The sequence below is a fragment of the Mya arenaria genome, chromosome 17 (assembly GCF_026914265.1).
Source record: "Mya arenaria isolate MELC-2E11 chromosome 17, ASM2691426v1".
Lineage (NCBI taxonomy): Eukaryota > Metazoa > Mollusca > Bivalvia > Myida > Myidae > Mya > Mya arenaria.
In genome coordinates, this window is record NC_069138.1 from 15,570,383 (window position 1) to 15,714,561 (window position 144,179).

The following is a 144,179-nucleotide window of genomic DNA, read 5'->3' on the forward strand; positions in this document are numbered from 1 at the left end:
GATGTACCTTCTAGTCCAAATAATTGTACGTTGACAGATTTTTTTTACGATTTTTGATACAGCAAATCCTTCACGTACAAATTGTTTTGTACGAAAAGTGGGTAGTTATTCCGATCGGGATTCCGGGTTAATGCATATTGCATCTATAACATATCATAAAAACAAGAAATATTACCAGATAATGTTATTTTATATAAATTCCGTAACTAAAAAGTAATATCAAGGAAATAATTATGAGTTTGATGGTTTTTTCTTCATTTCATTCTGTCAAAACATAACAATATATACATGAAGGGCACCTGCAAGGCTGCAGTTCACAATTTTACAACAATCGGAACATTTCGGCCATCAATTGTAACAACTCGCCATCTTCGGTAAGCTTCGAGATAGTCAATCCCTGTTGGATACTGGCGGAGGTGTTCAGATTGTTTGGCCAAGGCCGAGTTGTTACGATTGTATAATCTCGAAGCTTGTCGGAGGTGGCCGAATTATTACGATTGGGTCAAGTTGTTCCACTTGGCATAATTGTTGTCTGTGTCAGTCAACTTTCCTTTTAATGAAAAGGTAAATAATGTGTTTTAATGCATTAAATGCTTGTTTTTTTGCAATATAGCTTTGCACTTCCATGGTAATAACTAAAATACGAATATAAACCTTTAATATCTATTTCAAACATATAATACTTATCGAACTACGATTTCAATATTTTTCAACCCCCACCCTGTTTTGCACAAACCCGATTAGACGTAAGGGATTTGAAGAATCCCATATAACACGTCTATTTTTTTAGACTATTGAAGCATAATTATATGTTCTTTTTGATGGTTGAGACGTTTCAGGTTAAACAATAATTAAAAATGCGAAATAATTTTAGTGAATAATCAACTCTGAATTGAAAGTAACATGAAGATGTTGTAGTGAAGGATTTGCCATATATATATATATATATATATATATACATTTTTTTTAATCGTAAAAAGAGTCCGTCAACGTACAAATATTTAGACTAAGAGATGTAGATCAGCTAGATGTACCTTCTAGTCCAAATAATTGTACGTTGACAGATTTTTTTTACGATTTTTGATACAGCAAATCCTTCACGTACAAATTGTTTTGTACGAAAAGTGGGTAGTTATTCCGATCGGGATTCCGGGTTAATGCATATTGCATCTATAACATATCATAAAAACAAGAAATATTACCAGATAATGTTATTTTATATAAATTCCGTAACTAAAAAGTAATATCAAGCAAATAATTATGAGTTTGATGGTTTTTTCTTCATTTCATTCTGTCAAAACATAACAATATATACATGAAGGGCACCTGCAAGGCTGCAGTTCATAATTTTACAACAATCGGAACATTTCGGCCATCAATTGTAACAACTCGCCATCTTCGGTAAGCTTCGAGATAGTCAATCCCTGTTGGATACTGGCGGAGGTGTTCAGATTGTTTGGCCAAGGCCGAGTTGTTACGATTGTATAATCTCGAAGCTTGTCGGAGGTGGCCGAATTATTACGATTGGGTCAAGTTGTTCCACTTGGCATAATTGTTGTCTGTGTCAGTCAACTTTCCTTTTAATGAAAAGGTAAATAATGTGTTTTAATGCATTAAATGCTTGTTTTTTTTGCAATATAGCTTTGCACTTCCATGGTAAAATATGAATATAAATTTTTACTTTATTATCCATTTCAACCATAAAATACTTCACTTAATACAATTTTAATATTTTTCAAACACCCCCGCTTTTTGCACAAAACCGTTTAGACGTTAGGGATTGGAAGAATCCCGTATAACACGTCTATTATTTCAGACTAATGTACATGTACCTTCGTGTCCGAAATCGATCACTTCATGGCAGCTCATTTCTGGATTGTCTCCATCTAAATTTAACATTTTTAGACGCATACATTGATGCCATTTTTGCTTCGATTGATGTTAAAGCAATAACACTAAATACAGGTCGGTTATTTTGTAGAAGAACGTGTTCGAAGTAACATTCAATTTCATTTCCGCATAATCGCCGCCATATTGTGTATGACTTTAAAAACTACACCCTATAGTCCAAAATAACAATAGGCATAACGTTGACACACTGTGATAGGTATAATCCAAATAATTTACTCAAACAAATACACTAGTTCGATTGCTGCTGAAAAAAATCATTTGAAACATAAAAGCTATTTCACAAAATATTACATGACATGAACTCTTTAACCGCGTATGATTTATTTCTTAATAGCTTCCATTCATAAAATAAGTTCTTTGCCGGGGTTTGCCGGGTCAGTCTTGAATGCCGGGATATGTTTGACGTCACACGGGGTGCAAACATGTGGTGTAGCTTACTATTGGATGTAGGGTAAAATTACTTCGTATGTAAATGCTATACTTTCATTATTTTTCATTATTTTGTTCAATAAAACTCACCAAATTGCAACGGTACAACTATACTAAGAGTAACACGCAATGTTTGTCATAAAAAAGGCAATAACGCGTTAAATACACATAAGCAGGTACTTGACGCCCCACATTCACGTAAGTAGTTCTGTTGCTACGCAGGTGGTGTGTATTAATATATTCATGTTCAATATGTCGTGTCAGGCGACTAGTCGCGTTTCTGAAATACAGCTCTCTAAAAACTGTAAAGATTCTAGGGTGTTATGGAAGAACCTCAGAGAGTTGAATAATCATAATGACACTATTAACAATAATAGTATAATATTACCACAATACCTTCATACAAACGGAATAAATGTTGTTGGCGATGCACAAATATTAGATGTGTTCAATAAGCATTTTACTGACACATCCGATTGTATCAATAAATCAATGTTCGATGAACACATTTTTCAAAACTTGGTACTAAATTAAATAGTTTGTTAAAGGGTCAGTACTTTGATATATCTTACATCACCCCATTAGAGGTAAAAATGTATATTGATAAACTTAATACGGCGAAAGCTACAGGATTAGATGGAATAGGGCCTAATATCCTAAAACAATGTGGTGATTGTATTGTTATACCTCTAACGTCCATTATAAATAATAGCATACGGCTAGGATTTTTCCCAGACTCATTTAAATAGGCTAAGGTTTCGCCTATATATAAATCTTCTGATCGCAATGATCCAAATAATTATAGACCAATTTCTATCCTTCCAACACTGTCAAAGGTGTTTGAACGGCACTTGGCAGATCAAATCAAAACATTTTTAAAAAATACGAATGTCATACATGAATTTCAATCTGGGTTTCGAGAAAAGAACATTCTTGTCATACAGCGTTGATAAGAATAATTGATGATTGGATTGATGGAATTGACAATGGAAACTATGTAGGTGCTCTCTTTCTTGATTTACGAAAGGCGTTCGATCTAGTAGATCATCAAATACTTTTACATAAATTGAAATTATACAATTTCAGTGATAACTCCGTCCAACTGATAACTTCATATTTGAAAGATAGACACCAAATTGTAAAGTTTGGGGATTCCCAATCTTCACGAAGATGTATAAGGTCTGGAGTTACTCAAGGATCCATTCTTGGTCCTATTCTTTTTCTTATATATATTAATGACATAACCTTTGAAATTGAAAAATTCTTGATTGACTTATATGCTGATGATACTACATTATATGCAAAAAGTTCAAATACGCAGGAAATTGAACGTACGTTGCAAATAAATTTAGATATGGTATCGGATTGGTGCAAAGTAAACAACATGGCAATACATCCACAAAAAACTAATTGCATGTTGCTGGGGTCCAATGCAAAGTTAAGAAATGCATGTGCACTCAATTTATTCGTAGACAAAGTACTAATTGAAAATGTAACTTCGAAGAAATTGCTTGGAATTATTATTGATTCATCATTGTCGTGGAATCTGCAAGTTGAATTTGTCTGCAAGAAAGTAACTGCAAAGATAGCCCTTTTAAAAAGACTCAATTATTTTTAACGGATCAAATGAGATAATTGTTTTATAAATCGTATACACTTCTTATGTTTGAGTATTGTTGTAGCGTTTTGGGTGAAAGTAAGCATACGCATATGAGACGAATCACCATGCTTCAATAAGAGCTGCAAAAAATATTCTCTTTAAGCCTATTAAAACGCCATCGCATGAATTATTTAAAAAAATAGAATGGCTTCAGTTGGAATACCGTTGCAGATATCAAACGGCTGTTATGGTATCTAAATATATTAATAATCTTACACCGAGTTACATAAGAGACATTATTAAGATATCTAGCAACACAAGATATGGATTACGATCTTCCACGCGACAAGACATTGCTCACTTTCGACATAAAACACAATACAAGAAACACTCGTTTGCATGCTACAGTTGGAAAGTTTAGAATTTTTTACCAGAAGAAATACGTAAGTCTAACACGGAAAAGACATTTAAAACCCGCTGCAAGAAGTTCTATTTACATCAACAATCGCAAAATCCGTTGTAAAAATTGTATGCATAATTCCATGCATACCACAGGTATAGTTTATACGTATGTATATGTTGAGTAAGGTGTTAAATAAATGTGTGACTGTCCTACTGACTCAATTAAACAATTTTGATGAGTTTTCTTGTTACCATTTAGGTACAAATTGATGTATTATTAAGCATTGATGTGTTTAATGAATTTCTTGCATACCGGACGTGTGTTTCCGGTCATGTGACCAGTGCTGGAAAACCCCATCTTACATACCCCATGTAAAATGAGTCACGCGCAACAACGCGCCACTTCTTATTTTATTTATTGTATGGTTTATGAAAAATATATTATGCCATTTGAATACAGCACAATCAAATATATATGTTTGCAAGACTTTTAATTAAAATTGAAAATAAATTATCGTTTAAAACGCTATTTTTAGTTATTCAAAATTACTGCGCTCTATGACGTCAGTAAACAACGTCGCACGCGCTTTTTGGTGTAATTGTACAAAAGTTCGTTTTCAACGTCATTTTTTCCACAATTTGGTAAATTTAGATATGCAAGAAAAAATATCAATCATGTGTTTCCAGTACGGATGGAAAAATCCGACCCTTGGGCACGTTGCGTGACCAGTAACTCGGCAAGCCTCGTTACCGGCTTACGCACGTGCCCTCGGGTCGGATTTTTCTATCCGTACCGGAAACACATGAAAGATACTTATAGTATTATATTCATGTTTCTTTATGTTTTCGTATTACATTTTAATACGTACCTTTCTGAAATCCCATTCTAAGCATTTTACATGTCAAAACGATCATTAATTTTAGTTATAGGCCATGATGAAAAAATGTAATAATGCTTTTTAACAATACGTATTTTTGCGGTACTGTTCAAAATGTGTTTTCTCATTCGTGGTTTGAGTATTATTTGCATCACATCTTATTTAGTGTGTGTGCGTGCGTGCGTGCGTGCGTGCGTGTTCTTTCAGAAGGCCGCATTGTAAATAAGACGTGTGTTATGTTTTTCATAATATGATGCCTATGTCTTAATGTGTTACCTTCTTTAAATAAAGTTATTATTATTATTATTATTATTATTATTATTATTATTATTATTATTATTATTATTATTATTATTATTATATATCGGGTGATATCATTGATGAAGGGAAACATTTGAAGTTGTTATTTCATATCTGTGCATATTGTGTAAACTGTTTGGAACGAAATAACAGAGTTTGTTTAACTTAATAACAAACTACACAAAAATACTTTATTTCATTAATAAATTAAATAATTATATTGTACTATACTAATAGTATCTTTATATAAAGTAGGCATTCAGACATATGCACTAATTTATCTTCATACAAGAGGATCTATGGAAAACATCACTTAACAATAAATGTGCAAAAAAAATTCAAGCGAATATGCAACATGGACTAATATAACCATAAGGTTCCGGGTATGATGGCGGTGTGAAGACCGCCCTTATTGCAGGATTCAAGGTTTTGGAACACCAGACGGCCGTCTATAATGGTAAGTATGATATTCGAACCAACATACCTCGAACTCGACCTAAATCGGAGACCCACGATTGATCCATTCCGAAAAATTGCGAAGATCACAGAAGTTTGCCCTAAGGCAAATATACCAAATAAAAATGTTCCAAATCATACTACAAAAATCCTCATGAATTTCTCTCAAATTTTATATTTTGTGTCAATTAAGGCGTATATCTTGTTTATTCAAACACTTCTGTAAATGGAATCAATAGAAAATTTTAGAATTTTCTAAATAAATCTTGAAAAATACATGCTTAAATATCATATAGGAAAACATACTTTATTTGAACGGATCTAGGTCACCAAGCAGGTATGCAGTACAGATAATGTACCGAATCTTATATATCAATACATGTAACATCTGCATTCACCAGAGTAACGTTATGGCTCGCACTTTGATATTCTAGTTTTGGCAGTATAAACGGCCCACGTCATAGGTATAAATGCAACGTGATTGATAATTTGAACGACTCAAAACAGCGCGAATCGAACGTTTAGAAAACATAGTCTTATCACGGAACAGGAAGGAGTGAGTGCCGTTTATCACTCACCGGAGTCCCCTAGCTTTATGTCACCAGACCTGGGGCTATGATTACAAACAGTCTCAAGTCCGAGTCTAGACTGTGATTACAAACAGTCTCAAGTCCGAGTCTAGACTGTGATTACAAACAGTCTCAAGTCCGAGTCTAGACTGTGATTACAAACAGTCTCAAGTCCGAGTCTTGACTGTGATTACAAACAGTCTCAAGTCCGAGTCTAGACTGTGATTACAAACAGTCTCAAGTCCGAGTCTAGACTGTGATTGCAAACAGTTTCAAGTCCGAGTCTAGACTGTGATTGCAAACAGTCTCAAGTCCGAGTCTAGACTATGATTGCAAACAGTCTCAAGTCCGAGTCTAGACTATGATTACAAACAGTCTCAAGTCCGAGTCTAGACTAAGATTACAAACAGTCTCAAGTCCGAGTCTAGACTAAGACTCAGAAAAGATCTTTTTTGAATTACAATGAATGATCTGTTTTCCATTCTGTTTAAAAGAATAGGTGAACAAAATCATCCAAATTCCAAAAGAAATAAAATTCAGCAAATTTACACAATTCCTGCAAGTTTAAATTCTCAAAATATTTATTTTTAAAAGATCCATCAATGATTTCAGGTATAAACAGTGAGCATTTCATAAATGTTACAAGACTGTAATATTCATACTTTCGTTCTCTTTAGCGAATCGACATAAACCTTTTTTGTTTCTCTGTATAACACATTGACTTCGACAGTTCGTCTTTCAAAATGAAAACCTCAACCCTTAACGCAATAACTTTGAAAGACGATCTCCAAAGAACACTTCCCCTGACATTTGATTGAAGTTGGCGTAGCGGTTTGACACAGTTATTTCCGACGACAAACAATGACAAAACTTAACCTAGTGTAGTTTGCGTCATGTGAGCTAACGTAATTGATGAAGCGTGTTACAAACTGGTCTCATCAGTCATATTTCATAATTTGTTTTGACTTTGTTTCTTAAAAAAGATAAAAAAATGAAGAAAAAAAACAATTGCCATTCCGAGTCAGTAAGATGTCCTCAGGGCTTCCACCTTCTTTCCAATCGGATAATATTAACGAGGTCCACACACAAGTAAATCATGGTTAACATTCGCCTTAATGACGCATTTCTTGAGCAATTAATGTGTTGAAAGAAATACCATTAAGTATGTTGTGTTGTAGGAATGATTTTGTGTCCATTAAGGCGTATATTGCTTCCCGGAAATATACTCATAGATTTCATTGAATGTGACAATCATGCGAAAGGATTCAACATTTGGCGAGGACGAGAGACACTTAAAACGTTTGCTCATTTTTCACAATTATCCGCCAAAATGGTCTAAGAAAATAAACACACAAGGCACGCACACTACGGTTAATAGGATCTTATACCGCTATTCCTTTCAGTCCTCAGTCCAATAGGAATTTTATTTACGCACATGTTCTTACAGTAAAATAAGAAAATTAAAAAAAGGAAATCATATTTAAATGACATTTTTCGTTAAATATTAAATCTTTTAATTGGAATGTGGCCAATCTCATGTCACAATATATAGTATTCAATCCTTTAATGCAGCCGCTACATTGCAGCAATGTTAACCAATTCACAACATTTCATACATTGGGCGTAATATTGCCCCTTACACAGACTTCCATGCATTGGCCGAAATACTTCGCCAAACATTCGATGCATTGGTCGTAATGTTACACCATAAACAACATTCCATGTATTGGCCGCAATGTTACACCATACACAACATGTCATACATAAGGCGTAATGTTACACCATAAACATCATGCCATGCACTTGCCGCAATGTTACTCCATACACAACATGACATACATAAGGCGTAATGTTACACCATACATAACATGCCAAAAATAGGCCGTAATGTTACACCATACACAATATGCCATAACATGGACACAATGTTACATCATACACAACATGCCATAAATTGGCCGCAATGTTACACCATACACAACCGTCCACGCATTGGCCGCAATGTTACACCATACACAACATGCTATGCATTGGCCGCAATGTTACACCATACACAACATGCCACGCATTGGCCTCAATGTTACACCACACAACCGTCCACGCATTGGCCGCAATGTTACACCATACACAACCGTCCACACATTGGCCGAAATGTTACACCATACACAACATACCACCCATTGGCCGCAATGTTACACCATACACAACCGTCCATGCATTGGCCGCAATGTTACACCATACACAACCGTCCACGCATTGGCCGCAATGCTACACCATACACAACCGTCCACGCATTGGCCGCAATGTTACATCATACACAACCGTCCACGCATTGGCCTCAATGTTACACCATACACAACATACCGTGCATTGGCCGCAATGTTACATCATACACAACATGCCAGGCATTGGCCTCAATGTTACACCATACACAACCGTCCACGCATTGGCCGCAATGTTACACCATACACAACCGCCCACGTATTGGCCTCAATGTTACACCATACACAACATACCACGCATTGGCCGAAATGTTACACCATACACAACATGCCACGCATTGGCCACAATGTTACACCATACACAACCGTCCACGCATTGGCCACAATGTTACACCATGCACAACCGTCCACGCATTGGCCGCAATGTTACACCATGCAAAACCGTCCAGGCATTGGCCGCAATGTTACACCATACACAACATGCCACGCATTGGCCGCAATGTTACACCATACACAACCGTCAACGCATTGGCCGCAATGTTACACCATGCAAAACATGCCATGCATCGGCCGCAATCTTACACCATACACAACCGTCCACGCATTGGCCTCAATGTTACACCATACACAACCGCCCACGCATTGGCCTCAATGTTACACCTTACACAACATGCCACGCATAGGCCTCAATGTTACACCATACACAACCGTCCACGCATTGGCCTCAATGTTACACCATACACAACATGCCACGCATTGGCCTCAATGTTACACCATACACAACATGCCACGCATTGGCCTCAATGTTACACCACACAACCGTCCACGCAATGGCCGCAATGTTACACCATACACAACCGTCCACGCATTGGCCGAAATGTTACACCATACACAACATACCACGCATTGGCCGCAATGTTACACCATACACAACCGTCCATGCATTGGCCGCAATGTTACACCATACACAACCGTCCACGCATTGGCCGCAATGTTACACCATACACAACCGTCCACGCATTGGCCGCAATATTACATCATACACAACCGTCCACGCATTGGTCTCAATGTTACACCATACACAACATACCACGCATTGGCCGCAATGATACATCATACACAACATGCCAGGCATTGGCCTCAATGTTACACCATACACAACCGTCCACGCATTGGCCGCAATGTTACACCATACACAATCGCCCACGTATTGGCCTCAATGTTACACCATACACAACATACCACGCATTGGCTGAAATGTTACACCATACACAACATGCCACGCATTGGCCGCAATGTTACACCATACACAACCGTCCACGCATTGGCCACAATGTTACACCATGCACAACCGTCCACGCATTGGCCGCAATGTCACACCATGCAAAACCGTCCAGGCATTGGCCGCAATGTTACACCATACACAACATGCCACGCATTGGCCGCAATGTTACACCATACACAACCGTCAACGCATTGGCCGCAATGTTACACCATGCAAAACATGCCATGCATCGGCCGCAATGTTACACCATACACAACCGTCCACGCATTGGCCTCAATGTTACACCATACACAACCGCCCACGCATTGGCCTCAATGTTACACCTTACACAACATGCCACGCATTGGCCGCAATGTTACACCATACACAACCGTCCACGCATTGGCCTCAATGTTACACGATACACAACATGCCACGCATTGGCCGCTATGTTACACCATGCACAACCGTCCAGGCATTTGCCTCAATGTTACACCATACACAAAATGCCACGCATTGGGCTCAATGTTACACCATATACAACTGTCCTCACATTGGCCACAATGTTACACCATACACAACCGCCCACGCATTGGCCTCAATGTTACACAATACACAATATGCCACGCATTGGCCTCAATGTTACACCATACACAACCGTCCACGCATTGGCCGCAATCTTACACCATACACAACCGTCCACGCATTGGCCGCAATGTTACACCATGCACAACATACCACGCATTGGCCTCAATGTTACACCATAAACAACCGTCCATGCATTGGCTGAAATTTTACACCATACACAACCGCCAACGCATTTGCCGAAATGTTATACAATACACAACATACCACGCATTGGCCTCAATGTTACACCATATACAACCGTCCACGCATTGGCCTCAATGTTACACAATACACAACATGCCACGCATTGGCCTCAATGTTACACCACACAACCGTCCACGCATTGACCGCAATCTTACACCATACACAACCGTCCACGCATTGGCCGCAATGTTACACCATACACAACATTCCACGCATTGGCCTCAATGTTACACCATACACAACCGTCCACGCATTGGCCGAAATGTTACACCATACACAACCGCCCACGCATTGACCGCAATGTAACTTTTAATAACCGTCCACGAATTGGCCTCAATGTTACACCATACACAACCGTCCACGCATTGGCCGCAATGTTACACCATACACAACCGTCCACGCATTGGCTGCAATGTTACACCATAAACAACATGCCACACATTGGCCTCAATGTTACACCATACACAACATACCATGCATTGGCCGCAATGTTACACCATACACAACATGCCACGCATTGGCCTCAATGTTACACCATACACAACCGTCCACGCATTGGCCGCAATGTTACACCATGCACAACATGCCATGCATTGGCCGCAATGTTAAACCATACACAACATGCCACGCATTGGCCGCAACGTTACACCATACACAACCGTCCACACATTGGCCTCAATGTTACACCATACACAACCGTCCACGCATTGGCCGCAATGTTACACCATACACAGTATGCCACACATTGGCCGCAATGTTACACCATACACAACATGCCACACATTGGCCGGAATGTTACACCATAAACAACCGCCCACGCATTGGCCTCAATGTTACACCATACACAACATGCCACGCATTGGCCGCAATGTTACACCATACACAACATGCCACGCATTGCCCGCAATGTAACACAATACATAACCGTCCACGCATTGGCCGCAATATTACACCATACACAACCGTCCACGCATTGTCCGCAATGTTACACCATACACAACCGTTCACGCATTGGCCTCAATGTTGCACCATACAAAACCGTCCACGCATTGGCCGCAATCTTACACCATACACAACCGTCCACGCATTGGCCTCAATGTTACACCATACACAACATGCCACGCATTGGCCGCAATGTTACACCATACAAATCATGCAAGGCATTGGCCGCAATGTTACACCATACACAACCGTCAACGCATTGGTCGCAATGTTACACCATAAACAACATGCCACGCATTGGCCGCAATGTTACACCATACACAACAGACCACGCATTGGCCGCAATGTTACACCATACACAACATGCCAGGCATTGGCCGCAATGTTACACCATACACAACGGTCCACGCATTGGCCGCAATCTTACACCATACAAAACCGTCCACGCATTGGCCGCAATGTTACACCATACACAACATACCACGCATTGGCCTCAATGTTACACCATGCACAACCGTCCACGCATTGGCCGCAATATTACGCCATACACAACCGTCCACGCATTAGCCGCAATGTTACACAATACACAACATGCCATGCATTGGCCGTAATGTTACACCATACACAACCGTCCACGCGTTGGCCGCAATGTTACTCTATACACAATCGTCAACGCTTTGGTCGCAATGTTACACCATACACAACATGCCATAAATTGGCTGCAATCTTACACCATACACAACAGTCCACGCATTGGCCGCAATGTTACACCATAAACAACATGCCAGGCATTGGCCGCAATGTTACACCATACACAACCGTCCACGCATTGGCTGAAATCTTACACCATACACAACCGCCCACGCATTGACCGCAATCTTACACCATACACAACCGTCCACGCATTGGCCGCAATGTTACACCATGCACAACCGTCCACGAATTGGTCGCAATATTACGCCATACACAACCGTGTACGCATTGGCCGCAATGTTACACCATACACAACATGCCATGCATTGGCCGTAATGTTACACCATACACAACCGTCCACGTATTGGCCTCAATGTTACACCATACACAACCGTCCACGCATTGGCCGCAATATTACCCCATGCACAACATGCCATGCATTGGCAGCAATGTTACACCATGCACAACATGCCATGCATTGGCCGCAATCTTACACCATACACAACCGTCCACGCATTGGCCGCAATCTTACACCATACACAACATGCCATGCATTGGCCGCAATGTTACACCATGCACAACCGTCACGCATTGGCCTCAATGTTACACCATACACAACAGTCAATACATTGGCCGCAATCTTACACCATATACAACCGTCCAAGCATTGGCCGCAATGTTACACCATACACAACCGTTCACGCATTGGCCGAAATATTACGCCATACACAACCGTCCACGTAATGGCCTTAATCTTACACCATATACAACCGTCCACGCATTGGCTGCAATGTTACACCATACACAATATACCACGCATTGGCCGCAATGTAACACCATACACTACATACTACGCATTGGCCTCAATGTTACACCATACACAACATACCATGATTGGCCGCAATGTTACTCCATACACAACATACCACGCATTAGCCGCAATATTACACCATACTCAACCGTGCACGCATTGGCCTCAATGTTACACCATCCACAACCATCCACGCATTGGCCGCAATGTTACACCATGCACAACATACCACGCATTGGCCGCAATGTAACACCATACACAACCGTCCATGCATTGGCCGCAATGTTACACATACACAACCGCCCACGCATTGGCCTCAATGTTACACCATACACAACATACCACGCATTGGCCTCAATGCTACACCATACACAACCGTCCACGCATTGGCCGCAATGTTACATCATACACAACCGTCCACGCATTGGCCTCAATGTTACACCATACACAACATACCGTGCATTGGCCGCAATGTTACATCATACACAACATGCCAGGCATTGGCCTCAATGTTACACCATACACAACCGTCCACGCATTGGCCGCAATGTTACACCATACACAACCGCCCACGTATTGGCCTCAATGTTACACCATACACAACATACCACGCATTGGCCGAAATGTTACACCATACACAACATGCCACGCATTGGCCTCAATGTTACACCATACACAACCGTCCACGCATTGGCCGCAATCTTACACCATACACAACCGTCCACGCATTGGCCTCAATGTTACACCATACACAACATACCACGCATTGGCCTCAATGTTACACCATGCACAACCGTCCACGCATTGGCCGCAATATTATACCATACACAACCGTCCCTGCATTGGCCTCAATGTTACACCATACACAACATGCCATGCATTGGCCTCAATGTTACACAATACAAAACATAACACGCATTGGCCTCAATATTACACCATACACAACATGCCACGCAGTGGCTTCAATGTTACACCATAAACAACAGTCCACGCATTGGCCGCAATGTTACACCATACACAACCGTCCACGCATTGGCCGCAATCTTACACCATACACAACCGCCCACGCATTGACCGCAATCTTACACCATACACAACCGTCCACGCATTGGCCGCAATTTACACCATGCACAACCGTCCACGAATTGGCCGCAATATTACGCCATACACAACCGTATACGCATTGGCCGCAAAGTTACACCATACACAACATGCCATGCATTGGCCGTAATGTTACACCATACACAACCGTCTACGTATTGGCCTCAATGTCACACCATACACAACCGTCCACGCATTGGCTGCAATGTTACACCATGCACAACATACCATGCATTGGCCGCAATGTTACAACATGCCATGCATTGGCCGCAATTTTACACCATACACAACCGTCCACGCATTGGCCGCAATGATACACCACACACAACATTCCATGCATTGGCCGCAATGTTACACCACACACAACATGCCATGCATTGGCCGCAATGTTACACCATACACAACAGTCCACGCATTGGCCGCAATGTTACACCATACACAACAGTGTACGAATTGGCCTCAATGTTACACCATACAGAACCGTCCACGCATTGGCCGCAATCTTACACCATACACAACATGCAAGGTATTGGCCGCCATGTTACACCATACACAACATGCCAGGCATTGGCTGCAATGTTACAGCATACACAACCGTCCACGCATTGGCCGCAATGTTACACCATGCACAACAGTCCACGCATTGGCCGCTATGTTACACCATGCACAACTGTCCACGCATTGGCCGCAATGTTACACCATACACAACCGTCCACGCATTGGCCGCAATGTTACACCATGCACAACCGTCCACGCATTGGCCTCAATATTACACCATACACAGCATGCCTAGCCTCAATGTTACACCATACACAACAGACCATGCATTGGCCTCAATGTTACACCATACACAACATACCACGCATTGGCCTCAATGTTACACCATGCACAACATACCACGCATTGGCCTCAATGTTACACCATACAGCACCGTCCACGCATTGGCCTCAATGTTACACCATGCACAACAGTCCACGCATTGGCCGCTATGTTACACCATGCACAACCGTCCACGCATTGGCCGCAATGTTACACCATACACAACCGTCCACGCATTGGCTGCAATGTTACACCATGCACAACCGTCCACGCATTGGCCTTAATATTACACCATACACAGCATGCCTAGCCTCAATGTTACACCATACACAACCGTTCACGCATCGGCATCAATATTACACCATACACAAACGTCCACGCATTGGCCTCAATGTTACACCATACACAACATGCCACGCATTGGCCTCAATGTTACACCATACAGCACCGTCCACGCATTGGCCTCAATGTTACACCATACACAACTGTCCAGGCATTGGCCTCAATGTTACACCATACACAACCGTCCACGCATTGGCCGCGATGTTACACCATACACAACCGTCCATGCATTGGCCGCAATGTTACATCATACACAACCGTCCACGCATTGGCCGCAATGTTACATCATACACAACCGTCCACGCATTGGCCGCAAAGTTACACCATGCACAACCGTCCACGAATTGGTCGTAATGTTACACCATACACAACCGTCCTCGCATTGTCCGCAATGTTACACCATACACAACCGTCCACGCATTGGCTGGAATGTTACACCATACACAACCGCCAACGCATTGGCCACAATGTTACACCATACACAACCGTCCACGCATTGGCCGCAATCTTACACCATACACAACCGTCCACGCATTGGCCGCAATGTTACACTATACACAAACATCCACGCATTGGCCTCAATGTTACACCATACACAACTGTCCAGGCATTGACCGCAATCTTACACCATACACAACCGTCTCCGCATTGGCCTCAATGTTACACCATACACAACATGCCACGCATTGACCGCAATCTTACACCATACACAACATGCCACGCATTGGCCTCAATGTTACACCATACACAACTGTCCAGGCATTGGCCTCAATGTTACACCATACACAACCGTCTACGCATTGGCCGCGATGTTACACCATACACAACCGTTCACGCATTGGCCGCAATGTTACATCATACACAACCGTCCACGCATTGGCCGCAATGTTACACCATGCACAACCGTCCACGAATTGGCCGTAATGTTACACTATACACAACCGTCCACGCATTGTCCGCAATGTTACACCATACACAACCGTCCACGCATTGGCTGGAATGTTACACCATACACAACCGCCAACGCATTGGCCACAATGTTACACCATACACAACCGTCCACGCATTGGCCGCAATCTTACACCATACACAACCGTCCACGCATTGGCCGCAATGTTACACTATACACAAACATCCACGCATTGGCCTCAATGTTACACCATGCACAATTGTCCAGGCATAGGCCGCAATCTTACACCATACACAACCGTCCACGCATTGGCCTCAATATTACACTATACACAACTGTCCACGCATTGGCCGCAATCTTACACCATACACAACCGTCCACGCATTGGTCTCAATGTTACACCATACACAACATGCCACGCATTGGCCTCAATGTTACACCATACACAACCGTCCACGCATTGGCCGCAATGTTACACAATATACAACATGCCAGGCATTGGTCGCAATGTTACACCATACACAACCGTCCACGCATTGGTCGCAATGTTAAACCATACACAATATGCCACGCATTGGCCGCAATGTTACACCATACACAATATGCCAGGCATTGGCCGCAATGTTACACCATACACAACAGTCCATGCATTGGCCGCAATGCTACACCATACACAACCGTACACGCATTGTCCGCAATCTTACACCATACACAACCGTCCATGTATTGACCGCAATCTTACACTATACACAACCGTCCTCGCATTGGCCGCAATGTTACACCATACACAACATACCACGCATTGGCCTCAATCGAACAACATACACTACATGCCACTGATTGGCCTCAATGTTACACCATACACAACCGTCCAAGCATTGGCTGCAATATTACACCATACACAACATACCACGCATTGGCATCAATATTACACCATACACAACCGTCCACACATTGGCTGAAATATTATACCATACACAACCGTCCACGCATTGGCCTCAATATTACACCATACACAACATGCCACGCATTGGCAGCAATGTTACACCATACACAACATACCACGCATTGGCCTCAATGTTACACCATACACATCATACCACGCATTGGCCTCAATGTTACACCATACACAACAGACCTTGCATTGGCCTCAATGTTACACCATACACAACATACCACGCATTGACCTCATTATTACACCATACATAACAAGCGACGCATTGGCCTCAATGTTACACCATACACAACATACCACGCATTGGCCTCAATGTTACACCATACACAACATTCCTTGCATTGGCCGCAATGTTACACCATACACAACATACCAGGCATTGGCTGCAATGTTACACCATACACAACAGTGTACGCATTGGCCTCAATGTTACACCATACACAACATGCCATGCACTGGCCGCAATGTTACACCATACACAACCGTCCACGCATTGGCCGCAATGTTACACCATACACAACCGTCCACGCATTGGCCACAATGTTACACCATACACAACCGTCCACGCATTGGCCTCAATGTTACACCATACACAACATGCCACGCATTGGCCGCAATGTTACACAATATACAACATGCCAGGCATTGGTCGCAATGTTACACCATACACAACCGTCCACGCATTGGTCGCAATGTTAAACCATACACAATATGCCACGCATTGGCCGCAATGTTACACCATACACAATATGCCAGGCATTGGCCGCAATGTTACACCATACACAACAGTCCATGCATTGGCCGCAATGCTACACCATACACAACCGTACACGCATTGTCCGCAATCTTACACCATACACAACCGTCCACGTATTGACCGAAATCTTACACTATACACAACCGTCCTCGCATTGGCCGCAATGTTACACCATACACAACATACCACGCATTGGCCTCAATCGAACAACATACACTACATGCCACTGATTGGCCTCAATGTTACACCATACACAACCGTCCAAGCATTGGCTGCAATATTACACCATACACAACATACCACGCATTGGCATCAATATTACACCATACACAACCGTCCACACATTGGCTGAAATATTATACCATACACAACCGTCCACGCATTGGCTTCAATATTACACCATACACAACATGCCACGCATTGGCAGCAATGTTACACCATACACAACATACCACGCATTGGCCTCAATGTTACACCATACACATCATACCACGCATTGGCCTCAATGTTACACCATACACAACAGACCTTGCATTGGCCTCAATGTTACACCATACACAACATACCACGCATTGACCTCATTATTACACCATACACAACAAGCGACGCATTGGCCTCAATGTTACACCATACACAACATACCACGCATTGGCCTCAATGTTACACCATACACAACATTCCTTGCATTGGCCGCAATGTTACACCATACACAACATACCAGGCATTGGCTGCAATGTTACACCACACACAACAGTGTACACATTGGCCTCAATGTTACACCATACACAACATGCCATGCACTGGCCGCAATGTTACACCATACACAACCGTCCACGCATTGGCCGCAATGTTACACCATACACAACCGTCCACGCATTGGCCACAATGTTACACCATACACAACCGTCCACGCATTGGCCTCAATGTTACACCATACACAACATGCCACGCATTGGCCGCAATGTTACACCATACACAACATGCCACGCATTGCCCCCAATGTAACACAATACATAACCGTCCACGAATTGGCCTCAATATTACACCATACACAACCGTCCACGCATTGTCCGCAATGTTACACCATACACAACCGTCAACGCATTGGTCGCAATGTTACACCATACACAACATGCCACGCATTGGCCGCAATCTTACACCATACACAACAGACCACGCATTGGCTGCAATGTTACACCATACACAACATGCCAGGCATTGGCTGCAATGTTACACCATACACAACAGTCCACGCATTGGCCTCAATGTTACACCATACAGAACCGTCCACGCATTGGCCGCAATCTTACACCATACACAACATGCCAGGCATTGGCCGCAATGTTACACCATACACAACTGTCCAGGCATTGGCCTCAATGTTACACCATACACAACCGTCCACGCATTGGCCGTGATGTTACTCCATACACAACCGTCCACGCATTGGCCGCAATGTTACATCATACACAACATACCACGCATTGGGCTCAATGTTACACCATACACAACATGCCATGCATTGGCCTCAATGTTACACCATACACAACATAACACGCATTGGCCTCAATATTACACCATACACAACATGCGACGCATTGGCTTCAATGTTACACCATACACAACAGTCCACGCATTGGCCGCAATGTTACACCATACACAACATGCCAGGCATTGGCCGCAATGTTACACCATACACAACATGCCATGCATTGGCCGCAATGTTACACCATACACAACCGTCCACGCATTGGCCGCAATGTTACACCATACACAACATGCCAGGCATTGGCTGCAATGTTACACCATACACAACATGCCACGCATTGGCCTCAATGTTACACCATACAGAACCGTCCACGCATTGGCCGCAATCTTACACCATACACAACATGCCAGGCATTGGCCGCTATGTTACACCATGCACAACCGTCCACGCATTGGCCGCAATGTTACACCATGCACAACCGTCCACGAATTGGCCGCAATGTTACACCATGCACAACCGACCAGGCATTGGCTGCAATGTTACACCATCCACAACATGCCACGCATTGGCCTCAATGTTACACCATACACAACCGTCCACGCATTGGCCGCAATCTTACACCATACACAACCGTCCACGCATTGGCCTCAATCTTACACCATACACAACCGTCCACGCATTGGCCTCAATGTTACACCATACACAACTGTCCAGGCATTGGCCTCAATGTTACACCATACACAACCGTCCACGCATTGGCCTCGATGTTACACCATACACAACCGTCCACGCATTGGCCGCAATGTTGCATCATACACAACCGTCCACGTATTTGCCGCAATGTTTAACCATGCACAACAGTCCACGCATTGGCCGCAATGTAATACAATATATAACCGTCCACGAATTGGCCTCAATGTTACACCATACACAACCGTCCACGCATTGTCTGCAATGTTACACCATACACAACCGTCCACGCATTGGCTGGAATGTTACACCATACACAACCGCCAACGCATTGGCCACAATGTTACACCATACACAACCGTCCACGCATTTGCCGCAATCTTACACCATACACAACCGTCCACGCATTGGCCTCAATCTTACACCATACACAAACGTCCACGGATTGGCCTCAATGTTACACCATACACAACTGTCCAGGCATTGGCCGCAATCTTACACCATACACAACCGTCCACGCATTGGCCTCAATATTACACCATACACAACTGTCCACGCATTGGCCTCAATGTTACACCATACACAACATGCCACGCATTGGCCTCAATGTTACACCATATACAACCGTCCACGCATTGGCCGCAATGTTACACAATAAACAACATGCCAGGCATTGGCCGCAATGTTACACCATACACAACCGACAACGCATTGGTCGCAATGTTAAACCATACACAATATGCCTAGCATTGGCCGCAATGTTACACCATACACAACATGCCAGGCATTGGCCGCAATGTTAAACCATACACAACAGTCCACGCATTGGCCGCAATCTTACACCATACACAACTGTCAACGTAATGGCCTCAATGTTACACCATACACAACCGCCCACGCATTGACCGCAATCTTACACCATACACGACCGTCCACTCATTGGCCGCAATATTACGCCATACACAACCGTCCACGCATTGGCCACAATGTTACACCATACACAACATACCACGCATTGGCCACAATGGAACACCATACACTACATGCCACGCATTGGCCTCAATGTTACACCATACACAACCGTCCAAGAATTGGCTGTAATCTTACACCATACACAACATACCACGCATTGGCCTCAATGTTACACCATACACAACCGTCCACGCCTTGGCCTCATTGTTACACCGTACAAAACCGTCCACGCATTGGCCGCATTCTTACACCATACATAACATACCACGCATTGGCCTCAATGAAACACCATGCACAACATGCCATGCATTGGCCGCAATCTTACACCATACACAACGGTCCACGCATTGGCATCAATATTACACCATACACAACCGTCCAAACATTGGCTGAAATATTATACCATACACAACCGTCCACGCATTGGCCTCAATATTACACCATACACAACATGCGACGCATTGCCCTTAATGTTACACCATACACAACATACCACGCATTGGCCTCAATGTTACTACATACACAACATACCACGCATTGGCCGCAATGTTACACCATACACAACCGTCCACGCATTGGCCTCAATGTTACACCATACACAACATGAAACGCATTGGCCTCAATGTTACACCATACACCACCGTCCACGCATTGGCCTCAATGTTACACCATACACAACCGTCCACGCATTGGCCGCGATGTTACACCATACACAACCGTCCACGCATTGGCCGCAATGTTACATCATACACAACCGTCCACGTATTTGCCGCAATGTTAAACCATGCACAACCGTCCAAGCATTGGCCGCAATGTAACACAATATATAACCGTCCACGAATTGGCCTCAATGTTACACCATACACAACCGTCCACGCATTGTCTGCAATGTTACACCATACACAACCGTCCACGCATTGGCTGGAATGTTACACCATACACAACCGCCAACGCATTGGCCACAATGTTACACCATACACAACCGTCCACGCATTGGCCGCAATCTTACACCATACACAACCGTCCACGCATTGGCCTCAATCTTACACCATACACAACCGTCCACGCATTGGCCTCAATGTTTGACCATACACAACTGTCCAGGCATTGGCCGCAATCTTACACCATACACGACCGTCCACGCATTGGCCTCATTTTTACACCATACACAACTGTCCACGCATTGGCCTCAATGTTACACCATACACAACATGCCACGCATTGGCCGCAATGTTACACCATACACAACCGTCCACGCATTGGCCGCAATGTTACACAATAAACAACATGCCAGCCATTGGCCGCAATGTTACACCATACACAACCGTCCACGCATTGGCCGCAATGTTACACCATACACAACCGTCCACGCATCGGCCGCAATGTTACACCATACACAACATGCCAGGCATTGGCCTCAATGTTACACCATAGACAACAGTCCACGCATTGGCCGCAATGTTACACCATACACAACCGTCCACGCATTGGCCGCAATCTTACACCATATAAAACCGCCCACGCATTGACCGCAATGTTACACCATACACAACCGTCCACGCATTGGCCGCAATATTACGCCATACACAACCGTCCACGCATTGGCCGCAATGTTACACCATACACAACATACCACGCATTGGCCTCAATGGAACACCATACACTACATGCCAAGCCTTGGCCTCAATGGTACACCATACACAACCGTCCAAGCATTGGCTGCAATCTTACACCATACACAACATACCACGCATTGGCCTCAATGTTACACCATACAAAACATGCGACGCATTGGCCTCAATGTTACACCATACAAAACCGTCCACGCATTGGCCGCAATCTTACACCATACACAACATACCACGCATTGGCCTCAATGGAACACCATGCACAACATGCCATGCATTGGCCGCAATGTTACACCATACACAACCGTCCACGCATTGGCATCAATATTACACCATACACAACCGTCCACACATTGGCTGAAATATTATACTATACACAACCGTCCACGCATTGGCCTCAATATTACACCATACACAACATGCCACGCATTGGCCGCAATGTTACACCATACACAACATACCACGAATTGGCCTCAATGTTACACCATACACAACATGCCATGCATTGTCTTCAATGTTACACCATACACAACATACCACGCATTGGCCTCAATATTACACCATACACAACATGCGATACATTGGCCTCAATGTTACACCATACACAACATACCACGCATTGGCCTCAATGTTGCACCATACACAACATACCACGCATTGGCCTCAATGTTACACCATACACAACATACCACGCATTGGCCAAATTATTACACCATACACAACATGCGACGCATTGGCCTCAATGTTACACCATACACATCATACCACGCATTGGCCTCAATGTTACACCATACACAACAGACCATGCATTGGCCTCAATGTTACACCATACACAACATACCACGCATTGGCCTCATTATTACACCATACACAACATGCGACGCATTGGCCTCAATGTTACACCATACACAACATACCACGCATTGGCCTCAATGTTACACCATACACAACCGTCCATGCATTGGCCTCAATGGAACACCATACACTACATGCCACGCATTGGCCTCAATGTTACACCATACACAACCGTCCAAGCATTGGCTGCAATCTTACACCATACACAACATACCACGCACTGGCCTCAATGTTACACCATACACAACCGTCCACGCATTGGCCTCAATGTTACACCATACAAAACCGTCCACGCAATGGCCGCAATCTTACACCATACAGAACCGTCCACGCATTGGCCGCAATGTTACTCCATACACAACATGCCATGCATTGGCCTCAATGTTACACCATACACAACAGTCAAGACATTGGCCGCAATCTTACACCATATACGACCGTCCAAGCATTGGCCGCAATGTTACACCATACACAACCGTCCACGCATTGGCTGAAATATTACGCCATACACAACCGTCCACGTAATGGCCTCAATATTAAACCATACAAAACCGTCCACGCAATGGCCGCAATCTTACACCATACAGAACCGTCCACGCATTGGCCGCAATGTTACTCCATACACAACATGCCATGCATTGGCCTCAATGTTACACCATACACAACAGTCAAGACATTGGCCGCAATCTTACACCATATACGACCGTCCAAGCATTGGCCGCAATGTTACACCATACACAACCGTCCACGCATTGGCCGAAATATTACGCCATACACAACCGTCCACGTAATGGCCTCAATCTTACACCATACACAACCGCCCACGCATTGGCCTCAATTTTACACCATACACAACCGTCCACGCATTGGCCGCAATGTTACACCATACACAACATACCACGCATTGGCCTCAATGTTACACCATACACAACATACCACGATTGGCCGCATTGTTACACCATACACAATATACCACGCATTGGCCGCAATGTAACACCATACACAACATACCACGCATTGGCCTCAATGTTACACCATACACAACATACCATGATTGGCCGCAATGTTACACCATACAAAACATACCACGCATTGGCCGCAATATTACACCATAATCAACCGTCCACGCATGGCCCTCAATGTTACACCATCCACAACCGTCCACGCATTGGCCGCAATGTTACACCATGCACAACATACCACGCATTGGCCGCAATGTTACACCATACACAACCGTCCACGCATTGGCCTCAATATTACATCATACACAGCATGCCTAGCATTGGCCGCAATGTTACACCATACACAACATACCACGCATTAGCCTCAATGTTACACCATACAAAACAGACCATGCATTGGCCTCAATGTTACACCATACACAACACACCACGCATTGGCCTCATTATTACACCATACACAACATGCGACGCATTGGCTTCAATGTTACACCATACACAACATACCACGCATTGGCCTCAATGTTACACCATACATAACATACCACGCATTTGCCTCAATGTTACACCATACACAAACATCCATGCATTGACCTCAATTTTACACCATACACAACATGCGACACATTGGCTTCAATGTTACACCATACACAACATACCACGCATTGGCTTCAATGTTACACCATACACAACATACCACGCATTGGCCTCAATGTTACACCATACACAACATACCACGCATTGGCCTCAATGTTACACCATACACAACCGTCCATGCATTGGCCTCAATGGAACACCATACACAACATGCCACGGATTGGTCTCAATGTTACAACATACACAACCGTCCACGCATTGGCCGCAATCTTTCACCATACACAACATACCATGCATTGGCCTCAATGTTACACCATACACAACCGTCCACGCATTGGCCGCAATCTTTCACCATACCATCATACTACGCATTGGCCTCAATGTTACACCATACACAACATACCACGCATTGGCCACAATGTTACACCATACACAACCGTCCACGCATTGGCCTCAATGTTACACCATACACAACCGTCCATGCATTGGCCGCAATGTTACACATAACACAACATACCACGCATTGGCCTCAATATTACACCATACACAACATGCCAGGCATTGGCCTCAATATTACACCATACACAACATACCACGCATTGGCCTCAATCTTACACCATACACAACATACCACGCATTGGCCTCAATGTTACACCATACACAACATACCACACATTGGCCTCAATGTTACACCATACACAACCGTCCATGCATTGGCCTCAATGTTACACCATACACAACCCTCCACGCATTGGCCGCAATCTTTTACCATACACAACTGTCCACGCATTGGCCTCAATGTTACACCATACACAACCGTCCACGCATTGGCCGCAATCTTACACCATACAAACATACCACGCATTGGCCTCAATGTTACACCATACACAACCGTCCACGCATTGGCCTCAATGTTACACCATACACAACATACCACGCATTGGCCTCAATGTTACACCATACACAACATACCACGCATTGACCTCAATGTTGCACCATACACAACCGTACAAGCATTGGCCTCAATGGAACACCATACACAACATGCCACGCATTGGCCTCAATGTTACACCATACACAACCGTCCACGCATTGGCCGCAATCTTTCACCATACACAACATACCATGCATTGGCCTCAATGTTACACCATACACAACCGTCCACGCATTGGCCGCAATCTTTCACCATACCATCATACCACGCATTGGCCTCAATGTTACACCATACACAACATACCACGCATTGGCCTCAATGTTACACCATACACAACCGTCCACGCATTGGCCTCAATGTTACACCATACACAACCGTCCATGCATTGGCCGCAATGTTACACCATACACAACATACCACGCATTGGCCTCAATATTACACCATACACAACATGCCAGGCATTGGCCTCAATGTTACACCATACACAACATACCACGCATTGGCCGCAATCTTACACCATACACAACATACCACGCATTGGTCTCAATGTTACACCATACACAACATACCACACATTGGCCTCAATGTTACACCATACACAACCGTCCATGCATTGGCCTCAATGTTACACCATACACAACCCTCCACGCATTGGCCGCAATCTTTTACCAGACACAACATACCACGCATTGGCCGCAATGTTACACCATACACAACCGTCCACGCATTGGCCTCAATATTACACCATACACAACTGTCCACGCATTGGCCTCAATGTTACACCATACACAACCGTCCACGCATTGGCCGCAATCTTACACCATACAAACATACCTCGCATTGGCCTCAATGTTACACCATACACAACCGTCCACGCATTGGCCTCAATGTTACACCATACACAACATACCACGCATTGGCCTCAATGTTACACCATACACAACATACCACGCATTGACCTCAATGTTACACCATACACAACCGTACATGCATTGGCCTCAATGGAACACCATACACAACATGCCACGCATTGGCCTCAATGTTACACCATACACAACCGTCCACGCATTGGCATCAATATTACACCATACACAACCGTCCACGCATTGGCCGCAATGTTACACCATACAAAACATACCACGCATTGGCCTCAATGTTACACCATACACAACCGTCCACGCATTGGCCTCAATGTTACACCATACACAACATACCACGCATTGGCCTCAATGTTACACCATACACAACATACCACGCATTTGCCTCAATGTTACACCATACACAACATACCACGCATTGGCCTCAATGTTACACCATACACAACCGTCCATGCATTGGCCGCAATCTTTTACCATACACAACATACCACGCATTGGCCTCAATGTTACACCATACACAATTGTCCATGCATTGGCCTCAATATTACACCATACACAACCGTCCACGCATTGGCCGCAATCTTACACCATACACAACATACCACGCATTGGCCTCAATGTTACACCATACACAACCGTCCACGCATTGGCCTCAATATTACACCATACACAACATACCACGCATTGGCCTCAATGTTACACCATACACAACATACCACGCATTGGCCTCAATGTTACACCATACACAACCGTACATGCATTGGCCTTAATGGAACACCATACACAACATGCCACGCATTGGCCTCAATGTTACACCATACACAACCGTCCACGCATTGGCCGCAATCTTTCACCATACACAACATACCACGCATTGGCCTCAATGTTACACCATACACAACATACCACGCATTGGCCTCAATGTTACACCATACACAACCGTCCACGCATTGGCATCAATATTACACTATACAGAACCGTCCACGCATTGGCCGCAATGTTAAACCATACACAACATACCACGCATTGGCCTCAATATTACACCATACACAACATGCCAGGCATTGGCCTCAATGTTACACCATACACAACATACCACGCATTGGCCTCAATGTTACACCATACACAACATGCTATGCATTGGCCTCAATGTTACACCATACACAACATACCACGCATTGGCCTCAATATTACACCATACACAACATGCAACGCATTGGCCACGCATTGGCCTGAATGTTACACCATACACAACCGTCTTTGCATTGGCCGCAATCTTTCACCATACACAACATACCACGCATTGGCCTTATGTTACACCATACACAACATGCGACGCATTGGCCTCAATGTTACACCATACACATCATACCACGCATTGGCCTCAATGTTACACCATACACAACATACCACGCATTGGCCTCAATGTTACACCATACACAACCGTCCACGTACTGGCCTCGATATTACACCATACACAACATACCACGCATTGGCCGCAATGTTACACCATACACAACCGTCCACGCATTGGCCGCAATCTTACACCATACACAACATACCACGCATTGGCCTCAATGTTACACCATACACAACCGTCCACGCATTGGCCTCGATATTACACCATACACATTATACCACGCATTGGCCGCAATGTTACACCATGCACAACCGTCCACGCATTGGCCGCAATCTTACACCATACACAACTGTCCACGCATTGGCATCAATGTTACACCATACACAACCGTCCACGCATTGGCCTCAATATTACACCATACACAACATGCCACGCATTGGCCGCAATGTTACACCATACACAACATGCCATACATTGGCCGCAATGTTACATTCTTTACAACATTCCATGCATTGGCCACACCGTTCTCCATTCGTTGCTACAAGATTATGCAATTACTTTAATTAAAACTGTTTGACAAAGTTATCCAGTATGAACTTACTAACAATATGGTACCAAGAGTTCCAGCAACTGTGCTCTTGTCACCGTCGAGCCTACTTACCACGTATGTAAGGCGTTTCATAAAATTGCTTAATATAGATTTGATATTTGCTTATTCGTCATATTTTTAAAAGTTTGTTTGTGAGACTTATTAGTAATTTTGTAATTACGTTTGTATTTGTAGATATATCCGATGAAAGAGATGATAGTAATTGCTTGGTTATGATACTTACTTCTGCAATCCAATTTTGTTTATTTTTGGTTTTACTAAGAATACAATTCGCGTCATGCCCGTTACTAATTACCCATTTTAATATAATTCATTTAGAATAATATCCAAAATCTGGCATCTCTAAACCACCTTTTTTAAAACAAATACGGTGCAGATGATATAAAAACGATTTAAGATCAAAATAATATATATTTACCAAAATTAGAAGCTAGCTTTGTTTCAGAAATCTCTCAAATTTTTAGAGATCGTTCAATGATGGTTCGACCATACCAACTCAGACGCTGGAATTCTACACAAAAGAGGCCAGACGATACTGATGCGGCCGAGCGAACCAATTTAGATTCAATCTATTTTATCGTACAATGTGAAAATTGTAGAGAAGTAGGCTAAACATACGACATTGAGCATTCAAAAATGAAAATCGTGCTGGCACGACATTGGACATTGGACATTTAAAAATGAATGTCTTGCCAGCACAACATTGGACATTCAAAAATGAATGTCCTGCTGGCACGACATTGGACATTGGACATTCAAAAATGAAAGTCGTACTGGCACGACATTGGACTTTGGACATTCAAAAATGAATGTCGTGCCAGCACAACATTGGACATTCAAAAATGAAAGCCGTGCTGGCACGACATTGGACATTCAAAAATGAATGTTTTGCCAGCACAACATTGGACATTCAAAAATGAAAGTCATGCTGGCACGACATCGTCCAATGTCCAATGTCGTATATTTAGCTAAATTCACACAGAAGTTGTTGACAATAACAAGCGTTATTCCTTAGTTGTTGTTTTCATAAACAATGTTGATTAGTGAATAATTGTTTTAGTCACGATAACCAACGTGAGTAAGAAGGCTTTAAGTCGTATAAGGTTTTGTATAACATTGTAACGTACTTTCTTATATGCCTTTAAATTGATGAAAAAATGCTTGCGCATAGAACATCTATAACAGTTTTTATGTTGGATTATTTATTTTGCTATAGTGTAATTTCCAGATCAAACAGAGGTATTATGAACATATATAATACCTGCACATTGTTGAAATACAATGTCATCTATATGCCCTGAAATCGGGATGAGAGAGAATAATGTATTTATGGTAGTACTATGTCTTCAATTAAAAAATAAATACCGAGTATAAAATAGCTGGAAGCTCCTCCGCGTCGGAAGGAGTGCATGGTGTATTCGTGGGGCGTAAGCAATCGGAAGTTGCGTCATAATACGTCGAAACATTCGATCAACGTTGCTCGGGATCACATCCCCACCGGAAACAGTACAAAACAACGGTTCTGTGGGTGCCAAAGGAACTATCCTACACATGTTTTGAAACGCTACTGGACATAATAAAGAAGAGTCATTTTTACATAACGGAATAACTACATTGTTGTCCCCGAATTGATTAGTCCTAGCATACTTAAGTAAAACAACAATGCCAAAATCTGTAACTGACACATCGATTCTACACAGAATAGGTACGGCGTGCTACGTTGAACTATGTTTAAATGCGGCAGGCAACACACCAAGCGCGTGTACGTGTCTGTGGTGAACTATGTTGACCTACATTTAAGTACGGGCAGTCTTGGATAACTAAGTTGAACTACGGATAAAACAAATCATGTCAAAGTATGGTAAGTTTCAGTACGGATAACTACGTTTTAGTACGCTTAACTACGGTCGAATAAGTTTCCACCAAATTTGATTAAAGTCACGCCAAAACGCCCACAAGTTGCTCCAACTTTAGAACATATACAAAAGTTGGAGCAATTCGTGGGCATTTTGGCGTGACTTTGATTGACTGGAAATTGCAAGTTTGGGATAAGTCTTGAACGGGTAGCAAGTCGTTGAAATAAGCAACCATTTCAACGATTAAATTACTTTTTTTCACATAATTACTGCGGGAAATTCCCTTTCACCATGTTGAAAACTGGACATTAATTAAAAGCTGAGCGTTCGTCTATGCGAGGGCATACACCTTGAAGAACTTTGACTTAAGGAAGGTGATCAGCAGGAAAGCTCTCGGACCACGTTCTATGTAACATAGCGACTGTGGCCTGTGGAGGCGATCATTATCCTTTATAACCACGCCAACTTTTTCCCCTCTCGCATTTAGTTGTACAACATTGTGGGAATTTTGACCACATGTGAATATGTTCCCGTCGGGATCTACAATAATTCCTCTTGGGGAAACAAGGTCGGTGTTTTTATACTGAGAAATGACTTTCCCATACAAGCCAAGCGTGATAACGCCGTACTCGCGGTCTGTCACGTGCAGCATTGTACCGTCGGTGCTGATGGCGATGTTCCGTGGAGCGGTGAAGATCTGGTTTCCCTCTGGTTCACGTTCAATCACGCGTAACATACGGCCCGACATGTTGTAGACGCGCAACTGGGGTCTGCTGTCGTACTGACCGCCGATACACGCCACAAAGATTTCCCCGTTGTGGCAGGCGACGCCGTAACATGCCACACCGATCTTAATGGCGCGCGTGAGCTTGAGTTTCTTGTCGGTAGAGACGAAGTGCAGCTGTTTTTCCTCCCGAAGGCTCGTCATCACCTGGAGGGGAAATTTAGGCATCATGGTCATACAACATGTAAATAATATTATTCCATATCACGCCTCAAACATAGATGACGCAACGTATCTGCCCAGGATTGGTCACGCGGTGACACCATATTTTTCCATAATTATTGGGTCACTAAATTTATATCGTGCCAAAATTTACCGATTCCGATAAATATTCTGATGAATAAATAAAACATTTAAACATATAAACAGAATGTCGACGTGATATATATGTTACAGGGTAACTTAATAATATTATATTCAGTGAATATCGTATCAAACAAAATGCCAATGTGCATTTGTAATCTAAATTAATAATGGACATATATGTTTGTGATAAGATTTCAGTTACATTCAGGAAAATGGCACGGCAAAACAAAACGACATTCAAGCAAATAACGATCGAATTGTCAATTTTACCACCAAGCAAAAATTTTAATCTCCGCGGTAACCCGGGCCGCCGTTCCCTTGTTCATTTGACGTTTTCAGTAGTACTGCGTGTTCTTTTTTGTTTAATGTTCTTGTGTGTAAATATATATGTTAATATACATATTTCCTTCTCAATAAACCACATTATAATCTTTCGATAAGATTAAACATATATTTACTAAGATTAGAAGCTAGCATCGTTTCAGAAATCTCTCGAACTCTGAGAGATCGTTCAGTGATGGTACGACCATACCAATCAGACGCTGGAATTCTACCCAGATGAGGCCAGACGCTACTGATGTGGCTGAGCGAACCAATCTAGATTCTATCTATTTTATCTAACAATGTGAAAAATTGTAGCGAAGTAAGCTAAACATACGACACATTGGACATTGGACATTTAAAATTGATGTCGTGCCAGCACAACATTGGACATTCAAAAATGAAAGTCGTGCTGGCAAAACATTGGACATTGGACCTTAAAAAATGAATGTCGTGCAATCATGATATTGGACATTGGACATTCAAAAATGAATGTCGTAATGCCACGACATTTGACAATGGACATTCAAAAATGAATTTCGTTCTGGCACGACATTGGACATTCAAAAATGAGTGTCGTAATGGCACGACATTGGTAATTGGACATTCAAAAATGAGTGTCGTAATGGCACGACATTGGACAATGGACATTCAAAAATGAGTGTCGTAATGGCACGACATTGGTAATTGGACATTCAAAAATGAGTGTCGTAATGGCACGACATTGGACAATGGACATTCAAAAATGAATCTCGTTCAGGCACGACATTGGGCATTGGACATTTAAAAGTGAATGTTGTGCGACATTGGGCATTGGACATTCAAAAGTGAATATTGTGCGACATTGGGCATTGGACATTCAAAAGTGAATATTGTGCGACATTGGGCATTGAAGATTCAAAAGTGAATGTTGTGCGACATTGGGCATTGGACATTCAAAAGTGAATGTTGTGCTGGCATGACATTGGATATTAGACATTCAAAAGTGAATGGCGTGCTGGCACAACAATCGACATTCGACATTGGACATTTAAAAATGAATGTCTTGCTAGCACGACATTGGGCATTGGACATTCAAAAGTGAATGTTGTGCTGGCACGACATTAAATATTCAAAATTTTATTGAGCACGGCATATCTGAAATGTTGCAGATGTTAGCACAAATAAACTGAAATATATATCACAAAATATTGAACATTTACAATGATTAATCTTCTTTTACTAATAAATTGTGGTGTTTGCTGTCATTGATGGTTAGCAACATACGTCTTATGTCAATTTTAAGACTCTTATAACGTGTTAACTTTCTGCAGGATGTCCATTTCTTTACATGCAGTCTTTTAAGGGAGTAATGTTATGTAATTTGGATATTTTTAATTCATTGAAGTTGGACACCCTGCTGAGCGCCTATCGTTAAAACAACGTATTTAAGCCTTTTTATCACGCAATTATTCTCCATACCCATTATAACAGTTCAAAGTTCCGATGTCCAAGATGAAATGCGGTTCGACATCGTAACGAAGCCGGAATTTGTTCAGTGAAGGTGTTACATTTTTAATGCTCAATATAATCCACTGAAACAATAACGCTTTAACTAGCTCTATCATTTCACATTTTATTATATTCATAATTATCTCGGACTTTTGTTTAAAGAAACAATATACAAGGAATGCATACATTTGGTAACTAATCAAATACCTGGTATTAAAAAGTGGTATACCATTTACTTTTGAAGGCCCAATGTCCAATGTCAAATGTCGTGCCAGCATGATTTTTATTTCTCAATGTCCAATGTCAAATGTCGTGCCAGCATGATTTTTATTTCTCAATGTCCAATGTCAAATGTTGTGCCAGCATGATTTTTATTTCTCAATGTCCAATGTCAAATGTCGTGCCAGCATGATTTTTATTTCTCAATGTCCTATGTCAAATGTCGTGCCAGCATGATTTTTATTTCTCAATGTCCAATGTCAAATGTCGTGCCAGCATGATTTTTATTTCTCAATGTCCAATGTCCAATGTCGTGCCAGTACGACATTCATTTTGAATGTCCAATGTCCATGGTCGTGCTTGTACGACCTTATAAAAAGCTTTATATACCGAAGTTTACACATTTAGACATATCAGAACATATCTTCTTATTTTCAATAGGGCCTTCAAAGTAAAGAAACAAAAGAAAAAAACAAACATTATTCATGAAAATAAGTCACCTGTCAATATTAAAACTAGAAAGATACATTTACATGTAAATCATTAAACATTCTGTAAATAAACGCATTCATACTCCATTTTTGAATTTCCAATGTCGTGCCAGAACGAACTTTTATTATTAAATGTCCAATGTCAAATGTCGTGCTGGCATAACATTCAAATTATTTCTGAATGTCCCACGACATTCATTTTTGAATGTCCAATGTCGTGCATTCATATTTTGATTGTCCAATGTCCAATGTCGCGCCAGCTGGAATGTCCACTGTCCAATTTTGTGCTGGCACGACTTCAATTTTGAATGTCCAATGTCTTGCTGGCATGACATTCAATTTGTAATGTCCAATTATTGTGCTGGCACGACATCAGTCATTCCAAATTGAATGCCATGCCAGCACAAAATTGGACAGTGGACATTCCAGCTGGCACGACATTGGACATTGGACAATCAAAAAATGAATGCATTTTTGAATGTCCAATGTCGTGCCAGCACGACATTCATTTTTGAATATCCAATGTCCGATGTCGTGCCAGCACGACATTCATTTTTGAATATCCAATGTCCGATGTCGTGCTGGCATGACATTCATATTTGAATGTCCAATGTTCTGCTGGCACGACATTCAATTTGAATGTCCTATATCCAATGTCGTGCCAGCACGGCTTTCATTCATGTCCATTTTCGTATGTTTTGCAAACTTCACTCAGTTTTTATAGCATTAACAAGGACTTACCAACCAGAACGAAACCATTTAATGCAATAAGCAGCCAAACGTGAATTTCAATGCGCATATTATACATGTATTGCCAATGACTAAACTGATTTCAAAGCAGACCTCATTTGGACCGGCGATACAGACGTCGTACGGCTTGCCGGGCAGGTCAATGTGGTCTATGACGATATATTTAGAAGAGAGCAGCTTGAGGCGTTTGTGGTGGGTGTTGGTTAGCAGTACCTTCTTGTCTGGAAGGCAAACACATCCGGTGTTTTCCTCGCTAGATCCGTGATCTGAAACCGGTAAAATATAGACACGAAATGTGACTTGTTTCTGTATTTTTTTTTATAGAATTATGCAGTGTGCCACTACAGTTTATGAAAACATTGCACATGTGGTTATGGCTTGGAGAATGAAACAGCAGTGTATGATACTATAACACGAGGGCGTGGTTTGTAAGGTTACATGTGGCAATGGCATGTAGTGTGTGGCAACAGTTCATAATATAACACGAGGGTGTGGTTTGTAAGGTTACATGTGGTAATGGCATGTAGTGTGTGGCAACAGTTCATAATATAACACGAGGGTGTGGTTTGTAAGGTTACATGTGATAATGGCATGTAGTGTGTGGCAACCGTTCATAATATAACACGAGGGTGTGGTTTGTAAGGTTACATGTGATAATGGCATGTAGTGTGTGGCAACAGTTCATAATATAACACGAGGGTGTGGTTTGTAAGGTTACATGTGATAATGGCATGTAGTGTGTGGCAACAGTTCATAATATAACACGAGGGTGTGGTTTGTAAGGTTACATGTGATAATGGCATGTAGTGTGTGGCAACAGTTCATAATATAACACGAGGGTGTGGTTTGTAAGGTTACATGTGGCAATGGCATGTAGTGTGTGGCAACAGTTCATAATATAACACGAGGGTGTGGTTTGTAAGGTTACATGTGGCAATGGCATGTAGTGTGTGGCAACAGTTCATACTATAACACGAGGGTGTGGTTTATAAGGTTACATGTGATAATGGCATGTAGTGTGTGGCAACAGTTCATACTATAACACGAGGGTGTGGTTTGTAAGGTTACATGTGGCAATGGCATGTAGTGTGTGGCAACAGTTCATACTATAACACGAGGGTGTGGTTTGTAAGGTTACATGTGATAATGGCATGTAGTGTGTGGCAACAGTTCATAATATAACACGAGGGTGTGGTTTGTAAGGTTACATGTGATAATGGCATGTAGTGTGTGGCAACAGTTCATAATATAACACGAGGGTGTGGTTTGTAAGGTTACATGTGGCAATGGCATGTAGTGTGTGGCAACAGTTCATGATATAACACGAGGGTGTGGTTTGTAAGGTTACATGTGGCAATGGCATGTAGTGTGTGGCAACAGTTCATACTATAACACGAGGGTGTGGTTTGTTAGTTAACATGTGATAATGGCTTGGAGTGTCTGGTAGCAGTTCATACTATTACACGAGGGTGTGGTTTGTTAGTTAACATGTGATAATGGCTTGGAGTGTCTGGTAGCAGTTCATACTATTACACGAGGGGGAGGTATGTAAGGTAACATATGATAATGGCTTGGAGTGTCTGGCAGCAGATGATACTATTTCACGAAGGTGTGATTTGTGAGATAACAAGTTGCAATGGCATGTAGTGTGTTATTGCAGTGTATGAAACTATAACACGAAGGTGTGATTTGTGAGATAACATGTTGCAATGGCATGTAGTGTGTTATTGCAGTGTATGATACTATAACACGAGGGTGTGGTTTGTGAGATAACATGTTGCAATGGCACGTAGTGTGTTATTGCAGTGTATGATACTATAACACGAGGGTGTGGTTTGTGAGATAACATGTTGCAATGGCACGTAGAGTGTGATTGCAGTGTATGATACTATAACACGAGGGTGTGGTTTGTGTGATAACATGTTGCAATGGAACTTAGTGTGTGATTGCAGTGTATGATACTATAACACGAGGGTGTGGTTTGTGAGATAACATACTGCAATGGCACGTAGTGTGTGATTGCAGTGTATGATACTATAACACGAGGGTGTGGTTTGTGAGATAACATGTTGCAATGGCACTTAGTGTGTTATTGCAGTGTATGATACTATAACACGAGGGTGTGGTTTGTGAGATAACATGTTGCGATGGCATGTAGTGTGTGATTGCAGTGTATGATACTATAACACGAGGGCGTGGTTTGTGAGATAACATGTTGCAATGGCACTTAGTGTGTTATTGCAGTGTATGATACTATAACACGAGGCTGTGGTTTGTAAGATAACATGTTGCAATGGCATGTAGTGTGTGATTGCAGTGTATGATACTATAACATGAGGGTGTGGTTTGTGAGATAACATGTTGCAATGGCACTTAGTGTGTGATTGCAGTGTATGATACTATAACACGAGGGTGTGGTTTGTGAGAGAACATGTGACAATGGCTTGTAGTGTGTTATTGCAGTGTATGATACTATAACACGAGGGTGTGGTTTGTGAGATAACATGTTACAATGGCATGTAGTGTGTGATTGCAGTGTATGATATCATAACACGAGGGTGTGGTTTGTGAGATGACATGTTGCAATGGCACTTAGTGTGTGATTGCAGTGTATGATACTATAACACGAGGGTGTGGTTTGTGAGATAGCATGTTGCAATGGCACGTAGTGTGTGATTGCAGTGTATGATACTATAACACGAGGGTGTGGTTTGTGTGATAACATGTTGCAATGGCACTTAGTGTGTTATTGCAGTGTATGATACTATAACACGAGGGTGTGGTTTGTGAGATAACATGTTGCAATGGCACTTAGTGTGTGATTGCAGTGTATGATACTATAACACGAGGGTGTGGTTTGTGAGAGAACATGTGACAATGGCATGTAGTGTGTTATTGCAGTGTATGATACTATAACACGAGGGTGTGGTTTGTGAGATAACATGTTACAATGGCACGTAGTGTGTGATTGCAGTGTATGATATTATAACACGAGGGTGTGGACTGTGAGATAACATGTTGCAATGGCACTTAGTGTGTGATTGCAGTGTATGATACTATAACACGAGGGTGTGGTTTGTGAGATAGCTTGTTGCAATGGCACGTAGTGTGTGATTGCAGTGTATGATACTATAACACGAGGGTGTGGATTGTGAGATAACATGTTGCAATGGCACGTATTGTGTTATTGCAGTGTATGATACTATAACACGAGGGTGTGGTTTGTGAGATAACATGTTGCAATGGCACGTAGTGTGTGATTGCAGTGTATGATACTATAACACGAGGGAGTGGTTTGTGAGATAACATGTTGCAATGGCATGTAGTGTGTTATTGCAGTGTATGATACTATAACACGAGGGTGTGGTTTGTGAGATAACATGTTGCAACGGCATGTAGTGTGTTATTGCAGTGTATGATACTATAACACGAGGGTGTGGTTTGTGTGATAACATGTTGCAATGGCATGTAGTGTGTTATTGCAGTGTATGATACTATAACACGAGGGTGTGGTTTGTGAGATAACATGTTGCAATGGCACTTAGTGTGTTATTGCAGTGTATGATACTATAACACGAGGGTGTGGTTTGTGAGATAACATGTTGCAATGGCATGTAGTGTGTTATTGCAGTGTATGATACTATAACACGAGGGTGTGGTTTGTGTGATAACATGTTGCAACGGCATGTAGTGTGTTATTGCAGTGTATGATACTATAACACGTGGGCGGGGTTTGTGAGGTAACATGTGACAATGGCACGTGGTGTGTGATTGCAGAATATGATACTTTACACGAGGATGTGTTTTGTGAGATAACATGTGACAATGGCACTTGGTGTGTAAATGCAAAAAATGATACTTTACACGAGGGTGTGCTTTGTGAGATAACATGTGACAATGGCATGTAGTTTATGATTGCAGAGTATGATACAATACACGAGGGTGTGGTTTGTGAGATAACATGTTGCAGTGGCATGTAGTGTGTGATTGCAGTGTATGACACTATAATACGAGGGCATGGTTTTTGTGATAACATGTTGCAATGGCATGTGGTGTGAGATTGCAGTGTATGATACTATAACACGAGGGCGTGGTTTGAGTGATAACATGTTGCAATGGCACGTAGTGTGTGATTGCAGTGTATTATACTATACACGAAGGCGTGGTTTGTGAGATAACATGTTGCAATGGCACGTAGTGTGTGATTGCAGTGTATGATACTATACACGAAGGCGTGGTTTGTGAGATAACATGTTGCAATGGCACGTAGTGTGTGATTGCAGTGTATGATACTATAACACGAGGGTGTGGTTCGTGAGATAACATGTTGCAATGGCATGTAGTGTTTGATTGCAGTGTATGATACTATAACACGAGGGCGTGGTTTGTGAGATAACATGTTGCAATGGCACGTAGTGTGTGATTGCAGTGTATGATACTATACACCAGAGCGTTGTTTGTGTGATAACATGTTGCAATGGCACGTAGTGTGTGATTGCAGTGTATGATACTATACACGAGGGTGTGGTTTTTGAGATAACATGTTGCAATGACACGTGGTGTGTGATTGCAGTGTATGATACTATACACGTGGGCGTGATTTGTGAGATAATATGTTACAATGGCATGAAGTGTTTGATTGCAGTGTATGATACTTTAACACGAGGGTTTGGTTTGTGAGATAACATGTTGCAATGGCACGTAGTGTTTGATTGCAATGAATGATACTTAAAGTCGAGGGTGTGGTATGTGAGATAATATGTTGCAATGACACATAGTGTTTGATTGCAGTGTATGATACTATAACACGAGGGCGTGGTATGTGAGATAACATGTGACAATGACACTTAGTGTGTGATTGCAGTGTATTTTACTATACACGAGGGTGTGGTTTGTGAGATATCAAGTTGCAATGGCATGTAGTTAGTGATTGCAGTGTATGATACTATACACGAGGGCGTGGTTTGTGAGATAACATGTTGCAATGACACGTGGTGTGTGATTGCAGTGTATGATGCTATACACGAGGGTGTGCATTGTGAGATAACATGTGACAATGGCTCCTAGTGTGTGATTGCAGTGTATGATACTATAACACGAGGGTGTGCTTTGTGAGATATCATGTGACAATGGCACTTAGTGTTTGATTGCAGTGTATGATACTATAACACGAGGGTGTGGTTTGTGAGAGAACATGTGACAATGGCACTTAGTGTTTGATTGCAGTGTATGCTACTATAACACGAGGGCGTGGTTTGTGAGATAACATGTGGCAATGACATGAAGTGTGTGATTGCAGTGTATGCTACTATAACAAGAGTGTGCGGTTTGTGAGATAACATGTGGCAATGACATGAAGGGTGTGATTGCAGTGTATGATACTATAACACGAGGGTTTGATTTGTGAGATAACATAATGCAATGGCACGTAGTGTGTTATTGCAGTGTATGATACTATAACACGAGGGTATGGTTTGTAAGATAACATGTTGGCAATGGCACGTAATGTGTGTGATTGCAGTGTATGATACTATAACACGAGGGTGTGGTTTGTGAGAGAACATGTGACAATGGCACGTAGTGTGTTATTGCAGTGTATGATACTATAACACGAGGGTGTGGTTTGTGAGATAACATGTTGCAATGGTACGTAGTGTGTGATTGCAGGGTATGATACTGTACACGAGGGCGTGGTTTGTGATATAACATGTGACAATGGCATGTAGTGTGTGATTGCAGTGTATGATACTATCACACGAGGGTTTGGTTTGTGAGATATCATCTCACAATGGCATGTAGTGTGTGATTGCAGTGTATGATACTATAACACGAGGGTGTGGTTTGTGAGATAACATGTGACAATGGCACTTAGTGTGTGATTGCAGTGTATGATACTATAACACGAGGGTTTGGTTTTTTAGAGAACATGTGACTATTGCTCTTAGTGTGTGATTGCAGTGTATGATACTATACACCTGGGTGTGGTTTGTGAGATAACATGTTGCAAATGCACTTAGTGTGTGATTGCAGTGTATGATACTATAACACGAGGGCGTGGTATATGAGATAACATGAGACAATGGCATTGAATGTGTGATTGCAGTTTATGATACTATACACGAGGATGTTGTATGTGAGATAACATGTTGCAATGTCATGTAGTTAGTGATTGCAGGATATGATATTATACACGTGTGCGCGGTATGTGAGGTAACATGTGACAATGGCACGTAGTGTTTGATTGCAGTGTATGATACTATAACACGAGGGTGTGATTTGTGAGATAACATGTTGCAATGGTACGTAGTGTTTGATTTCAGTGTATGATACTATAACACGAAGGTGTTGTTTGTGAGATAACATTTTGCAATTGCATGTAGTGTTTGATTGCAGTGTATGATACTATAACACGAGGGCGTGGTTTGTGAGATATCATGTGACAATGGCACTTAGTGTGTGATTGCAGTGTATGATACTATAACACGAGGTCGTGGTTTTGTGAGATATCATGTGGCAATGGCATGTAGTGTGTGATTGCAGTGTATGATACTTTAACACGAGGGTGTGCTTTGGGAGATAACATGTGACAATGGCATGAAGTGTGTGATTGCAGTGTATGCTACTATAACACGAGGGTGTGGTTTGTGAGAGAACATGTGACAATGGCATGAAGTGTGTGATTGCAGTGTATGCTACTATAACACGAGGGTGTGGTTTGTGTCATAACATGTTGCAATGGCACGTAGTGTGTGATTGCAGTGTATGATACTATAACACGAGGGCGTGGTTTGTGAGATATCAAGTGACAATGGCACTTAGTGTGTGATTGCAGTGTATGATACTATAACACGAGGTCGTGGTTTTGTGAGATATCATGTGGCAATGGCATGTAGTGTGTTATTGCAGTGTATGATACTATAACCGAGGGTGTGCTTTGGGAGATAACATGTGAGAATGGCATGAAGTGTGTGATTGCAGTGTATGCTACTATAACACGAGGGTGTGGTTTGTGAGAGAACATATGACAATGGCATGTAGTGTGTGATTGCAGTGTATGCTACTATAACACGAGGGTGTGGATTGTGTGATAACATGTTGCAATGACATGTAGTGTGTGATTGCAGTGATGCTACATATAACGAGGATGTGGTTTGTGAGATAACAAGTTGCAATGGCATGTTGTGTGTGATTGCAGTGTATGATACTATAACACGAGGGTCTGGTTTGTGTGATAACATGTTTCAATGACACGTAGTGTTTGATTGCAGTGTATGATACTATAACACGAGGGTGTGGTTTGTGTGATAACATGTTGCAATGACATGTAGTGTGTGATTGCAGTGTATGATACAGTAACACGAGGGTGTAGTTTGTGAGATAACATGTTGCAATGGCACGTAGTGTTTGATTGCAGTGTATGATACTATAACACGAGGGTGTGGTTTGTGTGATAACATGTTGCAATGACATCTAGTTAGTGATTGCAGTGTATGATACTATAACACGAGAGTGTTGTTTGTGAGATAACATGTTGCAATGGCACGTAGTGTGTGATTGCAGTGTATGATACTATAACACGGGTGTGGTTTGTGTGAGATCATGTGTAATGGCATGTAGTGTGTGATTGCAGTGTATGATACTATAACACGAGGGTGTGGTTTGTGAGAGAACATGTGACAATGGCATGTAGTGTGTGATTGCAGTGTATGCTACTATAAAACGAGGGTGTGGTTTGTGAGATAACATGTGACAATGGCATGTAGTGTGTGATTGCAGTGTATGATACTATAACACGTGGGTGTGGTTTGTGTGAGATCATGTGTTAATGGCATGTAGTGTGTGATTGCAGTGTATGATACTATAACACGAGGGTGTTGTGAGATAACATGTGACAATGGCATGTAGTGTGTGATTGCAGTGTATGCTACTATAACACGAGGGTGTGGTTGGTGTGATAACATGTTGCAATGACATGTAGTGTGTGATTGCAGTGTATGATACTATAACACGTGGGTGTGGTTTGTGTGAGATCATGTGTTAATGGCATGTAGTGTGTGATTGCAGTGTATGATACTATAACACGAGGGTGTGGTTTGTGAGAGAAGATGTGACAATGGCATGTAGTTTGTGATTGCAGTGTATGCTACTATAAAACGAGGGTGTGGTTTGTGAGATAACATGTGACAATGGCATGTAGTGTATGATTGCAGTGTATGATACTATAACACGAGGGTGTGGTTTGTGAGAGATCATGTGTTAATGGCATGTAGTGTGTGATTGCAGTGTATGATACTATAACACGAGGGTGTGGTTTGTGAGAGAACATGTGACAATGGCATGTAGTGTGTGATTGCAGTGTATGATACTATAACACGAGGGTGTGGTTTGTGAGATAACATGTTGCAATGACATGTAGTGTGTGATCGCAGTGTATGATACTATAACACGAGGGTGTGGTTTGTGAGAGAACATGTGACAATGGCATGTAGTGTATGATTGCAGTGTATGATACTATAACACGAGGGTGTGGTTTGTAAGATAACATGTTGCAATGACATGTAGTGTGTAATTGCAGTGTATGATACTTTAACACGAGGGTGGGTGTGGTTTGTGAGATAACATGTTGCAATGACATGTAGTGTGTGATTGCAGTGTATGATACTATAACACGAGGGTGTGGTTTGTGAGAGAATATGTGACAATGGCATGTAGTGTGTGATTGCAGTGTATGATACTATAACACGAGGGTGTGGTTTGTGTGATAACAAGTTGCAATGGTATGTAGTGTGTGATTGCAGTGTATGACTATAACACGAGGGGTTGTTTGTGATAAACATGTTGCAATGGCACTTAGTGTGTGATTGCAGTGTATGATACTATAACACGAGGGTGTGTTGTGTGATATAACATGTTGCAATGACATGTAGTGTGATTGCAGTGTATGATACTATAACACGAGGGTGTGGTTTGTGAGATAACATGTGATGGCATGTAGTGTGTGATTGCAGTGTATGATACTATAACACGTGGGCGGGGTTTGTGAGATAACATGTTGCAATGGCACGTAGTGTTTGATTGCAGTGTATGATACTATAACACGAGGGTGTGGTTTGTGTGATAACATGTTGCAATGACATCTAGTTAGTGATTGCAGTGTATGATACTATAACACGAGAGTGTGGTTTGTGAGATAACATGTTGCAATGGCACGTAGTGTGTGATTGCAGTGTATGATTCTATAACACGTGGGTGTGGTTTGTGTGAGATCATGTGACAATGGCATGTAGTGTGTGATTGCAGTGTATGATACTATAACACGAGGGTGTGGTTTGTGAGAGAACATGTGACAATGGCATGTAGTGTGTGATTGCAGTGTATGCTACTATAAACGAGGGTGTGGTTTGTGAGATAACATGTGACAATGGCATGTAGTGTGTGATTGCAGTGTATGATACTATAACACGTGGGTGTGGTTTGTGTGATCATGTGTTAATGGCATGTAGTGTGTGATTGCAGTGTATGATACTATAACACGAGGGTGTGGTTTGTGAGATAACATGTGACAATGGCATGTAGTGTGTGATTGCAGTGTATGCTACTATAACACGAGGGTGTGGTTGGTGTGATAACATGTTGCAATGACATGTAGTGTGTGATTGCAGTGTATGATACTATAACACGTGGGTGTGGTTTGTGTGAGATCATGTGTTAATGGCATGTAGTGTGTGATTGCAGTGTATGATACTATAACACGAGGGTGTGGTTTGTGAGAGAACATGTGACAATGGCATGTAGTTTGTGATTGCAGTGTATGCTACTATAAAACGAGGGTGTGGTTTGTGAGATAACATATGACAATGGCATGTAGTGTATGATTGCAGTGTATGATACTATAACACGAGGGTGTGGTTTGTGAGAGATCATGTGTTAATGGCATGTAGTGTGTGATTGCAGTGTATGATACTATAACACGAGGGTGTGGTTTGTGAGAGAACATGTGACAATGGCATGTAGTGTGTGATTGCAGTGTATGATACTATAACACGAGGGTGTGGTTTGTGAGATAACATGTTGCAATGACATGTAGTGTGTGATCGCAGTGTATGATACTATAACACGAGGGTGTGGTTTGTGAGAGAACATGTGACAATGGCATGTAGTGTATGATTGCAGTGTATGATACTATAACACGAGGGTGTGGTTTGTAAGATAACATGTTGCAATGACATGTAGTGTGTAATTGCAGTGTATGATACTTTAACACGAGGGTGGGTGTGGTTTGTGAGATAACATGTTGCAATGACATGTAGTGTGTGATTGCAGTGTATGATACTATAACACGAGGGTGTGGTTTGTGAGAGAATATGTGACAATGGCATGTAGTGTGTGATTGCAGTGTATGATACTATAACACGAGGGTGTGGTTTGTGAGATAACAAGTTGCAATGGCATGTAGTGTGTGATTGCAGTGTATGATACTATAACACGAGGGTGTTGTTTGTGATATAACATGTTGCAATGGCACTTAGTGTGTGATTGCAGTGTATGATACTATAACACGATGGTGTGGTTTGTGTGATAACATGTTGCAATGGCATGTAGTGTGTGATTGCAGTGTATGATACTATAACACGTGGGCGGGGTTTGTGAGATAACATGTTGCAATGACATGTAGTGTGTGATCGCAGTGTATGATACTATAAGACGAGGGTGTGGTTTGTGAGAGAACATGTGACAATGGCATGTAGTGTATGATTGCAGTGTATGATACTATAACACGAGGGTGTGGTTTGTAAGATAACATGTTGCAATGACATGTAGTGTGTAATTGCAGTGTATGATACTTTAACACGAGGGTGGGTGTGGTTTGTGAGATAACATGTTGCAATGACATGTAGTGTGTGATTGCAGTGTATGATACTATAACACGAGGGTGTTGTTTGTGATATAACATGTTGCAATGACATGTAGTGTGTGATTGCAGTGTATGATACTATAACACGAGGGTGTGGTTTGTGAGATAACATGTGACAATGGCATGTAGTGTGTGATTGCAGTGTATGATACTATAACACGTGGGCGGGGTTTGTGAGGTAACATGTGACAATGGCACTTAGTGTGTGATTGCAGTGTATGATACTATAACACGAGGGTGTGGTTTGTGAGATAACATGTTGCAATGGCATGTAGTGTGTGATTGCAGTGTATGATACTATAACACGTGGGCGGGGTTTGTGAGGTAACATGTGACAATGGCACGTGGTGTGTGATTGCAGAATATGATACTATACACGAGGTCGTGTTTTGTGAGATATCATGTGGCAATGGCATGTAGTGTTATTGCAGTGTATGATACTATAACACGAGGGGTGCTTTGGGAGATAACATGTGACAATGGCATGAAGTGTGTGATTGCAGTGTATGATACTATAACACGAGGGTGTGGTTTGTGAGATAACATGTGACAATGGCATGTAGTGTGTGATTGCAGTGTATGCTACTATAACACGAGGGTATGGTTTATTTGATAACATGTTGCAATGGCACGTAGTGTGTGATTGTAGTGTATGATACTATAACACGAGGGTGTGGTTTGTGAGAGAACATGTGACAATGGCACGTGGTGTGTGATTGCAGTGTATGATACTATAACACGAGGGTGTGGTTTGTGAGAGATCATGTGACAATGGCATGTAGTGTGTGATTGCAGTGTATGCTACTATAACACGAGGGTGTGGTTTGTGAGAGAACATGTGACAATGGCATGTAGTGTGTGATTGCAGTGTATGCTACTATAACACGAGGGTGTGGTTTGTGAGAGAACATGTGACAATGGCATTTAGTATGTGATTGCAGTGTATGATACTATACATGAGGGTGTGGTTTGTGAGATAACATGTAGCAATGACATGTAGTATGTGATTGCATTGTGTGATGATATAATATGAGGACATGTTTACTAAGGTACCGTATGGTCATGGCATGGAGTGTTAGACATTTCCAACTTATACACAAATGATTTTCATTTAGCTTTAATTGACCTGATGATAGTGCCATGGTGAATTCTCCTTCAAACGTCGCCGAAAACACGTGCGAAATCCCCGATTGAAGTCATTCCGTTCAGGAGATTTTCCAGTGTCCGGTCAGCCATGAATATCAAACGTTCCTTTCCAAGATTTTTCGCAATGTTCTCTACGACAGTGACTCCTATAAAATAATGAAATATTTTTTTAATATAACGTATTTTATAATGGTTTAAGGTGTTCTTCTTAAAATTTCCTATTTCATTTTCTTTCCCTGAAACAGCAGAATTACTGTACAATTATTCACTTAAACATTTATACGACTAGGAAGACCAATCCAAGGTTGTTTGAAACTGAGTTCCATACCATACACTTATTTTGACTATTGTTTCAAATATGAACAGGATAGTTTATTAGAACATTTATTGAAAACAATTTATTTTGAAAAAACAACAACATAGTGTTACTTTCTAATAATAATCATATTCACGGCGATGAATCAAATCGGATTCTCTCCGTCAACATTCGACATCAGCAAGTTATATCTGCTGTAGTTGAAATAGGTCAGACGAAGAACTAGTGTTTTAAGTGTGTTTATGATTTGAGACCAAAAGAAAAAAGATTAACTATTGATAAGAAATAGAAGAATTAAAGCGCCATAATTTTGAAACCAAATACCATGCAATTGAAACCCGAATACACTTCCCGTTATTAACATCCAGATAATTACGTTTATTTGTTCAAAGAACGTATCCATGTCTATTTAATTTTTTACTGTTGTATATAGTCTATGGAATCTCATTCTCATTCATCAAAGGTTCGATCGTGATAATTCCACGTATGGTACGCATAGCATAATCACTCGCTTGTCGGTTCTGAGGAGCTCGGGATTCGATCTATCATGAGCTGTTGCATATACATTTCGGCACCGGATAAATGATGTCAGTCGTGTCAGTTTCTTTACATTTATAAGATTAGATAATGCATGCAGTTTGTTGTTGCTGTTTTTTTAGTTGAAAAAGAAGATCCAATCTTTCTCCTAATAGAACGATGAAGTAAAGAAAATAAAACATGATTCGTCACAAGTAACTACTAACATGTACTCCTCATGACGCAAAGAAGACAAAAGTACTTTCGAAAAACACGACAAAGGCAATTTCAGCAAATACTTCAGAAAGAAATGTGGATCATTCTCCAACTGTTCTGAACCGGTTAAACCTGTTGGTTTACGTACATACATTTTCCGTGTTCAAACAAGAACACGTGTTCATGCCTCTGCTAATGGAATCGCCGGACAGATGCTCATGTAGTCAATAAGAAGAGCTTCCACAACCTCAAATCCATTAAGCTAATTTTAACTCACCTACCCGTTAATGACTGTGTGGTTGATTTGAGGAGAAGGCATATCATATAATTACAGCTACCGTGTATACATATAAGTCACACGGTATATTGCGACAAAAATGAGCATTGATTTGAACTTACATTATTTTTTGAGAATTGTAGTAAAAAAATACACGAAATACAGTGTAACGCAGTGAACTAAATTTACATTATAGCGAGAAATAGTTAACTAGTGTTCTAAATATTGCCACAAGACAAGGTTTCCATGACGACAGTCTTCAACATGGGAGGTAATTACAATGTGGTGACCATTAAAAAGGAGTTCCATACGGGCATTTTATCTTCGCTCGTGGGCAAGATAAGAATTTCTAGCCTGGTTAAATTATTGGATCAACTTATCTGAAGTGGGAGAAAAGTTCCTCTAGCAGACGCAAAAACAATTAAAACAATTCAATCCGGTGACCGAAATGGCTTCGGTCCGATGCCTTGTAAGAAACCCAAACTAGACCATAAAAGGGCCTTCCACAGTACAAACGTCGTTTGAAGGACCAAAACTAAAAATGGTTAAAAAATCCAATTTTTATTTAATTATGAGGTTTAATATTAAGCAAGCATAATTCATATATCCGTTGCATATGTGAAGCTGTAAATGGGAGTTGGGCAATTTTTACGAAAGAAGATTTTATCAGATTTTCAATCAAAAAGCAATTTCCAGAAATTTCTTAATACAAAATGAATATGATTTTGTGTCAAAATTTTCAGAACTTCCCAATCAACAATGTCTTGAGGCTTTTTGGTGATTGTAGCTTTTTAAAAAAATATGTATTTGTAACCAGGAAATGAATTTCATCCACTTTTGTTCATTTTGTTTTTGTTAAATAACTTTCTTATTTGATAAGATATAATCAGGAACACTCAAAGCATTGTTGATGAGGTAGTTTGGGGTATTTTGACACAAAAACAAGGTTAAAATGTCGATCGATATTTCTCAAAAAATGTGAATGCCTTTTGATCCAAAATCTGATAAAATCGTCTTTTGTAAAATTTAGTCAACTCCTTACTACCCCAAAACATATCGCAAAGAAAGTATTTTTTACGCCCCAAAAAGATCGTTCCTCAAAACTAAATAAAACATGAACTTTTGAAACTTTTTAATATTTGACCTTCGCGACCCATGTTTTTTTTCACTGTGGAAGGCCCTTAAACAATGTTTTTAGATTTAATTGAAGCATGGTCTACTATGTGAAGCATGGTCTACTATGTGTATGTATATTATGTTAAATGAGATATCTCAAAGGACATATTTTGCTCGTCGCCAACGTTTTTCCAATGCAATTTCTTAAAAAAAAATGTTTGACATGATCCTTAAACTACATAACTCTAATACCAATAAATACAGTGTACTTTTTTTATTTGGAGTTTTGTGACGTTTATTCTACCTTCTGCCATGCTCTTTTTCGCCTTCTTCACGGTCACAAAGAGTTCAGGTTCGTTGTTGGCCACCGTATCCATCTTCACTGCTAGGTCCGTTAGCGTCCTACTGACGTCATCGCAAGTTTTGACGTCATCATCGATCTTCGTTTTGAAATCTTCGTATCTGAATAATTGTTATCATAGGTATGCATGATTATTTGTGTTTACCAAGTGTTTATCTGGATACGGAGGGGCTTAGTGTTAGAGCACTCCATAGTCTGTAAATATATTTGCATATCTTCTTGATAGGAGGAAATAGAGATTTGATTGATTGATTGACACTCCAATGTAAAATCAGTGTTTGTCTAATAGGTTGAACATATAATGTGTTTAACTGTCTTAAATTATATCGAGTTGCTGTAGGGGGAACTCTTTAATAGTTCGTGAGTTACTTTGAAGGTCAAACATAGATTGTATTGTCTGGAAATGTATTTATATTCTAATTCAAGAACAACTGCATTGACATGTATACATGTGTGTCTATGTCTTCGATCCCAATGTTTTCAAATTAGAGAAAATGTAATTCTCTTGTAGGATTAATTAGACTTTAACAAACAGTGTGGCTTTATCCGATTGAATATGAACGTTGGCATACATATTTGAATATCTCCTTTGAAACTCAAGACATCATTGTTGATTGGAAGCATTTTGCATTTGAAGTATTCCATTGCCGAGCGAGAGGGTATTGCGTATCGGATTTGAACAAAACAGTGATAAACAATCTTCCTTCATTGAATGTATGTTGATCAACAGTCTAACACCATATCACAGGAACACGATGATATATAGCTATCCTGTGATCACGGTTAAGCTTAAACTCTATGCTATATGGTTTACCGTATGAAAGATGGTTTACCCAGTGGGACTTGCTTTAAACAATGGTACATTGTTTACCCAATGGTACATAATAAATCTAGTGATTGCGGGTTAACACTATGGTACGTGCCTTGACCTAGTACAAATGGTTCACAATGTGGTACAGGGTTTACCATGTAAAACATGGTTTAACCCAATGATGATGCCTTAGTCTAGCAGACATGGATTACCCTATGATCAATGATTTATCCTGTGTTATATGGTTATCTTGTAATGCGTGCCTTAACATATCATACATTCATCCTACGATACATTGCTCCTTTTACGTGGTTTACCTTATGGTACATGGTTCACCCTATGACACATGGTTTACCTTATGGTACATGGTTCATCCTTGATACATGGTTTACCTATGATGCATGGTTCACCCTATGATACATGATTCACCCTATTGGACATGGTTTACCCTATGGTACATGGTTTATCCTATGACAGATGGTTCATCCTTGATACATGGTTTACCTATGATACATGGTTCACCCTATGATACATGTTTCACCCTATGGGGCATGGTTCACCCTATGATACATGTTTCACTCTATGGGACATGGTTCACCCTATGATACATGTTTCACTCTATGGGACATGGTTCACCCTATGATACATGTTTCACTTTATGGGACATGGTTCACCCTATGATACATGTTTCACTCTATGGGACATGGTTCACCCTATCATACATGTTTCACGCTATGGGACATGGTTCACCCTATGATACTTGTTTCACTCTATGGGACATGGTTCACCCTATGATACATGTTTCACTCTATGGGACATGGTTCACCCTATGATACCTAATGGGACATGGTTGACCCTATGCTACATGGTTTTCGCTACTGTATATGGTTCACCCAATGTTACATAGTCTACCCTATGGTACATGGTTTACCCTATGGTCATGGTTTACCCTATGATACATGGTTTACCCTATGTTACATGGTTTTTCCCGTTGGTACATGGTTCTCCCTAGGGTTCATGGTGTAGCCTATGATTCATGGTTCATCCTGTGATACATGGTTCACCTTATATAACATGGTTTACCCTATGATACATGGTTTACCTATGATACATGGTTCACCCTATGATACATGGTGTACCCTATGATACATGATTTACCCTATAATACATGGTTTACCCTATGATACATGGTTCACCCTATGATACATGGTTCACCCTATGATACATGGTTCACCCTATGATACATGGTTTACCCTATGATACATGGTTTACCCTATGATACATGGTTTACCCTATGATACATGGTTCACCCTATGATACATGGTTTACCTATGATACATGGTTCACCCTATGATACATGGTTCACCTTATTGGACATGGTTCATCCTATTATACATGGTTTTCTCTATGGTACATGGTTCAACCAGTGATACCTTATGGAACATAGTTTATCCTATGATACATGGTTCACCTTATGGGACATGGTTAATCCTATTATCCTTGGTTTACCCTATGGTACATGGTTTACCCTATGATACATGATTCATCCTGTTATACATAGTTCACCTTATGGGACATGGTTCACCCTATGATACATGGTTTACCCTATCAAATATTGTTTACCTTTGATACATGGTTCAACCTATAATACATGGTTCACCTTATGATATATGGTTAGTTTTTATGGGACATGGTTTACCCTATGGTACATGGTTTCCTCATGGTACATGATTTTACCCGATGATACATGGATAAATCTTTGATAAAAGGCATATCCTATGAAACATGGTTCACTTTTTGGGACATGGTTTACCCTATGGTACATAGTTGAACCTATGGTACATTGTGTACCCTATATTGCATGCTTTACCCTGTGGTACATGATTGTCCTTGTAATACATCGTTGCCCTATTTTGATGATACTTTCCTTAACATATTTCCAATGGCTTTCCTTATGATACATGGTTTATCTTATGGTTCATGGTTAACCCAGTTATCAATGAATTACCCTATAATACATGATTCACCCTACGACACTTTATTCAGCCTATGGTTCATGGTTTACCCTATGATACATGGTGTACCATAGGATACATGACTCACCTTATGGTAAATGTTTCACCCTATAGTACATGGTTTACCTTATGGTAAATGGTTCACCCTGTGATACATGTTTTGCCAATTGGTACATGGTTTACTCTACGGTACATGGTTTACCCTTATGAAACATGATTTACCCTCTGATACATGTTTTACCCTATGATACATGGTTTACTCTATGATACATGGTTTACCCATTTGTACATGGTTTACCCTATGATACGTGGTTTACTCTATGATACATTGTTTACCCTATGATACGTACCTTAAACTATCAAACATAGTTCACCTTATTGTACATGGTTGACCCTATGATACATGGTTCACCGCTTATTCTACATGGTTCACCGCTTATTCTACATGGTTTACCCTATGATACATGGTTCACCTTATGATACATGTTTTACCCTATGATACATGGTTTAACCTTTGCTACATTGTTTACCATATGATACATGGTTTACCCAATGATACATGGTTTACCGTATGGTACATGGTTAACCCTACGATACATTGTTTACCCTATGATAAATGGTTCACTCTATGATACATGGGTTACCCTATGATCCATGGTTCACCATATCATACATGGTTTGCCCTATGATACATGGTTTACCCTATGATTCATGGTTCAGCCTATGATAAATAGTTCACCCTATGATACATCGATAACCCTATGATACATGGTTTACCCTATAATACAATGTTTACCTTATGATACATGGTTCACCCTATGATACATGGTTCACCTTATGATACATGGTTCACCTTATGATACATGGTTCACCTTATGATACATGATTCACCTTATGATACATGATTTACCTTATGATACATGGTTTACCTTATGATACATGGTTTACCTTATGATACATGGTTCACCTTATGATACATGGTTCACCTTATGATACATGGTTTACCTTATGATACATGGTTCACCTTATGATACATGGTTTACCTTATGATACATGATTTACCTTATGATACATGGTTCACCCTATGATACATGGTTCACCTTATGATACAATGTTCACCTTATGATACATGGTTTACCTTATGATACATGGTTCACCTTATGATACATGATTTACCTTATGATACATGGTTTACCTTATGATACATGGTTTACCTTATGATGCATGGTTTACCTTATGATACATGGTTTATCCTATGATACATGGTTTATCCTATGATACATGTTTCATCCTAAGATACATGGCTTACACTATGATACATGGTTCATTATATTGTACATCGTTTAACCTATGAAACATAGTTTACCCTATGATACATGGTTCAGTCAAGTATTCATGGTTTATCTTATGGTACATGGTTTACGCTATGATTTATGGCTTACCCTCTGGTACATGGTCTTCCCTATTGCACATGGTTACCCTATAGTTCATTATAGTTCATGATTTACATTGTGATACATGATTGACCCTTATATCCATCAATTTCCTTATGATACGTGCCTTCGCCTATCTTTCATGGTTTCCCTTTGACACATGGTTTACAATATGATACAATGTTGACCTTTTATCCATTGATTACATTATGACATATGGTTCACCGTATTATCCATGGATTACCCTATGATACGTGCCTTTAACTAGCATGCATGGTTTACCCTAAGATACTTGGTTCACTTGTGATGCATGGCTTATAGAAGGTTGTACATTAACACAATGATACGTGATTCACTACGCACTGCATTATTTAACCTACGGCTAAAGAATTACCCTATGCTACATGGTTAACCGTATTATGCATGAATTAACCTAAAATACTTGGTTCACTCTATGATCCATGGCTTACAAAAGATTCACCATGCACTTCATTATTTACCCTACGGCTAAAGAAGCTTGTCCATAAGGCCAAAGTTTTTTTATTTTTCGTTTTACGGGAGCGCCGTACCTTAATATTGCAAAACCCAAATAAGAAAAAGATTCAAATTCCTAAATTAAATTTTGTTTTGTTTTTCCGCCGCCCGTTTTTCGATCTCCGATAGAAAATAAAATTTAGTGTTTTTTAACCTATTGCTAATTTCACAACAACAAAAAATTATCGCGCACAATTTCCAAGATGGCGGAAGCCGGCGCTTCTTGCTTATGATGTTAACTGAAATATGTTTCATTGTTTTGTGATATCACATGCATATTATATGCCATGATGAAAATAAAACTTGAAATTTGCTTATTATCATCATCTAAGCGCTTGTAAGGAAAATGGCCGCCTTTTACAAAATTTTAAAGTGGATTTAGTTCGAAGAGGGTGCAGGACGAAGTGAACCATTTCACAAGTGAACCAGTTACTAAGTGTACCATTTCAGGACCAAGTGAACCACATATGTATTATATAGTGGCTATTGTGTGATGGCACACTGCCTGAAAGGTGATAATAACTAGTAATTATCGCCATTTGAATGCAAGACTTCACACATTTGCTACACTTTTAAAGATGTTTAGTTAGCTGTTAGAAATTGACTTTTAAGCTTCATGACAGTTAGTATAATAGCTTTTTTATAATAGTAACAAAAATACAAGATGCATAAGATTATGGTATTTATTACAAATCAATAAATTAACAACACATGTTACAGTGCAAATAATTGATGTTAATAATAAAGCACATGATACAAAGCACATAGTTATAATAAAAGCACTATATAAATAAATTAAATTTAATGATATGGGCATAAAACATGGTAATACATAATTCATAATGTAATACACAACATGTGAAAATATGGAAACTTACAAAAAATACAAAACATATCATCAACATGAAGATCACAAATACTTGAATACATATTGTTCACATACAGTACAATACACAATTAGTCAATTTATTACTAATCGTCTTCGCTGCGGTTTTCGACTGATGCTGGGATTGGACCCATACCAATCAGGTGACTGGCTTCCCTGAGCAGTTGGGATGTGTGATGTTGTCGTCTTCATATTTATCCCACATGTCGAAGAGGCGCCTATGTATATTCTTGTACTTTTGCCTCTGATTTCTGGTTACAAGGTTGTCCGACACCAGTCTGACTGTGATACTGACGTCCTCCGCTTCGGTCCGCAGGAGTGGAACCAGAACGTAGAACAGAAGGTACCAATAAAATGGTCAACTTTTATATAGGCTTTCATACTAATTAAAGAATGTTTGAGTCATATGTTACTATGTCTGTTCACAGCTTCTGTAAGTGAGCTGTTTAATTAGTAATTACCAATTAATAAGGCCAATTAAAATTAAAGTACAATTATCCATTAATTACACCCACACTTATTTGTTTTTGGTACATGATTGAGGTGTAAATAACAAACATAGAGAATTTTTGAACATGTATGGAATAAAATTCAACAAAGTAGGATGTATTGATAATATATTCATTATAAGGATTAAATAAAAAGGTTTTTTGTTTTTCATTTTTCTTTTCCTTTTTTCAAAACATTGTCATATCAAAATACATAATTCTAATAAATAAACACTTTGATATGATTAACAATTTATTCATATTATCTATTAAATCATTTATACTCAGGAAAATAAACTCTGAAACATAATATTTCATTAAGAGAATAATCCCTATATAACATATAGATGGTTCACTTCGTCTCACCAAGTGGTTCACTTAGTCCTGGTTCACATGGGAAGTGGTTCACTTCGTCCTACATTCGTTTGAAGACTGTTGTTCATAAAATCAGTGCGTTTGTCATTTTGTGATATTTCGGAACGGAATTGTATTTTCTTTATACCAAAGCATAAACTCTCTTAAATATTTCTGTATGTAGACCTGTTCACACGGGGGTACAGTGAGAATTGGAATTTGCTGTACAGGTTTCGACTACAGAAAAAGACGAGAATGTGACATTGGATTTGGCTTGTTTGTCTAAAGACAATTGTTATACCAACATATTGCATACCATTTTAATGGGCATTGGCTCCTCTTTTCATGTCACCCATTTTAAAATGGATTGTTTGAATGTTAATTAAGAAACTAAAAAAATGGACTTTGCATGTACTGTGAGTTCTGGTGAGTTTGAGTTACATACCATGTTTCTTTTCTTGTATATCAAATACATTAAATTTCTTCAGATGTGTTGTTTATCTCAATATATGTACCCAAAATGATATTAATTAACTTTTCAGACACAGACAATGTGCCAGATGCTTTATGTTTCGCCAGTGCAGTTTCAGTTACTATAAAAACGTTTTAAAATCACAACAAAAGTATATATGATTTATTATATATGCATGATTTTAATATGAGCATATATTATATGCTCATATTGAAATCATGCATATATAATAATTTATGTGTAATTTTTATTTAAAAGTGCAGTGTTAGATACTGTGGAGTTACAGTTGAAGAATATATTTACATTGGTGTGAATCAGTTGACTTGTGGCGTTTAGGGAGTAAAATGAATATTCAAAATTAATGTTGAAATGACTTCCTTAAACGGGCATTATGCACCAGATTATGCACCAGTCAATTACAACCACGGCCCCCAGGTCCGGGGGTATAAAGGGGGTAACGAGAGAAATGAGCCGTATATTTACCTTCCTGGTGGCCCCGCAGTGCTGAGTGAATGCGATGGGGGTTTTTTTGCGCTTGAAATAGTGGGGAATGGGCCTTACCTAGGGGTGCAGGGGAACTTGGCGTGGATTTGACCAGTAGAATGTAGTTTGTCTCTACGCAGTGCGGGGTTTTACCAAGGATTGGCTGGACAGAAAGACAAAGTCTCTGCTATTCTCCAGACCTGGGTGGGGGGCTAGTTACAATGAACTGGTGCATTATTGTGGCTACTTGTGAAAATGACATCTTGTTTTGACTTTATTATACAGATCTATTATACAACAGGCAGTATGGAGTACGAAACAAGTGTGCACAACCTCAAAACATACATTCTTTAAATGTTTCTGAAAAAAATGCGAAAAATCCATCTTATTTTTGTTTATTTTTCCCGACGCTCATTTTTCGACAACTTTTTCTTAATTTTATTCCGCTTATTTTTGAAAAATTTCCCGTAAAACGAAAAATAAAAAAAAACAACTCTTGCCTAAGGTTATTGAAATTAAGTTTACAATCGCTTTAAATATCAATATGTTAAAGCAAATAAGTGCACCTTTTTTGCAGTTCGTGCCTAGCAGTACGTTCCAGAGTGTCGAGAATGTCTGTGAGCCTTATGCGCATGTCCAAGATGGCGTTGATGATGTCTTCCTTTTGTTGCTGTACCAATTGTTGATTCTCCTCGCGAGCCTCACGCATCTCATCTACCGCGGCCTTCACTTTCTGCACGCGCTCTTTTACCTGACACCCGAAACAGCTGCTTTTATTGAAATGTTAACCTTTATTATCTGAGAAAATATAACAATTTATCACTTGTCAGAACTTCGATTAAACATAGGTTCTAATAATTTCTTATGAGTTTACAAATCAATGCATTGTGTGTTCGTATAATTATGCAAGTATCAATCAGCTCAACATAAGAGTAGAGTAGATGTTAATTTACAGAGATCACGCTCTATATTCAGAGTATCCAGATTAATATCATTATTGCTTTTCTTGGATTGACCTTGACCCTTGAGAGCATAAGCACCCAGTTTGTTATTTTAGCTGGCATGTTACCAGATCATGAATATTGTTTTGAATTATATTGTCAATGCATACATTCAATAGATGGACTTGTTCTCCGTCCTGAAATGACTAACACAAACCAAAAGTAGTCACCTCTAGCAGTTCTAGGCTGCTCTCGATGCCGACGGCGGCCCGAGGGATGAACACGACATCAGAGCATGTCCGGTGTCCAACGGCGACACATACACTGCAACAAAGCTCGTCGTGGTCGCCACAGAACAGCTCCAATATCTTACCCTCGTGGTGGTTGCACCTTTCCACCAACTTGGGCCGCGTGTGCGTACTCTTTGGCATCTGTTTACCTGTTTAAATGGGAACAAACTGACAGAAACAAAATGATAGGTGAATAGAAGCGCGGAAAAGATTTTGAACGAAAAATAATTGGAACTTATGAACGTTCGGGAAAAATAAACACCAACTACCGTTATGAACGGTCGAAAAAAAATATGCGCACAACAGTCGTTCTTGGTAAGTTATCAATCAACGCGACTGACCTATGATCTTGTGAATCTTCGTCACAAGGAATTTCTGGTGGTCGTGCACGCATTTCTCGCACAGGTGCTCGTTACAATCCTCACAGAACTTCGTGGCGTCCACCTTCCGGTTTTCACGACCGCATGGCGTGCATCCTGGCTCCCCCGATTCCTGTAAGATCACGTGAGATGCAGTGGAAAGCTTAAAGTTGCACTCTCACAGAACGTGAGAGTGCAGCTTTAAGTGAAATGAGTGAGGTAATATGCAATAAGTTTTAGTTAATGGGGTTTCATAACGTGACTTTAAATGATGTAAAGTTAGGTGAGAGAAGAACAGGTTGGATGAGATAAGGACATCTGGGATGAAATGGGGACGGGTAGGGTGAGAATGGGACATGTGGAATGAAAAAGGAACAGGTTGGTTGAGTGGGATGAGATTAAGACATGTGGGATGAAATGTGGACAGACGTGAGATGAGGCCAGTTGGATGAGATTGAGGCTGGTTAAGTCAGTTGGGAACGGATGGGAAGAAATTTAGATGTGTGGTATAAGATAAGAATATGTTGGATGAGATGGAGATAGTGGAGTTAGATGGAAACACTGGGATGAGATGGAGACAATGGGATGGGGAAAGGTAGGATAAAATGAGGACATGTGGGGATGAGATTAGGAAATGTGGAATGAGATTAAGATATTTGGGGTTGAGATTAGGACATGTGGGGATGAGATTAGGACATATGGGATGAGATTAGGACATGTGGGATGCGATAAGGACATGTGGGGATGAGATTAGGATATATGGGATGAGATTAGGACATGTGGGATGCGATAAGGACATGTGGGGATGATATTAGGACATATGGGATGAGATTAGGACATGTAGGGATGAGATAAGGAAATGTGGGGATGAGATTAGGCAATGTGGGATGAGATAAAAAAATGGGTGATGAGATGGGAAGGTGGGATGATATTAGGAAATGTGGGATGAGATTAGAACATGTGGGGTGAGATAAGGAAATGTGGGATGAGATAAGGAAATGTGGGGATGAGATTAGGAAATGTGGGATGAGATAAGTAAATGGGTGATGAGATGGGAAGGTGTGATGAGATTAAGAAATGTGGGCTGATATTAGGAAACGGGGGTATGAGATTAGGAAATGTGGGATGAGATTAGAACATGTGGGATGAAATTAGGAAATGTGGAGGAAATGTGGGATGAGATTAGAACATGTGGGATGAGATAAGGAAATTGGTGATGAGATGGGAAGGTGGGATGAGATAAATAAATGTTGGCTGATATTAGGAAACGAGGGGATGAGATTAGGAAATATGGGATGAAATGGGGAACGGTGGGATGAGTTGGAGACGATGTGATGAGATGGATACGATGTGATGAGAAGACGATGGAATGAGATGGGACGATGGAATAAGTTGGAGACGATGGGAATAGAAGACAATGGGATGAGATGGAGACGGTGAGATAAGATGGAGACGGGGGATGAAATTAGGAAAGGTGGGATGAGATCGGGACGAGTTGGATGAGATGGGAAGAGGTGGTATTAGATTCTTTCAGGGTGACCTTAGTAAGGTAAGACGAAATGAGGATAGCGATTGAAGTGGAGTGAGGTGAGATGCTTTTACTTTACATCATTATCATCATCATCTTCGTCGTCGTCGTCGTACCCTGTCGTCGTCGTTCTAGTTATTGTCAAGAAATAGTGATTTCGTGGAGCACGCGTTAAATTTTAAATAAAAGTACATGTATAATTATTGAATATTTTTATCTGAAACGCCAGAAACAGTCCACCAGATGTAAAGGGGGCGAATTGTAACGATTGGTTGAAGTTCAGAAAACGAACGGCATACGCTTGCATACGAATCATTACGAAGCGTAAATAAGACATTCGAATCCACGCGAATCATAACGCATCTAATTTTCTTGAGTAGTTTTGAGTATCTCAACAGTTTTGTGTATTTCTTGAATTTTATTTATAAAAGGAGGAGCCGAAATATCAAGATGATTAGTTATTCCTTCGTCAAAATGGAAGATATACAACGCCTGATGCTGGCAGTATGTGGCCGCTATGGACCACCAAGAAGTCTTCCAACAACAACTTAACATCAACCAGGTCATCAGAGGCCGATTTAGGGGGAGATGAGGAGCCAGAACATGGTTCAAGTGTAGATGCCAGGATCTATAATGCATAAGAATTCCTGAAGAGGATGCAGGATTGTTCCATTGGATTTCCAGACCGACAGCCCTTCCCCAATGACACCGTCGACATGCCCCTTTTCTTGGTGGTGGTGGTGAGGGGAGACGCCTTAAGCCTCAAGGAGCACCTGCAGAAAACCCTATTGACAGAGAGCCCTAACCGGAGAGGAAATAATTCTAAACTACCGGTTATCCAGGGCTAGGAGGGTATCAGAAAACGCATTTGGCATTTTGGCAGACCGATTCCAGGTAATTATCTCTTTTTTTGCCAAACATACAGTCGAACTGCTTACACAACAAAAACCTTTATGTTTTGGTCCATAAATAATATGCTCGATAAGCATAAATTCGAACCAACCGAAGTTATCCAACCTATCAAAGTTCGATTGGAATTTCATTTAAGACAATCTTTTTTGCGTTAAATTTTTACGCATGGCAATATTTGTCTTCGGTCATTTCAGATACTAGTACACATCTCAAAGATGAACCACAGTCCATCCAGAGTGAGGCTGATTTTCAAGACATGCTGCATTCTCCACAACTTGATGAGGATGAGGTACCCCACTATGCAGAATGAAGAGAACAGAAGAGTCGACCTGGTTCTTGGGGGAATGGAGGAGAGATCGCAACTTGGAGGATACCAGGACTGTCAATATCAGGGGCTACAACACAGCAAGCAAAAAAGTGAAGATTGTGAGAAATACTTGAAGCATTGGATCATCTCTTCAGCGGGAAGTGTGCCATGGTAAGACAGGAGGGTGCCAGATTAGAGGTTTAAAACTTAAAATTGAGTGTTTTCGAAAATATAATTGTGAACTCAAAGTCTAATTAAAAAAAGAAATGTATCAAAATATTAATTTCAAAATATTGATAAAGAAAGGAAAATAAATATTTAACTTAAAAATGGTATGGAAGTCAATTGTAAATAACATCAAAACTTTGCAATATTGATTAAATTGGACCAATCAAGGGGAAATGGGTCTTATGGTATTGCAAAAGTGTAGACCCAGATCAGCCACCGCGCCTTCGACAATTCCTAATAAAGTGATTGAAGACACTACAATAGTTACCCGAAGTATTTGGACAAGAGTACAAGAGAAGTAATTATACTAAGACAAGAAATTCTACATAAAAAATATTTAATGAAAAAGGACTTCAGATGTTAATCAACAAATACAATGATACAAAAGCAGCAAATACAGTGATATATACATCACTGACAAAGTCTCTAGGTGCTTCACCGACTACGTGGTGTGATGGCCCGTGAACTGGATGAAGCATCCGGAGCAGACAACAGAACTGGAGCAGATAGGGGACGGGTGGCACCACGAAGACTATTATCCATGCTGTTTCCTTCTTGACCCGGGACATCTGGGTTCCTGGTCATTACGGACAGGTTGACATGAGGACAACAGCGCCTGAGTAAGAGAGGACGCCACGTTGGCCACAGGTGTCACAAAAATATACTTGTGCACTTACGAAACTTCAAAAAAGCAAAATTCGAACAGCAGTCAAACAGCAATACGACGTGGTGTCGAGTCGGACAAGGTTAGAAGGCAAATTGACCCCACCTGGTTTTCGCCAGTCGTGTACAGAGTCCGGTAACGGCCGGATGCGGAAAAACGCTTTCGGAAAGCTTCGGACGGTTCGGAAGCATGCGCAAAATTGCGCTTTTGTTCGCATGTTTACGTTTGTTAGCGCAAAATTTGTTCTCGCGATCCAACGCATTTTAGCAAATAACAGTAACCGTTCGTCACACTTAGTAAATCATTCGCAACAAATAGTTCCCCTACATTTACCTTTCGTTATAGTTTTTATAATTGTGTAACAAATTTTCAAACAGTTTCGGTCAAATTCACCAGAATTGACAAAATTACCCAATTCGCCAGGCTGTGTTTGATGGATTCGCCTATGTGTGAGGGGGCCTTAAAGGCGAACATATGCACCTGCCCATTTTCTTCAAGGAGAACAGATGCGCCTGCCAAATGTCTTAAAGGCGAACAGATGCAAATGTCAGCTGTACTGAAGGCGAACAGATTCGCAAGCCAATTGTCTAAAAGGAGAACATGTGCGCCTGCCAACTGACTTAGAGGCGAACGGATTCGCCTGCCAACAGTCTAAAAGGAGAACATGTGCGCCTGTCAACTGACTTAGAGGCGAACGGATTCGCCTGCCAACAGTCTAAAAAGCGAACATATGTGCATGCCAACTGACTAAGAGGCGAACAGATTCACCTGCCAACTGTCTTAAAGGCGAATATTGTGACTGCCGAATGTCTTAAAGGCGAACAGATGCGCCTGCTAGCTGTACTGAAGGCGAACAGATGCGCCTGTCAACTGTCTTAAAGGCTACAATATGCGCCTGCCAACTGACTTATAGGCGAACGGATTCGCCTGCCAACAGTCTAAAAAGCGAACATATGCGCATGCCAACTGACTTAGAGGCTAACAGATTCACCTGCCAACTGTCTTAAAGGCGAACAGATGCAAATGTCAGCTGTACTGAAGGCGAACAGATTCGCAAGCCAATTGTCTAAAAGGAGAACATGTGCGCCTGCCAACTGACTTAGAGGCGAACGGATTCGCCTGCCAACAGTCTAAAAGGAGAACATGTGCGCCTGCCAACTGACTTAGAGGCGAACGGATTCGCCTGCCAACAGTCTAAAAAGCGAACATATGTGCATGCCAACTGACTTAGAGGCGAACAGATTCACCTGCCAACTGTCTTAAAGGCGAATATTGTGACTGCCGAATGTCTTAAAGGCGAACAGATGCGCCTGCTAGCTGTACTGAAGGCGAACAGATGCGCCTGTCAACTGTCTTAAAGGCTAAAATATGCGCCTGCCAACTGACTTATAGGCGAACGGATTCGCCTGCCAACAGTCTAAAAAGCGAACATATGCGCATGCCAACTGACTTAGAGGCGAAAAGATTCACCTGCCAACTGTCTTAAAGGCGAATATTGCAACTGCCGAATGTCTTAAAGGCGAACAGATGCTCCTGTTAGCTGTACTGAAGGCAAACAGATGCGCCTGTCAACTGTCTTAAAGGCGAACATATGCGCCTGTCAACTGTCTTAGAGGCGAACAGATTCACCTGCCAACTGTCTTAAAGGCGAATATTGTGACTGCCGAATGTCTTAAAGGCGAACAGATGCGCCTGCTAGCTGTACTGAAGGCGAACATATGCGCCTGTCAACTGTCTTAAAGGTGAACATATGCGCCTGCCAACTGTCTTAAAGGCGAACGGATGCGCCTGCCAACTGACTTAGAGGCGAACAGATTCGCCTGCCAACTGTCTTAAAGGCAAAACATATGCGCCAGCCAATTGTCTTAAAGGTCAACGGATTCGCAAGCCAGCTGTTTTAAAGGCCAAGATATGCGTCTGCCAATTTTCTTTAGGGCGAACAGATTCGCAAGCCAACTGTCTTAAAGGAGAACATATGCGCCTTCCAACTGACATAGAGGCGAACGGATTCGCCTGCCAACAGTCTAAAAAGCGAACATATGCGCCTGCCAACTGACTTAGAGGCGAACAGATTAACTTGCCAACTGTCTTTAAGGTGAACAAATGAAACTGCCGAATGTCTTAAAGGTGAACAGATGCGCCTGTCTTAAAGGCGAATAGATGCGACTGCCGAATGTCTTAAAGGCCAACAGATGCGCCTGTCAACTGTCTTAAAAACGAACAGATGCGCCTGTCAAATGTCTTTAAGGCGAACATATGCGCCTAACAGCTGTCTTAAAGGCGAACAGATGCGCCTGTCGACTGTCTTAAAGGAGAACAATTGCGCCTGCAAACTTTCTTAAAGGCGAACAGATGCGACTGCCAACTGTCTTAAAGGGAACTGATGTGCCTGTCAACCGTCTTAAGGCGAACAGATGCACCTGCCAACTGTCTTAAAAGAGTACAATTGCGACTGCCAACTGTCTTCAAGTCGAACAGATGCGCCTGCCAACTGACTTAAAGGTGAACAGATGCGACTGCCAACTGTCTTAAAGGCGAACAGAAGCGCCTGTCAACTGTACTAAAGGCGAACAGATGCGCCTGTCAACTTTCTTAAAGGCAAACAGATGCGCCTGTCAACTGTCTTAATGCAAAGAGATGCGCCTGCCACTGTCTTAAAGGCGAACAGATGCGCATGCCAATTGGCTTAAAGGCGAAGATATGAGCCTGCAAACTGACTTAAGAGGCGAACAGATGCGACTGCCAACTGTCTAAAAGGCGAACAGATGCGACTGCTAACTGCCTTAAAGGCAAACAGAAGCGCCTGTCAACTGTACTAAAGGCGAACAGATGCGCCTGTCAACATTCTTAAATGCAAACAGATGCGCCTTTCAACTGTCTTCAAGTCGATCAGATGCGCCTGCCAACTGTCTTAAAGGAGAACATATGAGCCTGCCAATTGTCTTAAAGGCAAACAGATGCGCCTGACAACTGCCTTAAAGGCGAACAGATGCTCCTGCCAACTGTTTTAGAGGAGAACATAAGCGACTGCCAACTGACTTAAAGGCGAACGGATTCGCCTGCCAACGGTCTTAAAGGCGAACAGATGCGCCTGCCAATTGTCTTTAAGGCGAACATATGCGCCTGCCAAATGTCTTAAAGGCGAACATATGCGCCTGCCAACTGACTTAAGAGGCGAACAGATGTGTCTGCCAACTGTCTTAAAGGCGAACAGATGCGTCTGAAAACTGTCTTAAAGGCAAACAGAAGCGCCTGTCAACACGCCTGTAAACCGAATTAAAGGCGAACATATGCGCCTGCCAATTGTCTTAATGGCGAATATATGCGCCTGGCAACTGACTGAGAGGCGAGCGGATTCGCCTGCCAACTGTCTTAAAGGCGAACAGATGCGACTGCCGAATGACTTAAAGGCGAACAGATGCGCCTTTCAACTGTCTTAAAGGCGAACAGATGCGCCTGTCAACTGTCTTACAGGCGAACATATGCGCCAGTCAACTGTCTTAAGAGCGAACAAATGCGCCTGTCGACTGTCTTAAAGGAGAACAATTGCGCCTGCTAACTGTCTTAAAGGAGAACAGATGCGCCTGCCATCTGACTTAGAGGCGAACGGATTCGACTGCCAACTGTCTTAAATGAGAACAGATGTGCCTGCCAATTGCCTTAGAGGCGAACATATGCGCCTGCTAATTGTCTTAAAGGCAAACAGATGCGACTTTCACAATCTAAAAAGTGAACATATGCGCCTGCCAACAATCTAAAAAGCGAACAGATGCGCCTGGCAACTGTCTTAAGGGCTAGCATATGCGCCTGCCAAATGTCTTAAAGGCTAAAAATAGCGCCTGCCAAATATCTAAAGGGCGAATAGATCCTACTGCCAACTATCTTAAAGGCGAGCATATGAGCCTGGCAACTGTCTTAAAGGTGAAACAAATGCGCCTTTCAAAGTCTTAAAAGCGAACATATGCGCCTGCCAACTGTCGTTAAGGCGAACTGATCCGCCGGCAAGCTGTCTTAAAGGCGTGCTGTTGCGCCTGCCGACTGTCTTAAAGGAGAACAATTGCGCCTGCCAACTGTCTTCAAGGCGAACAGATGCGCCTGCCAACTGTCTTAAAGGCGAATAGATGCGACTGCCGACTGTCTTAAAGATGAACAGATGCGCCTGCCAATTGTCTTAATAGCGAACAGATGCGCCTGTCAACAGTCTCAAAAGCGAACAGATGCGACTGCCAACTGTCTTAAAGGCGAAAAGATGTGCCTGACAACTGTCTTAAAGGCGAACAGATGCGACTGCCAACTGTCTTAAAGGGGAACAGATGCGACTGCCAACTGTCTTAAAGGCGAATAAAAGCGCCTGTCAATTGAACTTAAGGCGAACAGATGCGCCTCTCGACTTTGTTAAAGGCGAATATATGCGCCTGCAAAATGTCTAAAAGGCGAACATATGCGCATGCAAATTATCTTAAATGCGAACATATGCGACTGCCAATTGTCTTAAAGGCGAACAGATGCGACTTTCACAATCTAAAAAGTGAACAGATGAACAGTTTCGCCTGGGTACTGCCTTAAGAGCGAACAGATGCGCCTGCCAATTGCCTAAGAGGCGAACAGATGCGCCTGCCAATTGTCTTAAAGGCGAACAGATGCGACTTTCACAATCTAAAAAGCGAACAGATGCGCCTGCCAACAGTTTAAAAAGCGAACAGATGCGCCTGGCAACTGTCTTAAGGGCTAGAATATGCGCCTGCCAATTGTCTTAAGGGCGAACATATGCGCCTGCCAATTTTCTTAAAAGCGAACAGATGCGCCTGTCTACTGTCTCAAGAGCGAACAGATGCGCCTTCTAATTGCCTTAGAGGCGAACATATGCGCCTGCCAATTGTGTTAAAGGCGAACAGATGCGACTTTCAAAATCTAAAATGTGAACAGATGCGCCTGCCAACAGTCTAAAAAGCGAACAGATGCGCCTGGCAACAGTCTAAAAGCGAACAGATGCGCCTGGCAACTGTTTTAAGGGCTAGCATATGCGCCTGCCAATTTTCTTAAAAGCGAACAGATGCGCCTGTCAACAGTCTAAAAAGCGAACAGATGCGCCTTCCAATTGTCTTAAACGCTAACAATAGAGCCTGCCAAATGTCTTAAGGGCTAACATATGCGCCTGCTAATTGTCTTAAGGGCGAACATATGCGCCTGCCAATTTTCTTAAAAGCGAACAGATGCGCCTGTCAACTGTCTTAAGGGCTAGAATATGCGCCTGCTAATTGTCTTAAGGGCGAACATATGCGCCTGCCAATTTTCTTAAAAGCGAACAGATGCGCCTGGCAACTGTCTTAAGGGCTAGAATATGCGCCTGCCAATTGTCTTAAGGGCGAACATATGCGCCTGCCAATTTTCTTAAAAGCGAACAGATGCGCCTGTCTACTGTCTCAAGAGCGAACAGATGCGCCTTCTAATTGCCTTAGAGGCGAACATATGCGCCTGCCAATTGTGTTAAAGGCGAACAGATGCGACTTTCAAAATCTAAAATGTGAACAGATGCGCCTGCCAACAGTCTAAAAAGCGAACAGATGCGCCTGGCAACAGTCTAAAAAGCGAACAGATGCGCCTGGCAACTGTTTTAAGGGCTAGCATATGCGCCTGCCAATTTTCTTAAAAGCGAACAGATGCGCCTGTCAACAGTCTAAAAAGCGAACAGATGCGCCTTCTAATTGTCTTAAACGCTAACAATAGAGCCTGCCAAATGTCTTAAGGGCTAACATATGCGCCTGCTAATTGTCTTAAGGGCGAACATATGCGCCTGCCAATTTTCTTAAAAGCGAACAGATGCGCCTGTCAACAGTCTCAAAAGCGAACAGATGCGCCTTCCAACTGTCTTAAAGGTGAAACAGATGCGCCTTTCAAAGTCTTAAAAGCGAACATAAACGCTTGCCAACTGTCTTAAAGGTGAAACAGATGCGCCTTTCAAAGTCTTAAAAGCGAACATATGCGCCTGCCAACTGTCTTTAAGGCGAACAGATTCGCCGGCAACCTGTCTTAAAGGCTTGCTGTTGCGCCTGTTAACTGACTTAAAAGCGAACAGATGCGCCTTCCAACTGTCTTAAACGCTAACAATAGAGCCTGCCAAATGTCTTAAGGGCTAGCATATGCGCCTGCTAATTGTCTTAAGGGCGAACATATGCGCCTGCCAATTTTCTTAAAAGCGAACAGATGCGCCTGGCAACTGTTTTAAGGGCTAGAATATGCGCCTGCTAATTGTCTTAAGGGCGAACATATGCGCCTGCCAATTTTCTTAAAAGCGAACAGATGCGCCTGGCAACTGTCTTAAGGGCTAGAATATGTGCCTGCCAATTGTCTTAAGGGCGAACATATGCGCCTGCCAATTTTCTTAAAAGCGAACAGATGCGCCTGTCTACTGTCTCAAGAGCGAACAGATGCGCCTGCTAATTGCCTTAGAGGCGAACATATGCGTCTGCCAATTGTGTTAAAGTCGAACAGATGCGACTTTCACAATCTAAAATGTGAACAGATGCGCCTGCCAACAGCCTAAAAAGCGAACAGATGCGCCTGGCAACAGTCTAAAAAGCGAACAGATGCGCCTGGCAACTGTTTTAAGGGCTAGCATATGCGCCTGCCAATTTTCTTAAAAGCGAACAGATGCGCCTTCCAACTATCTTAAACGCTAATAATAGAGCCTGCCAAAAGTCTTAAGGGCTAACATATGCGCCTGCTAATTGTCTTAAGGGCGAACATATGCGCCTGCCAATTTTCTTAAAAGCGAACAGATGCGCCTGTCAACAGTCTCAAAAGCGAACAGATGCGCCTTCCAACTGTCTTAAAGGTGAAACAGATGCGCCTTTCAAAGTCTTAGAAGTGAACATAAACGCCTGCCAACTGTCTTAAAGGTGAAACAGATGCGCCTTTCAAAGTCTTAAAAGCGAACATATGCGCCTGCCAACTGTCTTTAAGGCGAACAGATTCGCCGGCAACCTGTCTTAAAGGCTTGCTGTTGCGCCTGTTAACTGACTTAAAAGCGAACAGATGCACCTGTCAACTGTCTTAAAGTTTAACATATGTGCATGCCAACTGTTTTAAAGTCGAACTGATGCGCCTGCCAACTGCCAAAAAGTCGAAAATATGCGCCTGCCGACTGTCTTAAAATCGAACAGATGCGCCTGCCAACTGTCTTCAAGTCGAACAGAAGCGCCTGCCATCTGTCTTAAAGTCGAGCAGATGCGCAAACCAACTGTCTTGAAGGTGAACAAATGTGCCTGACAACTGTCTAAAAGGAGAACAGATGCAACTGCCAACTGTCTCAAAGTCGAACAGATCTTCTCTTAAAAGAAAGATCGCTCTTAAAAGCGAACAGATGCGCCTGCAAAATATTTAAAAGGAGATCATTTGCGCCTGCCAACTGACTTAGAGGCGAACAGATTCACCTGCCAACTATCCTAAAGGAGAACAGATGCGCCTGCCAATTGTCTAAAAGGAGAACATATGCGACTGCCAACTATCTTAAAGTCAAACAGATGCGCAATCCAACCGTCTTTAAGTCAAACAGATGCGCCTGCCAACTGTCTTAAAAGCAAACAGATGCGCCTTTCAACTGTCTTATCGGCGAACAGATACACCTGTCAACAGTCTTAAAATGAAACATGTGCACCTGTCAACTGTCATTAAGTCAAACAGATGCGCCTGCCAACTGTCTTTAAGGCGGACCTATACGCCTGCCAACTGTCTTAAAGTCAAACAGATGCGCAATTCAACTGTCTTTAAGTCAAACAGATGCGCAAACCAACTGTCTTAAAGGCGAACAGATGCGCCTGCCAATTTTCTTAAAGGCGAACAGATGCGACTGCCAACTGTCTTAAAGGCGAATAAAAGCGCCTGTCAATTGAATTTAAGGCGAACAGATGCGCCTCTCAACTTTGTTAAATGCGAACATATGCGACTGCCAATTGTTTTAAAGGCGAACAGTTTCGCCTGTCTACTGTCTTAAGAGCAAACAGATGCGCCTGCCAACTGTCTTAAAGGCGAACAGATGCGCCTGCCGAATGTCTTAAAGGAGAATAATTGCGCCTGCCAACTGTCTTTAAGGCGAACAGATGCGACTGCCAACTGTCTTAAAGGCGAACAGATGCGACTGCAAACTGTCTTAAATGCGAACAGATGCGACTGCCGACTTACGTGACGTTGAACACCGTACATCAAGTGGCGTTGAACACCGGACATGACGTGATGTTGAACACCATACATCGCGTGACGTTGAACACCATACATTACGTGACGTTGAACTTCATACATCACGTGACGTTGAACAATATACATTACGTGACGCTGAATACCATACATCAAGTGGCGTTGAACACCGGACATCACGTGACGCTGAACACCATACATCACATGACGTTGAACTTGATACATCAAGTGGCGCTGAACACTATACATCACGTGACGTTGAACACCATATATTACGAGGCGCTGAACACCGAACATCACAAGTCCGCCCGGTTAGCTCAGTCGGTAGAGCGTTGGACTGTTAATCGGACAACCAGGGTTCGATTCCCGGGCGTTGAACACCAAACATAACGTGGCGCTGAATACCATACATTACGTGGCGGTAAACACCATACATCTCGTGACGTTGAACGCCATACATTACGTGGCGCTGAACATCGAACATCACGTGGCGGCCTACACTATACATCACGTGACGTTGAACAACATATATCATATGGCGCTGAACACCGTACATTGCGTGGCGGTAAGCACTACAGATAACTTGGCGGTGATCACCGTACATCACGTGGCGGTGAACACCGAACATCACGTGGCGGTGAACATCATACATCACGTGGCGTGAACACTATACATCACGTGACGTTGAACACCATAAATTACGTGGCGCTGAACACCGAGCATATCGTGGCGGTGAACACTATACATCACATGACGTTGAACACCGTACATTACGTGACGTTGAACACCATTCATTACGTTACGCTAAACACCGAACATCACATGGCGGTGAACACTATACATCACGTGACGTTGAACACCATACATTACGTGGCGCTGAACACTATACATAATGTGGCGGTGAACACCATACATCACGTGACGTTGAACACCATACATTAAGTGGCGCTCAACACCGCATCACGTTACGATGGACACCATACACCGCGGTGAACACTTGGCGGTGAATATCATACAGCACGTGGCTGTGAACATTTTAAATCACGTGGTGGTGAACATCATACAGCACGTGGCGATGGACACCGTATATCACGTGGTGGTGAACACCATACACCAGGTGGCGGTGAACATCATAAATTACGTGGCGGTGAACTCAATTCATCACCTGGCGGTAAACATCATACAGTACGTGGCGGTGAACATCATACATCATGTGGCGGTGAACTCAATTCATCACCTGGCGGTATACATCATACAGTACGTGGCGGTGAACAACATACATCATGTTGCGGTGAACACCATTTATCACCTGGCGGTAAACATCATACAGCACGTGGTGGTGAGCATCATACAGCACTTGGCTGCGAACATCATACATCACGTGGCAGTGAAAACCGTTCATCTCCTGGCGGTGAAATCATACAGCACGTGGTGGTGAAGATCTTACAGCACATGGCGGTGAGCATCATACATCACCTGGCGGGGAATTTCATACATCACGCAATCATCGTTTGGTTTGCTTTTTAAAAAAGAAGAAATATACAGACGAGTTAAGTGGTACCGTGGTTGGTGAGATTCTAGAAATCGGCGATCCTTGGTCACTTCCTTTTCCGGTAGCCTTGTCAGGGCGTTCCTTTGTTTTCCTTGTACTGTTCATTCTATTATTCCTTAAAGTTTCTTTATGGTTTGTTAAACTTGATCAGAAAAAGTAATGTCAGAATGTACGTTCTCCCGATAAAGACAATATATGTGCACGTCACGGTGTACCTATCAGATTTCGCTTTTGTCTTAATTATAATTATGAGGCATAAAACAGACCATTCGTATTTGAAACATAATACACGTAGTGGTAACGTAATCTATTCTAAAGCCACACACAATTATTTTTGTTAAACGGATTTTCAAGGAAATAAATTTGGTCGAGCGAGCGAAAGTAAAATTAGAATACTTGTTTTATTTCAAAGATATTTTAAAGATATAAAGCAAAATAAAAACCGCATTCTGAAGGCGAGCAAAAGTTGTATATTTTATTTATTTACCTTCACATGTTTTATGCAAAACAGATATGAAGGTTTATACAGGTACATCATGAAATCAAATCACTATAGCAATAGTTGTACATGAACAACGTTTGAAATCGAAAGAACTCTTCACTAGTTGTACTGTTTTGTTGTAAACAGAATGTCACACCACCGTGTATTATAGTTTAGTACATTGCTACACACTGAGATTTTGACATAAGGGAAAGATAGATGGTTGTTCACCAGCAGTTTATGCGAAGGACCCAGGACATGAGGACATATAATCTGAGTATAAGGTACTTCTCGAACATGCCACTTGTAAATTGAGTGGTGGAAAGCTGATGTTGATTTCACAGCATTTTACCCAAGGAGTCAGTTAGTCAAAGGTCAACTGTTAATCTCTGGAGACAAATTCTTAAGAACAATATGTTTACTGTCATGATTGATACAGGTTGCCTATCCAATGGTTTGTCTTGTTGATGTCCCAAGATGCTGAATATTTCATGAAACTGCTTAGCACAATCACACGCTTTCAGAGTGCCTAGAATTTCTTTTTTTCTAGGTTTGCCTTATGAAATAAAATTAAATATAATAATGTAAGTCATGATAAGTCGGACCGCAAAATAATATCCGAAACCTCAACATCTCCAACATAAAGACAGTAATTTACCACGACAGTCACTACTTTACTATTTGGTCTTAATCAACCTGGTTTCAGGTCCAGTCTCAGGACAGCACGCACCATATGTATGCGTTAAACACACAATTCAGACAGGTGGACAAATACGTTATATCCAAGAAAAGAAGTGTTGTTGGTGTTTTTTCGATTCGTTATTGTTATCGACCTCCGTTTTCGCCGGGAATGATATCATTTGCCGGTTCAATTGAAAACCACTTTTTGATAACAAACTGACTTATACGTTTTTCACATAGAGGCATTAATAATTCTGATCAGAAAATTGAAAGCATACGTTTACATTTCTGGTGTAAACGTTTTAAGGAATACTACGTTAAAAAGTCAGTCTCGGCAAAATTCTAAATGCGGGCGCAAATAAATAATTAAAGTACTTGTTTGCATTTCGGAAAAAAGAGGTGTGATAAATCCGACGAATAATTGAGCAATGTGCTGTGGCCTAAGGAGTTTCATAAAGCACAACCTCAAGATTTGTATTTATTTGTAATTTCGTTGAAAGGTAGACCAGTGTTGACTACGTAACTTAATAATATAGGTAGACTTGTCTCGAGAATTAATCCAGAGTTAATTTGCCTTAAACAGATTATCCTGTCACGGGTTATAGGGCCATTTCACCAAGGATTGTTTTGGTCCCGAGAGTACTGGATCTCTTTTTTAGTCGATCGGCCCTATTTTTGCAAAATAAGTCGTGAACCTGCGTGCACTAACGTGCATTAACCTATACCTTCGGGGTAATATCTGGCGCGATCGCATTAGTCCCCCGAGGGTCGGGTACCTAAAAAGCGAGTTGAAAAACAGTAGCCGATCAAAACAGTCGGCCCGGCGTCGTCTTGGTCGTCCGAGGGTCCTCTGAAGGTCCACTTGTCTCACCCGCCCTATGGAGCCCTCTGGAGCCCTCTGGAGCCTTTTGGAGCTTTCGTTTAGCCTCTGCAGCTCTCTTCCGAGGGACGTGCGTAGTGTCGTCGGAGTGTAAGCACCAGATGCATATGTTTTTCTTCAATATAATACAAATTATCTCCCTTGATTAATTGACTTTGAAACTTACTGTCAGACTATCAATATGGCTTTAGAAGTAAACGAAGTACTTCTGATTGCATATTTGTTTTATGGTCTATTATTAACAAAGTTATTAACAATGATAAACGAAAGTTGTATTGTGCATTTGTTGATTTTCGTAAGGCGTTTGATGTTGTTTATCGGAATGGTATTTGGCTTGAGCTTATTCGCTACGGCGTTTCTAGTAGGATGGTATCAATGCTTAGGAAAATATATGATGTCGTTGCTTCATGTGTCAGAGTAAATTCAGACTATACGGATTTCTTTGAAAGTCATATGGGTGTAAAACAAGGGGAACCACTCTCTCCACTTTTATTTCTGTTTTTCATTAACGATATGCAACAGCATTTGGATAGCGATGACGTAGATGCTGTTACTAGTGATGATATTTGTATATTTATGTTGTTATTTGCAGATAATACTGTGTTCTTTTTATATACTGCTGATAGTCTGCAAACATTGTTAAATAAACTGTATAATTATTGTAATACATGGGGTATATCTGTCAATATTGAGAAAACTTGTGTTATGGTATGTAAAAAAGGCAACCATTTTGAAAATGTAGATTTATATTACGACGGCAAGAAATTAAATGTCGTTGATAAATTAAGTTATCTTGGAGTAAGGCTTTCTCGCAACGATACTATATTACAGGCTCAAAAGCATTTATCTCAACAAGCCTTAAAAACACTGTTTTCCTCTTTCTAAATTATTTGAGCTTGTTGTGCTTGATATAAGAGATAAGCTCAAATTGTTTGATGCATTAATTACTCCAATACTTAATTACGACTCGGATATTTGGGGATTTCATAAATCGCCCGATATAGAACGTGTTCATTTTATTTTTTAAAACATATCCTTTGTGTAAGACAACAAATTAGTAATGTCACTGTATACGGCGAATAAGCAAGATTTCAAATGAATGTTTTGCGAAAAATACGTATTTTGAAATTCTGGTTTAAATTAAAGAGTAAACCTGATTCACTTGTATACATAGTTTATATATGAAAAATGAACGTGGTCAGTATATTAATACATGGTCTTTATCTGTACAAAAAATGCTTAATGAACTCGGGTACTCGTTTTTATTTGCACTTGATGTTGTATCACAAGCATAATATGATAATAATAGAATGATTATGACGAGGTTAAGGTGTTCAGCACTTTGATATTGATAGAAGAAGGCAGATAGATAAATATTGAAAGGGAAAATAGAATATGTACTAAATGTAATATGAACTGTGTTGAAAATGAATACCACTTCTTACTTATATGTCCATTTTATCGTGATCTTAGAACATCCCACTTGCCTAAGTATTATGCACGTTGGCCATGTTTGTCCAAATGTGTAACATTATTGTCAACAACTAATGTAAATATTATCAACAAAACCGCAACTTATTTATATCAAGCTTTTAAACGACGAGGTTACTACTTTTTCATGTTAATACATGACTTAAATAATGATATGCTTAATCATAAGATGATCTTATCAACCCATATAGTTTGCATACTTTTCTCCATAATACTATACAAAAATTATGCTGATTTATGAAATTTCACCACCATGCTTGTTTATTAAGTGTTATGGCAATGTATTTAATGTATTTTGCCAATGAAATATTGACTTGTCTTGACTTGGTTTGGGTTCTGCATGAAAGCACACATAGGTTTATATCACAGCAACTAATTGACGCGTGGCAGTATTCGATTAATTTAATCCTTAAATTGACTGATTGTCGCTAAAATGGACATTAACATCCAATTATGGCGGATTCGCATTGGGACTTCTCATGCAGGAAATACAGCGCCCGGAGCAAGTTGACACCATTAGAAACCGCGCCCTGCCACAGGTAATGCATGGCCGTGTGAATTTTGCCACACCAAACAGATACAGCGTACTTGCGACTCTGACCCCCATACCGTTCGGGGCAGACCGATAATTAGATCTCCACCAACTCCCCTTGAAGAAACTGTGTTAAAACGCTCAAGAGAGTCTGAGCCACTAGAGAACCTTGCAGCACCTCAAACAAACACCGCAACGGTATACGAGGATGTCGTGCAGACAGCGACAGAGAGTGACTAGGCCAGGACAGAGGAGTGCAACCTAATGGCAGTTTTTTTTAATAATGCATATGTGTCAACATGCCAAAATTTTGGTCAAAATAGTAAAATTAATTTTTTAACTTTAAACGTCTGTGGAATAGTATCGAAGCAAATTTGCCCAGGAATTATTTCTTTTGTTAATACATTTGATATTATTGGCTTCTAAGAAAATAAAACAGATTGCTTAGACCAAGTAGAAATAGAAAATTTTACTTTGCACATTAAACATCGACAACAGATTGTTAAACGAAAATCAGGTGGTTTATGTGTTGGATTAAAAACGATTTATTACCTCATGTATCCGTAATTGACACAGATTGTAACCTTGTGATGTGGTTGAAGTTATCTGAAAAGTTTACTGGTAAAGGGGATATTTTACTAAGCGTGGTGTATCTGCCACCTGAAAACTCGAATTACGCGATAGATGACCCTTGCAAGAGCAAAATATTGTTAACAGTGAGAATATTAATAATGATGTAAATAAAATTGGACAGGTTTTTCACGACAGTGCCAAAACGTCTTTCGGTCCGACCAACTTATCAAGACAGAATATAACCCAAAACAAGGGTAAAAATAAAGTTTGGTTTAATAACGAATGTAAAAGTGCAAGAAAGAATTTCCATAGAGCAAAATGTTTGTATAAACTTCGCAGGGATCCCCACCATAAACAAAGTTTTAATATTGCAAGTAAACACTTTAAGAAAGTTTTAAACACAAACTATAAAAAAACAACAAAGATTAAACGCTTTTAAATTAAAACAGCTCATCAAATCTGACCTTAAAAGCTAATGGAAATATATAAACGTTCGAAAGCCTAACAACTGTTCTGCATTACTAAATGTAATGATTGATCATTTTAAAAATGTCAACTCGGGCGATATAAGTGAAAATCATGCTGTTATCACTACGGATACAAATACGTTTGATATTAAAGCAGATGTAGATAACCACAAGCTAGATAACGAAATAACACTTGAAGAAATTATAAGTGCTGTTAGAAATTTAAAAAATAACAAGGCATCTGGCGATGATAAAATAATAAATGAATACCTGAAATATTCTTTTGATATCACGAAGATTGTGTATCTTAAGCTATTTAATATTTCTTTAAAACTGCAACTATACCCGGAAATTGGACAATTGGTGTTATTAACCCAGAGTATAAAAATAAAGGTGATATGTGTGATCCCGCTAATTATCCCTCAATAACACTGCTAAGTTGCTTTGGTAAGCTATTTACTACAGTTTTGAATAATTGATTATTAAAATTTATTGAAAAGTACGATTTGTTAAGCGAATTTCAAACTGGTTTTAGACCAGCACATTTAACAGTCGATAACATGTTTGTTTTAATATGCTTATAGAACACATGTACACATCTCGCAAGAAATTGTTCTGTGCCTTTATTGACTTAAAAGGTGCCTTTGATTCTATTAATAGATACATGCTATGGTTTAAACTACATGGACATAAGATACAAATGTTAAATGTTGTTAGGAACGTATTGTGTATTTCTTTAGACCTTGCGGTCAAGGATAACCCGTGAAAGTGCAAGCACTTATTTCCAACGGGGTCCTTTGTTTTTGCTGAAGGGACAGCACGCTGAAGAGACAGTGGTTGGATACAAGGAAGTCCGGGTGCGATACCCTAGCTCTTTTTCGAAGAGACCCCTTGGTTCTTTTACGTGCTCGGTGTAAAGCACCGATACACGGGGTACAACTTTCCTGGGTTAAACCAGTACTGAGTACACCACTTTTCCAAGCACTACCCTTTAAATGCCGAGCGCCAGGCAAGGGAGCTACTTGTACCAATTTTTAACGTCTTTTGGTATGACGCGGCCTGAGGGATCGAACCCACGACCTCCCGCTCCGTAGGCGGACGCTTAACCACTAGGCCACGGAGACGGTAGAACATGTACAAACAAGCAAAAAAGCTGGGTAAAAGTAAATGGAACAAAGTTGGACTATTTCCCTTGTTGTGTTGGAGTCCGGCAAGGAGAAAGTTTATCTCCTTTACTGTTTTCATTTTTTGTAAATGATTTGCATCAATAAAAATATAGTAGTATCTCAGTAGCTTGGTTGTAAATGGTATTGTTATTAATAAACATCAGCATGATTACAGGCTAATTGATTTTTGTACTCCTTTATGCGGACGATACTGTTATATTGTCTGAATCTGCTATAGATTAACAGAATGAACTATACCTATATGAGAGCTTTTGTTTACAGTGGAATTTAACTGTTAATACCTCAAAAACTAAGGTTGGCATTTTCTCCAGAGGTAGACTAAACCACCATACGTTTTCTTTATGTAATGATACAATAGATGTTGTTACGGAATATAAATATTTAGGAGTTATTTTTGCTAAAAGTGGCTCGTTTTGTAAAACAAAGGACTATATTGCAAAACAGGCAACAAAGCAATGTTCTGTTTGCTTAAGAAGTCAAAAAAATATGTTTATCTATTGATTTACAAATAGATTTGTACAACAAAATTATTAAACCTATATTGCTATACATTTGTGAATGCTGGGGATTTGGTAACACTTACATACTCGAAAAGGTCCAATTGAAATTTCTAAAATATACATTAAATGTTAAAAGTAGTACGCCCACATGTATGATATATGGTGAAACGGGTGTTAAGTCTTTGCAAAGATATAGATTCATGTATGGTCAATTACTGGTCTAACATGATCGTTCCATCTTGTCATAAACTCTCAATCTCAGTATACAACGTTGAGTAAATTCCTGTATTCTGCCAATGTTAAAGCTAATGACTTCAAATAGATTAAACATCATAAGAATATCTTCATCAAATGTGGTTTTATTAATGTTTGGCAAAGCCACGAATTCCCAAATAAAAATGGTTACAAAAGAGTGTTAAGCAGACACTTTCTAATTTGTTTTTAAACGAATGGTACACTACTGTGAACTCTTCAGGTAAATGTGTAAATTATAGATTGTTTAAAGAACGTATTGAATTTGAAAACTATCTTGTTAAAACACCGCCAAAATTATTGAACTATGTTATACGATTTAGAACAAGAAACAATCATTTTCCACTTGAAGTAGGTTGTTGGAGGACTATAAACATAAATGACAGAAATTGGCACCTTTGTGATTGTAATCGTATTGGTGATGAGTTTTCATTATTTGTTAGAGTGTAGTTATTTCATTAACGAAAGACGACGTTTCATTGATAACTTTAATTTTAGAACCTCAAATATGTTGTCATTTAAACGTGTTATGAAAACCCAGAATGTATTCTTTTTTCAAAGTTGTGTACATTTATGAAATTTATCATTAAAAAAGTTAATTTTAGAATATAATGTACTCCTCTTTATACCATGATGTTAATTATTATATTATGGTTGAAGTTCATTTTTTAAAGCCTCTTTATGTGTAACTGTATAATATGTTCATTGCAATTCTCATTTTGTCATGCATGTATGACACGAGTTTACTGAAAAAAACTTGAAACTTTATAGCCAGCGAAATGCAAAAAATCGCAAACACAGGTGAAAATAAATAAAACATACATGTCACTGTGCACACGGATTGTATTGTTCCTACGTTTAGCAGCTCAGTGTACAGAAACGAATCCGGGCCCTGATTTCCGAGAGCGATCCCAAAGGACCAAGTCCACAATTAAAGTCCCGCACCGTGCTACTGGAGGCAAATCGACACCTGAAGTTACCCAGGAGTCGAGACTCACGCCACCGGAGGTTCAAAGCCATGTGTTCATGCCGGTAACCAAGCATCAATCAGCAGCTGGTTGCACGTAACTACCTCAGGCGATAAGGGTGATGCCAGTAATGACCACACAGAGAACTACAATTCACCTTCGGACGATGAATTGGAAACAAGCGACATAAACTTAGCGTTCATTCTACTGGAAATCCGCCGCGATGTGAAGAAAATGAATTTTAAATTCGACAAACTTGCACAATCGGTAAATGACTTAAAGCGCGAAAATAAGGAAATTAAACAACATAATAAAACTCTTTCTGAAACTGAGAAAAACGTTTTTGTCAAACGTTAAATGACAAAATGAAAAGTTATGAGGAAAAACTCTCAGAAAATACTTAACTTCAGAAAGAACATGATACATCGCTTCGGAAAAATGACTTGAAGTTTTACGGTACAAATTTTACAGCACCGGAAACTAACTCACAGTCCGAGCAAAAAGTACGCCAGCTCATATCTGGATAACGTATCGTTTCAAGCGACATGCAATTTGAATATACATACAGGCTTCCATAAAAAAAGACCGCCTTATACTAGCAATGTTTTCCTCACTCAAGCAAAGGCAAACGATTATGGACGCTGGTAGGGTAGTGGAGGACCTTAGAGAACGCATTGTTAAATCCCGTACGGCACTTTCCTTGAACAATGTATAAGGCAAGGAAAATCAGCTCGATTTAAATACGATCAACTCGTAGTGGACGGCGATATATCTGAGTATGACTATGTATCCAAGACCCCTGTTGTAATTAGTAAATAGGGAACTGGCCGAAGTCCAAAATGAAGCTTTGTATTTTGAAAATAGTTTGAAGTCGATTGCCGTTTGTTCCATGAATATACAAGGTCTAAATAAATACTCTAATGAGTTTAAACTAAACGAATTTCTGTCGCGATTTTGATGTGGTAGCGTTATACGAAACATGGCAAACTAAAGCACAAAAATACCAGACACTTTAAACGGATTTTCTTGTTATGAACAGATGCGGAAATCTAATAACAAACGAGGGTCGGGGGGCGTAGCTGTTTTTATCAGAGACAGCATTAGCACCTGTTTTAATAGAATATACGAACAATTCGTTGAATGCATTATTTTTCATACTGGGCAAGAATTTGAAGGATACAAAAATGATATATTTTAATATTTACATACATATCGCCGGAACGATCAGCTATCTACGAAAATTAAAATAGTGACGGTGTTGATATTTTACGTCAAAAACTACTCTTGATTACGTCAGATTTTCCTTCAGCGACGATATTGTTAGCAGGGGACCTAAATGCTCGGACAGGAGATCTCAAAGACTTCATTCCTTATGATGATCTGGAATATACATTTGGGGAAACCTCATATCCTAGGGACAATTTTAATACGTCAAGGGCACCCAAAGAATACACTTTAAATTATTTTGGTTCATCATTAATATAAATATTTTGTAACTTGGACGTTCATATCTTGAATGGCAGAGTATATGGTGACGAAAATGGTGAATTTACATGCACGGCAAATGGTGGAAAAAGTTTTGTTGATTACATTATTGCATCAACGTCAGTTTTTGAGTATATCGAACATTTTGAGGTAGGCATGGAATCGTTTTCAGATCATTTCCCATTAAAATGTATATTAAACCTCGAAAAATCTAAAGCACGTGATGCTTCGAATATTGTTAAAAGTTCGTATCATAACAAATGAAAAGAAACATTAAAAGACACGTTTTTAGAACATTTTTGTCGAGACTATGATGCTTTTGAACAAACTGTTTCAAATGAAAATGCAAAAACCAAATTAGCAGAATTCATCAGCTGTGTGAAGTTAGCTAAACATACGACATTGGACATTTGAAATTCAAGATCGATTGTTGTGCTGGCACGACATTGGACATTGGACATTCAAAATTGAAAGTCGTGCTAACACGACATTGAACTTTAGACTTTCAAAAATGAATGTCGTGCCAGCACGACATTGGACATTGGGATTTCAAAAATGAATGTCGTGCTAGCACGACATTGGACATTAGACATTCAAAATCGAATGTTGTGCTGGCACGACATTGGACATTGGACTTTCAAAAATGAATGTCGTGCCAGCACGACATTGGACATTGGGATTTCAAAAATGAATGTCGTGCTAGCACGACATTGGACATTAGACATTCAAAATCGAATGTTGTGCTGGCACGACATTGGTCATTGGACATTTGAATTTCAAAAATGAATGTCGTGCTTGCACGACATTGGACATTTGACATTCAAAATCGAATGTTGTGCTGACACGAAATCGTATATTCTGTAAAACCTATAAAACTTCTGTCGTATGTGATGAAGACGTCATTTGGAATTGTGTAATGTCAATGCGGTTGATTATAAAACGCTTTGTGTAATACTGTCGACTTATGAATATCAAAAAGGTTTATCAAACACATTATTTCTTATAAACTTGACTAAATGAAGACGACATAGCATGTTCGACAAATTGAGTCGATAAATAATAAGTCGACAGGCAGTAATAGGTTACTTGATCGACTCATTGACACTATTTCGTGTTTTATTTTCCAAAAAAACAGATAAAATAGATGTAGGAACGATTACATTAATACTTGTTGGAATGGATTTGTATATTTTCCATGTCATTATATACTGTGAATATAACTATCTTCACTTCGTTTATAAATGGTACTGGATGTGTAGCAGGGGTGTGTAAACAATTAAGCTTATTAAAAATATGCCATTTTGAAAGCATTTTCAATGTTTATCTACATATAATCCAAGACCATTCATAAGTATATTCATTTGAATCTTTCTCTGCATATGTGATATCATATCTATCTGAATCATGATTAAGTTTCAAATATTGCGATGTTGGTGTTAATACATTTTAGAATGGTTCATTGCTTTTGTGATATCTAACCCTTTTAAAACAAATATAAGACAATATCTCAAAAAATTAATTCCGGAAATTGCATGCCATAAAAATAAAGTCGGTAGAAAACATTCATTCATTTATAAAACATGCACTGTTTAAATCGCTAAGGCTAGAATGCTTTGAAACTGCATGGTTTGATAGAATTCGAACTCTTGGATTATTTTACTGTATGATGTCTGATGTTAGAGAGAGACAAATATTTTCATTAACAAAGTTTCTACATAAAGCTGACATGTTGAGGCAAACTTTTATTGAGGGTAATAGACGTGGCTAGTTGTTGTATGTACGTCTTGTATTTTGAATAATATTTAATATATAATACAACGAAATGGAAACTGAATATGTTAAGACAATCTTTTTTTTTAAAGCAATAACATTTCTATATATACATAAAGTATATTGACGTTTGTAAAGATAAGTATACATGTCATTGACAATATGTTGTTGTTTAATCTCTTCTAATCTACATTTAAATGCATGTATATGGAACCTGTGTATTTTGGAGCGGTGGCCTTGAATTGCAAATAAACCCGTATTGTATTGTATTGTATGTTGAGACTTCATATAACGGTACTCAACCAAGTAAGTTTATTAACGGTATTTTGCAAATAATGGCCCTTTTTATTCCACTTAGTAATTCTAGTTAAGTTTTTGCATGTAAACACATTGAATTCAATATTTCAGCAAATACATCATATAATGCATTAAAAATTTATAAACAGGCTCCAAACCACTAAACTTCGTAATTAATCAACTTTATTATGAATATAATGGAAATAATTGCCTTTCACAGAACTGCCCGACATAGAAATACTGATTAATGTCTCGCTTGCAATCACATATACGACACGTAACTCAGCAACTGCCTGATGTATTGAAACTTAAAACAATCATGAATGATAACATTATCTTGCCTACCAAAAAAAATATTTTATAAAAAAATTATTTAATGAGCACGTATATTGAGAGCTAGAATAGTTTACAAGTGAATCTGGTAAGTAATTTTGCATGACATATATATACACAAGACATTCGTGTTTTGGTAATTGCAATAATATTAACGCAAAACTTTTTAGACGAAATCATTTGCATATCTAATATAAGGGATGTACAACTGATTGAATGGGTTATTTTGGAATTAAATTACTTTTGCCGACTCCCTGCCGCTACATATTCGAGACTGTTATCCGAAATCATAGCACTGAAAGTGCTCAGATACTTGTGGAATACTATAGTGGTTGTCGTGACTGATTTTAATGACGTAACGCTTTGAAGAGAGAACCCACGTGACTTATTTGGTAAAGTGCGCGGCAACAAATGTCAACAAGTCTCGATTCAGGTAAGGTTTTTAAAGATAACTTCCTTAATATTTGGAGAATTTTTGTGAAATAAAGACCATAAACCCCGCTTTATCCACGGTAATAAAGAACTTTCTCTAATATCCTAAAGTTTTCCTGAAAATCTTGACCAACTGATTTCTCAGAGTTGAAAATATGGCGTGTCTTAAGATATAACGGAAACAATTTTCAAGAGTATTTTGCACTCTATTGTTACGACGAAGTTTATCTCTGGTTTCTATACCATCCCCAGTCTCTTCATCCACTATATCATCCCCTAACTTTCGTCAACCACTATACCACCCCATTCTCGTCACCCACTGTACCACCCCCAGTCTCGACATCCACTTTACCATTCCCCAGGCTCGTCACCCACTATACCATTCTCCAGTCTCGTCACCCACTGTACCATTCCCCAGTCTCGTCACCCACTATACCATTCCCCAGTCTCGTCACCCACTGTACCACCCCCAGTCTCGTCACCCACTATACCATTCCCCTGTCTCGTCATCAACTATACCACCTCCCAGTATAAACACCCACTATACCATCCCCACGTCTCGCCACCCACTGTACCACCCCCAGTCTCGTTTCCCACTATACCATTCCCCAGTTTCGTCACCCACTGTACCACCCCCCAGTCTCGACACCCACTTTTCAATCCCCCAGTCTCGTCATCCACTATACCATTCCCCAGTCTCGTCACCCACTATACCATTCCCCAGTCTCGTCACCCACTTTACCATCCCCCAGTCTCATCACCCACTATACCATCCCCAGTCTCGTCTTCAACTATACCTACTCCCAGTATAAACACCCACTATACCATCACCACGACTCATCACCCACTATACCATCCCCACGTCTCGTCATCAACTATACCACCTCCTAGTATAAACACCCACTATACCATCCCCACGTCTCGTCACCCACTATACCATCCCCACGTCTAGTCACCCACTATACCATCCCCACGTCTTGTCATCAACTATACCATCCCCATGTCTCGTCATCAACTATACCACCTCCCAGTATAAACGCAAACTATACCATCCCCACGTCTCGACACCCACTATACCATCCCCACGTCTCGTCACCCATTATACCATCCCCACGTCTCGTCACCCACTATGCCATCCCCACGTCTCGTCATCACCTATACCATCTCCCAGTATAAACACCCACTACACCATCCCCACGTCTCGCCACCCACTGTACCACCCCCAGTCTCGTTTCCCACTATACCATTCCCCAGTTTCGTCACCCACTGTACCACCCCCCAGTCTCGACACCCACTTTTCAATCCCCCAGTCTCGTCATCCACTATACCATTCCCCAGTCTCGTCACCCACTATACCATTCCCCAGTCTCGTCACCCACTTTACCATCCCCCAGTCTCATCACCCACTATACCATCCCCAGTCTCGTCTTCAACTATACCTACTCCCAGTATAAACACCCACTATACCATCACCACGACTCATCACCCACTATACCATCCCCACGTCTCGTCATCAACTATACCACCTCCTAGTATAAACACCCACTATACCATCCCCACGTCTCGTCACCCACTATACCATCCCCACGTCTAGTCACCCACTATACCATCCCCACGTCTTGTCATCAACTATACCATCCCCATGTCTCGTCATCAACTATACCACCTCCCAGTATAAACGCAAACTATACCATCCCCACGTCTCGACACCCACTGTACCATCCCCACGTCTCGTCACCCATTATACCATCCCCACGTCTCGTCACCCACTATGCCATCCCCACGTCTCGTCATCACCTATACCATCTCCCAGTATAAACACCCACTACACCATCCCCACGTCTCGTCACCCACTTTACAATCCCCACGTCTCGTCACCCACTATACCATCCCCACGTCTCGTCACCCACTATACCATCCCCACGTCTCGTCACCCACTAGATAATACCCACGTCTCGTCACCCACTATACCATCCTTAGGTCTCGTCATCAACTATACCACCTCCCAGTATAAACACCCACTATACCATCCCAACGTCTCGTCAACCACTATACCACCTCCCAGTATAAACACCCACTATACCATCCCAACGTCTCGTCAACGACTATACCACCTCCCAGTATAAACACCCACTATACCATCCCAACGTCTCGTCAACGACTATACCATTCCCTAGTCTCGTATATACCATTCCCAAAGTCTCGTCAACAACTATTCTATCCTCCAATTAAAACACTTTACCACCATCAGTCTCTTCACCCACTATACCATTTCCCAGTCTCTTCACCGACTATACCATTTCCCAGCTTCTTCACCCACGTTACCATTCCCAAGTCTCTTCGCCCACTAATACCATTCCCCGAGTCTCGCCACCAACTATACCATCCCTCCAGGCTCTTCACCCACTATACCATAAGTCTCGTAACACACTATACCATCCCCTAGTCTCGTCACCCACTATACCATTTCGACAATCTCGTCACCCACTATACCACCTCCCAGTATAAACACTCACTATACCATCCCCACGTCTCATCAAACATTATATCATTCCCGAGTCTCGTCACCCACTATTCCATTCCCCAATCTCTTCACCCACTATACCATCACCCCACTTTCTTCAACCACTATACCACCCTCCAATTTCGTCAGCCACTATAACATTCACCACCCCGTCACCCACTGTACAATCCCCAGTCTCGTCACCCACATTTCAATCCCCTAGTCACGTCACCAACTAAACCATTCCCCAGTCTCGTCAACCAACATTCCATTCCCCAGTCTTGTCACCCAATTTACCATCCCCCAGTCTCATCTCATCACCCACTATACCATTCCCAGTTTCGTCACCCACTTTACCACCTCCCAGTATCAACACCTACTTTACCATCCCCACGCCTCGTCAACCACTATACCATTTCCACAGTCTCGTACTGAACTATTCTTTCCCCCCAGTTTCGTCACCCACTATACCATACCTCAGTCTCGTAAGCCAATATACCATCCCTCTAGTCTCGTCACCTACTATACCATTCCGACATTCTCGTCACCAACTATACCATCCTGAAGTCTAGTCACCCACTATACCTTCCACAATATATTGTCACCAACAATACCACTTCCCCAGTCTCGTCAGCCACTACATTATTACCCGAGTCTCGTCACCCTCTATACCATCCCTCAGTCTCGTCACCCACTTCACCATCCCCACAATCTCGTCACCCACTATATCATTCCCCCAGTCTCGTCACCCACTATTCCATTCAAACAGTCTCGTCACCCACTATACCATCCCAACAATCTCGTCACCCACTATATCATTCCCTCACTCTCGTCAACCACTATACCATTCTCCAGTCTCGTCACCCATTGTACCATCTCCAAAGTCTCATCACCCACTATATCATTTCCCAGTCATGTCACCTTCTATACCATCCCCCAGTCTCTTTACCCACTATATCATCCCCTAACTTTTGTCACCCACTATACCACTCCCCAGTCTCATGAACCACTATACCATTCCCCAGTCTCGTTGACCACTGTACCCCCCAGTCTCGACACCCACTTTTCAATCCCCCATTCTCGTCATCCACTATACCATTCTCCAGTCTCGTCATCAACTATACCATTCCCCAGTCTCGTCACCCAATTTACCATTTTCCAGTCTCGTCACCCATTATACCATTCAACAGTCTCGTCACCCACTGTACCACCCCCAATCTCATCACCCACTATACCATCCCAAGTCTCGTCATCAACTATACCACCTCCCAGTATAAACACCCACTATACCATCCCCACGTCTCGTCAACCACTATACCATTCCCTTGTCTCGTCACCCACTATTCTATCCTTCAATTAAAACACTTTACCAACATCAGTCTCTTCACCCACTAGACCATTTCCCAGTTTCTCCTCCGACGTTACCATTCCCCAGTCTCTTCGCCAACTATACCATTCCCCGAGTCTTGCCACAAACTATACCATCCCCCCAGTCTCTTCACCCACTATACCACCCAAAGTCTCGTCACCCAATAAACCATACCCCAAGTCTCGTAACACACTATACCATCTCCCTAGTCTCGTCACCCACTATACCATTTCGACAATCGCGTCACCCATTATACCACCTCCCAGTATAAACACTCACTATACCATCCCCACGTCTCGTCAAACACTATACCATTCCCCAGTCTCGTCACAAACTATACCATTCCCCAATCTCTTCACCCACTTTACCATCCCCCACTTTCTTTACCCACTATACCACCCCCATTCTCGTCACCCACTATAATATTCCCCCACCCCGTCACCCACTGTACCATTCCGAGTCTCGTCATCCACTTTTCAATCCACTAGTCTCGTCACCCATTAAATCATTCCCCAGTCTCGTCACCCACTATACTATTCCCCAATCTCGTCATCCACTTAATCATTGACCAAGTCTCATCTCATCACCCAATATACCATTTCCCAGTTTCGTCAGCCACTATACAACCTCTCAGTATCAACACCCACGATACCATCCCCACGTCTCGTCAACCACTATACCATTCCCACAGTCTCGTCACCCACTAAACGATCCACCATATCTTGTCACAAACTATACCATTCCCCCAGTCTCGTCAGCCACTATACCATTCCCCAAGTCTCGTCACCCACTATACCATCCCCATAATCTCGTCACCCACTTATCATTCCCTCAATCTCGTCACCCACTATATCATCCCCACAATCTCGCCACCCACTATATCATTCCCCCAGCCTCGTCACACACTTATACTATCCCCACAGTCTCGTCACCCACTATACCATTCCCCAGTTTCTTTACCCAATATACCATCCCCCAGTTTCTTCGCCCACTATACCATTCCCAAGTCTCGTTACCCACTTTACCATTCCCACAGTCTCGTCACTAACTATACTATTCCCCAGTCTCATCACCCACTATACCATCTCCAGTATCTTCACCCACTATACCACCCCAAGTTTCTTCAACCACTCTACCATCCCCAGTCTCTAAAAAGACTTTGCCACCACCAGTCTCTTCATCCACTTTACCACCACCCAGTCTCTTCACCCACTATACCATTTTCCAGTCTCTTCGTCCACTATACCAATCTCCGAGTCTCGCCACCAATCTCCGCAACTATACCATCCCCCAGGTCTCTTCACTCACTATACAACCTCGAGTCTCTTCACGCACAACACCTCCCCAGTCTTTTCACCCACTAAACCATCCCCTAGTCCCTTCTACCTCTTGACAAACCCCAGTCTCTTCACCCACTATACCAACCCCCAGTCTCTTTAACCTCAATACTATCTTCGAGTCACTTCACCCACTTTACCATTCCCCAGTCTCTTCGCCCACTATACCATTTCCAGTCTCGTCACCAACTTTACCATCCCTATAGTATCTTCACCCACTATAACATCCCCCAGTCTCGTCAAAAACTATACAATGAACCAACTCTCTTCACCCAGTATACCATCCCCCAGTCCCGTCACCTACTACACAATCCCTCCGGTATCTTTACCCTTTATACAATCCCCTTCGTCTCATCACCAACTATAACACCCACCCAGTCTCGTCACACAATATATAAACCCCCAGACTCTTCACCCACTATACCATCCCCCAGTCTCTTCACCCACTATACCATCACCCAGTCTCTTCACCAACTATACGTTTTCTCAGTCTAGTAACCCACTATACCACCCCAGTCTCTTCCCAACTATATATTTTCTCAGTCTAGTAACCCATTATACCATCCCCCAGTCTCTTCACCCGCTATACCATCTCCCGATCTCTTCACTCACTATACCTTCCCCCAGTCATTGCACCAACTATACCATTTCCCAGTCTTTTCACTCACGAAACCATTCTTAAGTCATTTCACCCATTATACCATCCCCCAGTCTCCTCACCCACTATACCATTCCCCAGCATCTTCACCCGCGAAACCATTCTCCAGTCTCTTCGACATCTATACCATTCCCCAGTCTCTTCACACACACAATACCACCACCCTAGTCTCGTCACTCACTATACCATCCCCCCAGTCTCGTCACCCACTTTACCATCCCCCAGTTTCTTCAACAACTATACCATTCCCAAGTCTCGTTTCCCACTTTACCATTCACACAGTCTCGTCACCCACAATACCACCACCCCATTTTCGTCACCCACTTTGCCATCCACAATGTCTCTTTTCCCACTATACCATTCCCCAGTATCGTCAGTCACTGTACCAATCCACAGTCTTGCCACACACCATAGCATCCCCAAGAATCGTCACCCACTATACCATTCCCAAGTCTCTTCACCCACTATATTCCCAACTCTCGTCACCCACTATACCAACCCCCAAGTTTTTCCAGCCACTAAATCATTCCCCAGTCTCGTCGACCACTATACCATCCCCTTGTATCGTCACACACTATACCATCCTCCAGTCGCATTATCCAATTTACTATTCCCCGAGTCTCGCCACCAACTATACCATTTACCCAGTCTCGTCAACCACTATACCACCATCAGTCTTTTCACCCACTTTACCGTCCACTATCTCGTCACCCACTTTACAATCCCCAAGTCTCGTCACCCACTATACCATTCCGACAATCTCGTCACCAGCAATACCATCCCCCAGTCTAGTCACCCACTATACAATCCACCATATCTTGTCACCAACTATACCATTCACCCAGTCAGGTCAGCCACTTTTCCATTCCTCCAATCTCGTCATCCACTATACCATCCCCACAAATTACCCACTTTATTATTCCCCCAGTCTCTTCACCAACTATACTATCCCCCAGTCTTGTCACCCACAATAATACCCTCCCCCAGTCTCGTCACCCACTATACCATTCCCCAGTCTCGTCAACCAGTATACCATTCCCTGAGTCTCTTTACCCACCATACCATTCACCAGTCTCTTCACCCACTATACCACCTCCAGTTTCATCCACTATACCATCCCCCAGTCTCATCACCCACTTTACCACCACGTGCTTCTTCACACGCTTTACCACCTCCCAGTCTTTACCCACTATACCATCTCCCAGTCTCTTCACTCACTTTTCTATTCCCCAGACACTTCGGCCACTATACCACCCCCTAGTCTCTTGACCCACTATACCATCCCCCAGCCTCTTAACTCACTTTACCACCCCCAAGTCTCTTCAACCACGATACCATCTCCCAGTCTCTTCACCCACTTTAACATTCCCCAGTCTCTTTGCCCACTATACCATTTCCCAAGTCTCGTCACCAACTTTACCATCCCTTTAGTGTCTTCACCCATTATAACATCCTCCCCCAGTCTCGTCAACAACTTATGGAGCGGTATTTGGGTCAAACATGAAATTGGCAATTTGTTAATATTTATATGCTTTATTAATAATCTGTTTCAATACATTTCATTCATATGTAACCGAACCTCAACGAGTGGTAGTAAGCCGCACGGGCGGTTACAAGAACCCTCAGGTTCGACACAGGGCAAAGGCAGGGAGGTTGGGCGTGAAAAACAACTGAGATGTTTTCATTTTTTTTATACAATCTATTCAAGAATTTAAGTTCATTAATTATATTCAAATGGAAATAACACAGTAAAACAAAAACAACTATGAAACTAACAAATGTCCAAGCTACACCTAGCTGCTCAGGCAAGCCATAATGCAACATTATGTTGTAAGGTTAAAACAATTCTGTAGAGTGTCAAATATTGATTAACACAGTTTAAAAAGCTAAACTCCAAGTAATTTATTTTTAACTATCAAAAATCAGAGAACTTTCACATCTCAGTTACAATAATCAAGTTTTAAATTGAAAAACCTATATAAATCAAAGTGCTGAAAGCACTGATGGACTAGGGCCTCATTTAGGGGAATGTTGACAACCATGTTATAAGCATTTAAAAAAATCGGCTCACATCACAAGGGGTCACTGTTTAATGGGCTAACTTAAACTTTTGACTTAAATTAATTTCATGCAAGCTGCAAAGGAAATTTGAAAAATCTCATTAAGTGTGTGTGTAGTGGGGGGGGGGGCTTAAGCGTTAAATCAGATAAAGTCATAGGTCTGTTATTTGCAGTTTCAGAGAAGATTTTCAATGATGTAATTATATACTATATAGAAAACCTGTCACCTCTTTTTCAGGGGAGCTTTAAACCACAGGGCCATACTTTGAACACTCTTTGTAAAAGACATCTACATTGTACACGTACGTCAGACTGCATGCACAATGCTATTAGGAAGTAGTTTTTATTTGAAAAGTGAGGAATTATTTTCTCACTCTTAATTAGTGCTTTGTATTCAATTAATATAAAATGTTACCATGATAACTTAGTGCTGTTGATAAATATTATGCACTGCCTTCTGTCTCATGCTATTCTTATTACTGCTGCAGAATTTTGTACAAAGCAAGTTGAGTAGACTAAGATGAGATGAATATCGTTTATCAAGTATGAACTATTGAAATGTCTTTTAAATACAATGTATTTAAAAGACATTTCAATATTTCATACTTGATAAACGATATTCATTATATACATTGACCATCAAATTTCATAACATGGTGTCAGCAGTTCATCACACTGCTTGTGAGAATGGAATACCAATCACAATCATATTCTTTATCATATACCCATCATCAATCCACATGCAATACGTATCACAAAATACTTTAACCCATATTCCGCTCCAGTGCATTACGGCCATATACCACTCTTGTGACGTCATGTCATAACAAGTATGTTGCGCAATATTAAATTGACCAATGAGTACATCCTTAAAATGCAATTTATTATGCAAAGATGTGGCTTTTAAGTGATCTAATCAGTAATGTATATAATAAAGGATTATTAGTACTGCGTTTTAATCCGGATATGGCGGAATGTCATATTCGATTCTGGTAGTTTTTTGTAGATTTTGATTTTACTCGGCTGTGCCTTGTGAAAACCGAATCTGCAAAAATCCACTTGAGTCGAATACAACCTCCTGGATCAAAACGCAGTACTTATAACCCTATTATGTACAAAACCTGTTACCCCATGGACAGAGCATCTTTAACCCACAGGGCCATTGTAACTTTGAACAATCATTGTATGCAGTAGTTATAACCCTATTATGTACAAAACCTGTCACCCCATGGACAGAGCATCTTTAACCCACAGGGCCATTGTAACTTTGAACAATCATTGTAAGCAGTACTTATAACCCTATTATGTACAAAACCTGTTACCCCATGGACAGAGCATATTTAACCCACAGGGCCATTGTAACTTTGAACAATCATTGTTTGCATGCAGTACTTATAACCCTATTATGTACAAAACCTGTAACCCCATGGACAGAGCATCTTTAACCCACAGGGCCATTGTAACTTTGAACAATCATTGTTTGCAGTACTTATAACCCTATTATGTACAAAACATGTTACCCCGTGGACAGAGCATCTTTAACCCACAGGGCCATTGTAACTTTGAACAATCATTGTAAGCAGTACTTATAACCCTATTATGTACAAAACCTGTTACCCCATGGACAGAGCATCTTTAACCAATAGGGCCATTGTAACTTTGAACAATCATTGTAAAAGTCAACTACATGTCAGACTACAAAGTAGTTTGGAAAAATGAGAATTATTTTCTCCGTCTTAATTTGTATGCATTAGATAATAAATGCAGCAGTTGACCATTCATATATTGTCCTCTGTCACTGTCCTGATAGATCCCTATCTCAATAGTTGCAAAAGGTTGTAGGTTCATGATTCCCTGGGCCAATATGTCATACAGAAAGAAGATGTCGAATGTAGAATCAAGAAGCTTTCTTTCAGGCACTTAAATTGAATAGTACTGGACATTTGGAATGCAAAGAATTTGTTGGATTCGTAGGCAACATGTATCAGGTGTTGCAGTACATTTGGCAAATACTTTCACCAATTTTTTAGGTTGCTAAATCAGAGTTTGAATAATTCTGAAAACTAGATGTGCCTTTAATTGCAGTAATTTGAACTCATAATGTCGATTAAGCTGGTTAAGCAATACTGCAGTTCCTTGGTATGGGGATTGCTTTATTTACTTTAATAAACAAACATTTCTTGCGTTGGATAGTGCAATGTATCTTTGATTTGGATTATAAAGTATAACTTATATAAATAAATATATATTCTTAATTTTGAATATGTAATTAGACAATTAGTTAATTTTTCAACCGCGCACCAAAACCCTGAATCTGAATACACAAGCTAATGCATCAGTCAATTGTAACCATGCCCCCCCCCCCCACCCGGTCCGGGAATAACGGGGAATTCCCGGCCCTGTGGAGATAATCTGGTGGTTAAGTCCCCACCAAATGCACCCGCACCCAAGTGACATTAGGTTAATAGGTTAAGCCCCAGTCTCATCAGCCACTATACCATCTCCCAGTCTCGTCAGCCACTATACCATCCCCGAAGTCTCGTCGTAATAGATTAAACGTTTCTATAAGAACGTGACATTTTGACAAAATGTGAATACTTTTGAAGTTCTACTTTCCCCAAAAATGTTTATTTGATTTTCCTGTTTATTTTTAAAGAAGTTATCATTCATATAATTACAATTATCATTAAGATGACCTTTCAGTCCGATAAAGGTCAGATCGTGGGTGACTTATTTTCTTGTCTGGCTTAATTGGAACATCTGATAAGGCAAGGCCAAATGCTTTTTATTTTTGTCTTTATATTGTAGTATTCTCTCAGCAACAATCCTACAGAATGCCCCGGAATCCCCTGAATGCCCCGTCAACCCCCGGAATGCCCCCGCAATACCTGAAATGCTTCCGCAATCCCCGAAGTACCACTGCAATCCCCAAAATGACCCTGCATTCCCGAAACGCCAACTGCAATCCCAAGAACGCTTCTACAATCCCCGGAACGCCCTCGCAATCCCAGGAATGCCCCCGCGATCCCCGGAATGCCCACGCAATCTCCGGAATGCCCCAGCGATCCCCGGAATGCCCTAGCAATCCCCAGAATGCCCCCGAAATCCCCGAAATGTTCCCGGAATGCCCCCGCAATCCCTGAAATGCCCCCCCCCCCGAAATGCTCACGCAATCCCTGTAATTCCCGGAATGCCCCAAGCAATCCCCGAAATTCCCCAGCAATCACCGGAATGACCCCGCAATCCCCGGAATGACACCGAAATCCCCGAAATGTTCCTGGAATGCCTGTTTGCTACTCAATGAGGATGCTTGAGTGCATGTATGCTACTCAATGAGGATGCTTGAGTGCCTTTATGCTATTCAATGAGGATGGTTGTCTTGAAAGTTACCCTTCTTATATATTTAAGTGTATACTGAAAAGGGTCCAGCACCTATCGCAGAATTTAATTCAACCGAGTGTGTATAGAAGAAGTAATAGTTAGTGGTAAATAATATTTTGTGGAGTATACAACAAACAACAACAACACACATCAGATCTGCAAACCTTGTATCATTTATAAAAAAAACAAAAACTTGATGTCGAGAAGTGTTTCACTACAGACGTTTGCCTTCAAAATACTTAGCTTGGCCTAATCCGTACACATTTCGAAATGTCCGTACGTTGAGAAAAGTATAAATGTCTGCGACTTTAAGGGAATCTTTATGTCCACTGAAACAATGACAATGTTTTTAATGGTGGTTATATCCTTTTTCCTGACTGTTAATTGGTAAGTGAATTTGTCTTGTCTAATTCAAATAAATGTTTGCATTTTAGCATAGCAATTTTTACGAATTATTGATGTCGGATTTGACAGTTCGGTTTGTTTGTTCGCTTGTGAATGTTACTGTTTGTCAAAGGATGACAATAACATGACGTGGGCTCGGAAGGTCAAACATATACTCGGCAATATAAGTCATGAAACAACCCAATTAATATTGGTATTTAAAAACAAGTTTTTATCTGTCACATATGATAAACATGTTTGGAAATTGTTAACTATAATTCACATTAATCAATGGGTATTAATTATTTACAGCGTCAAAACATGCTTGGTATGGGTATGGTCTGGCATCAACAGTCTCAAATTTACGGTGGTCGTTCGGTTATTTAGAGGCTACATTTCAATCATAGAACAGAACGGCCAGCTCTGAAATACGACGTCAGTAATGTGTTTGACGCATTGTTTTGAATAGGTTGTGTCGCAAACTGTTTGTCAACCCATACAGCCCGTCGATGAACTATTTTTAGTTCAAGCAAACTGTATGCGGCAGTCGTGTTTGTGCCGACGTCCTTTTCGGCGGCGTCAGGATGTTAATCATTTCAGAGTTTGTTTCTTGAACATGGTAAAATTTAAATCTGCTACTATGAGTGATTCATTTATTTCATTATAAAAAATATACTATCATTACAGCGTTAAAATGTTCTTGTTAAGCAAGAAAACAAAATGCTAAAATGTGTAAGAGTAATCGTTCTTTTCTTTTCAATGAACGTAAACAATATTCCTATTTATCGTTTTTTCCCTTCTCTATAAAAGTTAAACTCGTATATAATTACAAACTCATCATTTTGTCAACTAAGAAATGAATGCGGTGGTGGCACGCCTTTTCGCCGAATATAGATCGTGGCGATCTGTATGCGGTGGTAGCACGCCTTTTCGCTGTATATAGATCGTGGCGATCTGTATGCGGTGGTAGCACGCCTTTTCGCTGTATATAGATAATGGCGATCTGTATACGGTGGTAGCATGCCTTTTCGCCGTATACAGATCATCATTGTCACCGTATATAGATCATTGTCGCCGTATATAGATCATTGTCGCCGTAAATAGAGATCATTGTCGCCGTATATAGATCACTGTCGCCGTATCTAAAGATCATTGTCGCCGTATATAGATCTTGGCGACCTTGTCTCCACCTTTCGGAGCCCTAACTGCTCGGATTGACAATAAAATAAAGTAGACAGCTGTGTTACAAACGGGCTTATGTAAGGTTCAAAATTCACCACCCAACACCTTGACGATGTCATCATTTTTAATATCGTTCTTAATAAATCATAAGGTGACTATTTTGTCGTGGGTCGAACTACTTGTACTTTAAATAGGATTTTGTCCGGACATAAACCAGGAAGGCGATAAGGAAATATTAAATAACATCACAACGGCTCATGAATGTACATAGAGTATGGTATTGCAGTGGCATTCACCCGAACTGCCTATACACCATTTCACTAATATCAGAGTTTGTATGTTCATACTTTCATGTTACAATCAGAAGTCACACGTTAATACTTGTAACAATTAAAAGTCATACGTGTGATTACATGTTACAATCAAATGTCATAAGTGGGATGACATGTTACAATCAAATGTCATAAGTGGGATGACATGTTACAGTCAAATGTCATAAGTGGGATGACATGTTACAGTCAAATGTCATAAGTGGGATGACATGTTACAATCAAATGTCATAAGTGGGATGACATGTTACAATCAAATGTCATAAGTGGGATGACATGTTACAATCAAATGTCATAAGTGGGATGACATGTTACAGTCAAATGTCATAAGTGGGATGACATGTTACAGTCAAATGTCATAAGTGGGATGACATGTTACAATCAAATGTCATAAGTGGGATGACATGTTACAGTCAAATGTCATAAGTGGGATGACATGTTACAGTCAAATGTCATAAGTGGGATGACATGTTACAGTCAAATGTCATAAGTGGGATGACATGTTACAGTCAAATATCATAAGTGGGATGACATGTTACAATCAAATGTCATAAGTGGGATGACATGTTACAGTCAAATGTCATAAGTGGGATGACATGTTACAGTCAAATCGCATAAGTGTGATAACAAGTTACAGTCAAATGTCATAGTGTGATGATATGTTACAGTCAAATGTCATAAGTGTGATGACATAGTTCAGTCAAATGTCATAGTGTAATGACATGTTACCGTCAAATGTCATGGATATGATGACATGTTACACTCAAGTGACTGTGACGACATGGTACAGTCAAATGAGAGTGATGACATGCTACAGTCAAATGTCTTTAGTGTGATGACATATTACAGTTAAATGAGAGTGATGACACGTTCCAGTCAAGTGAGTGTCATGACATGTTACAGTCAAGTGAGAGTCATTACATGAAAGAGTCATGTCACAGTGATAGCATGTTACAGTCAAATGACATTAGTGTCATGATATGTTACAGTCAAGTGAGTGTGATGACATATTTCAGTAAAAGGTCATTAGTGTGATGACATGTTACAGTCAAGTGAGTGCCATTACATATTACAGTCAGGTGATTGTCATGACATATTACAGTCAGGTGATTGTCATGACATGTTACATTCAAATGTCATTTGTGTGATGCCGTGTTAGTCAAGTGAGTTTGATGACATGTTAAAGTCAAGTGAGTTTGATGACATGTTACAGTCAAATGTCATTTTTGTGATGCCGTGTTACAGTCAAGTGAGTTTGATGACATGTTAAAGTCAAGTGAGTTTGATGACATGTTACAGTCAAATGTCATTTGTGTGATGCCGTGTTACAGTCAAGTGAGTTTGATGACATGTTACAGTCAAGTGTATTTGATGACATGTTACAGTCAAGTGAGTGTGATGACATGTTACAGTCAAATGCCATAAGTGTGATGGCATGTTACAGTCAGGTGAGAGTGATGTCATGTTACAGGCAAATGTTATGAGTGTGATGACATTTTACAGTCAAGTGAGTGTCATGACATGTTGCAGTCAAGTGAGAGTGATGCCATGTTACAGTCAAGTGAGTGTGATGACATGTTACACTCAAATGTGTTTCATGACATGTTAGAGTCAATTGTCATAAGTGTGATGACATTTTACAGTCAAGTGAGTGTGATGACATGTTACAGTCAAGTGAGAGTGATGACATGTTACAGTCAAGTGAGAGTGATGACAGGATGCAATCAAGCGAGTGCGATGACATGTAACAGTCAAATGAGTGTGATGACATGTTAAAGTCAAATATTATGAGTGTGATGACATGTTACAGTCAAATGTTATGAGTGTGATGAAATTGTATTTACAGTCAAATGTTATGAGTGTGATGATATGTTAAAGTCAAATGTTATGAGTGTGATGATATTTTACAGTCAAATGTTATGAGTGTGATGACATGTTACAGTCAAGTGAGAGTGATGACATGTTACAGTCAAATGTTATAATGTGTGATGACATGTTGCAGACAAATGTCATTTGTGTGATGCCGTGTTACAGTCAAGTCAGTGTGATGACATGTTACAGTCAAGTGAGTGATATGACATGTCACAGTCAAATGTCATAAGTGTGATGACAGGTCACAGTCAAATGAGTGTGCTGACAGGTCACAGTCAAATGTGTCATAAGTGTGATGACATGTTACAGTCAAGTGAGTGTGATGATATGTTACAGTCAAGTGAGTGAGATGATATGTTACAGTCAAATATCCTGAGTGTGGGGACATGTTTCAGCCAGACGTTTACACTTCCAAACAACCATGACCTGACGCAGCTGGTGAATACTCAGTTTAATAAACTAGACGCTGACGGCAATGGGGAACTGTCAATGGCTGAGCTGCATGCGCTGGAAACCTTTGAGGACACAAACCGTAAGAATAAAACAAAAGAATTATTGTTCGTGTCAACATAGTTCAGGTTCATAACACAGATTTTCAGATACGCATTTATTACGACATAAAACTTTTACTGTGTTTAGTTAGAAAAGCATTTGCATTCAAACTTGAAAATGCTTAAAGATTAGGAGTTGTTGCAAGCACAATAATGCTAGATATTGTAAACAAGAAAGCCATGTGACATTCTTGTTATAAGTTGACTTTTTGTTGTAAACATAAAGTGAATTTATATCACTATATGTTTTGAATGCTACCTTTTTTAAATGTTATTAAGAGGAAAAGTTGATATAACATCCATTGTGCAATAAATATTACATTAGTTCGATATTTTTTTTATAAACATTTCGCTGTAAAAGAATACTCAGCAAAAGAGGTTTGTGACTTGGTACAACACTGAAAAGTAACTTGGGAGACCTAAATATAGAGTCTGTTATGTTAAAAACGATACAATTATGTAGGTCCATTTCTTAAAAAAAAAAGTTTTCTTGGAAATAAATGCAGCTTCTATTTCTCTTACTCATATAGTTCTCGGAGATGATAGGTCACGACAGATAATGAATAATGGTCAAACAAAGTGAAACTGAAAACACGTGCAAATAAAACCTTTGACAGCAATGCTGTTGGTGTGTCGCTTAAGTATTATAAGGTGATTGTTTTAAAGCAATAACTGCATGACACGAAGGGACTCCACGCCGTGGTCCATGACGTCGGCATCAGCCAAGATGTAAACTAGCAGTTTGATGGTAATTAGTTTCATTCCGGTTTTAACCGGCAACTGTTGCAAAGCTGATCGCTGTACATAATGGAACTGTGTAATGGGTCTGTTTTAATGACATGTTCTGCTTTTTTAAATTAAATATTATGGCCTGTTTTAACATTTGCAATTTTTGATTACAATGCACAACTGACTCCTTCCCAATCCATGCGCCACGTAAACGGTGAACGGTGTATTTCCGATCTGGAAGTTCCGTCAGCTTATACACGTCACAAGAATGTAATGTAAAACAAATTAAAAGTTAACATTGTAGATCAATACAATCCTGAAATTTATGTTGTTTCTGCATACATAAAAGTCAACAATTTAATGACTTATTGTCCCAGGCCTTGCTTTCATCAAATACGTTGATTATGCCGTAAATATCCAATGGAGAACGTTTAACTTATAGATTGCGCTTAAAAATATATGACTTTGACTGAGCAATATTGGCTGAAAAAATAATGAAACAAATACGATGTCGCATGACTTTTTTGCCGGGTATATTTGTTACAGAGTATGGCTAGTTAAATTAAATAATATGTTATCTTACTTTATTTACTTTAGTGTACTATTTGAGAGAGCAGAATGGGACAGTTTTCCTCTTATTCCAGATGACGGGAATGTCACCTTACAAGAGTACATGGATGCGTTCAATCTACCCATGGAAGTAGCTCAGCCGATCTTCAATGTTTATGACAAGAATCATGATGGTGTCATCCCAGAAAACTTTCTTGCAGATTACTACCACCTTCTGGACAAGGATAGTGAGCATATGCACTTCACTTACGCACTGTTTTGTCGGTGCTTGGACGGCATATTCACTTCACTTACGCAATGTTTTGTCGGTGCTGGGACGGCATATGCACTTCACTTATTCAATGTTTTGCCGGTGCTTGGACGGCATATGCACTTCACTTAATCAATGTTTTGTCGGTGCTTGGACTGCATACGCACTTCACTTAATCAATGTTTTGTCGGTGCTTGGTCGGCATATGCACTTCACTTAATCAATGTTTTGTCGGTGCTTGGTCGCCATATGCACTTCACTTAATCAATGTTTTTCGGCATAAAAGGATATTTATCTTCTATAATACTATGCTTACTATTACACATACATTTGTGTGAAGTACAAACCTACCTCATGTTATCTCAATTCCCAAACAGAGTGGTGACAATTAAAATGTTCAATAAGTTTGTTTTAATATTAGTTTAAACAAATAAATTCCTAAGAACATGTTTTATCAGCATATAATTTCAATGACCCTTAGTTATGTTGTAATAAAATAAATAAGAGTAAGGGATGCAACTAAGGGGATCTTTGTTAAACAGTTTTTTAGAGACTTAAGTTTTTAATTTGATTTATTAGACACTGTAGATATAAGCAATCGAGCCTCTATAAGCTTCTGTGATGATTCGTCTACATTGTCAGATGGTTTGATGCCTTCTCAATCATCATCGTTGTTGACAAAACATGCCAACTCTTTATTTTTTTCAGCTGATGGCATCGTCACAATGCACGAATATGATAAATATGTGGTAACGGTAGGTTTTGTCCAAAGCGGGCATTTTAAGAAAAACATATATTGTCAAAAGCACATATATTGATGAACATTTTAATGTACAAAAAGTGTGCACAAATATTCCAAATACTTATATCAAATTTGATAACCTGGTAGCGAGTAGGTGACAATGGCACCACAGTTTGTATTTAATGCAGTCCGAGTAAATGACATTTTGAACGGTATAGATTTTTTTTTGTTAAGGATCTTGATTGCTGTCTTATCTTGTATTTCTCTGTGGTTTAGTTAATGGAGTGTTTGTTCGGTCATGGACACGGCACACACGGACACGGGCCAAACTGCGACCATTAACAGACAAATAGCAGACCAATAACAGACCATTCTTCGACCACTATTTGAACACTTGAATACTATCGAATACTTTGTAGCATAATTGATAATCTATTATAATAAATGTCAATGTGAACATGGATTCGTTGTGTTTTTTTCCAGACATTTACTTGCCAGCGGTGACAAATCAAGGTACGAGAAAACTATTTATCCAATCGAAAATATTTCATTTAGTATTAACCTAGAATCATGGAAATATGTTTATTGTTGTCGTTCAAGAGTGCATGATCATGAGTGCTGTCTTAAAGATGTCAAATTCTCAGGAAATTGTAATCTACAACCGTTTCTTTAAAGATGAATTATCAAACAACAGGTAACTTCGTTACTAAGTGTGATACAAATTGTTCACAGAGAAAAAGGGTCGGTAAAATATGTATGACAAACATAGTTGAATCAAGATGTACATTTCTAGATAAGTTCCAAGTAAACCGGTCGATTGTCGAACAAAAGGTACATTTCTAGATAAGTTCCATGTAAGCCAGTCGATTGTCGAACAAAAGGTTCATTTCTAGATAAGTTCCATGTAAGCCAGTCGATTGTCGAACAAAAGGTTCATTTCTAGATAAGTTCCATGAAAGCCAGTCGATTGTCGAACAAGAGGTTCATTTCTAGATAAGTTCCATGTAAGCCAGTCGATTGTGGAACAAAAGGTAAATTTCTAGATAAGTTCCATGTAAGCCAATCGATTGTCGAACAAGAGGTACATTTCTAAATAAGTTCCATGTAAGCCAGTCGATTGTCGAACAAGAGGTTCATTTCTAAATAAGTTCCATGTTAGCCAGTCGAACGTCGAAACAAGAGGTTCATATCTAAATAAGTTCCATGCAAGCCGGTCGATTGTCGAACAAGAGGTTCATTTCTAAATAAGTTCCATGTTAGCCAGTCGAACGTCGAAACAAGAGGTTCATATCTAAATAAGTTCCATGCAAGCCGGTCGATTGTCGAACAAAAGGTTCATTTCTAAATAAGTTCCATGTAAGCCAGTCGATTGTCGAACAAAAGGTTCATTGCTAAATAAGTTTCATGTAAGCCAGTAGAAGGTCGAAACAAGAGGTTCATTTCTAAATAGGTTCCATGCAAGCTGGTCGAACGTCGAAACAAGAGGTTCATTTGCAAAGAAGTTCCATGTAAGCCAGTCGATCGTCAAACAAGGGGAACATTTCTAAACAAGTTCCATGTAAGCCAGTCGAATGTCGAAACAAGGAATTAATTTGTAAATAAGTTCAATGTAAGCCAGTCCAACGTCGAAACAAGAGGTACATTTCTTGATAAATTCCATGTAAGACAATCGATCGTCAAACAAGGGGTACATTTCTATATAAGTTTCATGTAAGCCAGTCGAATGTCGAAACAAGAAATTAATTCGTAAATAAGTTTCATGTAAGCCAGTCCAACGTCGAAACAAGAGATTTATATGTAAATAAAATCCATGTAAGCTAGTCGATTGTCGAAACAAGAGATTCATATGTAAATAAGTTCCATGTAAGCCAGTCGAACGTCGAAACAAGAGATTCATATGTAAATAAGTTCCATGTAAGCCAGTCGAACGTCGAAACAAGAGATTCATATGTAAATAAGTTCCATGTAAGCCAGTTGAACGTCGAAACAAGAGATTCATATGTAAATAAGTTCCATGTAAGCCAGTCGAACGTCGAAACAAGAGATTCATACGTAAATAAGTTCCATGTAAGCCAGTCGAACGTCGAAACAAGAGATTCATTTGTAAATAGGTTTCATGTAAGCCAGTCCAACGTCGAAAAAAGAGGTTCATTTTAAAAGAATTCCATTTAAGCCAGTCGATTGTCGAACAAGTAGTACATTTGTAAATAAGTGCCATGTAAGCCATTCGATTGTCGAACAAGAGGTTCATTTGTAAATAAGTTCCATGTAAGCCAGTCGATTGTCAAACAAGAGGTTCATTTGTTAATAAGTTCCATGTAAGCCAGTCGATTGTCGAACAAGAGGTACATTTGTAAATATTTACATCTCAACCTCCATTTCTTAAATTAACTGCCTTTCGGCAATTGCGTTCATCAATCAACATCTTCGGATATGTTCGGATCGCAATTCTTTGCATAACAATATACATGAAAACTATTGATCTTGTTATTTTTGTATTGTGTCAGCAGGTCACGTAAAATATAAGTCAACATTTTAGAAAATGTTAATTTATTATATTTTAAATGTATTGTTGTCATAAGTGTTTAAATATACGTTTAAAAGTGATTTCAAGTGGTTGATCTATTCCCACGTTATTGTGATGTCATTTGAAAAAAAATGTTTCCGGATATGAACGCAACTGGGTTGGTCAAAGTACGTCTGGACTCCTTCGGGCTCCACACATTTTGACCAGCCCAATTGCGTTCATACCCCAATTATGACATCAACCCTGCAATTCATTCCTTAAATAATTTCCATATTAGCCAGTCGATCGTCGAAACAAGATTCATTTGTAAATAAGTTCCATGTTAGCCAGTCGATTGTCGAAACAAGAGGTTCATTTCTAGATAAGTTCCATGTAAGCCAGTCGATCTTCAAAACAAGAGGTTCATTTCTAGCTAAGTTCCATGTAAGCCAGTCGATTGTCGAACAAAAGGTACATTTCTAGCTAAGTTCCATGTAAGCCAGTCGATTGTCGAACAAAAGGTTCATTTCTAGCTAAGTTCCATGTAAGCCAGTCGATTGTCGAACAAAAGGTTCATTTCTAGATAAGTTCCATGTAAGCCAGTCGATTGTCGAACAAAAGGTTCATTTCTAGATAAGTTCCATGTAAGCCAGTCGATTGTCGAACAAAAGGTAAATTTCTAGATAAGTTCCATGTAAGCCAGTCGATTGTCGAACAAAACGTACATTTCTAGATAAGTTCCATGTAAGCCAGTCGATTGTCGAAACAAGAGGTTCATTTCTAAATAAGTTCCATGTAAGCCAGTCGATTGTCGAACAAGAGGTTCATTTCTAAATAAGTTCCATGTTAGCCAGTCGAACGTCGAAACAAGAGGTTCATTTCTAAATAAGTTCCATGCAAGCCGGTCGATTGTCGAACAAAAGGTACATTTCTAAATAAGTTCCATGTAAGCCAGTCGATTGTCCAACAAGAGGTTCATTTCTAAATAAGTTCCATGTAAGCCAGTCGATTGTCGAACAAGAGGTTCATTTCTAAATAAGTTCCATGTAAGCCAGTCGATTGTCGAACAAGAGGTTCATTTGTAAATAAGTTCCATGTTAGCCAGTCGAACGTCGAAACAAGAGGTTCATTTCTAAATAAGTTCCATGCAAGCCGGTCGATTGTCGAACAAAAGGTACATTTCTAAATAAGTTCCATGTAAGCCAGTCGATTGTCGAACAAAAGGTTCATTGCTAAATAAGTTTCATGCAAGCCAGTAGAAGGTCGAAACAAGAGGTTCATTTCTAAATAAGTTCCATGTAAGCCGGTCGAACGTCGAAACAAGAGGTTCATTTGCAAAGAAGTTCCATGTAAGCCAGTCGATCGTCAAACAAGGGGAACATTTCTAAATAAGTTCCATGTAAGCCAGTCGAGCGTCGAAACAAGATATTTATTTGTAAATAAGTTCAATGTAAGCCAGTCCAACGTCGAAACAAGAGGTACATTTCTTGATAAGTTCCATGTATGACAATCGATCGTCAAACAAGGGGTACATTTCTAAATAAGTTTCATGTAAGCCAGGCGAATGTCGAAACAAGAAATTAATTCGTAAATAAGTTTCATGTAAGCCAGTCGAACGTCGAAACAAGAGATTCATTTGTAAATAAGTTCCATGTAAGCCAGTCGAACGTCGAAACAAGAGATTCATATGTAAATAAGTTCCATGTAAGCCAGTCGAACGTCGAAACAAGAGATTCATATGTAAATAAGTTCCATGTAAGCCAGTCGAACGTCGAAACAAGAGATTCATTTGTAAATAGGTTCCATGTAAGCCAGTCGAACGTCGAAACAAGAGATTCATTTGTCAATAGGTTTCATGTAAGCCAGTGCAACGTCAAAAAAAGAGGTTCATTTAAAAAAAATCCATGTAAGCCAGTCGATTGTCGAACAAGTGGTACATTTGTAAATAAGTGCCATGTAAGCCAGTCGATTGTCGAACAAGAGGTTCATTTCTAAATAAGTTCCATGTAAGCCAGTCGATTGTCAAACAAGAGGTTCATTTGTTAATAAGTTCCATGTAAGCCAGTCGATTGTCGAACAAGAGGTACATTTGTAAATATTTACATCTCAACCTCCATTTCTTAAATAAACTGCCTTTCGGCAATTGCGTTCATCAATCAACATCTTCGGATATGTTCGGATCGCAATTCATCGCATAACAATATACATGAAAACTATTGATCTTGTTATTTTTTGTATTGTGTCAGCAGGTCACGTAAAATATAAGTCAACATTTTAGAAAATGTTAATTTATTATATTTTAAATGTATTGTTGTCATAAGTGTTTAAATATACGTTTAAAAGTGATTTCAAGTGGTTGATCTATTCCCACGTTATTGTGATGTCATTTGAAAAAAAATGTTTCCGGATATGAACGCAACTGGGTTGGTCAAAGTACGTCTGGACTCCTTCGGGCTCCACACATTTTGACCAGCCCAATTGCGTTCATACCCCAATTATGACATCAACCCTGCAATGCATTCCTTAAATAATTTCCATATTAGCCAGTCGATCGTCGAAACAAGATTCATTTGTAAATAAGTTCCATGTTAGCCAGTCGATTGTCGAAACAAGAGGTTCATTTCTAGATAAGTTCCATGTAAGCCAGTCGATCTTCAAAACAAGAGGTTCATTTCTAGCTAAGTTCCATGTAAGCCAGTCGATTGTCGAACAAAAGGTACATTTCTAGCTAAGTTCCATGTAAGCCAGTCGATTGTCGAACAAAAGGTTCATTTCTAGCTAAGTTCCATGTAAGCCAGTCGATTGTCGAACAAAAGGTTCATTTCTAGATAAGTTCCATGTAAGCCAGTCGATTGTCGAACAAAAGGTAAATTTCTAGATAAGTTCCATGTAAGCCAGTCGATTGTCGAACAAAAGGTAAATTTCTAGATAAGTTCCATGTAAGCCAGTCGATTGTCGAACAAAAGGTACATTTCTAGATAAGTTCCATGTAAGCCAGTCGATTGTCGAAACAAGAGGTTCATTTCTAAATAAGTTCCATGTAAGCCAGTCGATTGTCGAACAAGAGGTTCATTTCTAAATAAGTTCCATGTTAGCCAGTCGAACGTCGAAACAAGAGGTTCATTTCTAAATAAGTTCCATGCAAGCCGGTCGATTGTCGAACAAAAGGTACATTTCTAAAATAAGTTCCATGTAAGCCAGTCGATTGTCGAACAAGAGGTTCATTTCTAAATAAGTTCCATGTAAGCCAGTCGATTGTCGAACAAGAGGTTCATTTCTAAATAAGTTCCATGTCAGCCAGTCGATTGTCGAACAAGTGGTTCATTTTTAAATAAGTTCCATGTTAGCCAGTCGAACGTCGAAACAAGAGGTTCATTTCTAAATAAGTTCCATGCAAGCCGGTCGATTGTCGAAAAAAAGGTACATTCCTAAATAAGTTCCATGTAAGCCAGTCGATTGTCGAACAAAAGGTTCATTGCTAAATAAGTTTCATGCAAGCCAGTAGAAGGTCGAAACAAGAGGTTCATTTCTAAATAAGTTCCATGCAAGCCGGTCGAACGTCGAAACAAGAGGTTCATTTGCAAAGAAGTTCCATGTAAGCCAGTCGATCGTCAAACAAGGGGAACATTTCTAAATAAGTTCCATGTAAGCCAGTCGAGCGTCGAAACAAGATATTTATTTGTAAATAAGTTCAATGTAAGCCAGTCCAACGTCGAAATAAGAGGTACATTTCTTGATAAGTTCCTTGTATGACAATCGATCGTCAAACAAGGGGTACATTTCTAAATAAGTTTCATGTAAGCCAGTCGAATGTCGAAACAAGAAATTAATTCGTAAATAAGTTTCATGTAAGCCAGTCCAACGTCGAAACAAGAGATTTATATGTAAATAAAATCCATGTAAGCTAGTCGATTGTCGAAACAAGAGATTCGTATGTAAATAAGTTCCATGTAAGCCAGTCGAACGTCGAAACAAGAGATTCATATATAAATAAGTTCCATGTAAGCCAGTCGAACGTCGAAACAAGAAATTCATATGTAAATAAGTTCCATGTAAGCCAGTCCAACGTCGAAACAAGAGATTTATATGTAAATAAAATCCATGTAAGCTAGTCGATTGTCGAAACAAGAGATTCATATGTAAATAAGTTCCATGTAAGCCAGTTGAACGTCGAAACAAGAGATTCATATGTAAATAAGTTCCATGTAAGCCAGTCGAACGTCGAAACAAGAGATTCATATGTAAATAAGTTCCATGTAAGCCAGTTGAACGTCGAAACAAGAGATTCATATGTAAATAAGTTCCATGTAAGCCAGTCGAACGTCGAAACAAGAGATTCATACGTAAATAAGTTCCATGTAAGCCAGTCGAACGTCGAAACAAGAGATTCATTTGTAAATAAGTTTCATGTAAGCCAGTCCAACGTCGAAAAAAGAGGTTCATTTTAAAAGAATTCCATTTAAGCCAGTCGATTGTCGAACAAGTAGTACATTTGTAAATAAGTGCCATGTAAGCTATTCGATTGTCGAACAAGAGGTTCATTTGTAAATAAGTTCCATGTAAGCCAGTCGATTGTCAAACAAGAGGTTCATTTGTTAATAAGTTCCATGTAAGCCAGTCGATTGTCGAACAAGAGGTACATTTGTAAATATTTACATCTCAACCTCCATTTCTTAAATTAACTGCCATTCGGCAATTGCGTTCATCAATCAACATCTTCGGATATGTTCGGATCGCAATTCTTTGCATAACAATATACATGAAAACTATTGATCTTGTTATTTTTTGTATTGTGTCAGCAGGTCACGTAAAATATAAGTCAACATTTTAGAAAATGTTAATTTATTATATTTTAAATGTATTGTTGTCATAAGTGTTTAAATATACGTTTAAAAGTGATTTCAAGTGGTTGATCTATTCCCACGTTATTGTGATGTCATTTGAAAAAAAATGTTTCCGGATATGAACGCAACTGGGTTGGTCAAAGTACGTCTGGACTCCTTCGGGCTCCACACATTTTGACCAGCCCAATTGCGTTCATACCCCAATTATGACATCAACCCTGCAATTCATTCCTTAAATAATTTCCATATTAGCCAGTCGATCGTCGAAACAAGATTCATTTGTAAATAAGTTCCATGTTAGCCAGTCGATTGTCGAAACAAGAGGTTCATTTCTAGATAAGTTCCATGTAAGCCAGTCGATCTTCAAAACAAGAGATTCATTTCTAGCTAAGTTCCATGTAAGCCAGTCGATTGTCGAACAAAAGGTACATTTCTAGCTAAGTTCCATGTAAGCCAGTCGATTGTCGAACAAAAGGTTCATTTCTAGCTAAGTTCCATGTAAGCCAGTCGATTGTCGAACAAAAGGTTTATTTCTAGATAAGTTCCATGTAAGCCAGTCGATTGTCGAACAAAAGGTTCATTTCTAGCTAAGTTCCATGTAAGCCAGTCGATTGTCGAACAAAAGGTTCATTTCTAGATAAGTTCCATGTAAGCCAGTCGATTGTCGAACAAAAGGTACATTTCTAGATAAGTTCCATGTAAGCCAGTCGATTGTCGAAACAAGAGGTTCATTTCTAAATAAGTTCCATGTAAGCCAGTCGATTGTCGAACAAGAGGTTCATTTCTAGATAAGTTCCATGTAAGCCAGTCGATTGTCGAACAAAAGGTAAATTTCTAGATAAGTTCCATGTAAGCCAGTCGATTGTCGAACAAAAGGTACATTTCTAGATAAGTTCCATGTAAGCCAGTCGATTGTCGAAACAAGAGGTTCATTTCTAAATAAGTTCCATGTAAGCCAGTCGGTTGTCGAACAAGAGGTTCATTTCTAAATAAGTTCCATGTTAGCCAGTCGAACGTCGAAACAAGAGGTTCATTTCTAAATAAGTTCCATGCAAGCCGGTCGATTGTCGAACAAAAGGTACATTTCTAAATAAGTTCCATGTAAGCCAGTCGATTGTCCAACAAGAGGTTCATTTCTAAATGAGTTCCATGTAAGCCAGTCGATTGTCGAACAAGAGGTTCATTTCTAAATAAGTTCCATGTAAGCCAGTCGATTGTCGAACAAGAGGTTCATTTTTAAATAAGTTCCATGTTAGCCAGTCGAACGTCGAAACAAGAGGTTCATTTCTAAATAAGTTCCATGCAAGCCGGTCGATTGTCGAACAAAAGGTACATTTCTAAATAAGTTCCATGTAAGCCAGTCGATTGTCGAACAAAAGGTTCATTGCTAAATAAGTTTCATGCAAGCCAGTAGAAGGTCGAAACAAGAGGTTCATTTCTAAATAAGTTCCATGCAAGCCGGTCGAACGTCGAAACAAGAGGTTCATTTGCAAAGAAGTTCCATGTAAGCCAGTCGATCGTCAAACAAGGGGAACATTTCTAAATAAGTTCCATGTAAGCCAGTCGAGCGTCGAAACAAGATATTTATTTGTAAATAAGTTCAATGTAAGCCAGTCCAACGTCGAAACAAGAGGTACATTTCTTGATAAGTTCCATGTATGACAATCGATCGTCAAACAAGGGGTACATTTCTAAATAAGTTTCATGTAAGCCAGTCGAATGTCGAAACAAGAAATTAATTCGTAAATAAGTTTCATGTAAGCCAGTCGAACGTCGAAACAAGAGATTCATTTGTAAATAAGTTCCATGTAAGCCAGTCGAACGTCGAAACAAGAGATTCATATGTAAATAAATTCCATGTAAGCCAGTCGAACGTCGAAACAAGAGATTCATATGTAAATAAGTTCCATGTAAGCCAGTCGAACGTCGAAACAAGAGATTCATATGTAAATAGGTTCCATGTAAGCCAGTCGAACGTCGAAACAAGAGATTCATTTGTCAATAGGTTTCATGTAAGCCAGTGCAACGTCAAAAAAAGAGGTTCATTTAAAAAAAATCCATTTAAGCCAGTCGATTGTCGAACAAGTGGTACATTTGTAAATAAGTGCCATGTAAGCCAGTCGATTGTCGAACAAGAGGTTCATTTCTAAATAAGTTCCATGTAAGCCAGTCGATTGTCAAACAAGAGGTTCATTTGTTAATAAGTTCCATGTAAGCCAGTCGATTGTCGAACAAGAGGTACATTTGTAAATATTTACATCTCAACCTCCATTTGTTAAATAAACTGCCTTTCGGCAATTGCGTTCATCAATCAACATCTCTGGATATGTTCGGATCGCAATTCATCGCATAACAATATACATGAAAACTATTGATCTTGTTATTTTTTGTATTGTGTCAGCAGGTCACGTAAAATATAAGTCAACATTTTAGAAAATGTTAATTTATTATATTTTAAATGTATTGTTGTCATAAGTGTTTAAATATACGTTTAAAAGTGATTTCAAGTGGTTGATCTATTCCCACGTTATTGTGATGTCATTTGAAAAAAAATGTTTCCGGATATGAACGCAACTGGGTTGGTCAAAGTACGTCTGGACTCCTTCGGGCTCCACACATTTTGACCAGCCCAATTGCGTTCATACCCCAATTATGACATCAACCCTGCAATGCATTCCTTAAATAATTTCCATATTAGCCAGTCGATCGTCGAAACAAGATTCATTTGTAAATAAGTTCCATGTTAGCCAGTCGATTGTCGAAACAAGAGGTTCATTTCTAGATAAGTTCCATGTAAGCCAGTCGATCTTCAAAACAAGAGGTTCATTTCTAGCTAAGTTCCATGTAAGCCAGTCGATTGTCGAACAAAAGGTACATTTCTAGCTAAGTTCCATGTAAGCCAGTCGATTGTCGAACAAAAGGTTCATTTCTAGCTAAGTTCCATGTAAGCCAGTCGATTGTCGAACAAAAGGTTCATTTCTAGATAAGTTCCATGTAAGCCAGTCGATTGTCGAACAAAAGGTTCATTTCTAGATAAGTTCCATGTAAGCCAGTCGATTGTCGAACAAAAGGTAAATTTCTAGATAAGTTCCATGTAAGCCAGTCGATTGTCGAACAAAAGGTACATTTCTAGATAAGTTCCATGTAAGCCAGTCGATTGTCGAAACAAGAGGTTCATTTCTAAATAAGTTCCATGTAAGCCAGTCGATTGTCGAACAAGAGGTTCATTTCTAAATAAGTTCCATGTTAGCCAGTCGAACGTCGAAACAAGAGGTTCATTTCTAAATAAGTTCCATGCAAGCCGGTCGATTGTCGAACAAAAGGTACATTTCTAAATAAGTTCCATGTAAGCCAGTCGATTGTCGAACAAGAGGTTCATTTCTAAATAAGTTCCATGTAAGCCAGTCGATTGTCGAACAAGAGGTTCATTTCTAAATAAGTTCCATGTAAGCCAGTCGATTGTCGAACAAGAGGTTCATTTTTAAATAAGTTCCATGTTAGCCAGTCGAACGTCGAAACAAGAGGTTCATTTCTAAATAAGTTCCATGCAAGCCGGTCGATTGTCGAACAAAAGGTACATTCCTAAATAAGTTCCATGTAAGCCAGTCGATTGTCGAACAAAAGGTTCATTGCTAAATAAGTTCCATGCAAGCCAGTAGAAGGTCGAAACAAGAGGTTCATTTCTAAATAAGTTCCATGCAAGCCGGTCGAACGTCGAAACAAGAGGTTCATTTGCAAAGAAGTTCCATGTAAGCCAGTCAATCGTCAAACAAGGGGAACATTTCTAAATAAGTTCCATGTAAGCCAGTCGAGCGTCGAAACAAGATATTTATTTGTAAATAAGTTCAATGTAAGCCAGTCCAACGTCGAAACAAGAGGTACATTTCTTGATAAGTTCCTTGTATGACAATCGATCGTCAAACAAGGGGTACATTTCTAAATAAGTTTCATGTAAGCCAGTCGAATGTCGAAACAAGAAATTAATTCGTAAATAAGTTTCATGTAAGCCAGTCCAACGTCGAAACAAGAGATTTATATGTAAATAAAATCCATGTAAGCCAGTCGATTGTCGAAACAAGAGATTCGTATGTAAATAAGTTCCATGTAAGCCAGTCGAACGTCGAAACAAGAGATTCATATATAAATAAGTTCCATGTAAGCCAGTCGAACGTCGAAACAAGAAATTCATATGTAAATAAGTTCCATGTAAGCCAGTCGAACGTCGAAACAAGAGATTCATTTGTAAATAAGTTCCATGTAAGCCAGTCGAACGTCGAAACAAGAGATTCATATGTAAATAAGTTCCATGTAAGCCAGTCGAACGTCGAAACAAGAGATTCATATGTAAATAAGTTCCATGTAAGCCAGTCGAACGTCGAAACAAGAGATTCATTTGTAAATAGGTTCCATGTAAGCCAGTCGAACGTCGAAACAAGAGATTCATTTGTCAATAGGTTTCATGTAAGCCAGTGCAACGTCAAAAAAAGAGGTTCATTTAAAAAAATCCATTTAAGCCAGTCGATTGTCGAACAAGTGGTACATTTGTAAATAAGTGCCATGTAAGCCAGTCGATTGTCGAACAAGAGGTTCATTTCTAAATAAGTTCCATGTAAGCCAGTCGATTGTCAAACAAGAGGTTCATTTGTTAATAAGTTCCATGTACGACAGTCGATTGTCGAACAAGAGGTACATTTGTAAATATTTACATCTCAACCTCCATTTGTTAAATAAACTGCCTTTCGGCAATTGCGTTCATCAATCAACATCTTCGGATATGTTCGGATCGCAATTCATCGCATAACAATATACATGAAAACTATTGATCTTGTTATTTTTTGTGTTGTGTCAGCAGGTCACGTAAAATATAAGTCAACATTTTAGAAAATGTTAATTTATTATATTTTAAATGTATTGTTGTCATAAGTGTTTAAATATACGTTTAAAAGTGATTTCAAGTGGTTGATCTATTCCCACGTTATTGTGATGTCATTTGAAAAAAAATGTTTCCGGATATGAACGCAACTGGGTTGGTCAAAGTACGTCTGGACTCCTTCGGGCTCCACACATTTTGACCAGCCCAATTGCGTTCATACCCCAATTATGACATCAACCCTGCAATTCATTCCTTAAATAATTTCCATATTAGCCAGTCGATCGTCGAAACAAGATTCATTTGTAAATAAGTTCCATGTTAGCCAGTCGATTGTCGAAACAAGAGGTTCATTTCTAGATAAGTTCCATGTAAGCCAGTCGATCTTCAAAACAAGAGGTTCATTTCTAGCTAAGTTCCATGTCAGCCAGTCGATTGTCGAACAAAAGGTACATTTCTAGCTAAGTTCCATGTAAGCCAGTCGATTGTCGAACAAAAGGTTCATTTGCAAAGAAGTTCCATGTAAGCCAGTCGATTGTCGAACAAAAGGTTCATTTCTAGATAAGTTCCATGTAAGCCAGTCGATTGTCGAACAAAAGGTAAATTTCTAGATAAGTTCCATGTAAGCCAGTCGATTTTCGAACAAAAGGTAAATTTCTAGATAAGTTCCATGTAAGCCAGTCGATTGTCGAAACAAGAGGTTCATTTCTAAATAAGTTCCATGCAAGCCGGTCGATTGTCGAACAAGAGGTTCATTTCTAAATAAGTTCCATGTAAGCCAGTCGAACGTCGAAACAAGAGATTCATTTGTAAATAAGTTCCATGTAAGCCAGTCGAACGTCGAAACAAGAGATTCATATGTAAATAAGTTCCATGTAAGCCAGTCGAACGTCGAAACAAGAAATTCATATGTAAATAAGTTCCATGTAAGCCAGTCGAACGTCGAAACAAGAGATTCATATGTAAATAAGTTCCATGTAAGCCAGTCGAACGTCGAAACAAGAGATTCATTTGTAAATAGGTTCCATGTAAGCCAGTCGAACGTCGAAACAAGAGGTTCATTTGTCAATACGTTTCATGTAAGCCAGTGCAACGTCGAAAAAAGAGGTTCATTTAAAAAAAATCCATTTAAGCCAGTCGATTGTCGAACAAGTGGTACATTTGTAAATAAGTGCCATCTAAGCCAGTCGATTGTCGAACAAGAGGTTCATTTGTAAATAAGTTCCATGTAAGCCAGTCGATTGTCAAACAAGAGGTTCATTTGTTAATAAGTTCCATGTAAGCCAGTCGATTGTAGAACAAGAGGTACATTTGTAAATATTTACATCTCAACCTCCATTTCTTAAATTAACTGCCTTTCGGCAATTGCGTTCATCAATCAACATCTTCGGATATGTTCGGATCGCAATTCATCGCATAACAATATACTATTGATCTTGCTATTTTTTGTATTGTGTCAGCAGGTCACGTAAAACATAAGTCAACATTTTAGAAAATGTTAATTTATTATATTTTAAATGTATTGTTGTCATAAGTGTTTAAATATACGTTTAAAAGTGATTTCAAGTGGTTGATCTATTCCCGCGTTATTGTGACGTCATTTGTTTTCGGTTACAGTCGGGTCGTTCTATTTACATAATGGGTAAGAAAGGATTAATGAATGTTTTTCTTAAATGAAATTATGTATTTTTTAATAATTCTTGAATGAAATAAGGAACTATTGGTGTAAATATAAGTAATGAATTGCGGGGTTGATGTCATTATCCGGGATATGAACGCAATTGGGCTGGTCAAAGTACGCCTGGAGTCCTTCGGACTCCACACACTTTGACCAATTGTCTAATTGCGTTTATACCCCGATAATAACATCAACCCCGCAATTCATTCCTTAAATAATTTCCATATTAGCCAGTCGAACGTCGAAACAAGAGGTTCATTTGTAAATATTTCCATGTAAGCCAGTCAATTGTCGAAACAAGAGGTACATTTCTAAACAAGTTCCATGTAAGCCAGTCGAACGTCGAAACAAGAGGTCCATTTTTAAATCAGTTCAATATATATATATAAGCTAGTCGATCGTAGAAACAAGAGATTAATTTCTAATTAAGTTCCATGTAAGCGAGTCGAACGTCGAAACAAGAGGTTCAGTTCTAAATAAATTCCATGTAAGCCAGTTGATTGTTGAACAAGAGATTCAGGTGTAAATAAGTTCCATGTAAGCCAGTCGATTGTTGAACAAGAGATTCAGGTGTAAATAAGTTCCATGTAAGCCAGTCGAACGTCGAAACAAGAGTTTCATTTGTAAATAAGTTCCTTGTAAGCCAGTTGATTGTTGAACAAGAGATTCAGGTGTAAATAAGTTCCATGTAAGCCAGCCTATTGTCGAAACAAGAGTTTCATTTGTAAATAAGTTCCTTGTAAGCCAGTTGATTGTCGAACAAGAGATTCAGGTGTAAATAAGTTCCATGTAAGCCAGTCGAACGTCGAAACAAGAGAATCATTTGTTAATTAGTTCCATGAAAGCTAATACAGGCGCACATATGTTAACTAAGTTCCATGTAAACCCATCGTTCGTCGAACAAGGCTTACATTCGTTAATAAGTTTCATGTAAGCCAATCGCTCGTCGATCAAGGGGCGCACATGTTAATACAGTTCCATGGAAGCCAATTGTTCGTCGAACAAGGGGTGCATTTATTAATACAGTTCAATGTACGCCAATCGCACGTTCAACGAGAGGCGTATCTGTTAAGACAGCTTTATGTAAGCCAGTCGCTCGTCGAGCAAAGGCCAACTATGTAAATACAGTCCCTTGCACGAACAAAACTCGTCGCACAAGGAGCATATATGTTAATACAGTTACAGGTTCGCCAACTACTCGCCGAACAAGGTTCATGTGTTTAGACATTTTCATTCGCACGAAAGGCTCGTCGAACAAGGGGCACATATGTTTAGTCAGTTCCATGTATGCCAATCGTCTGGATTAAACTAGAGAACAAGTGAGAAAGGCGCCAAAAAGAAGGGCGGACAATTAAACATTCAGCGGTGAGAAAGAAATCCCTCCCTTGATAATTATTAAATTTTCTCAAAATTTGTTAAATTATGACGTTTCATGAGTATCTGTTATGCGATGAATTGCGATCCGAACATATCCGAAGATGAAGATGTTGCGTTCATCGATTGATAAACGCAATTGCTGAAAGGCAGTTCATTTAAGGAATGGAGGTTGAGGTGTAAAATATTTAAGGGATGAATAGCGGGGTTGATGTCATTATCGGGGTATGAACGCAATTGAGCTGGTCTAGGTGTGTTGAGCGTAGATTGTAGAACAAAAATGCAATTATGATCAGCTGTAATTTTGTTTTGTCTCAACCCAACTCAACCCATGTCCTGTGTATCTTAAATTAACAGCTGAGGGCGCGGTCAACGCAGGGCAAATTTACGCCATGTACCTGAATATGTATTTCTTTAGAAATTGCGGTCAAGGATAACCAAGCACTTATTTCCAACGGGGTCCTTTGTTTCTGCTGAAAGGACAGCAAACGGAACAGACATTGGTGGGATACAATGAAATCCGGGTGCGATACCCTAGCTCTTTTCGAAGAGAACCCTTGGTTCTTTTGCGTGCTTAGTGTAAAGCACCGATACACGGGGTACAACTTTCCTGGGTGAAACTAGTACTGAGTACGCCAGTTTTCCATGGACTGCTGAGCGCCCGGCAAGGAAGCTACTTGTGCCAACTTTTTAAGTATTTCGGTATGAAGCGGCCAGGGATCGAACCCACGACCTCCCGCTCCGTAGGCGGACGCCTTAACCACTAGGCCACGGAGACGGTTGTTTATAGCAATCGAACCGTTCTGTTCGTTGTTAGGTCTTCTGGTCTTGATAGATATGTAAAAACGAAATAACCTTCCGGATCTGTTGCATCGAGGCTTCTGTCCCTACTAACATTTTCTATATTTTACACATTATAGTCTTATCATAGATCCAACATATGGACTTGGAAATTAATTTCAATATGCGTAGTGTTTGTTCATTGTAAAAAGATAAATAGTTATAAACAATTTAAGGAATTGACTATGCCATAACAGTTAATATGAAAACAAACCTCAACAAGAGAAAAAAATATGCATAGCATCAAGTCGGCGCAATAAAATTAGAAGAAAAACGTGCATGTAGATAACAAAAATAATGGTTAGTTTTTCAATGATAATATGTTGGGTATACATATGTTCGAAGGACATTATGGTTGATAATATTGTTACAATAGTTTAAGCCCGGATTTATAGATGTTCTGGGTTTCTAAGCTAATCCTCCGGTACAAACTAAATTATACCAAACACATATACACGTTTCTTCGTAAGAAATAAGAGGCATTGGTCTATTAAATGAATTTTAATAGCATGAAATTCACCTTTTATTTATACCGGCATGTGAAAACCCAGTTATGTGAATTCCGGGCTAAATATATATTGTATTCTTGTCTTTGTAAACACATTTTACTCTTAAGTAAATAGAACGGGGATAAAAATACATAAAGAGGGAATTATCTGGAGTTCATTCTTTCGAATGACATTTTCAAAACATATAATTAAGCTCAATGTTAATTTTTCAAAACTCGCCTTTTTGCTGGCGCCAAGGGAGATTACGGCGTAGGAGGTTTAGAAACATAAAGGATATTGTAATAGTTCCGTGTAACCTTCATCTATTTGGGGGGAAGTTGGTATCAGTCGGAACACCTCGGCCAGTATTTATCTCGAAGCTTGCCGCAGATGGCCAAGTTGTTACAAGAAAAACTGTGATACAAAGTATCACAACTGGCCCACAAATATGGAGGCTATGCGTTGCTAAAAGTCCAGACGTGTAATTCTCACAATGTGCTTCTTAATCGTACTAAATATCTCTTACATTTGTCAATGTTGACGTGCTATTTGTTGTTTCTATTCGTCAGTTTTTCCGTATTGATTTGTTATTTGTCATTATAGTAGTCAAAATGTATATTTGTCAGATTGACCCTGTATAAACTCACTAAAACATAGATCGTATAACTTGCCTTTAACAATATGATGATGTAATTTAAAAAGCCGAATCATGCATATGTAAAATTGCAAACCTACAGTCGACACTCGCATTCGTAAAATGAACATTTGCAGTCCAACAAGTCCAGGTTTACAAAAGTCAATTGACAAGTTCAGAATTACAAGGATAGACGATTTCGCCTATACCTTATATGGTAAATGTCACCGAAAGAAACGAAGGTGAATGGGCGGAGCTAACGAATCAGATTTTCTTTCGTTTATTTCCGTCGAATCAAGCAAGGGAGATAACATCTTCGCATACCTCCTGTAAAACTGCGAACGTAAAACTGAAAAACTGTATCTGATCTTTTGTCAGCAGTCTTATACCACTGGTATCCAGACATTTACGCAGAAATTGGCTAATTCCAAAACAAAAAATAAAAATAGTTGTCAACACGGTCAATCTGTGAGAGTGCAGCTTTAAAAGAAAAATAAGACAATGGGACTTTTCATTCTTGAAGTATAATTTAATGCTAATAACTTACATTTTGTTGTGTTTGAGTCAAGTATCATTTTGCATACATCTCATTTCATGTCATATGTGCGTATTAATTACTATTATATAGACAAAAACATGTTGTAATATCATATATTATTTTATTCGACATGAAATAATTTATACTCCATCCTGTTTCCAAATCATAGTCCATAATGTCATAATATAGATGATTCGTAATGTCCATAATAACGTTCGCAATGTCCATGGTCCAAAGTATCCATAATTGGTTTAAATAGAGCCGAGTGATAGCGGAAATTTCCGAAAGACGTAAGGAGGAGTTAAGACATGGTTAAGGCGGAGTTATGACATGGTTAAGGCGGAGCTATCTATAAATAAAATTAAATTCATCTTTATAAACACGAATGAATCGTCTGTTGAATAGATGCAACGAGAATAAAACTCCAATTGGTACAATGCAAAATGAAAATGTGCAGTGTAAAATGTAAACATACAACCGATGAGTTGGCGGTTGTAAAATGTAAATTGGTAAATCATCAATGTTACAAACCTAAAATACACACATACACGTCTGGACTTTTGGCAACGAATAGCCTCCAGATTTTTGTTTAAAAACAGATCTACCATGTAAATATTTTGAAGTTGGTGATGGCCGATGTCGAGTCAAGGCTATGAAGGAACTAAAAGAGACCTATTTTGGTAAAACATTAGTCTATGCACAACAACTGTTTATATTAAACACTTCTTCCAGGTTTCAGTACAACTATAAGTTTTACAGGGGACAAAGTTTTGTGACAAACAGACAGCACTAAATCAATAAGTCTCTTGCTTACTCGGGAAAAGACATAAATAAGGCAAACCAAAGTTACAGTTCTTGCACAAGCACAGCTGTAACAATACTTTATTTTATTTTGGTACCCATTTTTATATTCATTTACAATTATCGGGACATTTAGTTACTTAAAATAAGTTTCAATAACATATTTGTTAAATCACTATGTAAATTGACACTAACTTTACAATGCATCAGAGTCAAGTTTTCATATATGTTACATTGGTCAGTGATTTCAATACGGCAGTATCGAGTTTCCCTAAAGCATACATTGGTCTGCTTAGAAATTGGTCATTAAATTCTGAATGAGGCAGTAATTGGTCATCTATATGCACTGGACCATGAAATGTAATGACCATACAACAATTCAACACCCCGAGGGGCTTTGTGCGAAATGTGACAACATGCCTTTGAGGCTTAATGGACTATACAAGTTAATGAACAAATAATAAATAAAAATGAAAAGAATACACTTATTTCGCCATTTACGATTCATGCTTTATTTTTAACATCATATGAACATTTCGTTAGCAACAGTTTGCCTTGTTTTCCAGAAAACAACTTCGAAAATACAACAGATTAAAGAGAAATCTATTTCATTTAAAATGATCAATAATGGATTGGCAAACAACATTCTTTTCATCGTTTTTTTATGTAGTGCAGATAGTTTTCCACAAGTTGCGAGGCTAACATTTAAAGCTACATTTACAATGTAAATAATTGGTTCAAACAATTGTAAATGAAACACCTAAAAAAGTAATTGAATCCGTGATATCTTCTCATCTTTTCACAAAACCAGCAAAAAAAAAATATTACTCAATTCATTTCAATGAACTGCCATTTTCAATAAAAATACACAAACATCCTTCTTTACCTGCACTTTAAGGAGTATATAAAATAAATTAAACAAAATAAAAAATCTCTAATTTCAAAACTTATTTTTTTCCCTTCTTTTCTATATGGTCAGCAACTCTACTCTATTTCTATATCGTCAGCTAACTCGTCAGCACTTTAGTACGTGCCCAGAAACGTTCCGAAAACAAACGTATGAACGACAACTCTGTAAAAATAGACTGTGTCTACATTATTAATGTCAAAAGTGACACTGTTTTATTTAATGACGAGACAATCATTATGGTAAGAACGACAACTTATGTATTCAAGAAAAAAAAATGACTACATTTTCAGCTCAAAAGTACTTGATTGTTTTAGGAAAAAGAGACGCATATTTTCAACCAAGTTCTTAAGTCTCCATAAACCTTTTACTCACCACGTATTAAATATAGCGGGCCGCTGCAGCGACCCGCAATGATTGAATTGGTATTTAAAATCAAAATTTTCAAAATGATATGCAGGGCTATTATAATTTAAGGTTTCATTATCAATTAAAGTGTAAAGTTTTATAAAACACACTAAACTTCACATTTTATCATGCAACGTGGAAAATATTGAAACATTGTTCTGCAATTTATGAACTGGTCTCATAGTTGGAAATATTCTTAGGTTGTATCAAATAATTGAAATAATACAAACATTGATAACATGAATAATTGTACACATAATAAAACCCCAGCGTTTATAGGTTGTATACTGCTCACCTGCAGACGTTTCTGTTACCTAGAAACCAATCTGCTCTACGGAATAGCTACGGAACTGCGTTTTGCATATTAAGTAGCTTGCTAAAATAAGTGCTGTAGCGAGAAATCATAATGGTCCGTGGTAGCAGTAGGAATCTAAGGGACACGCCATTCTTCGTGACGGAGCAGTTCCCACCGGAAGTTGCGGCGAAGAGGAGGAGACTGTTTAGGAGAGTGAAAGAGGAGAAGCAGGCCTGGGTGTCATACGACACTTTGTATGTGGACGGGAGGCCGGTTAAGGATGCGTAGGACGGGCCGGATGGGCTTAAATATGTTGTTTGGAACTGCAATGGGTTAAGCGCTTCTAAGCGCGAGGACCAAAACTTTATTCCTTTTCTTGTGCAACATGATGTTATTATTTTGACTGAATCATGGACATGTAAATCCAGTAAAATTGATCTTTCAGGATTCCATTGTTTTAACTATTATAGGAAATATAGGCATAGGCACACCAAACGCAATAGTGGTGGCATTGTCATTTATGTACGAAATGACATTAAGGAAGGCATATCTATAGTTAAAAATACAAATGATACTATGGTCAAACCCTTCCAATCAGAGTCAGCGATCAGTTTCCGAAAGCAGTCCAAGAGCGCCGTAGGAAGTTGATTCCATACCTCGTGCAGGCCCGTAACGCGCATAAACAAACTGTCTTAGCATATGACACTCTATATATCGATAACCAGTGGTTCACAGCTGATCATCTACCAGTACCGGAACTCCCGCCGCGGCATCCCAGGAACCAGGCTGCTGCCCGCCAAGCGGGATACCGTCCACCACCGTCTAGTAATAGTGCTCCACGTGCGGCCGCTGTTCAGTATAACGCGCCCAACCCGGGACTGGCGGCACACCCCGACACGGACCCAGGTACTCTGGCGGACCGGAATCAAGCGCCGGGACTCCAAGACGGTACCCAGAGCAACACGGATACAGCGTAGGACAGCTGTGAGAAGCAGCTCATCTTTCTAGTTTGGAATGTTAACGGTTTATGTTCAAAACTTGATGATAATGACTTTCTAGATATTATATTAAAGTATGACGTATCGTTACTTACTGAAACTTGGAATCATAAACACAAAAATGTTAATATAGAAAATTACGAAGTTTTCTCCTGTCCGAGACCAAAATATAATAAAAAAGCCAAACGTTATAGTGGGGGTGTCGTCATATATTATAAAACTAAATTTAGTGGTCATATAGAGTTAATTAATTTAGATGAAAAAGGAATTGTTTGGATAAAGCTCAAAAAAACGTATTTTGGATCATTAAATGATATATATATATATATATATATATATATATATGTTGTTGCTATATACCGCCTGAGGATTCTAGTGTCTATAAAAAACGAAATTCTCCATTATTTGAGTTCGATTTTTTTGATAAGCTTGAAGATGATATCCGTCTTTATTCCCAATTAGGTGATATTATAGTTTGTGGTGACTTAAATGCTAGAGTAGGTCAAAGATTAGATTCTGTTGAAAATATTAATCTTCACCGTTATGTTGATTTGCCTGACGATAATGACGTACCCGTTGGTTTACCGTTACGACAATCATTTGATGAATCGTCAAATAATTTTGGAAATAAATTATTATCACTGTGCAAGCAATCTAGTTTATACATTATGAATGGCCGTTTTGAACCTGGGCATTTTACTTGCTATAATTTAATCCGTAATAATGTATCAGCAAGTGTTGTTGACTATGTTATATGCAATAGTAATCTGTATTCGTTGTTTAATAACATGGTTGTTAAACAGTTATCAGAATTTTCGGACCATTGTCCTATTTCGTTTACGTTACAGTTGAACTATAACAGTATGCGTAATAATGTCCAAGATGTTGTGTACGATAAAATTGTATGGGAAAATTGTAACGTAGACTCTTTGAATGATGCTTTAGACAATAGCAAAATTCACTTTGATAAATTAGTAAATGATTTACTTTCAAATACTATAAATGTTACGACGTGTATAGATAACATGTCAGATATTATATTTGATATTTCGTCCCGTCTTCATGGCCGACAATTCTATAATAACTCATCTAAACCTAAAAAAGGTAAAAAGTCGGGCTGGTTCAATGGTAACTGTAAACGATATAAAGATGAGTTCTACAGATGTAAACGTTTATTTAATTCAAACCTGACTGCTGAAAATAAGATTATATTTTTAAATGCTCGCAGATTGTATTGTAAAACTAAACGGTCTGCAAAGTATGATTTTTACAACAAAGAAAAACAGACGTTATCTTTGTTAAGTAAACAGAATCCACGTAAATTCTGGAAATATATTAAGAAATATAAAAAGGCAAAAAGTGCTAATCCTATTGAGATAGAAATCAATGAATTTTTTTTATCATTTTACGAATGTATCCAATTCTCCGCATCCTAGCACTTTTGGTGATGAGGATGACGATTATTCAAATGAAGAAGTGAATATTGAAATGTTAGATTGTCCGTTTTCCGTTGAGGAAATATGCAAAATTATATCCATGTTAAATAGACATAAAAGTGCTGATATCACAAACAATATTGCTGATTTTTTTTATTGATAGCAAAAATTTTATTGCACCATATTTAGTTCAATTATTTAACCATATTTATGATACGGGCGAATACCCTGAGTCGTGGACAAAGGGCATAATTGTTCCAATCTTTAAGAAAGGAGATAGAACCGATCCCTCCAACTATCGTGGTATCACTCTTGTCAATATAATGGCTAAAATATTTTCTCTTACTCTACGTAATAGAATAAATGATTGGTGTGAAAATGGAAATATTTTTAATGACACACAATTCGGATTTAGAGATAACCACAGCACTTCAGATTGTATATTTATATTGCATAGTATTATTCAGAAGGTTTTAATGAATAAATCAAAATTGTATTGTGCCTTCATTGATTATGAAAAGGCGTTTGATACAGTTAATCACGAGGCTTTATGGATAAAACTATTAAAATCTGGTGTGAGTTGCAAAATGTTAAGAATGATCAAATCAATATATATGAATGTCAAATCGTGTGTACGCAACTGTAGAAATATGGAAATATCTGATTTTTTTATGTTTCTCTTGGTGTAAAACAAGGTGAACCACTTTCTCCATTATTATTTATTTTATTTATCAATGATATTAGTGAGTCGATTGATTTTGAAAACTTAACCGCTAAAGATATAGAATTGTTGTCTGTATATATGTTGCTGTTTGCAGATGATATTGCTCTTTTCACTACTGACCCCAATAGCTTGCAAGCATTGTTAGATAATGTTTATACTTATTCTCATAAATGGGGTCTGAAAATTAATGTAAATAAGACAAAAGTGTGTATATTTGAAAACCGTAAATCCAGACACATGTTTGTGTGGACAGTGAACGGTGAAATCATTGACCGTGTTGACTCGTTTACATATCTTGGAATTAAATTCCATTACACTGGGAATATGAAATATGCTGTACAAACATTGCATGAACAAGCACTCAAAGCCTATCGTAGTCTATTGTCTATATTTAGCAAAGTTCATCTGGATGTTAAATCTAAACTAAAACTATTTGATTCACTCATTTCCCCCATTCTGATGTATGGCTCTGAAATATGGGGCATTTATAATTATAAAGAAGTTGATAGATTACATCTTAAATTTTGCAAACAACTGCTGGGTGTCAAACCTCAGACTTCTAGTGCAGCAGTTCTTGGAGAACTGGGTAGATATCCATTGTTTGTTAAATGTAAGGAACGTGCACTATGGTATTGGTTAAAAATAATGAAAAATACTGATAACCCTATATATATGTTTTATTCAGAACAGTTACAAGTTGTACACTTAAATAGAAATAATTCTTGGGCTTTTGCTTTAAGAACATTGTTAGACAACATGGGATTCAGTGATACCTTCACAGCTTTCAATAATGATGTTAATTACTTACCTCTGTTCAAACAAAGATTGTATGACCAGTACAAACAGGAGTGGAACACAACTGTAGCTAGCCAGTCAAAACTAGATTTTTATAGACTATTTAAAAGTGAGCTTAAATTTGAAAAATATATTGATGTTATTAATAATGATTATATTAGAAAAGAAATGTCGAAATTACGTTTGTGTTCTCACTCTTTGGAAATTGAAACGGGCAGATATCTAAATATTGATAGAAATGCTAGACTTTGTAAATGTTGTAATTTGAGAGTAGTAGAATCCGAATACCATTTTATTTTATGCTGCCCACTTTATCGTAATTTAAGACTAAAATATTGTATAAATGTAGTATTCCCGACTATTCAAAAGTTTATTAAGTTAATGTCGTGTGAAAAATCAAAAACAATTAGAAATGTTTCTAAATATATTCATCATGCTATGCTAAATAGACAAGAACAGCTTGATAATATACCTGCTTCTTAACTTTTGCTTAATATCTATCTATATGTTCTTTAAAAACATGTACTCCTTATAACTATATATGTAATTGTGTTGTAAAAAATATCATTCGACCGTCTGTACAATGTTAAATATGTTTAATTGCCAAAGGTATTGTTATATGCCGATTTGTCAATAAACTTTGAAGTTGAAGTTTGAAGTTACTATTATATGGCTAAAAATGGATAAACATTTCTTCATTAATGATAACGACATATATCTTGCAGCAGTGTATATGTGGGCTGACTCATCGCCTATCGCAAACTTGATTGACGTTGATCTCTTCGAATGCCTCGGTGATGATATAAATTATTATAATTCATTAGGCACTGTTATGATTGCTGGGGATTTTAATGCCAGAACTTCAAGTTCAAAAGCGATAGTATTATTTGTGACACTTATGTACCGGATATTGATGATGAAAATTATGTATGCGATATTCCGATACCGAGATACTCGATGGACAAGGGCAGTAACTCTCACGGTAATAAATTATTGGACTAATGTAAAGCCACTGCATTAAGAATCGTAAATGGCCGCCTTGGTTTAGACTGTGGCGTAGGTAAATATACATGTTTTGATACTAAAGGTTCCAGTGTTATTGACTATTTGATAATCAATAAAAATAACTTTAATTTTGTTCAAAACTTCACTGTTTGCCATTTTAATGATTTCAGCGACCATGCCCCATTGTCTTTTGATATTGTTTGTAACACACATGTATTGAAAGAAGAACCATATTTAGGTGAAATGGAATGACGAGGAGAAGGATGCCTTTAGAAATAATTTGATTACTAGAGTAAATGATTTTAACAATTTAGTCAAAAATAGTGATGCACAAAATGTTGATCATATTGTAATTAAGTTCACTGACATTGTACGTGAGGTAGCAGACCCTTTATTTGTTAAGCATATCATAAATTTTCCATGTTTCGAAAAATGTATTGTAACTGATTCTGCCAAATGGTTCGATCAAGAATGTAGAAATACTAAAAAGTTGTACAAAAATGCTCTACATATTTATAATAATTCACATAGAGATATAGATAGATTAGAACTGTGTTGATTGAAACGAGTGTATAAAACTACTGTGTCAAAGAAACGCAGAGCTTTTAAATTTAAACGCTGTAAAGAGTTTGAAAATTTGAAACGTAATAAACCTAAAGATTTTTGGAGATATTTCCATTCACAAAAGTCAAGTAATACGAATGTAAATGTACCCTTGGAAGATTTTAAAAATCATTTCGAGCAGATGCGGATATTACCCATGAAAGTTTTAATAACAACCATGATTTCAATGATTTTAGTACTGTTTTCGGTGACCTAGATCACCAAATAACATACGATGAGGTTTGTAAAGCTATAAAATTGCTTAAGAAGAATAAATCACCTGGAGAAGATAAATTGCTAAATGAGTATTTTATAGAAGCATGTGACATATTGGGAGGATATATTACAGAAATTTTTAATATTATTTAAACTCTGGGAATTTTCCAGTCGCCTGGACTAAGGGTATAATCGTACCATTACATAAGAATGGTGATAAATCAGATGTTAAAAATTATAGAGGTATAACATTGTTAAGCAATTTTGCAAAACTTTTTACATGTGTACTTAATCAGCGAATAACTAAATGGTGTAAAGAAAATAATGTAATTTCTGATGCACAGTTTGGTTTTAGAAGAGGCAGGTCTACAGTCGATGCAGTGTTTATTCTTCAGTCAATTGTGCAAAAATACGTTAACTTAAATAAACGGTTGTATTGCTGTTTCATTGATATGAAACGTTGTTTTGATTCCATATATCTCTGTGCGCTATGGTTAAAGTTGTATAAATCCAATTTAGATGGTAAAATATTACGTATTATACGCAATATGTATCAGTCAGTAAAGTCCTGTGTAAAACACTGTAATAGTATTCAGACTTTTTTAATATAGCAGTAGGCTTAAGGCAAGGAAAGATACTTTCCCCGATTATGTTTTCATTATTTGTGGAAGACTTAGAATTGTATTTACAAAATAGAAACGATTGTGGTTTAGCTTTACGTGATATTTCTTTGATTTTATTGTTATTTGCTGATGATGTGGTTGTTCTTGGTGAAACCCCGGAAGACTTTCAATTGTCGTTAGACCGTTTATACAGTTATTGTAATACCTGGGGCTTAGAGGTCAATATTGCTAAAACTAAAATTGTAATTTTTCGCAAAAGAGGTGGCACAAAACGTAATGAAAAATGGTTGTATGCAAACGAAGATGTTGACATTGTAAATGATTTTAACTATCTAGGAGTAACTTTAAATTATTCTGGCAATTTAAGCTTTAATACCCAAACATTATATGGTAAAGGTTTAAAAGCAGTAAACACATTGCTGTCAAATCTTAAAAAGTATGAATGTAAACCTAGGGTAGCTTTGCAATTATTTGATGCCTTTGTTTCATCTATAATTACATACGGGTGTGAAATTTGGGGATTTACGAAGTCTACACAGCTATAAAAGATACATTTAAAATTTTGCAAAGCCGTACTAGTCGTCAGACAATCGTCTTCAAATGTTGCTGTTTACGGTGAATTGGGTAGATACCCATTGTATATAAATAGATATGTACGTATTGTAAAATACTGGTTCAAACTTAAGAAAAGTGACAATATAATTACTCAATCTGTCATAGAAGACGCAATGTTGAATATTAATAACGATCAGGATAATTGGTTCAATAAGGTTAAGAACCTTCTCACCAGATATGGCTTTTATGATGTATGGTGTAATGATACACAGCTAAACGAAAACCAGTTCATTTGTATTTTTAAACAGCGTCTGATAGACGAATATTTACAACAATGGCATGGAAGTGTTAATGAAAATGGTGTCTTAATAGTTTATAGAGTACTTAAATCTGCATTCTAGTTTGAATCCTATTTAGACAATATTGTGTCAAGAAATCTTAGAATTGCTATCACAAAAATACGTATATGTTCGCATAATTTAAGAGTTCATACTGGCAGAAATGATAGATTAGAACGCCACTTTTCAAGTATGTGACTCGAACGAAGTCGAAGACGAATTTCATTTTATATTTAAGTGTACACCTTATGTCCAATTAAGACAAACTTATATTAAAGGTTATTATAGAATAATACCTAGTATGTTTAAACTTGTGCAACTTCTTAATACACAAAATACATCTGAAACATTTAGGTTAAGCAAATATATATCGGAAGCATTTAAGGTGCGTTCTACTTTATTAATGAATCAATAATTATAAGCATTGATACACATTTTTATCTCAAGCAGTGGTATGCTTTGTTAACATTTGTAACCATTGGTTACTATTTATGTTGATATATACTATGTGAGTCTGTTTTATTGTTAAAAATTGATCAGTTGATATCATTTGTTCCAACATATACTAGTATATAAAAAGCAAACTATTGGTTATTGTATTGTATACTATTATAGTTTGATTGATTCGTGTTTTCTATTCCAGTTCATCCTTAAATATAGATTAATTATAATATTTATTTAAGATTTCACACTACATTGTATAATTGTAATTGTAACTTATAAAATATGTATATGAAACACAAAAAACTGTATAGTTTACGTGTAATAAAATTCTGTTCTGTTCTGTTCATTATATGTTAGGCGGTTAATTTAGTGCGAATAAGCTGCGTTTTTGCATAATTATGCAATTAAAAACATAGAAAACGCAATTGTTTCCATATCGACGAGTTACAAAACGCAATATAAAAATAACACAGCCTACGCAAATAGTTTTAAAATGAACGCGTACCGATTCAAAATGAATACACGTGTAATAGTTATGATTTAAGTTCCCATTGCTACAAAACTAACTATGGTAAAAAATCATTTACTTATTTTGCTAAATGTGTACGGAATTCTATACCGCTTTTTATGCCGGAATGATCATCTTTATTTGCAATCTAATCAAAATTAAAGAAAAAAGACCTTATGACAAAACAATGATTTCAGTGAATGATTGTCTGTTTAAATTGTTTGTTTAAATGTTAGTTTTGACTTTCATAATTTTGAACATTGTATATGTTGTGATTGAATGTCGTTTTGTTTGAATGAGAAGTGTATACTTATATGTTTGTGGAATCCATTGAAGACCACATGGTAAACAAGATACTTATGTAACTTAATGTGTTATCATCATGAAATATTATTATTATTATTATAATTATTATTATTATTATAATAAATATTATTATTATCATTTTTATTTATATTTTTATTTTTATCATTATTATTATTGATATTATTATTATTTTTATTATTAGCATTATCATTATTATAACTATTATTGTTATTATAATTATTATTTTTTAATATTATTATTATAATTATTTTAATTAACTATTATTATCATTATTACTTTTATTATTATTATTATTATTATTATTATTATTATTATTATTATTATTATTATTGTTGTTGTTGTTGTTGTTATTATTGTTGTTGTTGTTGTTGTTGTTGTTGTTGTTGTTGTTGTTATTATTATTATTATTATTATTATTATTATTATTATTATTATTATTATTATTATTATTATTATTATTTAGTAGTAGTAGTAGTAGTAGTAGTAGTAGTAGTAGTAGTAGTAGTAGTAGTAGTAGTAGTAGTAGTAGTAGTAGTAGTAGTAGTAGTATAAATATCTATGTTGACATATTAACCGCGGTCGGGGAACTAACTACTTTAAGTTAAAAATAGAATATTGGTCGTCGGATTCGCACAGATTTTCACCGGAAATACTCGGAGAACTGATCCTTAAACCCGGAAAAACATTGATCGTATTGAAGATGCAATTGAATGCCTATTTGGCGTAAGATTTGGCCTAAATCGGCTCTTACCTTACAATTTTCATTCAGATTGTAAGTATGTACTTACCATTAACTATTACTAAATGCATATGTAACACTTATACAGTTAACATTAAAGCACTTAAAGCGTTAACAGGCTTTCGATCTGCTATAACTTAGTCTTTATGAGTATGGTCATGTCATGCCGAAGGGAACGTAAAGTGTGTGAAGATTTCTTAGTTTGTCTCAGTAATTGCAGACCAGAGTCTTGAGCATGTTACATATGCATATTTCTAAACCACTTATATAAATCTGTTCATTTTGTCCACGAGTGACATAGCTTGAGAGCAATATCAAGATACATCTATGCATACAGGGAATAAATAGTATGTGGGTGATTCGATCCAGTGAAACTTTGCGCGATGATCCTGTAATTGTAAAAAGAAACCTAAAACACCAACTTAATTAACATGTCCGATGCATTTTGTTGGGTGCATCTGGTTTAACGAGCATACCCTGGTAGTAAATTAAATTCAATTGAGTATTACTCCATACTTAAGTAATTATTTGGGAATTCCACATAATAAATGAATTTCAAGTGACTGACACTCCATGTTTGGATTTAATTAATCAGCATAAAATCTAAAAGTATCTGTATATGTTTATGTTAATTTGTTTTACAATTAAATAACTACTCACAAAGCGTAGCAGGCCGAAAGCCTTTCAACGCTTTAAGCGCTTTGATTATATTTAAGCGCTTTATATTTTTGTTTCCCTCAAAAAATGAAATCATTTCAACCAGTTAATTGCAACAAATACAGCTCATTTTGGCGTTTTGTTCGTCAGATGACCATGCTGTACCCAGTAGAACGCCGAAATTGAACAACAGTAAGGTCTGTCTGGAGAAGGAGATCAAGCGTCTTCTAGTCGATGAACTTTGACAGATCTGGTTTTAGTATTCTGAACAATCCATATTAACAATCTTAATGTGGGCACATTAACTGCATACATTAACTGTATAAATGTGTACACATTCACTATATAAATGTGTATACATGTGTACACATTCACTATATAAATGTGTATAAATGTGTACACATTCACTGCATAAATCAAAATTAATGTATAAATGCGTAAACACATTAACTACATAAATTAACTGTATACATATGGGCACATTAACTGCAGTTATGCTTGCACATCAACTGCGTAAATGTGTGCACTTAAACTGCATATATGTGTGCACTTTAACTGAATATATGTGTGAACTTTGACTGCATATATGTGTGCACTTTAACTGAATATATGTGTCTACTTTAACTGCATATATCTGTTTAATTTAACTGCATGTGTGTGCACATAACTTGCATATATGTGTACATATTAACTGCATATAAGTGTGCACACTAACTGCATATATGTGTACATATTAACTGCATATAAGTGTGCACACTAACTGCATAAATATGTACATATTAACTGCATATACGTGTGCACACTAACTGCATATAATGTGTACATATTAACTGCATATAAGTGTGCACACTAACTGCATATATGTGTATATATTAACTGCATATAAGTGTGCGCACTAACTGCATATATGTGTACATATTAACTGCATATAAGTGTGCACACTAACTGCATATAATGTGTACATATTAACTGCATATAAGTGTGCACAATAACTGCATATATGTGTGCATATTAACTGCATATAAGTGTGCACACTAACTGCATATATGTGTGCATATTAACTGCATATAAGTGTGCACACTAACTGCATATAATGTGTATATGTGTGCATATTAACTGCATATAAGTGTGCACAATAACTGCATATATGTGTGCATATTAACTGCAGTTAAGTGTGCAAACTAACTGCATATATGTGTGCATATTAACTGCATATAAGTGTGTACAATAACTGCATATATGTGTACATATTAACTGCATATAAGTGTGCACACTAACTGCATATATGTGTACACATTAACTGCATATAAGTGTGCACACTAACTGCATATATGTGTACATATTAACTGCATATAAGTGTGCACACTAACTGCATATAATGTGTACACATTAACTGCATTAAAGTGTGCACACCAACTGCATATATGTGTACATATTAACTGCATATAAGTGTGCTTACTAACTGTTTATAATGTGTACATATTAACTGCATATAAGTGTGCACACTAACTGTATATATATGTGCATATTAACTGCTTATAAGTGTGCACACTAACTGCATATTTGTGTGCATATTAACTGCATATAAGTGTGCACACTAACTATATATATGTGTACATATTAACTGCATATAAGTGTGCACACTAACTATATATATATGTACATATTAACTGCATATAAGTGTGCACACTAACTACATATATGTGTGCATATTAACTGCATATAAGTGTGCACACTAACTACATATATGTGTGCATATTAACTGCATATAAGTGTGCACACTAACTGCATATATGTGTATATATTAACTGCATATAAGTATGCACACTAACTATATATATATATATATGTGTATACATATTAACTGCATATAAGTGTGCACACTAAATACATATATGTGTGCATATTAACTGCATATAAGTGTGCACATTAAGTACATATATGTGTGCGTATTAACTGCATATAAGTGTGCACACTAACTGCATATATGTGTATATATTAACTGCATATAAGTGTGCACACTAACTACATATATGTGTGCGTATTATCTAAATAATGTGTGCACTTAAATTGAATATATGTATGTACTTTAACTGCATATATCTGTTTTATTTAACTGCATGTGAGAGTGCATATTACCAATCTCATTAAAATTAGATCCCCAATACACGCTTCACGACGTTACGTAATGAAATGAAGTGAACGTCGCGATATGATTTTAATGAGATTGGCATATTACCTGCATGCATGTGTGCACATAAACTGCATATATGTGTTCACCGTGATTAACTGCATATAGGCGTTTACAAGTGTACGTATGTGTGTACACTGAAAATTGAGTTCATTTTGCATGAAACGGTCGAGCTTTCGTGACATTTGTATGCTCGGAGTTTGGCTCTGAATGGGCGTTGGTGAATAACCGATCTACTTTATTGCTAAACATAGCACGGCACATGCATATAAACAACTGATTAAATGACACCAATGTGTCCAGTTTTAAAATTTTGACACGTCAAATAATGTTATGGTATCTCTTATATTATAAAAGAACATTTTAAATTGCACAAATTATTTTAAAACAGCATTTAAATAAATAAAATCATTGCTAATAACCATATTATTTCTGTGTTTTCCTGTCTTTATCTTTAGAAGAATGTTTTAGTATGTAAGTAATGCAGCATTTTTTTCTTAGTAAAAGCTATGCTTCTCTGTTGTTTAGTTTTATTCCTATGCTGGAAGTGAATGCTAATCAGTTCACCACAGGTCTGACCGTGGTGATAAAAGGATCTTTTATACCCATGTTTTATCTATTCATCGTAATGCCTGATTTTCTTCTGTGTCTTAATTTCATTTTCGGTTTAATTATTTTTTTAGAAAACGATTAGCGTTCACCTCTAGCATCTTATTGTGTATAAGTAAAATATATGTTGTTTATGTTGAACTGCTTTGTAATAGCCGCTTACTACTTTCTTATTGCTAATGTATTGCTGTTTGAATTACATGTTGTGTGTCTTACTGTTGCCTTCATTTAAATCTCACTTTATGTACTGTACTAGTATTAAAATCACATATATATTATCTTGTAACTTTTGATGTATCTGGTATTTTTTATAAGGAAGCCTATCATCTTATTGCAACCTATGTATTAGCATTAAAGCTATATAAAAGCTATATATATATGTTTATCATAACCGACTTTAGATAAAGATGATCTTATCTTATCTAACTTATCATTAAACTTCAATTTGATGGAAAACGTCAAAAGAAAACAAAACAAAACTAAAATTATGACGCTAGTTTTACCTTGAACTGAACGTTATCCATCAAATCATCGTAACCACAGTTTTTATGCTCACTCACATGGGTCATGCATATGCTACAAGATACAAGAATCTTTATTTGAAGTCTGGTATATTTAAACAAGAAACATGAGCTCAATGAGCTATTTCCGACATGATTAACAAACATACATAACATATCAAAACGTCACAATGAGTTTGTGACCTTGAAATAAAAGCATATAAGTTTATAGGTACAACATATTGGAACGAGTATTAACAAAAGCCGTTCCTTATTAAATTCATGTATACAATTACAATTAGTAAGATAGATTAGAACATTGAAAACAGTGATAACATGAACAAGTTATGGAAAACAACCACAAAAAGGCCCGGATTTTACCAGCAGTTTGTCCCCGCAAGGCGGGGATTTTACCCGGGCTTGGCTGGACCGAAAGTCAAAGTCCCCGCTATTCCCCGGACCTGGTGGATGAAGCCAAAGGATAAAAGGTATTCAGTGAAACATCTTATAAATCAAGATTTCTTCTAATTTTAAAGCAATAAGGTATTATTTGCACATTGAGCATTACAAGGGGCCTGTCCAGGTGCGGATCAGCCTTCTAAATTCCGGGTAGTTTTGAGAGCACTTTATTTTCTTTGGGGAACTGTTCCATACCTGACTGGCATCAAAGCGGAAAAAGTTATTACCATATTTAGTTGTTCTTACTGATGGAACATCTACACAGTTTTCATATCTGAGATTAAAATTACATGTCTATGTCCTAAAAGCTACAAGGTTTTGAACATATTCTGATGAGATACCATCAGACATTTGTAAGTTTCAATAGCAATTTATCTTAAGTTCAGTAAACAGGAGTTAAAATATATCGATAATTTTCGTGATTAAAACAAGAAATAGTACAACCAAAATCATTACAACAACCATTCATTTTACAGTAACAACCAAATGATTATAAAGAATATTGGATTATTTATATTTGTCTGCAAATAATTTCTGGACTATTTATTTTGCGGATGATAAAAAAGACGCCTAACTCATACACCAAGGGCGAGAACTGCTCTAACCATTTACATTCGCTCTCGCGTGTTGTTCCCTTTATTGTTAATAAAGACTTGAAAAAACATAAATAAAAGGGGAAAATGTAAATGCATTTGTGCACATAAGCCGTGTTCACATTTACAGTATATATTTTTTCATTATGTGTTTACATAAAATTTACGTATGTGTGCACAATAACTGCATATATGTATGCCCATTTAGTGCATATATGTGTGCACATTTACTGCACATATGTGTGCACATTAACTGCATATATGTATGGATATTATCTATATATATACTTGTGTATATTAACTGCATATGTGTGTGCAAATTCACTGGATATATGTGTTCACATTAAGTATACGTATATTTAGATACTTTTAGATATTTAACTCCACATGCCCATATACTGCAATATAAAGCAGTCAGCGCCTGGCTAGATATTTAACTCCACATGCCCATATACTGCACTACAAAGTAGTCAGCGCCTGGCTAGATATTTAACTCCACATGCCCATATACTGCACTACAAAGTAGTCAGCGCCTGGCTAGATATTTAACTCCAAATGCCTATATACTGCACTACAAAGTAGTCAGCGCCTGGCTAGATATTAAACTCCACAGGCCCATATACTGCAATACAAAGTAGTCAGCGCCTGGCTAGATCTTTTACTCCACATGCCTATATACTGCACTACAAAGTAGTCAGCGCCTGGCTTGATCTTGAACTCCACATGCCCATACACCACACCACAAAGTAGTCAGCGCCTGGCTAGATCTTTTACTCCACATGCCTATATACTGCACTACAAAGTAGTCAGTGCCTGGGGAGATATTTTACTCCACAGGCCCATATACTGCACTACAAAGTAGTCAACGCCTGGCTAGATATTTAACTCAACAAGCCCATATACTGCAATACAAAGTAGTCAGCGCCTGGCTAGATATTTAACTCCACATGCCCATATACTGCACTACAAAGTAGTCAGCGCCTGGCTAGATATTTTACACCGCATGCCCATATACTCCACTACAAAGTAGTCAGCGCCTGGCTAGATATTTAACTTCACATGCCCATATACTGCAATACAAAGTAGTCAGCGCCTGGCTAGATATTTAACTCCGCATGCCCATATACTGCAATACAAAGTAGTCAGCGCCTGGCTAGATATTTAACTCCGCATGCCCATATACTGCACTACAAAGTAGTCAGCGCCTGGCTAGATATTTAACTCCGCATGCCCATATACTGCACTACAAAGTAGCCAGCGCCTGGCTTGATCTTGAACTCCACATGCCCATATACTGCACTACAAAGTAGTCAGCGCCTGGCTAGATATTTTATTCCACATGTCAATATACTGCACTACAAAGTAGTCAACGCCTGGCTAGATATTTTACTCCACATGCCCATATACTGCACTACAAAGTAGTCAGTGCCTGGGGAGATATTTTACTCTACATGTCCATACACTACACTAAAAAGTAGACAGCGCCTGGCTTGATCTTGAACTCCACATGCCTATATACTGCACCACAAAGTAGTCAGCGCCTGGCTAGATATTTTACTCCACAAGTCCATACACTACACTAAAAAGTAGACAGCGCCTTGCTAGATCTTGAACTCCACATGCCTATATACTGCACCACAAAGTAGTCAGCGCCTGGCTTGATCTTGAACTCCACATGCCCATATACTGCACTACAAAGTAGTCAGCGCCTGGCTTGATCTTGAACTCACATGCCCATACACTACACTATAAAGTAGTCAGCGCCTGGCTAGATCTTGAAATCCACATGCCTATATACTGCACTACAAAGTAGTCAGCGCCTGGTTTGATCTTGAACTCCACATGCCTATATACTGCACCACAAAGTAGTCAGCGCTTGGCTAGATCTTGAACTCCACATGCCCATACACTGCACCACAAAGTAGTCAGCGCCTGGCTAGATCTTTTACTCCACATGCCTATATACTGCACTACAAAGTAGTCAGCGCCTGGCTTGATCTTGAACTCCACATGCCCATACACCACACCACAAAGTAGTCAGCGCCTGGCAAGACCTTTTACTCCACATGCCTATATACTGCACTACAAAGTAGTCAGCGCCTGGCTAGATCTTGAACTCCACATGCCCATACACCGCACCACAAAGTAGTCAGCGCCTGGCTAGATCATTTACTCCACATGCCTATATACTGCACTACAAAGTAGTCAACGCCTGGCTAGATATTTTACACCACATGCATATACACCGCACCAAAAAGTAGTCAGCGCCTGGCTAAATATTTTACTCCACATTCCTATATACTGCACTACAAAGTAGTCAGCGCCTGGCTAGATCTTGAACTCCACATGCCCATACACCGCACCACAAAGTAGTCAGCGCCTGGCTAGATCATTTACTCCACATGCCTATATACTGCACTACAAAGTAGTCAACGCCTGGCTAGATATTTTACACCACATGCATATACACCGCACCAAAAAGTAGTCAGCGCCTGGCTAAATATTTTACTCCACATTCCTATATACTGCACTACAAAGTAGTCAGCGCCTGGCTAGATATTTTACACCACATGCCCATATACTGCACCACAAAGTAGTCAGCGCCTGGCTAAATATTTTACTCCACATTCCTATATGCTGCGCTACAAAGTAGTCAGCGCCTGGCTTGATCTTGAACTCCACATGCCCATACACTGCACCACAAAGTAGTCAGCGCCTGGCTAAATATTTTACTCCACATTCCTATATGCTGCGCTACAAAGTAGTCAGCGCCTGGCTAGATATTTAACTCCACATGCCCATATACGGCACCACAAAGTAGTCAGCGCCTGACTAGATATTTTACTCCACATGCCCATACACCGCACCACAAAGCAGTCAGCGCCTGGCTTGATCTTGAACTCCACATGCCCATATACTGCACTACAAAGTAGGCAGCGCCTTGCTAGATATTTTACTCCACATGCCTATATACTGCACCACAAAGTAGTCAGCGCCTGGCTAGATCTTGAACTCCTTATGCCGATATACTGCACCACAAAGTAGTCAGCGCATGGCTAGATATTTTACTCCATATGCCCATATACTGCACCACAAAGTAGTCAGCGCCTGGCTAGATCTTTTACTCCATATGCCTATATACTGCACTACAAAGTAGTCAGCGCCTGGCTAGATCTTTTACTCCACATGCCCATACACTGCACTACAAAGTAGTCAGCGCCTGGCTAGATCTTATACTCCACATGCCTATATACTGCACTACAAAGTAATCAGCGCCTGGCTTGATCTTTTACTCCACATGCCTATATACTGCACTACAAAGTAGTCAGCGCCTGGCTAGATCTTGAACTGAACATGCCCATACACCGCACCACAAAGTAGTCAGCGCCTGGCTTGATCTTTTACTCCACATGCCTATATACTGCACTACAAAGTAGTCAACGCCTGGCTAGATCTTGAACTCTATATGCCCATATACTGCACTACAAAGTAGTCAGCGCCTTGTTAGATATTTTACTCCACATGCCTATATACTGCACCACAAAGTAGTCAGCGCCTGGCTAGATCTTGAACTCCACATGCCCATATAATGCACCAAAAAGTAGTCAGCGCCTGGCTAGATATTGAACTCCTTATGCCGATATACTGCACTACAAAGTAGTCAGCGCCTGGCTAGATATTTTACTCCATATGCCTATACACTGCACTACAAAGTAGTCAGCGTCTGGCTAGATCTTGAACTCCACATGCCCATATACTGCACAACAAAGTAGTCAGCACCTGGCTAGATCTTTTACTCCACATGCCATACACCACACTACAAAGTAGTCAGCGCCTGGCTAGATCTTGAACTCCACATCCCCATATACTGCACCACAAAGTAGTCAGCGCCTGGCTAGATATTTTACTCCACATGCCCATACACCGCACTACAAAGTAGTCAGCGCCTGGCTAGATCTTGAACTCCACATGCCCATTTACCGCACTACAAAGTAGTCAGTGCCTGGCTAGATATTTTACTCCACATGCCTATACACTGCACTACAAAGTAGTCAGCGCCTGGCTTGATCTTGAACTCCACATGACTATATACTGCACCACAAAGTAGTCAGCGTCTGGCTAGATCTTGAACTGAACATGCCCATACACCGCACCACAAAGTAGTCAGCGCCTGGCTAGATATTTTACTCCACATGCCCATATACTGCACTACAAAGTAGTCAGTGCCTGGCTAGATATTTTATTCCACATGCCTATATACTGCACAACAAAGTAGACAGCGCTTGGCTAGACCTTGAACTTGTCATGCCCATACACTGCACCACAACGTAATATTTTACTCCTCATGCCTATATACTGCACTACAAAGTAGTTAGTGCCTGGCTAGATATTTTACTCCACATGGCCATATATTACAATACAAAGTAGTCAGCGCCTGGCTAGATATTTTACTCCACATGGTATATATTGAACCACAAAATAGTCAGCGCCTGGCTAGATCTTGAACTCTACGTGCCCATATACTGCACCACAAAGTAGTCAGCGCCTGGCAAGATATTTTACTCCACATGCCTATATACTACACTACAAAGTAGTCAGCGCCTGGCTAGATCTTGAACTCCACATGCCAATATACTGCACCACAAAGTAGTCAGCGCCTGGCTAGATCTTGAACTCCACATGCCCATATACTGCACTACAACTTAGTCAGCGCCTGGCTAGATATTTTATTCCACATGCCCGTATACTGCACTACAAAGTAGTCAGCGCCTGTCTAGATATTTTACTACACATGCCTATATACTGCACTACAAAGTAGTCAGCACCTGTCTAGATACTTTACTCCACATGCCTATATGCTGCACTACAAAGTAGTTAGCGCCTCGCTAGATATTTTACTCCACATGACCATACATTACACTACAAAGTAGTCAGCGCCTGGCTAAATATTTTACTCCGCATGCTTATATATTGAACCACAAAGTAGTCAGCGCCTGGCTAGATATTTTACTCCACATGCCCGTATACTGCTCCACAAAGCAGTCAGCGCATGACTAGATATTTTACTCCACATGCCTATATACTGCACGACAAAGTAGTCAGCGCCTGGCTAGATATTTTACTCCACATGCCCGTATACTGCACCACAAAGAAGTCAGCGCCTGGCTAGATATTTTACTCCACATGCGTATATACTGCACTACAAAGTAGTCAACGCCTGGCAAGATCTTGAACTCCTCATGCCCATACATCGCACCACAAAGTAGTCAGCGCCTTGCGAGATATTTTACTCCACATGCCCATATACTGCACCACAAAGTAGTCAGCGCCTGGCTAGATATTTTACTCCACATGCATATACACTGCACCACAATGTAGTCAGCGCCTGGCTAGATATTGAACTCCACATGCCCATATTCTGCACCACAAAGTAGTCAGCGCCTGGCTAGATATTTTACTCCACATGCCCATACACTGCCCCACAAAGTAGTCAGCGCCTGGCGAGATATTTTACTCCACATGCCCATACACTGCCCCACAAAGTAGTCAGCGCCTGGCTAGATCTTGAACTCCTCATGCCTATATACAGCACGACAAAGTAGTCAGCGCCTGGCTAGATCTTGAACTTCACATGCCTATATACAGCACCACAAAGTAGTCAGCGCCTGGCTAGATATTAAAATCCACATGTCCATATACTGCCCTTCACCGTGTAATCAGTGCTTGAATAGTTATTGAAATTAATTGATCATATGCAGCCTTCCATTGTATTTAGTGGCGGGTCAGTTATTAAACTTTAAATGGCTATACACTGCCGTCCATAGTGATTAGTGCCTTGCCAGTTATTAAACTTTACATGGCCATATACTGCCGTCCAAAGTGATTAGTGCCTGGCCAGTTATTAAACTTTACATGGCCATATACTGCCGTCCGAAGTGATTAGTGTCTTGCCAGTTATCTAACTTTATTTGGCCATATACTGCCGTCCATAGTGATTAGTGCCTGGCTAGTTGTCATACTTCATACGCTACGTTATAAAGTAATCATTTCATGGCTAGTTATGATACCCCGCCGAATTTAAGGTTTCGGGACGGGGGTATTGTTTTGGCGGACCCTCCGTCCGTCTGTCCGAGCCAACATTTCGGTTTTAAGGGCTGTGTCCATTAGGATAAGCAGCTATTTGGTTATGTTTTTATTGAAAATCCACATACAATACACATGCCTTGCCAGTTACTAAACTTTAAATGGCCATATACTGCCGTGCATAGTGATTAGTGCCTTGCCTTTATTTAACTTTACATGGCCATATACTGCCGTCCATAGTGATTAGTGTCTTGCCTGTTATTTAACTTTACATGGCCATATACTGCCGTGCATAGTGATTAGTGCCTTGCCAGTTACTAAACTTTACATGGCCATATTCTGCCGTCCTTAGTGATTAGTGTCTGGCCAGTTATTTAACTTTACATGGCCATATACTGCCGTCCAAAGTGATTAGTGCCTGGCCAGTTATTGAACTTTACATGGCCATATTCTGCCGTCCATAGTGATTAGTGCCTGGCCAGTTATTAAACTTTACATGGCCATATACTGCCGTCCAAAGTGATTAGTGCCTGGCCAGTTATTAAATTTTACATGGCCATATACTGCCGTCCAAAGTGATTAGTGCCTGGCCAGTTATTAAACTTTATATGGCCATATACTGCCGTCCAAAGTGATAAGTGCCTTGCCAGT

The 144,179-nt window shown here is 39.5% G+C and overlaps 4 protein-coding genes and 1 pseudogene across 4 annotated transcripts; 3 read left to right on the top strand and 2 right to left on the bottom strand.

Moving 5' to 3' along the window:
* Nucleotides 1–31,161: 31,161 nt before the first annotated feature.
* Nucleotides 31,162–72,870, bottom strand: LOC128223110 (uncharacterized; annotated as a pseudogene).
* A 7,691-nt stretch (nucleotides 72,871–80,561) lies between these two features.
* LOC128223218 (uncharacterized) lies at nucleotides 80,562–85,976 on the top strand. The gene is made up of 2 exons (XM_052932509.1): nucleotides 80,562–80,771; nucleotides 85,359–85,976. Exons 1-2 carry the CDS (start codon nucleotides 80,562–80,564, stop codon nucleotides 85,974–85,976), a joined length of 828 nt encoding a protein of 275 aa, XP_052788469.1.
* Nucleotides 85,977–86,153: 177 nt separating this feature from the next.
* LOC128223219 (uncharacterized) lies at nucleotides 86,154–96,033 on the top strand. Its single transcript, XM_052932510.1, has 5 exons — nucleotides 86,154–86,472; nucleotides 87,807–87,955; nucleotides 88,153–88,396; nucleotides 90,945–91,740; nucleotides 95,760–96,033. The coding sequence occupies exons 1-5, from the start codon at nucleotides 86,154–86,156 to the stop codon at nucleotides 96,031–96,033; spliced, it is 1,782 nt and encodes a 593-aa protein (XP_052788470.1).
* Nucleotides 96,034–96,627: 594 nt separating this feature from the next.
* On the top strand, nucleotides 96,628–103,398 carry LOC128222796 (uncharacterized). The gene is made up of 5 exons (XM_052931909.1): nucleotides 96,628–96,719; nucleotides 100,495–100,631; nucleotides 102,024–102,176; nucleotides 102,908–102,954; nucleotides 103,218–103,398. Exons 1-5 carry the CDS (start codon nucleotides 96,655–96,657, stop codon nucleotides 103,281–103,283), a joined length of 468 nt encoding a protein of 155 aa, XP_052787869.1. The 5' UTR covers nucleotides 96,628–96,654; the 3' UTR covers nucleotides 103,284–103,398.
* Nucleotides 103,399–123,810: 20,412 nt separating this feature from the next.
* LOC128222868 (uncharacterized) lies at nucleotides 123,811–136,519 on the bottom strand. The gene is made up of 2 exons (XM_052932028.1): nucleotides 136,396–136,519; nucleotides 123,811–124,128 (listed from the first exon to the last, which is right to left on the bottom strand). Exons 1-2 carry the CDS (start codon nucleotides 136,459–136,461, stop codon nucleotides 123,868–123,870), a joined length of 327 nt encoding a protein of 108 aa, XP_052787988.1. The 5' UTR covers nucleotides 136,462–136,519; the 3' UTR covers nucleotides 123,811–123,867.
* Between the last annotated feature and the right edge of the window lie 7,660 nt (nucleotides 136,520–144,179).

Bases quoted from the DNA above. Each gene is read 5' to 3' on its own strand.
- LOC128222796 (XM_052931909.1), top strand. From the start codon at position 96,655: ATGTCCACTGAAACAATGACAATGTTTTTAATGGTGGTTATATCCTTT. The intron at 96,720-100,494 runs GTAAGTGAATTT...GACATGTTTCAG, and splicing joins TTTTTCCTGACTGTTAATTG to CCAGACGTTTACACTTCCAA. The intron at 100,632-102,023 runs GTAAGAATAAAA...CTCTTATTCCAG, and splicing joins AACCTTTGAGGACACAAACC to ATGACGGGAATGTCACCTTA.
- LOC128223219 (XM_052932510.1), top strand. From the start codon at position 86,154: ATGCCATCCCCACGTCTCGTCATCACCTATACCATCTCCCAGTATAAA. The intron at 86,473-87,806 runs GTATAAACACCC...TCCATTCCCCAG, and splicing joins TTCAACTATACCTACTCCCA to TCTTGTCACCCAATTTACCA. The intron at 87,956-88,152 runs GTACTGAACTAT...CCACTTCCCCAG, and splicing joins TATACCATTTCCACAGTCTC to TCTCGTCAGCCACTACATTA.
- LOC128223218 (XM_052932509.1), top strand. From the start codon at position 80,562: ATGTCACTGTGCACACGGATTGTATTGTTCCTACGTTTAGCAGCTCAG. The intron at 80,772-85,358 runs GTAACCAAGCAT...TACCACCCCCAG, and splicing joins AAAGCCATGTGTTCATGCCG to TCTCGACATCCACTTTACCA.
- LOC128222868 (XM_052932028.1), bottom strand. From the start codon at position 136,461: ATGACCCATGTGAGTGAGCATAAAAACTGTGGTTACGATGATTTGATG. The intron at 124,129-136,395 runs GTAAAACTAGCG...ATTCCAAACTAG, and splicing joins TGGATAACGTTCAGTTCAAG to AAAGATGAGCTGCTTCTCAC.